Source organism: Pelecanus crispus, chromosome 4, assembly GCF_030463565.1.
Source record: "Pelecanus crispus isolate bPelCri1 chromosome 4, bPelCri1.pri, whole genome shotgun sequence".
Taxonomy (NCBI): domain Eukaryota; kingdom Metazoa; phylum Chordata; class Aves; order Pelecaniformes; family Pelecanidae; genus Pelecanus; species Pelecanus crispus.
In genome coordinates, this window is record NC_134646.1 from 50,822,327 (window position 1) to 50,966,505 (window position 144,179).

Genomic DNA, 144,179 nt, shown 5'->3' on the forward strand with positions numbered 1-144,179 from the left:
TCTCTTTTTTGCTACATGGAAACTTCAACCTCCTTATCTTTTCCAGAGAAAAGCTTATCAGATATATTAAAGGGATGGTGAAGAGATCAAGTGGGATCAAGAGACTTATCTCCTGTTCTTTCCAAACCGTAGGGGTAAAATGTGAACATTACCACTTGATTATTCTCAATGGCTGGTGGTGATTCTTACAAATGAGCTTTTCTCTGGTAGTGGCTATAAACAGGCATGAATGTGTGTTCTGACAGCTGATTGCCCATATACCACTAACAAGCAGATGTTGCTGCCTTGCCTGTGCCCTGGTAGAAGTGGACAGGAGTGCTTTTTGGTGGCTTTATTAGTTTGTCCGAAACACTTGGCAGTAGTTGGGGTAGTTTCTCCACCCCAGACATCTTGGGAGGGCAGAGGTTGTAGAGCATCAACTATTGTGCTTTTCCTGGGTGCGTGGGCTGAAAACAGGAGGGGTGCCCGTGTCTGTGTAGGCCAAAATAAATGTACGAGTGCTTTTAGTATGCCAGCGGTAAGCTAGCCATGCTTTTTTTCTTGTGCTGGGTTACACGATACAAGTCAAGGATTGTCAATGCACAGAAGAGGCTATCTGACAGTCCTTCTGGAGGAAGTAAGGTGATGACAATCAGGGAAATGGGCAGTGGAAGTGATGGAGGTAACATCAGTTCTTCTGAGGGGTGTTAACTTGTAATTCAGAAGATAGCAGTAATTTTAGATCCTTAGAATCTGTTGGCTGACTCTGTTTCAGATGTGACCCAGTCAGCTTCTGCTGTGTACATCTTTGCTTAGACATTGCATCCTTTCTTTTTGGGCATGCATTTTGTCATTGCTATCCAAGTCTCAGTCATGGGATGTGAATTACTGTATCCACACTATTCAGAGACTAAAACTGGTACAGAATGCTGTTCTGTGTCCCTGCTATGTTAGTTTATAGGAATATATACTGTAACTGTAAATGTGTGATCTTTAATGTGGAATGACTACAAGCCCTGCAAAATTAGCTGCCTTCTACTCTTTAACTAATCAAGATAAAAGGTAAATGACAGGAAAAGGAATGTTTGTGTCGAGATTACCTGTGCTGCTACTGGAGAAGGAGCTGATTTTATTCAGTAGCACTTGATGTGACAAAAATTTCAGAGAATTTTGCAAAGTTCAAGACTTTTAAGAACATATCCATAGTATAATTTGTGTGACTAGAGAAACCTGTCAAGCAGGAGGTAGTAGCAGTGCTATTTTAAGAAAAAAATGCTTTTTGAAGAGGTTAACATTTCTTCTAATCATTACTGGATTATAAGAGAAAGCTTGCCCTTCTAGGAGTGGTAAAACTGTCAGCTCAAGATCTGTGTGTAGTGGTAAGTATGAGTCTCCCCATGGAAACACTTGTGTGTGTGTGTATGTTTTCTCCCTTCTAGTTTATTTTTGTCAGTGAAAGATCTGAATTGATGTGTCAAGAGAAGAACAGTGATTTCTTGGTAAAGAAGAAAACGCTGATGCTTGTATGGTTATGATTTGTACTTTATTCCTGGGCTAAGCTTCAGCCTTCCTTTAGATGATCTTTAAAGCAGAGTTCTTTTTTTTTTCTTTTTCTGGCTATAATTTAAAAATTATTATTGTACTTTTGACTTATTGAGAATGCCTTCCATTGTAAATAACAGATAATAAAAGTCTGGGGATGCTTCTACTATCTACAAAGTACCTTTATGGAAGACAGAAGTAAGGTAGGAGGCAAAGCTGCCCATCCTGTCTGGGGCTTCTTTTGAAGTTTCTCCCAGTTTTCGTTCTAAGCAGTTCTTTTTAGTCCATGTCTTTACCCTCAGCTGTAAAATAGGGCTCTTCAGATTTAGCAAAGCGCTTATATACAACTGTACTCCAACAGCATGAATGTCATTGAGAGTGTGTCTCTGGTGTTTCCCTTGGGCTTGCTGCAGGTTTTTGGACACGTGTAAGCAATAGGAAACCATAAGGACGTGGAGTATGGTCCATGGTGGCTTATTCTGTATCACTGAATTTGACAGGTTTTTCCATTGACTGCGCTCTGTGTGTTTGTGTGCATTTGTGTGTATGAGAGAAAGGTAACTCTAGTAATAGGTATTTACAGTGGTTTTGTATTAGTCTACTGACCCCAAACCTTTATCTGGGAAGCTTAGAAGGAAGGGGTGGGGGGGGGGGGGGGTTGGTGGTGGAAAGTTTGTTCTGCCTTAAGCCTGAAAGAATACATGGATTTTTCTAAGTACGTAGCAGGCCAGGGTTTCTCCAAAGCACGTGTCAAACTTTCAGATCAATACCTTGATCTATTTTGTTGTCTCCCAAGAGATGAGACTTCATACGCAAACAAATGATATGACATGAATTTCAGCATTTCAGAATTCCTTTTAGTATACAATTGTCATCCATAAAGTACTGTATTCAATATCTTTTTCTTTCACCTTGTGGCTTGGGTTTAGCATTTTTAACAGCAGTTGCTATGGAAGAGCTAGCCATGTTTATTGGGGCATGACAAACGGCAACAGCTGAAAGACAAATATGGTATTCTGGTTTAAGTGCAAGGTGGGCCCTGAGCCAGAGATCAGCAGCTTCAGAATGTAGCTAGCCACAAAGCTGGATCCTAGGGTCCTGACGCACGCTGTAGGTACTCCGGTGTAACAATTATATTTAGCTTACACTTTAAGTATTTTCCTCATTACAGTTTTGATTTCTTTCTGCTTGTTAAAAGGACACTGTCAGCTTGTCCACGCCCATGAAGTAGTTTCTTAACAGCAAAAGAAAATACTGAATGGAAGTAAATAATTATGCATTTCACACCTTGCCCGAATTGGACTTTTTGCTTGCTTTTGTTCAGTGAATGTAGGAATAAGTGCACAGGTTTGAGAAAACATTTGCAAAAGCTGGCTGTATCATGCAAAAGGATACAACCGCAGCAGGGTCAAAACCAGCAGAAACTTAACTAGGACAGGCTTCTCGGTTTTATTGACATGTAATTACTGGATCTGAAATGGTCAATGTGAAAACTGTTGGATATACATATACACAAACAGCCTTAAAACTGGTATTCATACATCCACTATTGCTATACTCCAGCATGAGGGGAGTTAATATAATTCATACCATAGCTGGGAACTTGTGCTCTTGAAGTTTTCCAGTACCGTAGAAATCCAGGCCAGAATTTGAGTGTAATTCCTCCACAGCTTTTCAAAGGATAATCCTATCTTTACAACATGAAGGCAGGTAAATCATGGTATATACAGCTAGTGCTTTGAAATGTGAGTAAACCTCTCCTCACAAAAATCTCCCTGGAAATAAAGATCTGGAAACTGTCTTGTTTACGATCCTTACCACCACCCCCATCACCCCCTCAGAAAAAAACCCCAACCCCCAAAAAAACCAAACCCACCAAAAAACCTGAAAACAAAAAAAACCCATTCAGAAATGCAAGAGAAGTCTCCCTGAAGGTTGTGTTTTTGTCCATTGCGTTTTAGCAATTTCTTTTTTCCACTTCCAGGAGCTTAAAAGTAACTTGCCAAAGTCTCCTCAGGTGAGGGAATGTCAGGAAGTTCAAAGCCAGGACCTTCTAACCAACACTGGTGACGTGCTCTGGGAGCTCTTAGCCAGCATACGTTTTATGGCCTGATGCAGGAGACCTCTTCCATCTTTGGAAGTTCTGGATTTTCAGCAATGATGACCAAGATGCCGCAGGCTATGCTTTTGGTAGACAACTGGATAATGTAAGGCAAGAGCCGGAGTGCAAGACCTTGAATAGGTTAACATGGAATTGCAGTATTTTTCAGTTGTAAAATGTTTCATAGTCCCATGGTGGGCTGCCTTCCCTTCAATAGTCCTCTTGCTTCTAGGGCTGACAGGAGTGGAAGGAGGGAAGGAGTGGTAGAACAGGAGGGAAAAGTAGGACAGGCTGCCCTTCAGGGCAGGCAGTAAGAGGCCCATAGAGCCTGGAGAATTTCAGAAATGGCTTGACTTCTGACGAGCTTGCCATAGCAGTTTGTGTGTTCCCCTGTTGATCTCACTCTTTTCTCTTCCTAGCCTGGTCTGACCGGCACCGTTACCTTTCTAAGGCTTTCTTGGGGAGATAGCCTTCGTGGAAGCACAGGGTGTGTGTGGTGAAGGAAGAAGGTTGGCAAGGCTGGCTCCATGAAATAGGCTAAGGATCCTGTTTCCAGGGCCTGAAACAGCTCTCCCTGGTCTTACCTGCCTCTGATGTCCCAAATGGACTGCTCTTTCTCCACCACTAACCACCCTGCCTCTCTGTGTTCTTTTTTTTGGGAAGGGGGGGAGTGGGGTTGGAAGACTAACTTAACCTGTATTTATGAAACATCTGCTGTTTCTGTATCTAAGGTACAGGATGTGCCTGTGAATATATGTCTAAATAAGTGACACAATTTATTTTAATCTAGTGTTGGGTTTTTTTTTCCCCCCACTGTATTAAAGCCTAAAGATGATTAAGACCTTAAAGGACCAAGGTCCTCTTAGGATGAGTGCTGTACAAATAGGCTGCAGAAGGCTGATTCCTGTCTTGAAGCCTGCACTGTTTATGACCACACAATGAAACAGATAAACAAAGGAAGAGTGTGTTGCAGAAAAATGAAGAGGGCTTGGACAGTAAGCAGTAGTTTCAGGATGCTACCATTTATCAGTGATGTGTGCTACTGAAAAGTCAGTTTTCTAGAACAGCTTGAAACCCTGCACTTTTCCAATTAAAACTCTGATGATCAGAAGTTATTTGATGCTGGCATAGGTTTGGGCAAATTTCTTTCTCTGACCACTCTTCTTCAGAGCTCCTTTTGACTTCAATGGGAGGTACAAAAATTTTGCACCCCTCTATAGCAGCCTGCTTACTTCAGAACATAGGTGTGGACTGGCGACTAGCAGAGGGTTTTTTTGTGTGTCCTAGATGTTTCCCTGTGGCTTTGATGGCATATGGCTTTCATACTTTCTGCTTCAGATTGTGCGTAGTGCCGCATTGTGCCTTGTACCTCGGAGTTGGCTGCAGGAGCAGATGAAGTGAATCTATAAATAGTTCCTAGAGCTCTTTGGTGGCATACAAGTATTGCCCTCTACTACCTCAGGCATACCGGACACATTCATTTGTTCTCTTTTATGGTTTAAGGAGGGAGGGGCTGATTCTCACCTGTTCAAGCATTTCCAGTTACATGTGAAAAACCCCCTATCTATAACAGATGAATCAGTGGTAGTGTAAGAAAAGCCTTTAGTGGGTCTTGAGCCAGCCAGTATTTGTACATGTTTCACATTACAGTTTGGAGCGTTAACCTGGGGAAGCATGAGTTGGGTCGTTGCATGCTCGGGGTTTATCTGGCAAATCACAGCGACAGAAGCAGCGCGATGACCCACTTAGAACGACATGTTCCGTCTCGTCAGTGTTCCCCGTTAGCAGTGCTGGTGTCAGTTGTACGCTTTGCTCTGTGTTGAGAAAAAAAATCTTGATGCAAACAACTGAAGGTTTGGTTATTATTTTAATATGACAGTCATTTCCTTGGTTCTTAAGTGGCACTTGTAGCAAGTCTTGAAATAAAATGGCTCCATTTTATTTTAATGTAAGGCAGCCAAGAAAGTCTTAAAGGACCAGATCCTTTAAGATATTTAAATAGCAAACTACTGTTCAAATGAATACAGGACCCTCTCTTGCAAAGGGAAACGGTGGCTTGCGATGGAGAGGTGTGTATCCCCTCCTTTTTGGAGGGAAGTATCAAGAGTCACTGTGTGTAACTCTGGTAATTCTTCACTGGTAGAAATAAACAATTACATTATTCATGGGGTATTTTTTTAAAGTGGTTTACTGATTTCTCTGATGGATGGAAAATGTAGGAGGATTACTTTGCTATGCATGTATGTGGGTGATGAAATAATGGCTTCCAAGATTGTTATTTGTGTTGGCAGCAAGAAATGTAAATTGTTGAGATGTGAGTATCTGTACTGAGGAGAAACCTAGCAACGCGTTTCTGGTTGTCGGTCAACACTTCCCCCCCACTGCCCCGGTGTCACTTGTGATGTAATGCCATTCCACTGAAGCGGAACCCTCTGTGCACCCGATCTGTAATCACATGTGGCATCACTATACAAAGGCTGCTCAAAAAATTGCTATGGGATAGTTGTTATAGGCATTAGAGCTGTTTTCGTAAGAATGCTTTCTACCTTCTGGTAATATTAAATAGTCTGTTAACACAGAGCTTTGCTCCTTCTCTGTGGCTCTTGAAGAAACAGATGTTGAATACTAGAAGGCGTAATTCTGTAATGCTTTATGTATGGGATTCACATTGATGCAAATGAAACGGGAGCTGGAAGTTTTGGGTGCAGAGCTGCCAAAGAACTACGGCGCACAGTGTAACTAACTAGCAGGATTACACTAAAAACTGTACCTGCAGAATTGTTCAGGCTCTTCTATGGTTTCATTGTTGCATATTAACCTAGAAACTTCTGTTAATCTTTTTGTGTTTTGGAGGTGATGCAAAATACATGAACAAGAACGTATGTGTCACCAGTATCACTTTCTTTGGGCTAAATAGTATCTGACTCAGGGCAGTGCAAGTGGGAATTCACTGGTTTGTTTCCCCTTCAGTGGATTTCTGTCATATTCTGCATATATATAAAAAAATACTTTAATTTTCAAAGGAATGCAACTTCACTGTGTTGATGAGAACAGTAGATTCTATTGGGCCATTTTTAGCTAGGACTTAAGAACTTAAATATGTGGCCATTGAGGGGAGGATAAAAGTAAAATGGCATTTTTTGCATCCAGTCAAATAAATAGCAAGATGTTGATTTGATTACCTGTAGACTTGCAGAAGAAAGCCTCATTAAATTCATCTTCCTTGCTTACTGCGTATGGACGAGGTACCAATTTCTGCATGTTGGTCTGGCAAGTTCCCTGCTCTGTAAAATGTGTGGATTCAGATCTCAATCCGATTGGTTATTTGCTGGATGTAACAAGGGGTTCTGCTGTATAAACATGTTTAAAAATGGAATTATGGGCCCTTTCAATATGCTTTTGCAATTTTGGAGCCATGTATAGTTTGATTTTAAGTTAACTTGCCAGTTAGGTACTAGAGAAGGGAACTATCTGCTGTGCTGGGTAGTGGGAGTAGTTAAAGTGGTTTCTGGTCTCTGCCTGCACTCATGCTTTTCAGTATACTAAAACCAACCCAAACTGGACATTCAGTTGCTTCAGTGCTTCTCTCTTGTGCAGTTTTCTTTTCAAGCTAACATGGAAACTGTATTGCCAATACTGTGGGGGGTCTGTTGACTTCACTGGCGTTTGCTGTTAACCGGAGCAAAGGCAGGGTTTCACCATGTAACTATAAATGCTGTAAGGGAATATACTTAGCAATGACCTAAGGGCCTTCTGGAGCTGCTGACCTCATGTTCCTGGCTTCCCAGTGGCTCGTGCAACTGCTTTTCCAAATGCACAGGAAGCACCTCGTGTTCCCGTCGGGGTTCTGTGCATTAGCATTTACAAGGCAACTAGTAAATACCAGGCATCGCAGAATGACAACGTGCTTTGCTTTGGTGCGGCTGACAGAATGTTAAACCTGCTGGGGCGACCCTCTGCTTAGTTTGGGATATAGATCGATACCCTGAACTGCTCATGCATTGTCTCTTTACATTGACAATGTAAAGGGAAATTGATTTGATACATAATTTTCTAGAACAAGCTGTGACTATCTAAGGCTTTTAATTGATTTGTTCTGGTCTCTTCCTAGATATTAAACTGGCTGGCCTCTAATTCCCCAGGTCTCTTTTCCTCTGGCCTGAAGGACAAAGCACTGCCCAGTCCAGTGGGGTGTCCTTTCTGAATTTACAGGGAGTACACAAGGATGCTACAAGGAAGCTCAAAAAAGCCTTCAGTCTCTGCCTTAAATAGCGTAGGCGGAATTTCAGCAGACTTAGCCCATCTGAATATATTTGGTTTACGTGATTGTAACTGCAGTATTTCTCTACTTTTTGACTAAAACATTAACACTAGTTTTTCCTGAAGTGTCAGTGACTTGCTATTCTTATTACAATGACCTATCTTTTCCCTTTTTTGATCCCCTTTGCAATTAGCAAAGAGGATGCTATTTCACCCCTTAACCATCTAAAATTGTTTTTACATTAGTGAGAATACACCTACTAGTTGATGTTATTAGGCAAGCTTTTCTAGAAAAAGACTGTTAAAGCACAGTACTGCCTACTTCTTCCAGTTCTTCCAGGTATATGGCACAAAGCAGTGCTTCCGTGACGTCCCGGACCCCACGCTGGGTCACCCAGCAAACAGAAAGGACAAACCACACAACATTCGATTGTATATTGCAGTATTTGGTTATTGGGCTGTACGAAGGGATGTGTGCAGTGCGTTTAAGCTAACTTAGCACTCGAAGGGCACGTTTCCCTCAGCGGTAATAGTACTGACTAAATCAGGCCTTGTCCAAATGGAAAGCATTCCCAGCACCGACAACGTCTATACTGACAAAGGAGTTTCTCTGTTGCAGTTTTAACAGCAGTCTCTGGTCTTCACCTTCCTGTAGGCAAAGCTAACGTTTTAAGCTACGTACTCGTGTATTTATTTAGAGGTGGCGGTGGTTTTGCGTTTTCCAGCCCAGCTATTGTAAAGACAAAACTGAGTGTGAATCAGACTTGCAGAAATAGGTTATTCCTGTCCAAATGCAGGTTGCTGCTGTGCTGCGTTCTTCAGCGGTAGAAACAGAGCACGCTGTGTTTGGGAGGAGGCAGCCCGGCAACGGCGGCCAGCTTGGCTTGGAGAAGGAGCAAAGAGCTACTCCGAGGAGGCACTAGCAGTAACTGTGTTACCAGCCAGTGAAAAACAAAAAAAAGGCTTCTGCTTGTTTACTTCTCATTGAAGGGTTTGTTTTTGTCTGAACAGTTGTTCCTTGCCAGACAGAGACATTAGTGTGGGATAATTCAGTTCTGCAGGCAGAATCCCTAGTGTAAGATGCTCCCCAAATATTTTCCTTAAATCTTGCTCCACTTTACAGAGGAGTTCTTGTTTGGCTTTTGTTAAAGGAAGGGATTAAGGCGAAAGGGGGAACTTTTGCCAGCTGTAAAAGACTTACCGTTGTGTATTTTACCTTTGTGTTTCTGGAGTGAAGGGTGGCTCTAGCAATAGAAAAATTCTCTCAAGTTAGCACAGTCAATGCAGAAAAAGTCTGCAACATTGCTTTTCGATTCAAGTGTTTAGGGATGACACTGAAGTGGGCAATGCTGGCTGCCCGTATATATAACTGGTGTATGCTTGGCGGTGGAAGAAAAACCTCTGTACGAGGCAAAACTAACTATTTCCGTATAAGCTCGAAGAGTTAAGCGCATTGCAACACTTGAGTAATGCGTTACATGTATTTTGAGGAAATGATGGGGGAAACAGTTGTGTACTCCAAGCAAAATTTATTAGAAGTCTATTCAAGAAAAAAAACCACAGAGACCTTTTGCTTGTAGGAATTCAAAGTCAGTTACCTGAAAGCCAGGTATGAAAAACCTGTATTTTTCTAAAATCAGATACAGAGTAGAAACAGTACTTTTTAAATATCACAGGCAACAGATATTTAAGTCTTCAATCATAAATGGCATCAAAGATAGGTATTAATCTCACAGCAAAGCTGCATGCAGATCTAGTTTAAAATTGAAAGCCTTTGAATATAAAGCTTTTGCCATGAAATCTGCAATAATAAAGGTATGCTGCACAAAGATGTTTCTTTACCTTTGTCTTAATGACATTTCTCAGTAATAAAGACATATGTACATTTAGATTTGGCTAGTAAACCATATTTTAATTAATAAAATTTTGCATAAAATGCTATCTTACAGAATTGCACTATCCAGGTGTCCTTACGGTAAATAGAGCAAGAAAAGAAAAATGCATTGAAATGTTCTGTATGTGAAGAGGGCAAAGATCAAATAAGGAACTTAATTTTTTTAAAATCAACAACCAAATGGCTCTGTACAAAAAAGCAAACATATGTACAAAATGCTACAGAGACTACATACATTGTGATAATTTCAATCCTTTACCCATGAGAAATGTAGTAGAAGCTTTTGCCATCTATAAGGTGCTGAAGAAACCAAATCTGAATTTTTATTTTTATAAAGCCATAGTCATTATCATCCTGTGCCTTAATTTCAGTTGCTATTTATGCTTACCTTTGCTTATGGAAAACGTATGTTTTCAAATACTTGTTTCATTCAGGAAAAAAAAAAAAACAAACAAAACCCCACCTCTAAAGTGTATCAGTTTTCATACTTGTGACTTTTTTTCCCTGTACTAAATTCCTAAAACAATGTGTAACTCAGGTTTTGTTAACATACATATATATATATAGTGAAATAAATCAGTATATGATACTTGTGAATATTTTTCAGGTGGCTATGTTAGGAAAAAAACCCCACCCAACAAACCCTTTGCACTAACACTGTTTACTTTCTGCTTCTTAAAATTCCCGTGATAGATAAAACCACTAACCTCTCAAATTTCATGTTGCTTACTATACACCATTTCGATTACAACCATTTAATGCCAGACATCGCTAGTTATTATTGTCTATCTCTTCATTAAATCCTCTTTCTCGAGGTTTTATGCCTCTTGCACTTCTTACCTTTTAACAGAAAACACTACAGCTTTATTAGGGAAAAAAGAAAAAAAGGTTTAGCCAATACCATTGCACCCGTTCAGAACACTTGCAGTTCTTCCATTTTTTACTACGCTTGCTTGAGATTTTACAATCACTGTGCATATGTTACAACATACAAGTGCAGGCAAAAAATCTAGATTATAATTTGTCATACATTGTAAACCAGTACAATAGGCAAACCTGTGATACGGCGAAGTGAAAGCAACAAATGCTGCCGAGCTAACAAGAATGTGGAAAGTCAAACAATTTTTTTTAAAAATAGTAAACAGCAACTTCCCCCGGTATTACATGCATGCTGCAAAAATCCCATCAGACTTCATGACAGTACCACCAATGTCCAAACCAAGAAGAGTTTCTCCCCCTCCCCACCCCCATGGCAATTTGTCTGTGTACCTGTCATCAGGCTTTTCCTAGTGTGTTTCAAATGAAAAGACTTTAAAGCAGGGAGTACTTAAATGTTGAAACGCTTCCTCTTGCTTCAGAAAAGCTTAGTTATTTGCACCGTGGTCGTTGCTGTAATACTGCTGGAACGGTTTGGCGGATGGGATGGGATGAGGATGAACTAGATGGCCTCTATTCGAGACTGCAAGCAAGAAAACAGAAGGCCAGCGTAGCATGGTTTCTAGCAGCTTTATGCAGATGTGTTGCAGAGATGCAGCATAAATAAGTAGAAAAAAAAATTCACAGCCTCTTGACATAGTTTCCAGGGAAAGTACCAAAGAATTTGGTTCTTCTTGAGGTTCCTGAAATTAAAAGCAATAGATGAAAGATGGGAATAATAACAGGAGATCACTATGTAAGCATGGCCTTTAAATTTTTATGTTTAATATTGCACAAACAGAAGTTGCTACAGTTCTTTATAATATAAACTTCAAAAAGTTATTTTGAATTTCATTTGTGAGTTTTAACAAATTATAACTGCAGGAAGTAAAAAGCAAATAAAGAGGCATATTTGACTAAAGTGTTAGGCCTGATTAAAATCTGTGCTAAAATTTTGACTTGGTACATAGAAATAATTTCATTTCAACAACATCAAGTCTATTTAAATAATTTGAATTTTTGAAATGCTGAGGACTGGTTAGATGATTAAGTTAGCCACTGTGTACATGAAGGTTTATGGAATGATGAAGCCACCTTATCTAGGCCTAGTGATGAAATCTCTGCTTGGGTCTCACAAGCAGTCAATGCTGTAGACATACTCATGCAAGTAAGTTTTATGTTACCTGGTCTTTATGAAGAGAGCATTAATGCATAGGCCATTTTGTGTCACGTGAGAATGACAACAATGCTGTACAACAAACTGGAGGCACATGTCAATTTGTGTCCATCAATTCCAAAAGACACAAGCGAAAAATCACTCGGTAATTTCAGTGGATTTTGTTTGGGATTTCTCCTGATAAAGCCAGGTTCAGGTTTATTACACTGAATACCCAAAATTAATGTGTTTAAAGGACACCAAGCAAAGAGGGCAGCAAAGGTCGGGGGTGAGGAGGAGGAAGAAACAGCAACCAAATTAAAACATACCCACAAACCATCCATCATCACATTTTTCCATCACATCAATGACATCTCCCTCTCTGAGCTCCAACTCATCTTCGTTCCTAGGAGTATAGTTATATAGAGCCTGAAACCTTAAATAGGACAAATGATGCATTTTAAAAAGAAGTAAGAGTTCTTTGCATCTTTGCTGAAGTAAAGGACCTGCTTTAAACATTAACTTGTAAGTAATGCTCCTTGCAAATACAGGGGAAAAGGGTTTATTTTGCCTGGTGAACTTCAGGGCTAGGTAAATATAGTAAATAAATAAAACTTGATCGGAAACTAACTCATCAGACACTAAAGATTGGGGACTGCGGAGGTGAGACCTGGTGCTGTAGGAGCTCTCCCTGTGAAAGAGGCGCCTGCCTCTGTGGGGAAGGTGGAGAGTAATTGCTATTTGGAAACATAGAGCTGTAACGCCTTCCCCGGTTAAAACTGCCACTGTTATGTATATTAAAAAAAACCTATCTCTGAGACTGAGGGAGAGGCTTGAATCAAATCAGGGGACATACGGATGGAAACTCCGACAGTTTTCAGACACTGACTTGTACCTTCAATCCTGGCCAGGGGCTGCAGATTGAAGGGTCTGAGGTGGATAAATGGAAGGAGGTATGAGCTTAGTAAACTTATTATCTTTCGTTCCTTGTCAGCTTTTAATTGAGTTTCCTGGAATTGAAAGAATGGCAATTAACTCTTAATAGGGGGAACTGAAGGTGCTTGGGCTGACGGCCCATGGGAATATTGCTGCAAAAGCCTGTAAGTCCTGCAGAGTCAGAATCTCCCTTTTTTTTCTAACCATCCATGCCCCAGCTATGACTGACTGTGTGTAAAGGAGCAGGGTACAACTACAGAAAATGTACAAAAGAAATAGTTTTGATTTCAAAATATCGAAACAAAACATAATCATGTCCATTTTTCCCTCTTAACAACAGTTTGCTGACTTTAAAACCTTAATGCCATTACACTTCCCCCAATAAAACCAAAATAACTTGCCCTTTGATGTGTGGGTACTGAATATTTCCACTAGCCCCGTATCATTCAGGCAAAGTTTCCATGGCTTAAATGGGATGTTTATTTCAGTAAAAAATTCCTGCTCCTGAAAGTCCCATTTGAAAATCCTATATACAGACTGGTGCTAGGCTTAGTGTAATGATGGTCTTTTCGAAAAAACCACATTTATTTTTCACGCTGCTGGCTTGGAGAAAAAAAAGACACTGTTCCAAGAAAAAAAATATTTTAACTTAATTTGTTGTGACTGGCAGTTATCTCCCCAAGTCTGAAAAATCTAATTTTGTATTTTAATCATATTAAAAAAATGGAACTGGACTGGTTATTTAAGCAGTTATCTCTAGTAACTTGTGTAGCAGGAGTAAGAACAATCTGTGCAAAAATTAAATGGCAGTAACATTTTCCGTCATGCTTATCGTTATTCCAGGAAAGCAGAGCTATGATGATATACCAATATTAAATGCAGGTTCCAAAGGTACAGGAGTTGCAGATGTAATGTGTCGTAAATAGGATTCAAGCCAATTACTCAAACACACTAACAAAAACTTCCCAATTAGCACTCTTTGTACTTTAGAAATCTAACCTTAGTCATTTCTAGATAATCCATTTTAATAACTCCTTTGTAGTTATTTCATTCTCTCTTGGCTAATCCAGGAATTTCTTAAATATGAAAACTCTACTACCATTTACAACACTAAGAGAATACATATTCAAGACAAAGAATGGTTGGTTGGCAATTTAAATATACTTGTATTTTTAATTTTAGGAATAAGTGACTTTAGTCACGAACTACTTAAACTATATTGAACAAAATATCTAATTATTGCTTGGAAAACAGAGTTAGGTGCTTCAGCATGCTCAACAAAACCAACAGGAGCTTGAGAAAAATGGTTTCAGTGAGATTGAAAGCAAAATGTCCAATTTTCATTATGTAACATCTGTGGTATAGTTATTTGGTAACTTTTTGCCCCTCTCTTCTCTCTTGCCATTTCTTCAAGTGACTAACAGGTAAACTTTTAAATGTTTTAGATGTAACTAAGATGTAACTAAGCCTTAGTTACGTTTAGGAGAATTCATCTAATAGGGCATACTCCAAAGCGCTCTGATGCTAGAGGAAGAATGACTACTGGTTTCAATGATCACTGAAGCAGGACCTGAGGGCGAGATGGAGCGGGGGGGTGGCGGGGGGGGGGGGGGAAGATCGAGACAATCTTGCACCAAACTTGCATTTTAACAGTCAGCACTGAAATAGCCTTACATGCCTTACGTGTTTTGTCCGAAGTGCTTACGTTGTTTGTGAAAATCGGACTTGAGATCTAAGTTGTTCTTCAGTTTTCAGAAAGGCTTTCTTGTATCTAATTTTTAAATTGCACATGTAAGTTACATCAAAAAGTGTGAGCCTGTGTTCCTGTGATCAACGTTATCAAGTTATTTTTTTCTCTATTCACATCCAGAACTGTTTCTGAATAATTTGTGTCAAGTCAGTTAAGCAGATGAGTTGAGTCAATGTTAAATCTGTAATTGGCATTCTGCTGAGATGTAAAAATGGAGAGAATAAAAAAAGTCAAACTTAATTTTGTAAAAATTATTATCCCTTTTAAGTATAAATGATGGAGAACTGTAAGTTGGCATGTCTGAGTTTGTAAATTAAACAACTAAGGCTTTGCCCCTGGGACCTTCTTGGATATCTTCCTACACCACGCGGTTATCTGTTAATTTCTGATATCTCTTCATAATTGTACTTGGCAGGTTAACAAATCATTTGACGATGTGCTGGCTATTGCTTTAATGTTAGGTTTTGGTTTAGTAGACAAGAAGTATACTTACGGTTCCCCCCCACTGTGTATGTTTTCATGAGCAAGCACAGGGCGCTGTGGCTGAAATGAAATGATTTGAAATGTAATAAAGATTTATAGTCTGAGGTCCAAATAGTTGGCTAGGGGCATGATACGTAGTTGCTTGAGAGTTCATATTCTACCTTATGTAAAACAACACCCCACCCCCAACTCACAATAAATTCTTAAAGAGACGTGGCAAGTAACAGAGTCTTGACAGGTTTAAAGATCTGATTTTTGGAGGACATAATACAAATTAAAAAAAACCTGTGAACTTTATCAACAGTCCATTCTATTTATAGTAGAGTAGAAAGTTGGAATAGAACCCTGCTGCCTCTTCACTGTGAAACAGAAATAGCATTAGAAAAAATCAGATGCAACTGATGAACATTATACATTCCTTGGGTGAAGTGTATTTTTAGCTAAGCAGAAATAAAATCTCCTATACGTAATGGCAGAACTTAGAATATTCATAGACAAACAACATACCAATTTACATTACACACACACAGAGTACTAACTTGGCAGGCATAGCATGCTATGCTTTAATTAATTCTGTTTCATCTCAAGGGGGAACACAAAGCCATGCAGGCTGTTGGGAGGCAAAGAGCAGAAAGACTTTTTGAAAGAATGCATGTAATCGTGTGAAAATAACAATTAACACTTTTACTTCAGAGGAGAAAGTAGTTTGTATTTCCAGTGCAAAGCTTTATGAAAGGAACTACCTTCCTTCTTAATGCAGCATTACCCACCACGATTATCCAATAAATCCGGACGCAACGGAAATGAAAAATACTAACCTCCTACAGAAACCATATCCTGCTTAAAAAGACAGTGACTTATACTGAATAGAATCTGGCTGGGGCCAGAAAGAGCACAAGAGCAGCTGCTTGGGAGAGCTCTTGATGGGAGCAGTGATCACATTCTCTGTTGACTGAGGATGCCCTATGGTCGTGCTGTAGAGACTGAGAGTCTGATACAAGTCTGGGAACCGTATCTGGTCTGGGAGCGTGGATTTCAAACACAGCTCATAGCACTGTCTTTCATGAATTGAGCAAACTGCAATCTGATCTTGAAGCCATGGGATTTGTCTTACTGCTCCATGGTTCTCTCTCCCAGTTTTGACTATTTCAGTTCATCTTGCTTCAGTTTACTCTTGAAATGACACAGTCTCCAACGAGAGAAGGCTGTAGTAAACAACCCACAGCCTGATGTTATCAATTGAATGTTAAAATGCACTATATATATTTTTTTTTTCTCCCCCTCCCAACATCTCCAGGTGAAATTGAAGTAGTTAAATTTCTTTTCATTCTTTTCATCATGTTCGTATGTGTACATGCAGAAAATAACTGCGAACATTCTCCACTTCATCTTTACAGCCTGTAGAGTATAATTTTAAAAAGGTGCCTAAAGATGCAGGCAGGCAGATTACAGAACTTTTATTCATATTAATGACAGCTAGGTGGGAAAGCGGTTTTCAAAGTAAAAAAAAATTTGTTTATACTCTTTGACTCTCTTCTCTCCCTCATTTAACTCTCCTCTGCCAGTGTCCAAGAAAGATGGATAAGTTTTACTGAAGAATCCAACAATAAAGATTACAAAGTAGATATTTCAGTTCTTGGTAAACCCCCTTCAACAGTTGGCTTGTCAAGCAAGAAAAGAATATTCCACTGGGCAGATCGCTTGGTATGTGGATTGGAATCTGACCTTATTCTCTGCTAACCTTGCATCAGGTCTGTAACTGAGCTGAATGCCAAAGATAGAGATGCAAGAGAACTCAACTGAGGCTAAGGATTTTTCTTACTAACAATAAAAGTCAAATATCCTAAACAGTACTACAAATGATTTAATGCCTTGATCATATACCAAGACAGGAAGAAATTGGGTAGGTCAGTATTATCTTCTTTTTCTGCATATGCTTCAATGCTTTAAAACGTTTTATCGTTAGTTAACTACTGTAGAAACAGATGATAGAAAGTCAAGGTGAGTGAAGATTTTCAACTCTGTGTATTGCTACAGAGAAGACTTTGACAGAATTAGAATCTGGGAAGACTAGGGTGAAATAATCTGTGCTACGTCTGAACAGGGGGCTCTTGGAGCTTGCGTTCTCTCCGAATGCATTCCTCAATAGTAGCCCAGCTGACATCACGAAGCTTTCTCCCTGTTTTCTTTCCCTAAGCTCTCATTCCCATGTACAGTGGCACTGGCTAGAATGGGGACTGTTGCAAGGTCTGGCTAATTGTGCTCAAGACATATCATGAAATGCATCACCCTATGGGTAGCTCTTGGTGCTTAGGATTTCTAGTTTCCAACTACAACTTGGCTCGCTACGCTATCCTGTTTCCTGGGAAAAACTGTATCACCTAAAACATTAAAAAGTGTGTGGTCAAGTCAATGGTCCCAGTTGTACACCTGATTTTCATGCATGATTGATATGCACTTGCATATAATAGGTCTGTATAGTCCTGAACATGCAAATTAGGTGCACAATTTGTGCTCTTGTAGTTTTGGAATTAAAGTCATAAAAGCAATAAATGTTGACCAATACAGTCATCTTAATACACTGATTACATGCCATTCATTTGGAGTAACACGCAAAATTAAAATAGGGCTTAATCCCTTTTTTTATTGATCTTATTCTCAGTTGGACTTTCTTTGGGACGGTGTTGGTCCGCTGCTACAAGAATCCTGGCCTTCCTATGATTGAACTGTCTCTCTTTAGTGATATAGAAAGCACTGTCCCCTCATACCTGGTAGTAAACAGAGGCCTGCCAAAGAGCCAAGACTTTGAAAGTTACACAAACCTGCATATCTTAAGATAAAATTCAAATTTTAAAAAGGGAACCACCTTTTTAAGAAGATAAGAAGAAAGAAGATAACCTAAAATCAGCAGCAACAGCATAGAAAACAGTCCTAAACTGAAAGTAAAACATAACACATAAATTCTTACTCTCATATAGTTTAGATTGTGGGGGTTTCTCCCCCCCCCCCATAATTTTGGCTTAGAAAGGAGATATAACACATGCAAACTCTACCTAGCGAGAAAGTCAGATTGTTTAAAATTGTTACAATTATGTTACTGTTATATTACAGATATGAAGGGAAAGGCTAAAGGGTATGACAGTCTGTGATAACAGTGCTTGGATAAAGAGCACGGTGTTGAGTGAACATAACATAGTAGTAACAAAAAATTTGAAAAGGAGGACATGGATTCAAAACCAAGAATTCAGTGCGTATACAAAAGCCTGTACACATGCAATGAAGTATAAATTTTTGACTCTTAGAAGCTGTAATTTTAATAAACTAGAAATGCTTTGAAACAAGAGGAGTAATTTAGAAAAAAAACCAGGCTAAATCTAAAGAACTTTGATCTCTTACATCTTGTAGCACTGGAAATACTATGCAGTACTGCAGAGGTACAATACAGTAATGGATTTATAAAATAAGTTTTGGCACACACACAGACCTGTTGGCTTTACTCAGACATAGCACAGAAGCACAACAGGAAGAAAACACGGCATACTGATAGTGTTGAGACACTTGGGCAAAAGCAAAATGCTGAAAGACTAGACACTGAGCTCCTTGTCTATGGAAATGCTGTTACTGCACACTGGGCATCCAGTACCATACCCTGTGTGAAAAGCTGTGACCTCTGACAGGTGAGCTGCAGGATCTCTTAGTCATCACTGGGCTACGAGGAGGTTTACCCATAACAAATAGCTCTCTCTTTAAATTAGCCTAGAGAAACCACAAAAACTGTGTCAAGTGAGAGTTTAACAATGAAGCATCACGGGATTTTTGTTGCTTCATTCATACATGCAAACCGGACATGCTTTTCTTGATGACAAAAAGCAAGTGTGTTACAGGTGCAAATAATGGTACTATTAGTATATGGTGTTTTCATTATTGCCACTGTATCTTTTTTCCAAGGGTTTGCTGCTCTGGCACATGCCCTTACACATTACAGTTAGAAGATTAATCACGCACAGTGTATGCAGCTAGAGTAAAAACAGTTATTGCAAGTGTACCCACTGAAGTAGCTCAGTTAATAATACAGAAAAGCTCAACAGCACAGAGCATAAATACTATCTTAGAAACAGCAACGACAAATGTTGTAATTTCTTGCTGTTAAACAGAACATGGACCTTAAAGTTGCATTTAGAAAGCGAGTAAACTTCCAGGAAAAATCCTCGTTTTGTTAACATCACTATAAATCAGCTAAATATTTTTCAGAATTCAGCTCCTAAGGGTGTGTGTGCAGCAAATGTGAATTCTCAGGGGCAGGGGCGAGTCAAGGGGAATGCGAGAGGACTGGAGTACTGACATTGGAAACGTTTTCATTGGTATTTGTGAATGCCAGTGGAATGTGGCAAGACAGAAGAACACCCCCCTCTTAGGAGCTGAGAGGGTAAATGACAAAAAAAAAAGGATACCAAGGGAGGCCAAGGAGGCAGGAAAACATCGGCATTTCCCCTTGGGAAGGGTCTTCAGAGTTCTTCCTTTGGAGGACACATCCCTCCCACCAACATGGAGCAAAGTGACACTCCCCACCCATAGCTCCTTGTATTCTACTGCCCAAATCCTGGGTCATGCTTTAGATTTGAGCCATGTTCCAAATATATGTACACATATATACGTATGTATGTATTTTTACATTAACAAAAATTACCAAGGTATCAGTATACAGTTTCAAAAACTCTCTGATGAACCTCCCTTCACTTGTGATACCTGAGTCCTGGAAATGTCTCATGTTCTTTCTGCCGGAGTAGTTGAGAGGAGACTTTAATCATGGATAACACGCACAAATAGAACAGGATAGGAACTGTCCTGCCTTCTCAAGTTCAGCCGCAGAGTAAGTAGCAAGAAATGATGACAGCCAAAACCTGGCTACAGTTATTTTAATTCAACTCTATCCTGGCAATGTAGTCAGTGTTGACTGCTGAAAAAAGTTTGCTTACCCTTGGGAGGAAATAAATCTTTATCTCATTTTGGAAATATTGTGCAAAAAATCTGTTGTCAGTAGCATTGTATCTAATAATTTCAACAATTTTCAAATAGATATCTATATTGATTAAGTTTATAAAGGAATCTGTTCCCTAGACTTAAAAAATAGTCCAGCTTTGAAATGGTTTGGAAGCAATAATTAAGAGCTAGAACTCTGTAACAGCCCGCAGACCTCTAGTTCTTCTCACTACTCAGGCTCTTGCGTCTGCAAGATGGAGTCATCTCCCTTGGTTACTTAGTGTCTTGCTTCCTGCCATGCCCCATGAAGAGCAGTACACTGGGAGGTTCCCAGGAGCAGAACTTTTAACTCTCAAAACAGATACTCCCTCTATTTGTTTTCAGCTGGGATTAACATGCCTTGCTCAAAAAAGAGCAAGGAGTACCAGAGTCACCTAAAAAGAATTTCAGTGTAGATGAGGAATTTTCTGAATTTTGTCGGTTAGGCTAAGCAAAAAGTACCCATCAAAAGCACTGCACCACCGGTAAATTATTCAAAGTTGCAGAAACAAATGCAATACTGTGTTTTACCCCTTTGAGGTGAAACATACCTAAACCCATGACATATTCATGCCCTGGAAAGAACCCTTATGTCTCTTCCCTACTTCAGAAAAAAACCCAACAGCTCTGGTGGACCTTAAGACTTCTTAAAGTCCATTATGTCTGGGTTTTCCATGAACACACACTGTAAGATGTGGTAGATTTAAAAAAAAAAAAAAGGTTGGGTTTTTTTTTTTTTGCCGTAGATGTAATGATCACTTTTTCTAGGATAGTTTCTCAAACTTTTTATGTGACTTTTTCTCCTTTTGATGATTGTGCAAATGCACTCTCTGGAAGTCAGCACCGGAAATTGACTTTGGGTCTAAACTGCGCTGGGAATTGACTTTGTCTATCTAGAGCAACCAGCTTTCCAGACTTAATTTTTCTGCCACAGAGTCGCAATGCTGACACAAAGTGTGGTCTTGAAGAGGGCATAACCTTTGTCTAGTCCTTGACTAACGGAACTGGTATTTAGAACATGACCCTCTGCAGTGGTGCTTTTTTTGTGACATTTTTGACCATTCTCCCAGGCTTTGGACTGAACTTGAAAACACTTTTAAACTACAAATGTTATTTAGTTTCTGTGTACTTGAATATGAGTCTGTTTCTTTCAATTAAATAAGAGTTACTGATGTCCTGGTATGGACTTGAAATTGAGTTGAAGGCTTTCTGCTTTTCTATCACTAGTATCTTAAGCTCTTTCATTGTATCATAATGGTTATTGTTTTACCTTGTGTTTCATTTGAAGAAGGCCTATCTTAACTCCATGTGCTATGTTATTTAATATTAGTAAAGGAAACAATACATCTGAAAAGGTCAAACTCCATGTTAGCCTTGCAGTTATTTAATACACATGAAGATTTGCCACAATCCATACTCAAGAGATGCAGTTACCTTTACCTTTGGTGAGTCTCTCTCCTGCTGATGTAAGGGTTTAGAAGGGAGAGGAGGTGAGAGGGAAGCAGTAGACAGAGACGTTGTAGGAACAGAGTGAGAAGCTGGTGCCTTGGCAGAGTGAAATGGAAGATTAGAAGAAAAGTGGAAAGAAAGATCAGAGTTTCCTGATGTTCCCGTAGAAAGTAGAGCTGGCTTAAGTGTTTAAGAAAAATGAGAAGTAATTGTGCTATAAAACCAGCTGTGAAGGACATAAAATGCTCAATAAGGAGTCATGTAACTAACCTGAACAGTCAGAAATGTGATGCTATTTTTATTATTAGTCAGTCTACTATTCTGGAATAAAATTCTTCCCTCGGAAATCAAAACAAGTTGCTATTTGTGGCAGTGGATTTCACCTCTATTCTTGTGGTTTTCTCCTGTGTTTTTCAGGTCAAGTAAGGGCAGAGGCAGCCTGCAAAACCTTTCTAATTAACTAGTTTTACATCTAGCCTAAAACATACTGTCCTAAGTATCTGATTTACATGTTTGCATGTGCTAGCCAAAGCAACTGCCTGAACAGTCTGTTGAAATAAATGCTGGACAGAAAAGATCTGTTCTAAAACTTTGCCTAGAAACCACACAAACTGCATAGCAATATTGTGGCATTTAATGGCTAGCAGACATTTGGGATAGTTCAGTGTTGTACTGCCCCAAAGAGGAACTGGGGAGGGCTTTAGGGGGAAGCATTTGTTGAACTGCCAAACATAATCTGATCTGTTATTCTTAGTCACATTCTCGTAACAGAGTCTACTATAAATATATCAGCTGGTGAAGTGACACATGTGAAGTACAAACCGCTCGGTCTCTGCAGGAGGCATGTCCCTCCCTCTGAAGGCTGCTGATAGCATTTGCTTGCTGGGGCCTCTGACTCAAAAGTGGTGGCATGTAATGGGCCAGTGAGGAAAACGGTTCACTGGCTTTTCACATCAGAAGCTCAATGGCAGCTAACAAGGACAGAAGGGAAAGGACCAGCAGAACTTACAATGGTGTATATGCCTGCTTCTGAGAAGGGACTATCCCCTAATGCTGACAATTTTTATACAATGCAATAGTATAAAACCGTGCCTGTGCACAATACAAACATGTAAATATGAGAAAAGGCAGAGAATAACTATGCTGAGTAAGCTATCTGAACACAGAAGCCAGTCTTTTCAGAAATTAAAATACCTTATTAATATTTGGTGAAGTGTATCCTTCATAACATACCACGGATTCTCCTCCACTTGCTGTTGGGAATTCTAAACTGTCATGTCCCAGATCTTCCTCTATATAGAGTCTTGTCAGTTCTTCTGGTTTGTCTTGTGCTGCTCCATAGAAATCTGAATCTTGAGGCTTTGACTGATCCCCTATATTAACTGACAGATCTGCAGTACAGATTTCCTCTTCATTTTTAGCAGTTGCAGCTAGCACTCTGGAGATGGAGCCACCTTCATGTGGTGGAGGGATGTGACAGGTAGTGCCAACATGTTCACTTTCTCTTGTAGTATCTGACAAGTCTCCAGGTACTTTGATAACTGAAGAGTCAAGTATACCTCTCAAGTCTTTATCTTTTCCTGGTCTGGTATTGTTGCTGGTATGGTTATATGCTATGTCATGAGATGAGCTGGCTGAAGATGAGACAGAGGTAGATACAAGAAAGGGCAGAAGAAGAGCTGTAGGAGAGCTGAGAGACCCCGCTGTATTTGGAATAAAGTGATCATCCTTAATTTGGTGAATGCTATTATCTGGGGAGATTGCTACAGATTGGGATGTTGTTAATGCCAAAGAACTGAGTTCTTCTAAGTCACAGAGAAAACTGTCTGGAAATGGTGGAGGAGGCAAGATGCACACACTTGAAGGTGAAAAACCAGCAGTCCTTGAAAACCAGTTGCTAGTGACAGCCTGGAGAATCTTTTGATCAATGTGTGACCAAGAGGAGGAAAGGTGTCTGGAAAGTGGGGACAGTGCTTGGGAAGGCAACTTCAAAAATAAGAAAACCATAGGAATTTAAATAAATAAATAGGCATGATAGAGAACTAGAATATGAGTAGACTGGAAAAGAAAAATGTCTGTGCCATCATCTGGATTATAGGGTATCATTTCAGTGAGCACGGGTGTTTGAAATCATTACTACATGAATCAGAACAGCAAGAAAGACATTTGAAAAATGAAACTGTATCAGGTTCTGGCTTGGGGCTTAAATGTCAAACATTAAGACAGATCTGAATCATTACATTCATGAAGATGACCTGCCTTTGGTCTGCTAAAGTTATGTTACTTATGGCGCTCTGTTAGTGAGCATGTCACAGGTTATTAAATCATACAATTAATATTAATTTTCCCCGAACTATTACTGTTATTTTGAGAATAGTTATTTTCAGAAGTATGCTTCAGGTGTCATTAATTATTTCTTTCAAACTATAACAACTGAGGTGATTTCTAATTATCCTAATGTTAATACTTCTACTTTTTCTTAGTACTTCTGAGTAAATGCTTAAGAAACATCTTTAATACGTTGCATACTTTTATTAAGGCATGAGCAGCCACAGAATGCATTTTTCTTCAAAAAGAACCCTACTAGTTCAAAATGACATCGACATTTGTGAAAGGAACATTCAATTCTAATTGAATGTAGGCAGTCAACAATGCTTTTAAAATAGTGACAGCACAGTACACAGCAGTATATTTTGAGTACCGTTACATAATATTGATTGAAGTATCCTTCTGGTAAAAGAAACGTCCTTTTGTAAGAATGAGAGACTGGTGAGTCATACGTATACAGCATCAGTAGATATCCATTGCTTCAGTAAATACTGAAAATGCATTTCTGTTACTATTAATCCTCAAAATTAAAAATGAATGAAAAATATTTTGTTCTCATTGTTATAATTATCTAGAATAATTAGATGTACACTTCTAAGTTATCTGGACTACTTTAGACTTAAGTATTGCTTTAGAACAGGAAAATAATTTCAAAAGGCTGAATTAATGTCACAGAATAGGGACGTTAATTTACTTACCATCTGCTTCAGTTTTCTTGAGGCAAATAGCTTTATTTTATAGTTAGACAAACATTTGCTATAAAGTCTTCTGTACCAAACAGTCCATAGACTGATACAATGCAGTCTGCTAAAACAGAGCTAGGCTGTTACAAGCCATACTCAATCTCTTTCTCTCATCTTTCCTCTTGAACAAGGGCCTCTAACCTGTGGTTTTAAGGTCAATAATACTGCCGAAGAAATGTTGCCATTTTTAGTTTCCCGTGGCTACCGGCTGCACTAGAGCTAAAGATACAGATGGTCTAGGACAAGTGAAGGAGAGTGAAACTTGCTCCTGACTTGTATTGCTTATTTATTTTTATTGCCATTAGGTCAGAGAAGTTTAGTGTGATTGTTCTAGCAACAGGGAGTGATATGTGCTAAAAAAACCCCAAAGGAATAGGAAAAGTGGTATCAGTAATTGTGGTAAACTCCAGAACACCTTCAGAAGTGCTGAAGTCCTTCTGGGTAGTCAGGAACAAGATGTCTTCTTACATGATATTGCTATTTTGGAATACAGTTGAATTAAGAACCAAGATGACTGTTTAAGAGCATCAGTAAAGACTTTTTTTTTTTTTTTTTTTTTTGACTTGTGCTAGAACCAGATGATTGCAAAAGTTTCCTATGTTACTTCCCCTTTCCTACCCTACAGAACTAATTTAATAATAACTAACAATAATAGTGGCAGGACAGTTTTGTAATCCGAATCTAAATGCTCCGAAGCATCACCTATGCTCAACAAGTGTTACAGGGGTTACACAAACACCAGTTTTAGCTGCAGGATGCCTTAGAGACAAACCTGCTCCATAGAAAATGGGGAGAGAGGCATCTCCGAATAGAGAGCCAGCTCCATAACATGGAGCACCTAAGTTGCCTCATACTCTTGACTTGCCTTCAGGAACCCCTGGATTCCTGTAATGATAAGGAGCCCCAGCTTATGAATACCTCAGTCTGCAGCTACAGAATTTGATGCTACTTCAATTCAGCAGTTTTGTTGGAATGGAAGAGAGAGGAGCTAGTTCTCTGTTGTGACACATTCTGGAAAACCAGGCAAGACCTGTTCTAGCAACTTTCCAAAACCAGCTAATACTGTTTAGTTGTAAGCAGTATTTTCAGAGGCCACTGTTGTCTATGAATGACATCTTTTGGTAGCTGTCCCCAAAGCCAAAGTTGAAGCATCTGAATGAGCACCAGTATGCAAGTATATGAACGTAGAAAAGGGGGCAAAACCAAGTGAAACAAATAGAGATTAAAAGCAGGATAAGAAGTTTATAAATACACACATAACCCACCGCGCATGCTGAAGAGATAAACAACAAAGGTAAAGAGGAAGATTTAGAAAAGCTTCCGTTTTGAGTGTTCCAAATCACTGATAATACATTAATGCTAATCACAGTTTGCATGCAGAAACTTTCTTAGTGTCTATCACTGCTGAAGGGGTTATGCTCCCTGTACAGGCGACTATGAAATCTCATGAGTGAATGAGAAATTAGAATACAGGAATCTTTTTGCAACATCATGTAGCATGATTTGTGGTGGTTATATAGACTAGGAGGGAAGAGAATTCAGAACCTACGACAGACAATTGGTGTGAAAAATGACAACTATAAAGCTCTGAATCCAAGCTCATGGACAATGTGATGACATTTGCCTTACTACTCAATGAAACAATGCTGTCACTGTTGTCACACCACTCCAGAGAACCTCCCTCATGCCAACAGCCTCCTTCTAGAGTGTGAAAGGCAAAAGGAGGAAGGTGATAGTATAGAATCCTTAGCTGTTCTCCTTTGCTTTGAAAGGCACAGGACTGGTCTTGGCAAGCTGTGTCCCCACACAAACTGCCCTCTCTTGCCCTCTGCATGCTTATGGGACTGCAGGCTTTTAGGACAGCTGTGTTATGGGAATGTCTTCACACTGCACTATGAAAAGTCTGCTAGACGTATCCTTAATGATCAGATTCTGTCTAAGATTCCCAAGTAAATTTGTTCTGTTGGCTTGATTTTTCTGCCCAAATTTTGCCTGGCTTCACTCTCAATAATGTAATAGCTAATGAAGAAAAGAGCAAAAATCCTGGCAGAATGTAAGACACACATTTAGCTATTAAAATACTTTAATAACGAGTTAGTAAAGCAATTCTACCTATGCAGAAAAGAAAATGTAGTGTACTTAATGCATGAATTGCGCATTTTCTTATGTGAACAAAAAAATTACAAGTCCTTCTAAACCCACTCTAGAGGTGATAGCAAAGAAAAAAAAATCCTTACCTTAGTTGAACTTAAATGGTGTATTCTGTCGCTAGAATAGCTTTGGGGTATCGGAGGATCAGGGTAGTCATCAACACTTTTTGATGCATTCTTTTTGATGACTTCTACATAGGAAACAGGGAAGATGCCTTGTCTGTTGGTTCCTGGTATTTTGCCTTCATACCAGTTTTGATCGACTCGCTTGAGAAGAATTACTCTGTCTCCCTGAAATGCATTATGAAAATGAGTTATCAGCAGATATATTGTAAGTTAATTTTTTGAATAGCAGATATTTTTTTAACACATAGTATTATTTTCCCTGCAGTGCTGTTTCCCATCAGTCTTGAGAATCATCTCCATTTTCACATTTCTCCTCCCGTTTGTAATAACCATGTATACAACTACCATTCCAGCAAAACACGGAGCTAGTCACAGACTGCAAATGCTACTCTTTTATCAGAGGGGAATCTCATGTAGTCTCCTACTCTTGGCTGGGGGATTAACATTTAAACTTTTCTTTAGATCATAACCTGTTTTAATTGTTGGCCAAACTACTAGCTAACACCCTAACTGTAATATGCAATAGTGACTCCTATGCCCATTTTTCCTTAAAAGCGATAAATGTTAAACAATGAAATTCATGCAAGTGCTTTGTTATCAGTAAAACTGGAATAAGTGGAGGCAGAAATTTAAAAAATGAGTTCACAGGAAAGATGGAGAAAGAACTACTTTTCCTATGTAAAAAAGATGGGCAGGGGCTCACTTACGGTTTTTAGAGCGCTTAGCAACTGAAATGGAAAATGTCAACTTTCTATTCAAATGTTTCTCTGTAGCAAAACTTGATGAGTTACCCCCTCCTTTGTTTTACATGATGTGCTTTCTACCACATGTCTTTTTGTAATAAATTCTTCGTAGTTTTGCATTCTCTTGGGTTTCTGTAATTTTGTTTCTGTAGTTGATTTGTGGAGTACCCTGAAATTATCTTTAGTGGGATGGAACAAAAGAAAACCAGTGCCGGTTAACTTTTAAAAACAAACCAAAACTGGGCTTTCAAGATTATGACCACCACAATAAGCACAAAAGAGAATTTTAAAAAAGAAATAAATCAAACTACTCCCAACCCCTAGTTCTCTAAGTTCCTATTCCTGATTTTTTTTTTTAGAGCTCTTTGACGTTTACCAATCTCAAATGAGTGGAAAAACACCCGTTATCTTCAAGTGATGCTGGATTAGGCTGTAGGTCAACATCAAAAAACTGTATGCTTACTCTTATTTCAGAAGAAAAACGAACTCCTGAATAACTTCTATGAACTCTAATTCTTAAAAGAAAGTAAGAAGCAGAACTTTCCAGTGAATAAAAAGTATATACTACTTACAACTAAGTATATAATATCTGCAATAATAAAGTTTCTCTACAGCGGTAATATTCTAGTGCCTGACAAACCTCAGAAATTAAACATTTATTTTGCTCATGTGCAATAAAGTATAACCACCAGGATGTGCACAGAAAGATAAGAGACTGTATAAAAAGCAGACTGTTATTAAATGAAATATTTGCAAGAACTGGTGGTACATTCACAAAAATGCCTGTGCGCCTTTTTTCCCTATATTTTTCTATTTTCTGTGTATTTCTATTTCTTCTATATTAAAAAGCTTACCATTATAATTGTGACAGCAACAAATAATTATTAAAAAACCAGAATGGATAACTGAAGTGAAAACTAGAAATTTAGATGGGCAGTTAGCAAATGTTTGCATATGCTAATCTACCACAATCCAGTTTACATGCACAATATATTTATACTATTTGGAGGTAGCTATGAAAGATTGCAAGCCAATAAGCTATTATGTTAATAGTTTCCTACAACTGCGTTGCTTGGTGCATAGCAAATATTGAATGCACAGTGCATCAAAGCACAATATTTAACTATATATTAATTCTGTGTAGCAGTAGACAGTATGATGGTATTTTGATATAGTGCTAAACTGTACCTTTCTAAGTGATAACTCCACATTTGTGTCTGCACTGAAATTATACTTGGCAATAGCTTCTCCAATCTCTCCGATCTGCGCAGGGGGAGGTGGCCTGGCAGGCTGCGCTTTTTCTGGGGGAGAAAGTTTCTAAGGAAAAAGAAAAAACACAGATTTTCATCATTGCCATGCAGTTTGTGGACCTATTACCCAAACTAATTCAAGGCATTAAAACAGAGAACAAACCTCGACATAAGAAATTGGGAATATTCCAACTCTTCCATGGTGCTCACCCTCATACCAGTTTTGATCAATTTTCCTGAGGATATAGACAGTATCTCCTTTCTTAAAGGACAGCTCTCTGTAACAAATTTATTTAGATCAGATGTTTACAGTTTTACGTTTAAGTCCTCTACCCACATAGTTTCTGAGATCTTTACAGTTCGGAACTGAAACAGAATGTAGCAACTAAACATTTGAAGAAAAAGTGTCACAGCTGTGGTACATTTACCAGTTAATTATACCATATAAAATGAAATGATTCACAGTTATGAATCCCAGGTACTATCCATAAGTTATATAGGCCTGTTTTGCACTCTGATTTCAAGGAAGTATTGCTAGTTATTACCAGAGCACTTAGTATAGGGTCTAGCATGCAAGTATGATGTTTTTTGGATCACCTGTTTAGATGCTGCTTTTTATGACAGGCATCTGAGGGGTATGTGGTGTTCTTTATGAAATCAGTAGGGAAAACTATAGAATATATCTCACATCTCTATGGCCTATTACTACCTTTTTGCAGCAGCACAGCTTGGCGTGCTTCTGCTCTATGCATTTTTCTTTCAAGACAGCTGTTCAGAAGCAGGAAGACGACAGGATTATGTTCTCACCATTTCTGATACTCAGGGCCTGTGATACGCTTAATGTTGGATACCAAAAAAGGGAATTATCCAAATCATTAAGAACATTTTCAGATCTTGGCCTGGGAGTTCTTTGCTTTATCATCCATTTGGTTTTTCAAGAGCTAATCTGCTGTTATGATAATTCCAGTTGTGAGTGTTCTACCAGACTCAGCTCATGTAATTCTAGTGGCAACATTTGGCCATATCTAAAGATTGTTTAAATGCCCTGGATCATCAGAACAGCAGCAGGAATGAAACACAGAACTCTGCTTTGACTCTCATATCCTAGAACAGTGTTTCCTGATTTTGTTTTTCTTGTGGACCACTGTGGTTTGTCTTGGTATGGGATGTGTCACATCCTGCAGAGAGCCTGTGTATGTTAAGACAGGCAGGGAGATGCTGAAGAATTTTACAGAATTTTGATAAGCGCACTGTCTGTGATGGTATTTTAAGCAATGTACCTTGTGTAACCTAAGTACAATTCACAACAAATGAAGAGCGTTCAGTGGGTGATCCTCAGGACCCATGCTCTAGAAGGCTGAAGATGCATAAGCCATTCATGTGTTCAAACATTTTTGTCATGTGTTAAGACATTTTGTATTACAAAATAACTTCTCACAGTTTGCTAATGCAGAGGCTACTGTGACAGCAAGCAGGGTCCTCTGCTTCTAGGCTGTTTGCTGTTGAAACTGGCTAGAACAGCAGTTAGCTGCCACAAGCGCTAGAAAGAGTTTTCTTGAATTATGAGTTCTTAAATGAACAAAAGTCTAGTACTTACTTAGAAGTCTGAGCTTTAAAGTCATATACAGCTCTAGCTGGCAGTTTCTGAAAAGCAGGCAAAGTGATTAATACATTCAGGTAGTAGTACTATATGGTAAACATGTTTCAGCTTTTAAAAAGGTGACCAAGATCCAAAAAGAAAAGGACGTGTGCCTTACAGTGGTTCTTGCAGTAACAGGCAATTAATTACACAGCTTCCTTTTTAAGGCAGTTAGGTGTTTGGACTTAGTATTTCAAAAATAGAAATAGCAGCTAAATTTTAATACAGACTGCTTTGCAATTTTATGTTTGAGAGAACTACAAAAGTAAAGAAAAAAAGTTAACTAAATGCCAATGTGACTTGTAGGCAACTAGATCTATAGGTACAACGGAAATTCACATGCTTAATATTCTCTAATACTTTAGATGTCTCTTCTGTTAAACTTGTTATCTTTAGGCTAATTTCGACTGCAAGTACTGCATCACATTTTTATATATATATAAAGGAAAAATTACTCTGACAGCTGGAAAAGGCTGGGAATATTCTAAATTTCTATAATCACATCCATAGTTTTAAGAAAGTCTGCAAAACACAGGACTGGAAGTGATCTCCCGAGTCACCTGTGCAGCTCTCTTGCTATCACAGGCAATCACATCATATCATTCCTTTCATATATTTAGCAAGTTCTATCACCAAGTATCTGTAAGCTGAATATTGTTTCAAAAATAAAACTGTAAAAGAACCCTACCTCTCCTCACCTGTGTGGGTGACACTTAAGACTTTCACTGTTTTCAAAGCTGTGCTGAAAACACGAACTGTGATCCAACCCAAGAGCCTCACTCATCTAGTGTCTGCCTCTGATGGATAACCCGCACTAGATACTTTGGAGGAAGGTGCAAGAAGTGATTAGCAGTATTATGTGAGGATATTTGGTAAAGTGATTTAGTCTTCCTCTGCAAGTACTTGCGCAGATGAGATTGCTACATTTTTAAAAATCTCCCTCTAGGAGATACTAGTGAATAGAATGAGCTGATTACATTATTTCTGTGAGAGATACTATTTGTAATGATGTAAGGGTGCACATCTTTTTATAAGAGGAATAAAAAGAGATAATTTTAAGTTTTGCATTTTACCTTTCTTCCAGGCCAGATGTTCTCAACTGGCTTCTCTCCCTTCTTGTCATCTAAAGGCTAGCAAATTTAGCATACCTAGAGCATTGTCTTTGCTATAATAAAGTCGTCCCCAAAGTTAGTACAGGGATCCTGTCAACTTGCATTTTGTAATAGTAATACAATTTTCCATTACAGGTGTCCTTCAAACAAGACAGCCTAAATTTAAAAGCATTTTTCTATTCCCTGCTGCTGTTAAAAGTAGTCTTTTAGACGGGAGGGGATATTCATATCATCAACTGCAGCTAAGCCCTTTTCACTCCTTCCTGATTTTGGTACAGCTGGTGCTGTAACTGCTAAAGCAAATAATGGAAGAAGGGGGATAATATTCAAAGAACAGTGGAGCTGATTAAATAGAAAATACTTGAAATGTACCAAACATACTGGAAATAGAGAAGCTTTTCTTCTTTCATCTTTTTAAATGACAGCGATCTTAAGAATGGCTTGCAGTATATTATGTATTTTCAAATTGAAAGATGACTTTCAACGTCACAAAATTCTTTAAAAGGAACACACAATATGTCTCCTGGAACTTTTTTAACCTTTATTTTGTAATGAGCAGTCTTATTTTGATATCAGACTCTTAACTGAATTGCAGCAATATAACCACATCAGTGGGGTGTAAGTAGATCTGAATTCAGATCCTGTAACTAGTTCTAACCTTTACTACCATTTAACAAGGTACGTGGCCCAGAGCAAAAACTTAAATATCAGCAATTAAAATACAGTACTTTCTTATGGTGCCATTATTTTGTGCAGTATTTTAATAAAAATCAATGGACAATGTTAACAGCCTATGGTCTGTAGATGTTAGTTGATATAAATGTACTTACTTTATGATTGAATAAAATCCCTGAAGCCTGTTTGGAGAGCCTTTACAGTTCTACATCTAGGAATATTCTTAAGATACTGAATGATATACTCCATTTTTTTTGTGTATACTTTTCAGTGATACTTTGTGTTACTTTAAAGGTTGTATGCCTGCTTCCATTTCCTCTTCCAAAGCATTAATATAAGCAATCAGTATATAATTGCAATCACCAACTGTTACAGAAATTAGAGATCACTCTTAGGATAAGTGGTTTTGTCCAACACACTAACAGAAGTGGTTTTGCTTTTTCTAAACAAAAACAATGGTGAAATACAGATGTTCTTTGTATCAGTTTTGAAACTACTGAGGCAGTTTCTTTCTGTAATGCTCTGGTTCTCAAAAGAGCCTTTCCCCAGTCACATCTGCTATTCTTCTCCATCCCAAACACCCACTCTGGTCAACTTTGACAGAGCCTATCAATGACTAGCAAACTTATGTCTGTACCTATTTAAACATAAATAGAAGATACAGCTTATCTTACAAAGCTTGATATTCTTTCAATTTCTTGAAGTACCTATCTCCTTAATGAAAAAGAAGGATGCTGTCCCATGTGATGATAAGTAACTGTTCCTTTGGTCTGTATCATTACAGTGTCTTAAACCCAACACAAGTCTTGTCTCAGATATGTTACTGATTTTCCATATGGTTGTTGCTGCATTATTTATTGTTGTCTCACTACCTCTTTGTCTGTAGTTCCTCTTCTCTCCCTTGGAGTACATCGTCCCACATCAGTAAAAGCAGAAGAATAGCTTCCAGGAGACTCCTGGTCTACTGAAAACAGAAATTATGTGAAACTATGGTAAATTAAACAAAACCATTCAAATCTGTGATGCTGCTTGGTTTCATTTAGGGGAGTGAAGAGATATTGAAGTGTATTATTTTACCTTTAATAGAAAAAAAGCACATGATATGATGGCTAAAGTGCACCTTTAAAGAAAAAAAACAGACACTGACTCTCAAGCAAAGGCAAAGGCTAAGGCTGTTCTCTGATCCACAGCAGAATATATTATAGAGGATCGAGAGAGCAAAATTGTGCTTTACTGTACGAAGGGATGCACCCCTACTGGACCAAATGGAAGACATGACAGCAGTACTGTGACTTCATCAGATTGCAAGAAACTGTTTCGGAATGCTGACAATACCAACACATAATTACATGCACAAAACATGATTAAAGCATGCTTCAATGAGAAAACAGCGAAGAAACAGAGTTTCCTCCTAGAGTGATCTAAGATGCATTTCTACTTTACCAGGGCACTTGTTAGGCAGCACAAGGGAATTTAAAAGGATGTTATTTCATAAAAACAACTCTGTTTTAAGAGACGGAGTACAAAGCATTACTCACCAATCTATGTGGCAGATTTTCTCTAAAGCACAGTTTACCAGTGTTTATTACAGGATGGTATATTATAGGATGGTGGATACATCTCTTCATGTTTTAATAAAAATATAATCAAAATCTAACACTCTTCATAGCTCTGCAAGTTGCCAATGTGAAATGAAAATATAATGGAATTATTTCAGACCAGAGGATGAAATGAACTGCCTCTTGACTTCTGAGATTTACTGTTTTGGCCTCCTACTACCACAGTGATCCCTGATAGTGGGGACATATGCCTGATGTTTGTCTTCCTTTGACTTCATTCACACAACCTGTTCTTACCAAGCCCATACATTTCTAAAGAAGTACAAGTGGAAAAAAAAGGACTGAAAGCATCTAATCCATTATGTCGGGTTCTTACAGAAGAAAGATGTAAATGGTCTCCAGTGGGCTGCTGGCTAAGCCACAAAAACTTGAGGCTATTGATAAAATAATGAGGCAAAAAATAACATAATTGTATTATTTATGTCATTGGTTGCAAGCATGTCATCACCAACAAGTATATCACAGTCCTAGTTCTGGACAGCTTTCTTGATATGGCATCTGTCTGTGAATGAGGATCTACGCTCACTGCATAAACCTAAAGATACAATGCTTCCAAATACATCTGTTACTTTTTTCTTTGAACTCCAACAGAAAGAGGACATGGGAGGGAAGGAGAGAAAACGCAGCAGCTTTAGGAAGAACAATTCCCTTATTTCTATAGAGCTCGTTATGCAGTCAATATTGGTAGTTTTCAATGCTTTTTGCTATGACCTTGGGGTCTCTGTGCGGATGGTGGCTGTAAGAGACACGCACATATCCAACAAAACATGAAACTTTGTTAGAAGTAGAGCTCAGCCGTGACCAGTGCTGATGGAAATCAATGGAATATTCTGCTGTACTCATTCTCCATGCTACTTTAGGGATATTAACGTTGAGAGTGTACACCACTTTCCTCATGCCAGGCTCCTTCATAGTTGCAGAACCTGTTAGGAATCCACATTTACTCTGCACTGTGGATTTCCTTATTTTCAAAGACCGGAAAATTCTCATTTAGCAACTGTGATATGTGAGCAGTTCAATTTCCAACAACTCCGGTCTCATTGTGTAGTACTGCCTGCCAGGGTTAATCATGATCAGGCCTCAAGTATGACTAATTCAATTCTGAACTGCATTTTATAGCTGGTTTTTACCAAATTCTCTGTTCTCAATATGTCTGTTTTAACTAGCTAAGAGGAGATGGTAACAGCTTTAATTCTGATTTCTCCTGAAATACATATTCACTAGTGTGGTACTTGCAAAAGTTACAGAGAAAGATGTGAGATTAAAGTTAAATAAGATGGGTCTGATCAAATATTGCATAACTGATATATTAAAGATATTCTCTCTTACACCCTTTTGTGATTTCAAGAATAGCCTTGTAATATCATTAAATTCTCAAAGATGCTCTGTCACAGAAGACTATATGTCTAGAAGCAGAATTCCTTAACACAGAAATGTTACCATTTAAAAAGAGAAATAAACAACAGACTTGCCAAAGACGTTAATCTAAATCATCTAGGATACACCTTTGTGCACTCCTGCTATGAATCTAGTTTGCTTCTTTTCATATTGCAAGGTTAAACTTTAAAAACATTTTAAGCTCAAGCAATTTTTTTGAGAAAAAGAGAAGCAGAGCTACGAACAACTCAAAGTAGTAACTTTAAAACCAGATCACTGTCAAGACCAACTTTTAAAAAAGTTATATACACCCTGACAGTTTCATTCAAGTGTTGATTATTGAGAATTTCCCTTGTAAGAGGATAGGATATTTCTCAAAACTTCATAGATATATTAAAATTCTATGAGAAGAACTAGTTTTGCTGCCACAGAAATTGGAAATTGTATTGTTTGAACACTGGAAATGGAAATTCCCTAAAATGACCTTAGTGTCTATTCACAAAAAGTAATATAAAGCAGCGGAATTAGTGTATTTTCATAAGAAAACAGAATCAACGTTCTATGATACTGGCAGAATTAACAGCATTTTTATCACTTACATGTAACAAATACAGTACAACACATTTTAGATGTAGATTTTTTTTTTTTAAATAATAAAGGAAGAGCTATCTGCGTATTGCTTTCTGTTTGACCAGCATCTTGATGCATGCATTCACTTTCTGTAAGGTCTTTTTCTTGGGGAAAAAAAAAAAACAACACATCACTTAATTTAATAACATCATTGTAATTTATAACACTAGTAATCTACTAGTTGAAATACACCGCTGCTTCAGTTGTCCAGATTACTGTATTTTGTGAATAGACAGCAAATTTATCTATCCTCATCACCTATGTAAAAATGACATTCTTCATTAAGAAGTTTGTGGGATGACAGCTTCTTATAGACGACACAAATAAAAATGGAATGAGAAAGGGTGGGAAATACAGGGAGTAAGGTTGGATAAGTAAATCACAAGGACAGAAAAAGAAAGTTAATCCACCTTGGAAACACAGTGCACTATCATTGTTGTTAGTTGCGTCCATGTCTGGAAAAGAGGCACTAAGAGGTAATCTTCCACAATCATTCTGGTACAGTGGGCAATGGATAGCACCATCTTGAGGCAGTGGATGAAAAGGCTGGTGCATGGGACTCTTTTTCAGAGCTTTAAGAGATGAATTCCTTTCTGGAATGTCTGGAAGCAGTTCAGTAATAAGTCTGTGTAATATACTGTTGTCAGGCAAGCTTCCCCTTCTTTTTTCAGCTTTAATTTGGTCACAGATGTCTTTAAGTGCAGAATCTAGTGCTTCAAATACAGATGACTTGCATTTTTTCTTTTCAGTTTGTTTTTTAGGAGCTGCACTTTTTTTCCTCCGGAAAGGCACTGGACTGACTAGGAATGCTATCTTAGAGAGGCCAGATTCTGCTTCCTGTCTCCTTGGATCTTCAGTGGTTTCTTGTTTAGCCCTTTCATGTTTTAGCATGGTGGTGAAGCGGGTGTAGGATGCTGGGCATCGCCCTTTGCAGGAGCTGATGAGATGCCGGTGGTGGTGGTGGTGGTGGTGGTGGTGGTGATGGCCTGATCCATAAAAGCTTTCAGATGATGTGAAGGAAAAGTGGTCAAAGTCACTTTCACTACAAAAGGATGAACCCTCTATCTGGATAAAGTCACTGAGGTCAGAAACCACTCCATCTTGATCACTGTCTGAAAAATCCATATGCGATCGTCGTGGCTCATCACTGGTCACTTCAATATGAATTGGCACCAGGGTTTTAGACTTGTAGCTCCGTTGTACCTGAGACGGATGTCTGCCTTGATTTTCTTCTTCTAGCAAGGATTCGATAGAAAACCGCCTCTTTGGACATAATCCATTTTTAGGAGGCTCTAGTGTAACAGCTGACAACATTTCATCACCTAGGTTCGGCATTGATTTTGACTTCTGAATTAATTTTTCAAATTCAGATATTCTGGTTGGCACCATGTCTCTGGGCACCTCTTCAGTAGAAGACTCTCTCCAGCCTTGAAGAATACCTTTGTGCTGTTCTTTTTCATACTGCAGTATTCGGGACTTCACAGAACAAATAACCTCAGAATTCATCAAGTCCTTGCGATTGATGCGGTGCATCTTTTTGTACATCTTTAGGAAACCTGGGGCATCATGTGCAGATCTGTGACGCACTCTTGACCTACTACTACCACGGCCCTCAGGAACATATGGGGAGGCCCAGTTCATTGAGCAAACTTCTTTGGAGTCCTCCTCACATAACAGAGAGCCCATGCTTTCAGACTTGGCCTGTGCATCAGGAAAGCTATCGCGATCATCTGTTAACAGATCATCACAGCTACGAGATTTTCTCTTTGGAGAAGCAGTTTCTTCTGTGCTGCTCCAGACTTCTGCATTTTGACGAGTCATTTGCCAGCCATTCTTGTAGCTGATTGCCCTTCTTGAATCGTTTGGAACATCTAAATGTTGTCTGTAAGTGCTACAGTAATCTAATTCATTTGAGGTGTTGTGGTTGTGCGCTGAATAACTTAAAAGGGATGGATATACTTTGCTAATATCCCCACCTTTATAATCCATAGAGCAGCATGGTAAAAAAGAGATATTGCCAGAAATTAAAAGACTCAGAAAGTTGGAATTAACATCAGTAAGTATTAGAAAGACTAGAAAAGAGACAGCAATTAACGCATCTATCAACTTAGGTCAGTACGTAGGTTGCTACAGCCTGGGGCAGCAGAGCTAATAATTAAGATGATAATTTGAACATCAAAAAGAATTCCTTATGAATTATGGAGATTTTACCTCCCCACCCCCCCACAACCCGCCTGCCAAAGCAACATAAGAAAACAAGCATTAATATGGATTTTGAAGCAGGTCGACAGACAATAAAAGCTGCAAAGGATTTAAAGATGAAGCCAAACGACAAATCTAGACCTCGGTCAAATATTTACTTTTCCACCTGTGCATTCTGAAAGAAGCTGTTCAGAATTTTTGAGCTGGATAATACTCAGAGAGTTCACAGCAACTGCATATTCTAAGATAATTAAGGATAAATCTTTATGTAAGATCAAATGGGAAATTTCTCCCAGTTGTTCACAGGTAGCATAGGTAGCCTGTTCTTTCCCTGTGTGATAGCACTGAAGGGAGTGGTGTTTTCTACAGCTTATAGAGGGCAGAACAAGGTGGCTGAGGAGCTATGGGCGTAAAGGATGATGTATCAGTTTACTGAGCCTAACCAGCACGTAGAAGAAACAATAACCCTTAGCTTGACTTCCATAACAAAGCCTGAGTTTTCAACCAATTTTAAGACATATTTTTATGTGCATGCTAGATCTAGAAGTCACTATGAGACAAATTTGGAATTGTGGTCTCTCATACTTGCACTGAACGTGCAAAAACAGTCTCAAGTGGCAACATTCAGTTCAGAACACATGCTTCAAACAGCTCAATCTGCTTTCTAGATGACCAACTTGAATCTGAATCAGAAGCCAAAACACTGGAGTTCAAAATCCATGCTGATCAAACAGCTTATAATGTGCTGCTTCTTTAACACAATGGTTAATTCCAAGAAAAAGTAACATTCCAGTAGGTTTCATAATGCTGGGAGAATGGAGTGACATGGCTAGGTCACCTTCCAAAAGTTAATTAGCTGTGGTAGATGGTCTTAAGGGAAGGATTTTCAAACAAAGGAAGTGTTTTAAGTCATGGTAAGTGCTCGCTATCCATGGTGTAGTCACCAACTTTTCACTGCCTGGCCTGGTACACCAAATGGATGAGTTTACCCACTTTTTAAATTACCGCTATAACACTGGGTTTAACATACATTTGCTTTTCCATCACTTCATTCTTGATACTCCTCACTGCTTTTCTTTGTCTGATGCATTCTGTTGCAGCCTGGAAATTATGTTCTTTTCAGTGGGAATTGACTTTTACAAAGGTTTATACAGTCCCTAATACAGCTATAGGCTGATTAGAAAGTATAGCTACAAATACAGCAATTAAATGAACGGTAACGACTTAAAACAGAAGGAGACATATTGTATACAATATTACTCTGTATATTACATCCACTGTATGTTTTACTGGAAACCTTTTGTCTTGCTAAAAAAACCCACCCAAAACTCCAAACCCAAACCAACAACTGTTTCAATAATCTCTTCTGGAGAGAAACGGAGAACAGTAATGGAATGGCGAGTTACTTGGAAAAAGAAGCTAATTAGATTGTGTATGCTGTACTAAATGCTGCAATGTTTTACAAAATCAAAAATCAGGCTATGGATGTTTGCTTGATTAAATTATGTTCTGATAACCGACAATGTCTAAGACATCAGCTATAGATTTGAAAGGTCTACTATCCTGGAAACACATCTTTAATCTTGCTATTGTCTTGATTTACTTTCTGTATATACTGAAAACAGTTTTAAAATCACAATAATCTAATAAGAGAGCAGTGGAGTTAATAAAACTTAATGGGTTTATATATTGTGGTACAAATCATAGTCTTCATTTAGTCAATTTTGTTTTGTTAGAATAAGCAGTTGACACTGGAAAATCCTTGTTACAATTCCAGCTTGTCAGCTTAAAGTTACACACATAAGAATAGACAAGTTAGCCTTTCATGAAGGGCCCAAAGCTGTTGCTTCGTATAGTAAATCTCCCAGTAAAGTGCACTGAACAACAACAGAGTTGCATTTACTACCAATGTATTGTACAATGTATCATCAGTGGTTTTCTGCTAACAAATATGCTCTCTTCTTACCTTTCGCTCTTGAGGGAGAAGAAGGAGACGAGCTAGTTAAAGGCTTCCTAAGGGTGGTACATGGGCCTTGCATATCCGTACGGCCCAGGCTAGGCCTGTTTGCGTTCTGATCGGTGTGCACCCTCTGATGACTTACAGCAGGTTCTGACTTCCTTCGTTTTCTGAAGTCACTTGCAGTACTTGCAGAACTACAGAAATAAGCAGTATTAGCAGCAGTCTAATTCTGAGATCAGAGTTCAGGAATTTAAAAAGTATGCTTATAATTATATTATTGGTTTCTAGATTAAACAGTGTCAGAACAAAAACATCAACAAGACGTAAAGGGGAGAAACACTGGTCTCGGACATCTTGCAGCATATTTCACAGAGAAAAGCTGAATTTCTTCTTCACCTGATTTGTTTTAAAGTTTTATACAAAATTGCTATGTCATTTTCATAGTGAAGGCTTTGAAATAAACGCATCAAGTTTTTTAAGACTCTTTTTTGGTACTAGAAGTTCAGTGCAAAGATAGGAGAAAGACAGAGACCGAGGACAGAGATGAGGCAGCATGCTTAGGGAAACAGCACTGAAAGTGCGGCAGGCGGTAAGGTTAAAGGATAGATCGCTGCAGTTGAGACAGAAGCTCAGGGATGTTAGTGGAAAGACCCAGAATACAGCACGGCTTATTTTGAATGTAAACAGTAAGTCCTTGTAAAAGAAAAGTAAGATTTACACTTCAGTATCAAAATATGAACATCCTCTCCCTGCATGTCTCTATTTTATCAGTAGCTCACAAGGTGAATGTTAAAATCTGACTCTTTGTAGCATCTGCTGGCTTCAGGTCACAAAGAAAACCCCCCGGCTTTATAATCTGTGTCTACTGAAATCATATATTGTATTTCTTACCTAGAGGGCCTGTCCAGGCCTTTGTCTGTTGAATAGTGATGATATAAAGAAGTCTGTGAAAACAAATATATGAATCTGTTATACATCTGTATTTGAAAAAAGGGTGACAATTTCTGCTTATCATGTTTGATTATGATTGTTACTCTGTGACAAATCCTATAAAAACAGACTATGATTGTTAACATCCTGAGCACTCCAACACAGATACTGCAATACTTCATGAGAACAGTTAAGCAGTTTTTAAAAGCATCATTAGATTTCATTTCATATTCTACTTCAGTAACGTTTTTTCTTTTAAAGCACTACTAAATAATGATCCAAAGTCATGCTTCCCTATACCCTTTTCAAAAATAGAAACAGAAAAGCTGAAATAAACTTCTACTATAAAAACATAAAAATCTGAAAATAATTCCTTCATATCCAAGTGAGGTCTGCAGAGCTTCTCCTCCCCCCTGCAGTTACTCACCAAAATCCCACAATCAATTACAGACAGAAACTTTTTTAAATCCCTTGATGTTTGTGGCCAGTTGTTGACCACCTTATATTCCTGGTAAGAACAGTTCTTATCACAGAACATTAGTCGTTGCCATTAGTCGTTGCTTATGGAATTACGGTAGTAACTACTGCACGAACCCTGGAAGATGGAATGGAGTACTGCTCCATAATTTTATTATTAATACAAAGTCAACCTTAAATGACCAGTAATTATAAATCAGTAATTTTGTACATTTCAAGCTTGCAGTCAGAATTGGGTAATACTACAATTCTGGTAACGAGGTATGAATCTGGAACGAACTGCATGGTCCCTGGGGTATTTCTTCATGGGTACAAAGCAGCGTGGTTCGAAAGTTAAACTTGTTTCAAATTCCTGGCATGTTATTTCAGAGCTAACCAGATGGACTGGAAGTAGAAATACTGCTTCATAAGCTGCAGGAACTATTCTTCTCTCTATAGAAGCCTTCTAGACTTTTTCTCTGCATGCAAAAATCTTTACAGACTTTCCTCTGTTCAGAAGGACTGCAGAAGTAACAGCACTCATGGCCTGTGTAAGTGCATTTTTGTAAAGTATTCTTTTTTCCCAGTGATTTGAATTGCAAGTTCATGACTAGGACTTCACCTGGATTTGTAAACTGACACGTATGTACAGTTCTGGAAGGCACCTGTAGTCTAAGAATATTTAGCAACAGATTTCATGAGACTGCATAATTTAAATGACATTCTAGAGTAACTGTTGAAGCTACTCTTACAGGTGGGGCACTATAAAGACAATACAATTGTTCAGTTAGAGCTCATTTGTCTGTAGACCTCGTTATTTAAGACCTGCATCACATACCAAGTGATCCCATCAGGACACTGAAGTGTTGATTTCTGAATTATACTGAATTTTTTTATACTGTGAGGAAGGGAGAACCACACAAACATGATAAAATATGGATCAAACGTTATCTAAAACTTGAGCTAAGATAATTTGATTTTCTCAGTAATTTTTAACTGTAGTTTAATTTAAATCGCATTAAAAACAGGTAAAAAGCTTTCAGGCTTTTGGTAAGAATGGCAGCTGAGATGTAAACAGTTAAAATATGTTAATAATTCAAAGACATTAAAGTTACTTTCCAGAGAAAATAAATGTATAACTTATTATAGGTGATCTCTGCATAGAGTTTCAAAATGTTTATTTTTTCTAAACAGAAATGTCTTTGCTTTGTGGACAAGCATTCATATATTTCTTCTGTGTTACTACTTATTACTCCTATTATACTCACTGTTAAATGCTATTATGTGCATAAGCTCCAGTTTGGATCAGAATCACTTGCTGTATAAATACAAAGGTAGAACCCCTCCTCAGGCAAGATTATAAATCTGGGATAAGCGATCTATAAAGAATACGCTCACTGCAGAAACCAGTAACACAAACCTGACCACTAGAAATGGCAGAACTAGGTTCCTGATGCTTCTCTCAAGTCACACTTGGCTTAACTTGTAAGTTAAGTTAACACTGTGGCAGAACTAGCTCTAACATGGATTTCTGTTAGATTAAGCATTATGAATATGAGCTGTATCCTATTAGTAGTGTTTGTGCGCAGCTCTTGTGCCTCTTGATTTCAACAGAAAATTTGAAGGCAACAAAGTTTGACAACATTGGTTTGTAATGCTGGCAAACAGGGTTATGGCAACTCTGAGGTTTCAGCAAGAGAAACCATAGGAACTGGCCTGTGATTGAAGCAATTTAGTTTCTGGCCTATTTCAAGCCTTCTTGGTGATCTTGGACAGTTCAACATGGCATGTTTTCATCCCACAAACTCTCATGTGCATTTCATTGTGGGAGAAATCTCAGAGTAAGCATGTGTCTAGGAAAAAAGGAAAACCAAGGTTTTGGTTATAACTATGTCTCAGTTTTCTTCCAGTTTATTTTGAAATTAAATAGACTACTGGACTAAATCATGAAACCATGATGACTGTACCACTTCATTGTTCTAGTAATTTGTATGTTTAAACTTGCTAGTCTTTGCACCTCTTCAGAATGAAAGCAATACAAGACTCAGGTAATACCTCTGAGTCACATGCTCTACAAGTGATGCATCTTTGCGAGATCTTAAAGTCTCTTTTTTAATATTCTGTCACATTAGACGCAAAGCTGAGGCAATTTCTCTGCTGCTGCTGAAATTCTTACCTGATGGATACTGTTAAATTGTTCCTGTCAGGGCTCAATTAGCCCAAAACCTCTGAAATGGCTTCCAGACAACAAATGTGATTCTATTGTAATGCGCGACATTGTTCCGTATGACAAATATTTTGCTTTGTAATAAAATGGGAAACCAAAAGAATAGATTTCCGCTTTTTCTCATCCTTACCCTTCCACTGCTCCACTGTATCATGGATTTTCAGGCTGTGGAAACTGATGCTAAAGTTCTGGCAACACACAACTCTGCTCCAGTGACTTATGCTATGGATGCAAGAGGGAAGCTAGAAATAAAAGCTCCAAAAATTACTTTAGTGCTATGCTGAAAAAAAGGGCTTCTTGTCATGCAGTCATTTTCAGCTCATCCAATACAACCTCCAGACACATTAGAGGAGACTCTTAGGTGATAAACAAACTATGTATGAGACTTTAAATAAAAACTGATTTGTGGATTCGAATGTGAAGAACAGAAACAGGTAATTGTTGACCCAAGTATTTTAAGTACTGTAACCTAACTCATAAAGTCAATGGACTTAAACATTAGAGAGAAGGGGTACTGTGAAACAAAACCATACCATCTGCTCTAGGAAAGGAGTAAAGAATCAAACCTCCTTTCCAGAGGCAGATTAAATAGAAGCCTGTGTTTTGGAGCCAGTTCTGTTACAGAGGTCTGCTGATGATCATCACATATTCTCAGGCAGACCATAAACCTGCTATTAGCACTCAGGAAATTATCCCTATTTTATTTCTCAATATTTGGAATGTGTACGAGGCTCATGATGCGTGCATTACTGGTAATCAATTCTGTCTAAACAAAATACCAATGGTATTTGTTTTTTAAAACATATTCTGAAAAAGGTATTTATTCCCAAGTCTTTACTATTCATACAATTCATATTTCCAAGTTTTTCTTTACATCCTCTGAAAGCTGAAAACTACTTTATGACAATTCTCCCATCACTATCCAACTTCAATGATTTTTAAGATAAATATCTAATATTATGAGGTCTGTCTGCAATAAAACCATAGAAACCAGCAGCACAGTTGCTCCCACCAACACCTAGTATGACCACAGTTCTCCTCACATTTCTACACAATAGAGTGAAGCAAAGGCCTCAGGCCCCTATACTACCCACAAAACACACATTGAGCCTGTTCTGGAAAATGTCAGTCTTATTTCAAAACTGGCCACAACTATCAACCTCATCTTTATTGACCAGTCACCACCACGGTCCGGTAGCACCAGAGGAACGAAACTCGGGCTCACAGGTGATCTCCGTTAGAGCTGTTGCATGAGGTGATACAAACATTGCAGATTAATTGTCATTGCAGGGTTTCTTGTGCAGGTGCCAACCCCTTCCATTAGAGACTGGACGGAGACCATCTGTCACATGATACTGGCCAAACAGCCATGAGGCAGCGATTATGCTTTCCCCCACTAGTAATGGCTCCGGGGCAATACAGACCATGATGTAAATCCCAAGGGTGGTGTCGATCCCCATTGCCTTCCATAGAAGGCAATGGGTAAATCACACAACTGAAACTAAACCATAGAGAACTTCTTTATCCACAGCATTCCCCAGGCCATAAATAGTGTGTTAGTGATCTGCCTAAGACAGCAAGAAGTGTGCCATGCCAAAATTGACTGCTGATTACTATATAGCTTTTGCTTTCCGTGCTTTAAGATACTCTTATCACCTTGAATGTAGCTTGCCCTTTTGCCCTTTCTTTGATGCCGCCTTTGAAGTTTTTTCTATATGAAAGATACTGTATGTTGCACATTCTACAATACTAATTATTACCACAGGCATACATTATTATAAATAGGCTGTGTGGAGTTCATACCTTCTACTCACAGGCAAGGCCGCACTGATATGGCATATAGGGGAAAGGTGAAAGCAAACACTGGATGTGGTTGTGTTTCACTGCCAAGAGTGGCTAGCACTGTTTGTAGCTGTCCTATCAGCTCTGGGGCATTTATTGACTCATCATCCCTCCAAGCCACTTCCAGGTGGCCCAACAGAACCCATTTTCCCCACTTCTCCATCTCCAAAGCTAACTAGGCATCTTCCAGAATATTCAACACTGCCCTACATGGATAAAAGCTGCCTGACAAAAACAATTAAATATTGGACACAACCAACCCAAACTACCAAATACGGACTTTGTTGAGTATTTTAATTCTGTTCTACCCAAAAAACCCGTATATATTTACAGTTAAGCCAATGTTTTAGCTATTTTCATGCATCAAGGCTTTAATGATGACTGAAAATGAAGTTAGGAAAAGTAGGCAAAAGCTGTAAACAACAAACAGGTTTGTCTGCATGATGGTTCTAATACTTTAGTAAGTTATTTGGAATATTTCCCCCCTAGAAAAATATTTAATTTGCTGTAATTTTTGACCATGATTTATCATATTCAAAGATTTAAAATGTTTCAAAACAGAAGATAAATGTCTTTGTAAATTAAACAAAGAGAAAACCAGTATTACTCAATAGCCGTTTTACCCAGACCTATTGAACGTGATAATACTTCAAATAAATGCTAGGGCTTTTAAATTATCTTCTCTGACATATAGAGTACTCTCAAGTATGAGTGAAGGCCCAGAAGCTTCTTGTCTGGGAGGACTGAGCCCATATTTCACAACCATGAGGTTTTTCCAGATTTATAGAGCTTAATACCAAACCAGAGTAACTTGCAAACAATTAACAATTTAAGGCCACGATTTGCATTTAAGTTTTGGAGAGGCTACAGAAGATGAGAGTGAATCACGAATATGAATGAAGTAAAGCCACCATGTGAAGTAAAGTTGCCATTGCAGGAATCACTGACTTCTGCCCTAACACTCTAAAAATGGGAAGGGAGGGGAGAAGGGATGAAAGCCTGAATCTCTCCCACTCAGAGTAGGGCAATGACAGCCCATCACCTGATCTTGATGCATTTTATTTGGAGTAATGACAGTGACTGTCAATCCTGCAGTTATAAATTTACAACAGGATTATTAATTGCTGTATTTCCTGATTAGCAACCTTAGTCATAAATACTTAATTGGAGAAATGATAACTTAGCCACAAAGGCTTTCACTTGACATACAGAATTTGCAGTCAGATATTTTAATGAAAAAATACTACTGTGCTGGTGTATCAATTGTGTCCAAAAGCAATGCACTTGCCCAACTCTGAAGAAGTGGGAATTTGTCAAAGAGTTAGAGACATATGGGCTGTTGTGTAATTGAGCGTTAATCTCTGAGAAGTTTGGGGGATAAGGACTCACAGTTCCTAGGATAATAAGATCAACATCCAAATGCACTAGTGATCTGGAAAGATATGAAGACAAAGATACAATGATTGTGAATTAGAAACGTCTCGCAGCTATCAGAAGGAAACCACTAAATTTTAACAAACCTAAGACATAAATGGTGAGCACTCCAACCCTTCTTCCCAAGAGAACCATCTGAACAAGAATCATTCATTTACCTCATTGGAAACACCAGAAGAACTGTCTTGAACATAGTCCAAAAGCTTTTTAGGTGGCTGCATCAGAAAAGCAGAAGTGTAGAGATGAAATGGAGTAGAATCAATGGCAGCAAGGAATGAAACATGTGGAGAAGGTGACACAGTTAGAAACTAAGTGTTGACAACGTCAGATACAGAGAGTGACACATATGGGTAGAATGGAAGGAAGAATGTGTTACAATATTTTTGAAATTATAAGCATCGTAATAAAATGTTAGTAACTTCAGGTGGTAAAATTTACAACTGGAATGGTTGAATCAATCCTAGCAGTTTTTAATACTGATGAGACAGAATAGCGTAAAGCATCACAGTTATGTTCTGCTGGGGAAATCTCAATATCTTACAGGAGACACTATTCTCAGGTTATCATTATCACTAAAATATTGTTGACATATTGTTCATCGGAAAAATGTATTTGGACTGTTTCTGCCCACCTAGAGGGAGGAATGACAAAACAGCTTGAATGACTAGATAAAAGGAGACAAAATGTAATCAGTGAAAATGTGATACATTATAGACCCCTAGACAACAAATTAAACCCAGATATATTTAACTTTTTTTTTTTTTAAATTTTCAGCAGGTATTCAATGGGTAATTTTTTGAAATGCTATGATTAAAAAAATTAAATTTTTAGAAGAATGTATGTGGTTTCCTTTCTCTTCTGCTCTCACTGGAGTAGCTGGGAGTTCTGATTTTGGCTTATGGCTAGCTACCAAAAGGGACTAAGGTACCTGGTTTCCAGAGTGCCCTCCAGGGCCCCATGTCAAGCGCTCGGGCTCCTCCTGTAGCCCGGCATGTCAGTAATTAGAATGCTGAGGGGGGCTCCAGAGAATTGCTAGCTAGCAGGGAAAAATAAGAATGGGAATGTTTTAAATCCTGACACTCTCAAGCTCAAATGCCATGTTTAGTTGGGATTTCCTGCCTGTGGGCAGGTGCTTTGGGTTTTTTTTTCCTCAAGCTGTCCAGGATCCTGGGGAGCTATGAGAAAACTTAATCAGACTAAGGGAATTCTTGGGTTTACTTCCCTCCTTCTTCTGAGGGGATTTGAACTCACATCTTCCACTTGTCTGGAAAGTACTCTAACCACCGCGTTAGACATTCTTCTGGGATGAAGATATTTGTTATCCTTTTTCCTAAAGATGTTAGAGTGTACAGGAAAGAATTTGAGCTCCACGGAGCCAGAGAGGGTGTGTGCAAAAGCAAGAGCAGGTGCGTCTCCAATCTAGTCACTCAGGCACTATGCAGGGAGGAAGTGAAACCTAGTTCTCAGTCTTGCTTTGAGGACAATGTTACTGTTTTATCCTTGTAGAAAATACATAAACAGCCTTTGGTGCTTACATCCAATTAAGTCTGTGGTATCTGCAGAAGAATTGCAAGTGCCTAGGCAACCAAAGGTGAAAAACTGAGGTATCTCTGACATTTAGGTGTTTCAACCAAATGGAGCTTTTCAGGTTTATAATTTTAAACGTAAATGCTTGCAGAGGACTGCGGTAGCATCTGTTTGCCTGAGTCCCTTTTTTGGACTTGGCTATTTGTGAAAATCGGAGCAGAACTGAAGTCTGTTGGTTCAAGCACGTGTCCAGCTTGAAAACAGAGCAAACCCATATCTCTGATTTCAGGTATAAAATACGTATTCTGCATGTATGCAGATAAGAGAGGAAAAAAAGGAAAAAACATCTCAGTATTTACTGCCATAAGCAATTTGTATATGGCTGCGTGCATTTAAATTTAGACACATTCCTTCAAGTAAAATACATGCTTTGTAACTTGGCATCCCTAATGCAAACTGACATGTTTTCCTGTTCTGAAAGATTGTTCAAAAATAATCCAGCCAAATGCAAAAGATTGAGGGAGACTAGTAAACATTCCTGTTTAACACGCAATTTATCTTGCTCTTAAATATCTACACACTACTATTTGTCTAACATGTAGTCTGTTTCAAAGGTATTAAAGCCACTACTCTGGCAAGGGTCCACTTGAAAAATAAGTTATAGGCATGAGATGACTTTATTGACCTTTCTCAAAAAAAAAAAAAAAAACCAACATACTAACTTTACTGGCATATGTTTGCTGAATTTGGTAATTTGTAAATTCCTCATTATATAAAAAGATTTTTCCTAACGTTTAAGTATCAATATTCTGTCCTCACTTACCGGACGTCCAAACTCCAGTTCTGAAAAGAATTTATACCAGGGTTCGTTTTCTAAATCTATGTCATCTGGGTTTATGCGATCAGTCTGGAGCAGTTGTGAAGGAAAAGGGAAGGAAAAGGCACACACTGAGCGAAGTGCTAGGAATGCCATGTCACTTTAACAACACACACACATAAACACAAAACAAATATGGGGAAAGGAATGGAATAAAATCAAAGAATGAAGATGGTATTTAAGATAGATAATATTCTTGTTCAAGAGCTGTCATTGACTGGTAGCTTTAATACTTTTTTTTTTTGTTGCTGTTCTTCCAATGACTGGAAGATGTTAAACATTTTAAAATTACTCTTTTAAAGCTAAGAGGGCTCTTTGACCACTTCTGTAAACATTACTGCATTACTTAAGTACATTTAATGCTACTAAATATTCCTTGTTAAGAAGATGGTTTAAATGATTGTCATCTTCAGCACAGGCAAGAAATTGCCCATCTGATCAGCAATAAAGACTTAATTTTATTAGTATTGCTTTTGGTCATTCCTTGTCTTCTCACAAAGCATGTTAATTCTGGATCTTGCTGTCTTGAAGCAATTGCTGAGCAGAGATTATCAATATGCATCATGCAGGCATGACTATATTAAAAAGCCACTTCAGCATATGAAAAGGAACTGGTATATTTTAAATCCTGTGTTCAAAAAAATAGGGAACAAAAAATTATGCATTCCATAATATTTGTTTTGCAGTATGTTGTAATGCTTTATCTCCCACAGCCTTGTTGGCATAATGAAGCATTTTTTTCCAGTGAAATACATTGTTTTCATCTGAAAATTCTCACAGCAAAGGGATAAAGTAGCAATTGAAGATAGCATTAAGAAAATTTTTCAATGAACAGAAGAATAATTGACAGATTTATTCAAGTAGCATGAAAACATGACAGTGCAAAACAGTAGCGCTCCCAATGGGATACCTAATCAACTGTAAACTTGGCTGCATTAATTATTTTCTAAATAGCTCCGTTCCTTTGTAGGATCTGATGTAAGCTGTCATGCAGCACAGAATTACAGTGAACTGTTGGCTTAAAGATCTCTGAAACAGAGAAAGTCTCTTAAGGATATTTCTGAATTTAAAATTTTGTCCTCCACAACTGTAATTATCAGAACTTACACACTAATTATGGTGTAACCTAGAAAGCAATCCTCGAAGAAGAAGACAGGGTCCTGCATAAAGAATGATACGGGTGATTAAGTACGTAACACTTTTTCCTCCTGAGTCAAGCTGTCACCAATACACCAGAGCAATCACATACAGCTATTTCTGTTTTCTGCAAGACATAACACCGTGCTCTTGACCATTTCAGGTAATTAAACATCTTACAGCACTTTTCTTGCTGCCTTTGATGTTACTGGAACAGACTGCCAATTTTGCTCTATTGAAAGGTCAACAGGCCTTTTGAACTACCTTGGGGCTCACATACCTGTGAGCTGTTCATGCAATATCTGGACACCAACTGTTGGTTGTTTTACAGATTTATCTTCACAAAGTCCCTTTCAAATAAGGGAAGTCTTATTCCTGTGAACAAGTGGGAAGTGAATGCCAATGATGAACAACTTGCCGTGCTCCATAGCAAGGTTAGGAATTGAAGCTGCTCTGGAGTTTTGCCCTTACATTTCCACCATCCACAGCCATAATTCAGCACTACTAATTTCAACTGTTTCAACTCAACTATACATACCCAAGTCTTTAGTAGAAAAATACCACGGAAATTAGTTTCATGAACTGACCAGTAAAGATTTGTGACCTTAATAGAAACTATAATTGATTTAAGAAAATACACGATTCTCTTCTACAGAGATGAAGGCATGAGGGCAAAAAATGACAGATTCACAATGCAGAAGATAACTTCATTATATATTAACTCAATTCACACTACAGAGAACGCTTGGTGTATTCAGAGTTTTCTGCTTACCTTAAAAAAAAATTACACAATTTAGAGATCCGGATAATCTGAGAAGACAGTACTAAACAACTGCTTTTTCCTCATTTCTCCAAACTAAGATACAGTATGTTGAAATATTTATAGCATGTTTTCATCTTTATATTATACCAATAAATTAATTTTCACAGACAGAAATGTTAATATCAACGATTGGGTGCATCTACATAAAATAAATAAATAAATAAATAAATCCCTTGAAATACATATGGTGTGGAAATTGTGGAGCTGTTGGCACTACAAATCCAGGCCTACTGACATGACTTGCTTGGATAGCCGACGTCATCCTTGTGAGCCGCAAAGTCCCCTGGATAGCAGCAGCCCCACACCTACACATTGATGGACCAGTGTCCTTTCTTGCAGGGAGCCAGAACTCACCGTCAGACAAGCTGGGCTTCCAACTCAGCTAGCCAAGGAGATAAAAATGAGTATGGGAGCTGGCTCCCCTTTTATCTTCAAATACTCTTGCAATTAGTTGAAAGCTTAAAGCCCCCCACATTTCTGCTTGTAAAGAAAAAGCTAGAAATAGTGTATTTTCTGTAGTTTCTAAGTTTTTGAGTTGTCCTCATGTAGTACTGTGCAAATAAAATGAGAACATAAGAAAGTGTGTAAAGCTAACTCCATGCACATCCGCCTTACTTTTATTTACAGCTTGAACCACAGAGGGCAGCAAACAAAAAGAAACTGAGTACTAAAGTCTGCAAGTTCACTGCTGCCTGGCAGTTCTAGGGAGGACTCTGCATTCCCTGCTGCTACCAAGATCAATACACAGACAATTAATTTTGCTTGGCTTTCAGATTCAAATTTGCTGATGGACCTATTTCTGTTATCTCCCCTTTTAAGAGACTTAAAATGAACACATCATTTTCGCTTAAAAAATCTGAACTTGGCTTGGTCTCATATCTCCCAGACTGCTTCAATAGAAGGTGACAGCAATAAAGTAGATTCCCTTTTTATGACCTGTCAGTCAAACCAAGTCACATTCCTGTACTCTATCCTTCATCTAGTCATTTAGTAACATTTTCATCTCTTGTTGAAGATATACTATTAAAGACCAGTAAGTAACTTCACTCTTTTTGACATTTGCATCAGATGGTCAACACAGCACTGCATCAACATACTCAAGTATAGACAAACACTGATGTCATTTAAAAAAATTACACCTATAGAGTTGCACACAGCTTTGCCTGCGCTTGATTTGATAGACACAGGTAGACATATGCAGGTAATAATCAAAAGTGTGCATTTAAGTTGGTGAGTTAAGTCGTTTTTATATGATCTGCACGGTCAAATTAATGTTTTGCATTTGCAGGTTCAGACACCATACTGAAGTCTCTTTGGAACAATGGACTGAGACGTCTGTTGTAAATTTGGCTTTGGCATTTTATTAGCTCTAAAGAGTTTAGTTTTGCTTTTCCTTTTTTCTTTTTTTTGGACTACTTTTAAATACCTGTTGTAGCTCCAAGCCCACTACCAGATTGTTAGTCTCTCCATAGCTTTATGAGAAGACATATTTTTTTACTGTCTTATCAAAACCTACCTATATGTAGAATTTCTGATTTCTTTTTAAAACACGCTGAGAAAATTTTTTTAATTGACAAAGTTTTACTCAAGTAAGTCAACTAACACTGAGCAGAATATTCTGATAATCAGCTTGAGACATCAAAGGCAGCCAAACTTGCATATTCTAAAGAAAATTTCAATTTTCCACTACAGTAAAAAAAAAACCCCAAAACCAACAGATGGGCATCATGGTGCAAGCCCAGTCTATTTCTAGTATTTGAGAAAACAGTGATGTTTTTTAATTTATTCTGATCATGAAATCCTCTTGCATATAAACCCAGTAGAAAATTTGTATACTAAACTTATATAAAAAAATCTAGAACTAAAATTTAACCTGACAGTTTTATCTGACTAGCACACGTGTATTTTCATGCTTAGACTAAAACACCTAATGAAAATAAAGGCATCTATTGATTGTCCCAATTTTACAAAGTCTTTCTTTACAGTAACACCAAGGTTTTTCCTTACTTACTTTACTGCAGAAATAGATTACATGCATGAAGGAATTACTTCACATATACAAGGTTCAAACTAGTAAAGAATAAAAATTTAACTTCATATTCATGTGAGTAAGATTAAATTATTACACTGCAATTTACTTATTTACTGAAAGTGAACACCCATCTTAGGAAACAAATCTGTGGTTTAGATAATATTAGAGAAAAGAGCGTTTTATTGAATTGCAGGCATTGGAGATGGAAACATACACCAGAACAACTTATGCACCACCTTACCAGTGCTCTGTTATTAGAAGAAATGCTAACATTTTATGGGCTTATTGAAATAGGAAAAAAAGAGCTGCCACATCATTGCTTGGAAGACTATTCAACAGCTTAATGTCACTTACTTTTAGTTGTAATCTCAAAGGACCAATGCCAAGCCTCTCCTTTTTGCTGATGTTTTATACTCTTAGAAGTTCAAATTACAGGAGAAAAAACATTAATTTCCTGTTTCGTGACAGAAGGCTGCTACATGATACTGCAGCTTGAAATTACACTCATCTTTTTATATCCATAACAAAGATAATCATCTATCCCTTCTTTCCATTTAATGTTTCTTACTAGGTCATTTTTTTAGGTTTATTATTTCTCAAATTCTTTAGACCTACTGAATGAGGATCTGCTGAATAATATTTCCCACTAAATGTTAGTTTTACACTGAATCCCATTTTATTATATTCTTCCCATGTTTCTAATCTCCACATTAATCACAACTGGTTCCAATGTAGTATCTACATCAATAAAGGGAATGCTGATCTTTCAAACCTCATCTGCCCTGTTTATTATCATATAAGGTAGCTGTAAATATTTTTCTTTTTTTTTTCCAGATCATTTTGCCATCAAAACTACAATCCTGAAGACATGGAAATGATTTAATTTCAGCAAAAAATTTTAAGATTTGGAGTGTTGGAGAAACTCCCTTTGACTTTTTTTTGTTTTGGCAAATCTAATAAAGTAAGAATTTCTAAGTTCAGATGCTATAGATGTCCATCTTTTACAATATTAATGAACTATATTTATTTTTATATTCCATATGTTGATTAATATTTTCTTTCAGTATCATCATAACAATTTTTCAGACATTAAAAATAAAATCTTTTAAGATTATCAAGATGAAAGACTTAACTCATGCAATACCAACACAGTTGAGAATTTGGATTTTTCAGCTGAATTTGGAATTAATGCTTTGTTTTCAGATGTCAGCTTTTCCTAGACACACAGCAAAATCTTTTGACTTACTCTGCTGATCATCCTTTAACAAGTCTTGAGTTTTGCTTTCCATATCTCATTCAATGAAAACAAGGAAAGCAAATGCTTTAGTGAAACCAAATCTTTTTCTTTTTGTAACATGGTCTAAAGGAAGTATCTAAATACATAAAGCTAAACATCATCTTTATCAACAGCAGAAATTCCAAACTGATAAAACTGTGATTGCTCACTTCAATTATTTTTATATCAGTTAATAATGTTACACTAGTGTCAGCAAAACTGTCTTGTATTGTATATTAATTCCTGTTTTCCAATCTTTTGCAGCTCTGAATAATACATAAACAAAAGAATCTCTCCATTCTGTCTATGAATATTATTTCCTCAGCTTTTAAAATTTATTCTGCAAAGAGTTGTTTCCTTGTATTTACATCAGGTAGGTCTAAACTTCTAGTCTAAGCTTCAGATGATAAAGTGTGATCTTGCCCTTGACTGATGCTGCTCAGTAAGTACAATGTGACCAAGGCTCTTCTGCATGAAAATATTTTAAGGACCAAACAAAGCTCAAAATCCAGCCTCTTGACTGAGAACATAAAAATTAAAATGCATAAGCAACTTTAAAAAAAGGCTTCAGGAACAGTCAGCAAAGCTCACTTTTTTGTCATTTCATTAGTTCACTAAAATTGAAAAATTGTACCTATGATTGTATTCATCAGCACTGCCATTCCTAAATGAATTTTTTTTTCACATTGCATTAGTAGAAAATGTGATTTATTAGAAAAGTGAGGCCATTCTTGAAACATCACTGTAATTTTCTTATGTTTTAACTTGAATCTGCTGTTGTTATTTGGCATTGGGAAGGCTGGTAAATGACCTCAGTGTGTATAATGCAGTCATAGCAATCAAAGAAGTGCTCAGAACAAATGCCATCACCTTTTAAATAGAACTATTTGTTAAGTTCAGCTTCACAATAAATATTAAACTCCATTTAATTATATTGATTAGCAGTTCATATAGAAATCCCAATTTCCTATTTGAAAAATACCATCAGTTCTGCAAGAACTTAATTTCACAGAAACACAGCTTAGTATTTTCCAGCTAACAAAAATTATATTCCTGCAAAGACCACAAAAACACAAGGGAAAGGTGCTTAGTACAGGTGTTTCACACATACTACATATACTGGAGTTCAATTATTTGCTTAATTTATTTTAAATTAGTAAAATACAAAGGCAAATAACAGTCCGGTATTGATTACATAAACCCCTTCTTTAAAACTGGACTTGCTCACCATTCCAACCTCAAAGTAAAAGCCCAAGAAAAGCAAGTATTGTAACTGATACATACCAGTTTTCCTAAAATAAGGAAGTATTGTGATAGCACAAAGGTAAATTAGAAAGGCTGGGTGGATGTGTACAGCAAATGAAAACTTCTGTTAACGGTCATTTTGCATGCATTAAGAGTAGCTTTATCAGACATGCTTGTGAAAAATACCACAATTGCAATCATTATTCAGAAAGCAAGAATAAATACTTCTAATTACACGTTAATGTACACACAGTAATCACAGAGTAACTGAGGCTGGAAAGGACCTCCAGAGGTCATCTAGTCCAACCTCCTGCTAAAAGGAGATCTAATCACATCAGGTTGCTCAGGGCTGTGTCTTGGTGAGTCTTGAATACCTCCAGAAATGGAGATTCCACAGCCTCTCTGGGCAACCTTGACCAGTATTTGACCAAAATCTCCTTAAGTGTACAATTAGGCACATCCTGAAAATGCAAATAGTTTATTTTTATGCCTTAATTAATCAGATATCATATGTCCTCTTAATACTACTGAAAATGAGTGCTGGAGATGCCTGTCATTTAGAAAAAGCAGTTTCCATTAACTCACAGCTCTGCTCATCATCCATTAGGTTTCCACAGTGGTGGTTTGATTCTTGGAAATACCAGAAGATCTAAGTTTAGCAAATAAGCCAAAATCACATTTTCAACACAATCATCAGGAAAGAGCAAAGACAAATTGCTGCAAAATCATATTTGAAAAAGGACCTTCAATATTCATGTAAGTAGTTATAATCAGTAGTAAATAATAAAAAGACAACCTCTCACCAAACCTCTTTACTGTATTACCCATTTCACTTTCGTGTCTTACCGGTCTTTCATGTTCAAGGATTGATGACTTTCCCGGCTCATATTCAAAAATGCTTCTTGGTTCAGAACGGAACTTGCGGGTATCTACCTTTCTGTCAGGGGGATCCCAGTCATTTCTAAGTAACAAATAGGAGCAATTGAGTTAATTTACTGTCATCACCATCTGCTTTTCAGCTCCGTGCAAGAGAAACATGTAAAACCAAATGAATTTCAGCACGGTTTCTCTTTCCAGATTTCAGTTGTAAAATGTCTGGTCTAGCATCCCAATGTTTTAACCACTGTATCATCTTAACCTGTTTACAGCCAGTACACTCAGTACAGCAGGAAAAATACTAGAGATGTCCAGCCTATGTGATCACTCATACTTTTGTTATAACTGATAAACCAGTTTAAAAACTTCCCTGACATACTGTGTCAAAATACCATGACATGTCTTCTCAAATTGCAAATTTACTATACTTGTTTTATGCACTATACTAATATAGGCAAGTGGTAGATATTGTCATCACACAATACGATAATAGGTCCATACTGAAAAAGTTACAAAATTTTCTGAGACAAAAAATAAGGAATTATTTTAAAAGACAGTGTGAAAATGTAATAGATGCTCTTTATCCTGATCTGTAGCAGGACTGCTCCTGAATATCCTTGTAAGCAGTATACTGTTGCCTTGGAAATTTGAATAGATAAACAAAACCAAGAATTTGGCAGTTGACTTTGGGACAGAAATTTATTAATTTTCTCTATAATTCTAAATTTGCTTTCAATTCACTAGTGCTATGCAAAGAATAAAAAGTAACCCCTACTACTATACTTTTTCAGTCATTTACCATGTTATAGTAATAGCTACCTATGCATTTTGGGGGGATAATTAACTAGTTACTATCACAGTGAGAGCTACCTTTTCATGGCAGTTTTTGTAGTCACTACCTACAGTGCATTTGGAAAACTGTAGCTCACACATCTTTTTATTTAGCTCTGTGTAAACTGACCCACTAGTAACTCAAAGAACAGGGGAAAGGAAAGGGAAAATCCTATCAACTATTGTCTGTATCTACAATAAGAAAGCGCATACATTGACTAAATTCTATCAGTTCTATCAGCCTTTCTGACGTGACTTGATGTGACCTAACATAATTAAAAAAATCTATGGGGTAGCTTTTGTTTACAGCATGTTTGTGAGTGCAATTTCTGGGACACAGACACCTCTATTTATAAAACACTCTGTATCTCAAGGGACATAGTTCTACATGGCTCTATTGTTTATTTTCACTGAGCAAAAAATTAGTTTCAGAACAGAAAAGGTTGTATTTTTTGAGAATGAACAGGAAAATGGAAATGTTCTGATGAAGTTGCATTATACTGCGAGTCACTGAAGAAAAAGGATGCTACTGAAATTCTGATTCACACTCAGTTCACTTAATTTATAGCGTTTAGCCTGTAATCTCTTACGGACTATATTTTTGAGCCCAACTGTTAATGCAAACCATATCTTGCCTCCCAGCTATGAAACTGTGATACATATGGACCTAAGCCTCTTATGTGAGATTTTAAATTAAAAAAAGAATCTCCCAATGGCAGGAAAAGATTGACGAGCTATAGCTGTCAGCAGCAGGCAAAGCATAACTAACGTCTTTGGCATCCCCTGGCCTGGAGAACATAGATTTCCACTGCCTGTCTTATCATGCAGGAGATTAAAAGGAGGGGCTAAACATCCAAATTCAGTGCTGAAGCAGTTATTTTCAAGCCTGACAAAAGGAACTGCAACAGGCCTCAGTTTCTGTGACCAACACATTTGGCTTAGCATGGGACGATGACTCACATAACTTCAGAGATCAAAGCTAAGCAGATCCACATTTTGGTGCCTTGCTAACAAAATCTACACTTCTGCATGACTTGCTAACAAAATTCAAACCTCATGGCCTTTGGGAGGTAGCCCAACTCTAACCCCTAGCATTTCCTCTTGACAACCTGCGCTCAGCAACAGGAGTAGCCAAAATCAGTAACCATTGAGCAATCTCATAGAATCATAGAATCGTTTAGGTTGGAAAAGACCTTTAAGATCATCCAGTCCGACCATTAACCTACACTACCAAGTCCACACTAAACCAATCAAGGCTAGACTGGACTAAACCATGTCCCAGAGTGCCACGTCTGCCCGTTTTTTGAACACTTCCAGGGATGGGGACTCCACTGCCTCTCTGGGCAGCCTGTTCCAATGCTTGACTACCCTTTCCATGAAGAAATTTTTCCTAATATCCAACCTAAACCTCCCCTGGTGCAGCTTGAGCCCATTTCCTCTTGTGCTGTCGCTAACTACTTGGGAGAAGAGACCAACCCCCACCTCGCTACAACCTCCTTTCAGGTAGTTGTAGAGAGTGATAAGGTCTCCCCTCAGCCTCCTCTTCTCCAGGCTAAACAACCCCAGTTCCCTCAGCCGCTCCTCATAAGGCCTGTGCTCCAGACCCTTCACCAGCTAATTTTCCTCGCAATATAGATATCTGCTAGATTACCTTTTGGATTGCCACTACCCACAAATTTTTCAAAAAGCCATAGCTGTAGTCTTAACTTTAAACACTTAGTATGGTCTTTTCTCGTAATATTTTATTCAAACTGCAAATTATTTGAAGCTGTTTAATGTAATTCAATTTCTACATATACAAATGTTTACAATGTCCAAGCTGACAAAAATGGGCAAATTCTGTTTTGTTGCTTGAGTGTAACCAAGACAGGTGGGCTTGTAGCCACAAATGGAACAAAAAATGACCCTTTTCATATATAAAATACATACCTACGTACATACACACACATATAAATGAATTACAACATAATATTGTATTAACATGTAGTATTCATTAATGTAAACACTAAAGAAAAAGCTTTTTGCTTGAGCTAGTAGCTACAAATATGCTGAAGAGTCTATAGATTTGTGTGCAGGGCACTTTGCATGGTTTTATCAGAATGATAAGCATTTCTTTTCTGAGTTATTAAGTATGAACCTTTTCCAGACTGGACTCTAACCACTGCGACCTGGTTTTGTGCAGCAAGTTTGAAGCTGGAAAACCATGAGAAATCCGAAATGCCCCTTTAATCTGTAAACACCTTTCTGGTCTACCAAAATGGAGATGGAGATTCAAAAAAATGGGGATAATAAAGCACTTCTGAGCTCTGGGGAAACGTGGGTTGATGGCTACACTCTTACAGTTTTGCTCTTCCCTGAATTTCAGTTTACAACATCTTTTAGATCCTTTCTCTTTGCTACTGGATACCTTTTAGCCTTTAATAATAACAGCCTTTCCTACTCAGAGACTAACTATTCAAGACAGCTGCTAGAGCACGGATTATTCTGAAACACAACAAGCAAGACAATCCCGCTAACAAGAATGAAAATCTTAAATAATCATGGTGGTACCACTTGTAAGAATAAGCACTTCTTTAGCACATTGAAGAAATGGCAGCACCACGGATGATACCCATGCTACTGATCCAGATTACCCCTCATCACCTGACTGTCCCTTGAATAAAGCTCTTGAAGTCATATTATTCTATAGCTGCTATTTTATCCTTTGTGATATCCTGTAATTGGATTGCTGTACATAACCAAGAACACTTTTTGAAAATATGCTAACTTACTTTTCTGGTGTAGACCTTTCCCTCAGACGATGTGGTGGTACTGGAGGTGGCACATGTGGAGGTGGTAGAGGGGATGAGACCTTGAAGGCATCGGAGCTACTGTCAGAAGCGCTTTTAGACAATGGTCTGTACGTCTGCATCTTTGCAGCTGGGTGTGCCTGAGCAGAGAAGGATGGACTGTAGCTACCTAATATAAAACAAAACCAGAAATAGTTACAGCATGAGAATGAGTTTTAATAAGACACAACATGGAATGCTACAAGAACCCACAGTTATTAAAGCTGCAAGATTACAAAAATGTGTAAATGCATTTTTAAAAGTACATTGCTGTATAATACGTAGCTCATTAGAATACTTTTTATATATGTCTGTATAAAACTACAAACACACAGATAAAGTGCAGTATAGTTAAAATAAATTAATGATTAATTTGAGGGGGGGAGAAGTTAATGGCTGTGTATATCCATCAGAGCTGTTCATGACAGCCTGTAATTAATCCCCAGGTTCATCCTGCCGCTCAGTTGTTCTGTGTTCAGAAGGAAGAGAAGAGGCAGGAAATGCACGGTTTTTTTTTCATTGTGTTAATATTACTGTTAGTCTGGGACAACTAGGCAATAGTGTATCTTGAAGAGGATCACAAGAGTCCAAACAGTTCTCAGACAACTGACCCACAACAAACGCCCTCAACAGTACAGAAAAAGGCAGTATGAGAGCATGTTGAAAGCAACAAACACCGAAATGGAAGAATTTTGAGTCGCATTTTTGCACAAGGCACTATGTTTTTTTTGCACATGTAGTCTATTCATACTTTCATTTTTGTTTTTGTAAATAATTTTACCATATGGTTATAATCTTCTGAAAGACATAACAATTATATATCTTAGATGAATATGCCTTTCTTGCAGCTAAATAACATCAACACCAACACCAGTGCCTATAGCAAAAATGAACAAGATCATAAACCAGAATCATCTTTATTAGGCACTCTTAACTGCTTATTTTAAAAGGTGTTTTCAGTACAACCTTTTTGTCTTCCCATGTCAGTAATTAGCATTTGTACTTTCACACAGTAGTTCCCTTTTCATTTTGATAAGGAAAGGCTGCGTTACTCACAATCACTAGTGAAAACAAATGCTATGTAATCAAGAAACTACAGTATTACAGTATATCTCATCTGCAGTAAGAGGCCCACAGCTGCAATTCATTTCTGTGGTAAGAAGGAAACCAAAATTAAACTTTGTTTCATCTGGGAAAAAAAGGCATGAAAAAAACACCAACTGAGATCAAACAAGATGACAAAAAGTGTTTATATAAGCATTATAAAAGCAGGCATGAGTAGTTAACTACCCCTGTTACTTGCTGACATTAACAAAAGACTCATTTTGAATTGAGGGAATAATTCCTACCAGTACTGTATGCATATGCAGTATTATACATGTCTGTGTCGTCATCTACAAAAAGAAATATACATGTTACAGTAGTGCAATACATGCCAGTTTATCACAGCAATGCAGCTTTGTTTTTGCAAATACAAACAGAAGATTGGTAGGCAATCAAGCACTGCATTTCTTTTCCTCATCTCGTAGGTGTTTTCTGAAGACTCTCTCTTCCCATTATACTTACCATAGGCTATTTTTAACATCTTATTGGTAAAATGGTATCTTCCGGTCATGTCACCCATATTGTGTACTTATTGGTTAGCACCAAAATGCAAATTATAGCTTTTTGTCTGTTCTTCCCCCTGCCCCAAGCTCAATTTCTTCCCTTTGTCAGCTCTCCTCCACTAGAAACTGTTAAGTTGTTCGTATCACAAAAAGCAACCTCAAATATCTACTATGTGACTAGTGTTCAAAGTAGATCTTCTAAGCCAAAATTTTCCTGCTTACATTTTTTATTCTCCCGCTAACATTCTTTGTGACCGTACTGAATGCAAGCTCTACCTGAGACAAATCAAGTCTCCTTCCTTCTGGAGGTGTAATGAGCGTAACTGCCATTTATCCATCCTTGGTGACAATCATGACAAAGGACGTTAACTCTAAAGCTAGTAATGTCACCAAAGCTCCATTTCAGCAAAACCAAGGAAGACATTCTATGAAAAAAATGCAATTCAGACAGAAAATGTATCCTCAAACCAGCCTGTTTACTAGCCCATACTGTTCTAAAACATGAGCTCTGCAAAAGCAAGCTGGTATGATAGGAGATTTACAGTGGCCAATTTCTCATCCCCCAAACTGGAGATGAGGATCACTTCAGTGAGCTCCCCAGTGACATGGAACCATACTGGTTGCATACCTATCCTAATCACTTTAAGTTTTACTTAGTTTTAGTAAAAAAATAAACCCATTAGAAATTTTCAGCCTTTAGCAGAGGAAAATAGCACTCTCTGCAGTAAAATCTATCATCATATTTACCCATTTGATTTGATTCATTACCTGACACTAGGTGAACACCTGTGTTTTACCATAGCACACAATCAAAATGCAGAAAAGTGCATTTTTTAATACCACTGAGAACCATGCAGCCAAGACAAAAGCATACTTACCAGGCTTATGAACCATATGGATTTGCTTGAACATTGTCTTGTACCAATCCTTCGGCCTGTCAACTGTCTAAATAAAATACAGTTTTTAACAATTAACAACAAATAAAAATTCCTGTGTGTACAGATCTGATCAGACATTTAATGTTATTCTGGACACAAAGTCTATTATGTTTTGTCCCCTATTTAATGTAATCATTTTCATACCATCTATTTCAAATGGTATATTTACGCTTTTCATCTAGCAATTCCTGTAACAAATTCTGCAAGACACTCAAGACTGAGTCAGTTTTGGACTCTGATCTTGGAGGGTACAATGGGCAGGAACATAGGAATTAGTGCCAGATCAAGAGTTTATCTTCTTAGTGCCCTGTATTTGACAACAATGAATGCTAGATACTTTACATGAAAATACAAACACCTCAGCAATCACAAGTGTGTAAGAAGAGCTTCATTTGAACTCCTGGCAATTTCCAACTTAAACAATCTTCAAAAATGTAATTGTTAATAATGTAGAAAAACTGAAATACTACTGAGAACAGAATTAAGACACCACTATATTTAGGAGTTAATGTTTGGATTGTAAACAAACAGTATCTCCTCTTATCAGTTTTAAATTCCCTTTACAGGCAACTGAATCTTAACTTATTTTTCTATTTTGAGAAAAGTGAATACAATATACCTTTCAATAACTGCTCATTACATTGTACTTACACTTACTTTTGCAAACTAAGCAATCCCAAAGTTCCCAAACTCTCCTCATATCAACATTTGCTCATGCTTCTAATTATTTTTATCTCTTACCCTTCTGCATTTTCTCTCGTGTTGCAATTTTCTTTGAGATAGGATGATAATATTTCAGAAGAGGAGACAACACAAAGGCAAACATGTTTTCAGTATTATTTTTCTTAGATCCTAAAATTTTACTTGTTCCATAGTAGTTAGAAAATCAAAAGTTTTAATGCAGATGTACAAAATTATCTTCAAAACTCATGGTGCACAGGGATAATTCAAAAGACCTCTCTTGGTGTGCGTTATCTTGCATTAGCTAATACTCAATCTGTAATCACTCTGCCCGCTCCTCTTTACCATGAAAAGTGAAAATTCACAAATTCTTTTCTACAAAATAACCGACAGGTCTGACTGTGTTCACCTGGCTCCATGCCATCTTTAGTGGATCACACTTTTGCCCTAAATACTTCATACAGTTACTGTGCATAATTAATCGGTTTTGTCAACAAGGGTGAGCTCTTACCATAAGGGACTAGGCAGAAAATGCTCCTATATTTTGAGGAATCAATATGAGTTCTCATAAAATTGCTACTAAATGACATTTTAAAAACTTTGTTTAAAAGGAGAGCTAACAGTCAACTGAAGAACTCAAGGATCTGTTGGGGAAGAAAGAAATTTAAGCAGCAGGTTATGCTTTTTACCTAGACCTGCTTGCAAGATAGAAATGAAGGAGATACAATTTTGTATCAAGATCAGGTCCCTTCCCCCACCTACCAACATTCCTGATTTCTGCCAAAGAGAAGATATTCAGAAGCAGATTTGGACCATTTTAACATTGTTTTTGTAAAGGTATTAAGCATCTATACTAGCGGAACTCTAGTAAGAACAATATAACTGGCTTTGAAACAAGTGTGCTGTTCAGTGCTCCAAGATCATATGTGTTCAAAAGTTTACAAGGAAGTCCAGAAGGTCTGAAGGAATTCATGCTGATGGGTATAACCTCCATGGTGCTCCTCATTTCCCACAGCAGTACAAACCTGCAATGGTTCCATGATACCACAACTGCCTTTCTGACTGTACTGGGCCAAGAAGAGCTCGAATCAGTGATAGGTGAACAGATTGGAAATAGTGCATAAATATTACTGCTGTGACCCTACTGTGTGTCAAGGGACAAAGGTGCAGAGATATCTCTTTGTCAGATCCTCTTTATCAGTCAGCTCCTCCACAAATCCAAAGGAGGCTTCCACATAGAGATCAGGTATGGAGAAGTTCCCACATGACCAGAGAAGGTCTCCCAACATCCTTCTGGACATTTGAATGTTTTCCTCTCACCATCTCCCCCCCAGTCTCCACCCTGGGGTTTAAAGCCTCAGCCAATAGTTTGGCTTTACATTATAAGCCAGATAGGACTAGTTAAGGAATAGAATAAATTAATTTAAAAATACATTTTCTCAATTTATATTCAGTAATCCCACATAACCAACATTTGTTTGAGGAATTAGCAGTACTCACAATGCACCAAGCCATTCAGATGCCATCCTGCTTTGCATACATTATTGCTGCAATTAAATGTTGGAACGTGGTATCATCATATATAATGAACAATCAGCCAAATAGCGTGAAGAGGATGTAAGAAGTACCTGCAGTTGGTACTTAGGAGAGTCCATTCTCATTGCAGTACTCCAATAATCCATCAGAAAGTATACAATTAAAGGAGGCATTTATGACTTTCAGTGGACCTTCTGTGGTTTTTTTTCTAGCTGAAATATTACATCACTAACTACAGAAAAGAAATCTGTTGGGACTTGATTTTTTTATATTCTTAGTCAATAGAGGCCTTTCAGTCTACAGAGCAATTTTGATAGTTAGACATGAAGCGATCATTTTGGATAGTCTAAAACAGTGCAGTCATACTGCTTTCCATGAATCCGTTTTCTCCTTTCCTAGGACCCTGTCGGTGGTAAACTCCGGTGGTGCCATTTGACTGAATGCTTTTCTGAGTGAACAGCATTTTACCCTCTCTTTTCCAAAGACTTAATTTTTAATGCCTTGGAATATCACCATCTTTGGGGCAGGGCTTGGCATGGTGGCAGAACTTAACAAATGATCTGAATTTTCAGGCTTCAGACTTGCACTTCCCAGAGCTGGCAGGAGGTAAAGTGGTATTGGAGGGAACATGCTAACATGGGATGGAGGTTCTGAGAGAAGGGAAAGCTTTACAGGAATCCTTCCCCTCTCAGCAGCTTTGGACAGAGAGGGTTTGCGGGAATAGAGAAGAGAACATCCCTCTACCTTCCTTGGCTAAATAGTTGTCACAAACCATATTCTGAGACTAAAGAAACTTGGAGGAGATAACTACAGCTTGAAAAATCTCTCTACTCCTGAAAAACACTCCAAATCTGGAATACAGATACTCTCAAGTTCTATGTACAAGCTTACCTTTCAGTAGCATAGTGTTTCGGAACACAGTGTGTATGTTACCTATCACCCGAGAATCTGCATTTACTCCTTTTTTGATAGACTGTTTCCATTTGCATAAAGATGGAAGAATAAGAAACTTTTAAACTTTGCATGCAATGATAAACTCAACTGATTTGGAAACTTTCTCTCTCCAGATGGAGTGAGGCTGAACTTTCTGGGAGAAGATTCCTATTTGGATTGCTCACTGACCTTAGGGAAAGAGCGAGTGATATATCCTACCTTCTACTGTTCATGAGAAATGCAGTTATAGCACTTTTGCATGTTTCTACACAGTACTGTACTTGTGAGAGGTGTCAAGGGGCAGCATATTTGAGTCTTTTGCTGACAACTATATCACCTTTGTTCTTGCATGACTGGGGTACACAGGGCTCAACTATACTCGTGCACATTTAAAATGTAATCTCAAATCAGCATCTTGAAAACAACCTCACTTCCAGCTAAGTCCTAAGGAAGGAGAATAAGGACACAAAGTGGCACACGAGAGACACACTCACACACACATACTAGCATAATCGTTTAACTCATATCTCATTGTGAGAATCATTTCTATAATACTAAGTTTACAAGGCATAAGATATTTTGAAATTGAAACATAACAAAAACCAGAGCAAATCCAGCTGAAAAATGTTCTAATTCAAATTACATTATGTTTTCAGGAGAAAATCTGAGAGACTCAGACCATACGATCTGAAAGTTAAATACAGGTTGGCAGGGTGCCAACTCTGTTAAGGACACTTGAGGGGGATTTCTTTTATAACCTTATATAACTGATATGCACCCTATTAGATCAATCCGCTATTAAAAAAAAGAACAAAAATAATTACTTTATCCTATATAAAGCATAGGGACATATTTACTTAAAAAAGGGGTAGGAAGCTAGAGCATTGCTGCAAAGCAATTCTTCATTTTTTAAAGATTCTGATTGCATTACTTTTAATGTCAAAAACAAAGCAAGAAATGCCAGAGTTTCCCCCCATTCTTAATAAAACTGTCCCCATCTTACCACTTATTCTGAGTTTTTCCTATTGCTTTTCTCCATCAGTTCCTGATTTTCCCCCTAATTTTTCAATCCATTGAAGCAGTTCTTGGCAATTACAACACAGCCCCATATGTCAGTATTGGCAGAGAGGATACATCCAACAGCTGCTACATCCTTGCACCTCACAAAGACTTCACCTGCAAGGGCTCTGCCGCTTTCATCCTGGCTCCCACTCTTCTTACTCTTTCTCCGACTAGCACAGCACTTCTTCTCCGGCTGGGAAGGCCAATAAGTGCTTCCTTTACAGACCTAGTGCAGCTGCCACTGTGCTCTCTGGACCAGCCAGAAGAGGCTGCCCTGACAGCAGAGTGGAAAGAATGCTTCAGCAGAGTGAAAACAAAACTCTTCAGTTCGACATCCTGGGACCACTCAAGCAGTGACTAGTGGCAGATGATCAAAACTGGGCTAGTCACAATGAAGGGGTTTCCACGCTGTTCATTTACGTGTCACTCAAGGGCACAATGATCATATATTGCACTTGCATAAAAATACTCGTCACTTAGATTATTATTGGAACAAAACTTCATTTCTACACTACCCTGATGACAGGAGAACCACTGTCCCCCAAAATGCAGAAGGGGGAGATTTTTATATAGATGCACACACACACGTATATATGTCTACTTGCATGCATGCATACATATAGTATGTATAAACTTTATTTTAGAAATGACAAGACCAACACGATTACTGCATATCTCCAAAAGGCAAGAACTACAAGAGAAGCAAGAAAGAGACACAAAGTTTTGGCTACTTCTAATTAAAACTAGAAACATGAGGTTGCCCAATTATGCTCCCATCAGCATTCTCCTTTTCCGTCAACACACAACATTATATTCATGAGCTCGCTGATTACGCACACTGTATTCCACATTATATAAGACTAGAAGAATGTGAAAAACCCATTACCAACAATCAATTCATTGTATGAGTTCATACACAGATTCCCCAGAACTTCCTACCGTTCTAATTGCTGTAGGGATTCCAGATTCATCTACCGGGCCAATCCCTGCATAATGTGGAGCTTTAATGACTGTAATTTTTTTTTCTTCTTCTGAGGATCTACAGATTGGTATTGTACTGGTGGTGGTGCTGCTGCCAACAGTCTGAACATGCTGTGAGTATGTCTCTGTGGACTCTGTAAAGATAACATGACAGACTACTGTACGACGATACAATAATCATACTTGGCAGTTATAACACGCTTTCCCATTTCAGTATTTTGTACAAAGATTGACAACAGTCTTAAACACATGCATATACAACACTTAAAAAATCCTCTTAGCTGGGGCTTTGCCCTATTTAATGTTACTTTAACAGAATTATAAACTTATTTAAGGACTAGACGGATTATTCAACTCAGATCTTCTTAGGTGAGAGGTACTTTTTTGCAGCATCTTGCTCACAAAAAGAAAAATCCACAAACCCAGCAAAATATATTGACAAATAGTGGCAGCAGCCTTTTTCCTATAAATCAAACTCTTGCACCTTTCCTATCTGTTCTTTGAAATTAGTGATGTAATTTCAAAACTCCTCCCCTCAAATCTAGCAAAATAGAGAAAATTGTTGTTCTTTAAGCACAACAGATTCCAAACAGCCCTCCACAAAGACTTATGTGATATGTGTTTAGAAACATTAAATTTTGATGCATGAATATTTTTAAAAAACAAATTCCAATGTATAATTTTTACCCCTTAAAGTTATGTTGGTATGTTTAAGGGCCTCTACGTAAAAACCATAAAAATGGATCTCAGTAACTTGGCATCTGTAGAGCAATCTGATGATCCACCTGCAATACTTTAGGTTAACGGTGCAGGCTGTTACTGGCTTGTGGTGACTTGCAATATTTCTACCCCTCTCCCCCAAATCTTCCTTTATAATTAATGAAATTAATATGTCACTATTACCATTTCCCTCTAAAATTCAGAGTCATTCATTTAACAAAAGACACCTCACTGCTGGGATATGTCATGTGAAAACTCGTACTGCTGCAGATGATGTACTTCTCTCTTGCATGCAGGAAAAAGAGCCCTAGCCCTTCAGGCAGCACGTTTCAGTAAATTAGTGGGCTGCTATGACAAAGCATCTTTTTTTGTGAGAACAGGTGCAGTGCTTGTGAGACATTTCCACAGCAGGATAAATGAATGTAGGGCGTAAAAATAAATATTCTAACACTACTGGTGAAGATTACAATTGCCTTTCGTGTGACATTAACATCTTCTGAAGCAAAATATTTGAAGAGTAATATAAATCAGCAAAAGGAGCTCTGGTGACTGAAAGCTCTACTTTTAATTTGAATATTTCTGCTCACTGCTACTGCAGAGAACTGGATTTGGCATGGCTGTTTCTGCTGTTTGCTCAAGTTTGAAATCCTGTAAATAATCCAGTGCTACACATATATGGTGAGGGGCAATGCTGTGTGGCAAACGTCTGAATAGTTGGGCCTTTTTCCCAAAATGCATGATGTTAAATTTAGAAACCGTTTTGGATTTGATCCTTTATAAGCCTCAAACTGAGACCATCAGTAGGCTTTTTACATGAGCAAGCAGAATGAAATCAGGCTGTTATTGTGGAACACAGAACTTCAGCATCGTACAAGAATAAAAGTCATGGGAAAACACTTTACTTATTTTGGGTATATCCAAACCAGAATTGATAGGCCTTTAGATCAGCAAACTGGAAGCAATCAAAGAATCTAGAATTCTGGGATGCGGAGAACCCCATGTATACGGTTTTTGTACTTATCACTATGATAGGGATAGCAGCATTTGTTTAAGCTCTAAGTCTCAGAGTGAGAACTGTCACCTAATTTCCCTGCATGCACAACAAAAAAGTAAACTCCAGGATCACATTCAAATTATTTTGCATGTATAATCTTATCTGAATACGCAAAACACTGGTAGAAAAAGCAGCAAGCAAATGATTGTTCTGGCAAAACTGCATTAATTTGGCAAAGCTCCTTTCTAAGGCTGATCACGTATTTTTAAAATAAAAATTAGCAATGCCCTACCAAAAATATACATAAACAAATTATAGAGTAACATGGTTCTAGGCGTTTAAAAGCCCAGAGCCCCACCCTTTGTTGGCAGTATTTCTACTGAAGATTACAAAGGTTGTGGGGAGAACCAATGTACAAAGTTGGCCCTTGGTTTCTTAAAGCAGGCAAAACTTGAAGGGGCTGCACAGGTTGAGTTATTTTGATACATGCTCTTTCCTCGGTAAAGCTAGTAGAAAGGTGCCAAGAGGTCACTCTCACACGCATAAGTAACAAAACTTAACAGTAACTCCAGTTCAGGATCACTACTGTATCTAACAATAAATGCTATTATTTTTTTTCATTTACTTCCTGAGGTAGATGAATAGGCAATACCTTCATTACGGATGTGAAGTGCTCTACAATTGTTTGCAATCTTTGCCACATGAATTGGAATATGTTGCGTAACGTATAAAGCAAACATTCTGTGTGAGGCTTACCCATCGTCCTGCCATGCTGCATGATAACAATGCTGGAATTGAGCGAAGCTGGTGGAGAGTAAGCTGAAGAAGGGGAAAAAGGCCTTTGAAAATGACTCACTGGGCTGGCAGCAGTGCCAGAGTTCCCATTCACTGTGATCTGAGCCTAAGAGAAACAAAACAATATCCCATTAAACTACACACAAAGCCCTCCGACTGCCATCCCAAACAAAGGGTGATGCAAGACTGTCATCCATACAACAACTACCAGTTGTCAGGTACCTAGCCATAATGGCATCTGCATTCACTGAAGTACAGAACTCATCAGAAGAGGAGCAGACTACGTTCCTTATCTACCTTGTACCTCCCCCCTTCTATCCTTGTACGTGCTGCCTGCGAAGCATCCTGAAGTCACAGTAAGGTGACAGAAAGACCATGGTCAAGGCAACGAAGATGGCACAAACAAGGTCTGCAGAGGTCTGACAGCAATATAAAATGAAGATGGCAGTAAAAGTTCCTCTCTTTGTGTGACAAAGGCTGCCTGCCACAGATCGATCACTCCAAGAGACATACTCCCTTAACACACGTGCTCAAGCCCTATGGATATTAATGGTAACTTCTGTGCAGACTGAAGGGAAAAGTCTCATTAAGACTAGCTAAAGAGAATGAGCCAAAGCTGCTTTAAAAAACAGAAGCCAGCTGGAGTGACTATGGGATGTTGATACGTAATCTATCACAATAAAAATAAATAGCACCAATAAAAAAAAACCCCTACAACCACAAAACAACAGAACAAAATTAAATAAATAAAATGGGAAAGCTAAGCAAACTGGCAGCATAGCAGCATCACAAGCCATTTAGGCTTTAGTCACAAGAGGTACTTCGGCAACAATCTGCGTCCCTGCCCCCAGGTTTAGAATCCCCACATCTGGGCTGTAGCACTTTTATGGGGAGTATTGCACGGATCAAAACAGATATTGAGAAAGTATTGAATGAAATGAGAGGATAGTGAATATTACAGCAGAAAAGGGAGGGAAGCTCTCTGTAACATCTCTTTTAATGCAGGCTTTAAATCTGAAGAAAATCAGAATTGCTACCAACTTTGCTCAATTTTACGTAACAAAAGAGAGTAACTAAGACATGCTGTAAATGTAAAACTTGAGACTACCTGTAGCAGCAAAGCGTAAGTAAAAAAATGTATTAAAAGGCATAATATTTTTACATTTAAAAATGAAATGGTTCATGACCTCTTGTATACATTTGTATTTTGGAGATTACTGATTTGATTTGAAATTTTTAATATCCCAGCCACCAATAGCTAAGAGAACAAAACAAATTCTGGCTCCTATGCAGACATCATGTGAACTCCTAGATGCATTCGGGAGTTTCTCATTTTAAGGATGCCTGTTTTCAGAACTGAGCTGAAAAGTTTGTGTTGTGGTGATGTCTCCATTAAAACTTGTGTGTAAATGTCTCCTCTCTTAATAAAGTCAAGAACCAAAATGTAAACTAAGTTGGCTTTTCTCACACCATCCTCCCCTCCAAAAGAACTTGGAGCTGTACGAATACAAAAGCTACATGAGCTCAAAGATAGCATTTCAAGAGGTATGAAGCTATGTTTTCAGATGAGGTTTCTAGATGACGCCAGCCATCTCTACCCTGCTTCAGGGGTTCACTCCTCTTTTCCTGCATATTGTCTTTTTGGAAAAGCTTGTTTCTAGGGAAGGCAGGGTGCAACCATATCCAGAACCTTATACCTTCTTAACTCATTTACAATGCCTTTTGTTTCTCTGAAGAGAGGAGCAGAAGTAGTGTGAGTTCTTTGTAGACTGGAAAGCTACTGTTATGAATTTCTGTAATAAAAAATTTAAGATATTCGCGTGATGGACTTTACCAAACAGCTGGGTTAGACAGTAAAGCTCTTATGCTAAGTTGTACACAATATTATGAAAACAGGATCCACACAAGTAGGTGATGGACATCAGTCATAAAGGTATATATGGCATGTCCATATATGGTACTTTTGAGTTTGCTTCTAAAGGTTTTAGAGAAGGTATCAGCTCAGCTATAACTTCTTAGTTGCTAATGACCTTCTCTTTGAGGAAAGTTTCTGTGAAGGTGGCTATTGCATTGGTTTATCTGATGCATCTTGCACTGGTGAGAGGGTTAGTTATAAGAGATATGCTTGCAAACCTTCAAGTTCCAAGGGCCTTTTCCTGCCCTTGGAATCATTTGAGAGCTATTGACATTTCAACCTGAGCATGTGATGCTTTAGTTCCAGAGTCTGTTCCCAGATTTTACAATGAAGTGAAATCTTTAAGATGCCTATTTGTGAATTAGACCTTTTAATTTCCTAGGTAATCTCCTTTTTGGGAAAATAAGATGATACAGAAAATAACTATTTCACCAAAATGCACATATTTCCCAGCTTAGTGGGAAGATAATCCTCATCTCTTTCATGCTGTTCATTTCCCTAGGCTCCTTCATTTATTTTTTTCTGCAGTATACTTTACCTGTGCTCCACTGCTAGCAGAGCCACCTACTTCTGCTACTAGGTAATCAAATTCTTGTGAAGATTCCTCCTAGGTACTAGGTTTAAACTTCCTTTAATTTGCCTAAGCATCAGAAAGAGCAGCTCTCTGGACTTCTGAATCAGAGCAAAGTGTCTATTTGGGATTGGAGCTGCTTTCTAACTTTCTCTCTGCTGAGGCAGGCAGCAAAGGGAAAGAGGTTCCATTACAGATGTCTCAGCAATTTTGTGCAACAATGCTGCACAGCACACCCCTGGCCTCAAGACATTGAATTAGGCTGAAATACTCAGGATCAATTCTTGAAACTCGAGGCAGTCCTGGAACTTGGGAAAAGGCAAAATCTAATGTGTACTTCTATTTCCAAGTTTCCATTAGATTCCACAATTTTAAACTACATAAACAAAAAGAACCCATGAAAATTACTTTGTAAGGGAAATGTTCATAATTGGAATAGAATCAGAAAAAAGAGTTTCTAAAACCAGCTCTTTTCTGATTTTAACTCCAATTATAAGCATAAGCCCAAACAAGAATACAACTCTCATACTTCAGGTTTTCAAAGAAGCTGTAATCTGTGACTAAAAGTATGGTCAATTAACCCCAACTTTATGTTTAGCTCTGCCTTTTGCCTGGAATATTTTACGATTTTGTTAATTCAGCTCTTCCTGATGCTGCTGCTTCTTCTCAGAAGATCTGCTGTAAAACATTTTTGCCCAAGCTCTCATTAATGACCTCAAGAATAAAGAAACATCCCCAATGTGGACATAATGTCTTTGAAAGCATGGTTCTGTCTTATGTAGGCACAGTGCTGGATGGCACAATCCTGTATTACTCGTCCTGTTCTCTCAGCCGTTTTCACCTACAAAACCAACAGGAGTCTCCTTTGAGAATGAAGATCATTACAGGAGTAGAGCCACCAGCAGCATGTGTGTGTGCCACCAGCTTCCCTACCATTTTCTCATTTCATGGATACATTTATAGTAATCTGGCCCTCCTCTACAGAGGATAGGAGATGAAGACTTTTCTACACTGCAGAGGTGGGTCTTGCCAGCAGTTTAATTTCTGTAGGGCTCTTAGGACTGTTTGGGGATTTTTGCCCTTTGGTGGGGGACTCACTCTTTCTCTTTGTCCACTAATAGTGAACAACTGTTATGCTCATCCCTGCCATGTCTAAGAGAGAAAGTGGTAGTCAGACCTGACCATAACATACCCCTCTACAGGGAGACTACCCAAAAACAGGAAAGAAGGAAGGACTGTTCACTTTGGCTTACCAAACTGGTGCTCAAAGAAAACAAATACAGTTAGCTGATTATTTTAGAAGTAGGTTAGAAGAAAATATAAATGTTCCATACTTCCCATAGCTAGTAAATGGTCATGTAGTGATTGTGCCTTATTTACATGTACCAGTCTATATTGATTATGGGATCTTTGGTTACAACTACCAGGCTGTATGCAGATTCACAGTATTGAGTCTTTAAAACAAAACAAAAAAAGGTTTCAGAGCTGTGTTACAAGAGTTAGGAATGACAGCTTTTACATGCCTGTTATTAACATTATTTTTTTTAACAGCATCCAGAGCACTGACAACAGTTTGTTGACTTTCCAGGTGACTATGTGGAAGTTTAGGCTCACAATACCTTTTATAAAATATACACCAAATTTTTAAAATATATACAGTTTGCTCTTTTCAGACTTGAAAATCATAGCATGCTGAAGTATTTATACAAAGTTTGAACACTGTTGTGACCCAGTAAAACTGTGGTCTCGGAACATCTCTCCGCTTTGTAATTCAGCAACAAATTGCTCAATCTAAATGAGGGCTTTGTTCTGACTCATTTTAATCATGTAGCTAATCCCAAAAGAAGTAAGAAGTGATCTGGATTTGACGCAAATTCCATACCTTCTTTCTACTCATATATGAGTGTACTAAGGTACAGAAAAGTGAATGTACATACAAAATGTCTAATTGCATGCTTTTTTTGTCCTTGACTTAACCAAGAGAAAAGTAACACGACACCTGTGTACTACAAGATTATTTATGAAGTTCACTCCTGTAAGAAACTGTGCTTAGGGGAGGAAAAGGTTAGTTAGAGGAGAGAAAAACAGTTTCGTGCAGTCAGTGGTCATGGCTGGGGAAAAAACTGCGTTAAATATTGCCAACATTTACTATGAATTTACAAGTTATATTATTGAAAACTGTACATCAGTATAAACCAAAAATGGTAGCCCAGAGGCTATAAACTCCACAAACCTGTATGTCACTAACAGTATTTTAAACAGATCTCTTCAAACTCTACAGACCACTTGCTTTTAATGCATTTGGAACAGATATTTATTGAATTTATTTTCATTTATTTTAAGCAAAGTGTTTGATACACCTTAGCTGACCATACAACTGTGCAACAACTTAGTGTCATTTTCCTATTACCAAATCTGCTATGCCAATGATTTTTTTTAAACAACTGTTGCAAAACATACTGTCAGACTGCGAACACAGAAAACTACTAATGGAATACTTGTCTGTGTAACGGGATAACAGACAAGTGTGAATTCTTTTCCCCTTTGACAACCTGTTCAAACAAAATGGAGGAGGAAAAAAGGAAGCATAATTACATGAGAAGTGGCAGCAGTGTTGGTTAAGGTGGTGCCATCTGACACAGCAGACATCTGGCTCAAGGTTGGGGAAGGTGTTTCAGAGCAGTCAGTAGTATCATAGCTACAAGTCTGCAGCTCATCTAGAATGGCTGTGGAGGACTCACTCACTGTGCGGGAGGAGCACTCACTCATGGCAGAATCTGTGCTTACAGAGGCTGTTTCGTTCCTGTGGATAATGCTTTCAGAAGCTAGGTATGGGCATTTATATGAAAATTGTGAAAGGGCTGGGGTTTTATAAAAGCGTGAAGGCAAAAAATCATCAAGCGTTGGCAAAGAATATGGTACTAGATGGGTGCCACTGTCTGGTGAGAAAGAGGCTCTGTTAACTGGTACCACAGGAGGAGGAAGAGGCAGTGGAGAAGCTTCTGTTGCTGTTTGTCTGTGTGTCTGTGAAGCATTTACCTCCATCACAGGGGCAGTTACTTTCTGGTTTCCAAGCTGAGATTTGAGGAAAAAAAAAAATAAGAAAAGAAACAGATTACCAAATGAATAAAAAACTTTTCCCTTTGCCTCTTGCTGTGTGTACGAGAATTACAAAAGCGTAAGTTTTTCAGCAGCCCGAGGAGTTCACATTCACATGGATTAGGAAATAAATCAACCACGCTCTATATTAAAGTAGGAAAACATGAAAGAAATGAATGCATCAAATACTAGTGGAAGCAAAGCCAGAAACCATAGTGTGCTGGGGATGAATATTCATAATGTAATGCATATATTAATGATCTCAGTTGTGCATTGAGGAGGTTCACGCTACTTTATACTGTACATAAATATGAGGCTAGAGAACATCATGTTCATTTTGTTTGTAAAAGGAAAAAAGGATCTGAAGTCTGATCTCTGTAAATGTCGCTCTCTTTTTTTATCAAAGCACAGGTATCATTTTGAAATTAACTGTAATATACAGATGGGCAAGACTGCAAGCTAAATGGAAACACTAATAATAAATGTTCATCTGATCTGCAAGCAATAGGTTTTGGACTTTTTTGCCTCTTGGGACTGAATACATCTTCTCCACTGCCTCTAATAAAAATGTTTGGATGATCTTAGAATTTCCAAGCACCCTGGAAGCACCCTGTCAGTCTACTGGATAAGGTGTACGCATAGGAGTCTTTTCAACATTAGAGGACACAAGGATTGTTAGGGTAACTGGTATAAATTTGAGGAACAACAAAGATTGGGAGCACAAGAACGGGACAAGGATGACTTTGTACTGAAACAAAACACACTAGTTTGGCTTCAGCGTAATTCCTTAAAAGCATAAGGGAATGCCCTCATGAGTGCTTCTGAAAACTGCCACACAATGTATGACCTTTATGTTCTGTTATTTCAAATCAGTCATAGGACACTGCACTTAAGCTAGTCCTGAAACTGGCGTTTTGCATCTGCAACTTCTTTTTGAATTAAATATACATGAAAAGTATGTTGGCATCCAATCTTTGTTAAACAGCTGCACAAGTCCTTCTATACTGCCCATTAGCCACGAGCTTTCAATCAGTTCCTAAAGTACATCAAAATACTGCCTACTTCAGCACTAATGGTTTCACTTTTGATAGGGCTGAAGAACTCTGGAATAGCTGCAGGGAAAGAGTGTTTGGGATTTTAAATTCATGTAAAATAGAGGACAGTAGGATACCATATGCAGTAATTACCGCTTAAAAAAGCAACATTTATTCATAGATATCACATTGTTACCAATAATATTATGGTTATTTCCTATGCTCAGAATAGGCAGATGCCTTTAAATCTAATAATTCCAAAAATGTTCCAAGCCATCAGATTAAAATGCCATTTTCGCATTTTAATCCAAAATCTGAAAATATCTTCTACACCTTTTATTGAAGACTTGGAACACAACCCAGATTGTGCTACTTATGAGAGGTCACTGGAGGTCCAGTTCCATAATTCTTGCTGAGATCAACTAGAATTTACACAAATAACCTTAATGAGGTCAATGGGACCATCCCTATGAATAAGCATTTCAGAAAAGAATCTTAAGCATGTGAACAGATATCCATCACTTGTTCCAAATGGTTCAAAAGAACTCTTTGGCATTACTGGACCTCTGGGGTACACAAAAATAGCCAGAAGCTGCTGTTAAAATCTGCAGTTAAAACAGTGAAGAAACTTACTCAAACAGCTTAAAATCTAAATCTTATTCACAGCAATGTTTCAAATCCACAACTAAAAAAAAAAAAAAAAAACTTTCCATAGAGTAAATCTGAACAGATTACTTTTTAATCAGAAAAATCAATACTTGAATGTATGATTGTAAAAGGAGATGTGATTTTGAGAGATAACTAATTTGCCCAGTGGAAAAATCAAAAGATCAATGGAATAGTATTTAAATAATTTCATGAAAATCAATCATATGCAGATATGAACCAGCTGGTTATACAGCATAGCACATCAGGGGTTTAAGATGTGCGCATTTACATACACATATAAGAAACAGTAATTTCACCTCACAGATATATAAAGGGAAGACAGAACCATAATTCATGATGAATTTCATCCTCCATGTCATAATTCAAGATCTCCAGCAAAAGACATGAACCAGGAGATCATAATGCAATTATGAGGCACAGCCAATATGAAGCTCTGAAGTTCTTGAGACCAGATATCCTCTCAGCATCCCCAGAAGAAAAGTTACATATGACTGGGCCAAAAAACGTAAATTGATCTCTAAATTGTTAAAATAAGAGGAAATTTTTGAGACTTGAGAAACCTAGTAAGCCTTCTAGCTTTGAACTAAGATTGCTTGCATGCTTGAGAAAAGAAGGGATGGACAACACAAGAACAGATATTCAGGGTGCATCCAGAGAGCTAATGAAATTGAGTTCTTACAGAATTATATTTGTTGTGTTTGGCAAATAATAGTTGATTTCATCAAGCCAAATTCTTAAAAAGAATATAAAGTTATCATTCTTATAACGTGGGTAGAAGGAACGCAGCAATTCTAGCTACTGATTCCCAACATGAAGTTTCTCAGTTTTGTAGAGTAAAACTTGAATATTCTGCCTGGTTCTAGAATTCTGTCACAGGTACAACCATCACTCTGGGGAAGAGTGGCTGAAATGGTGACTTAAAACAGCATTATTTTTGAAAACTGATTATACCATTTAAAAAACACAGAGTGTTGGTAAACTAAACAGATACGTTTGGCTACTACTAATCCATATTTTTCATCACTGTGAAAAATATGAGAAGGACAAGGCTGAATGCATTCCAGAAAACTTTTAATACCAGTTTCATTCAGCGTGCTTCAGATTGTTACAGCACAAGAAATGCTAGCGGAAGTCAGGCGGATTAAATGCCAAACAAGTACTTAACCAATTAGAACGATGGAAAACTAGTTAGACTACATAATTCTCTTGGATTGTGGAGCAATGCTTGAGAGAGAGAGATAAATGTCATCACAGTCTTGAAGTGAATTGAAGGTCTCAAGTGCAGCTTTCTGCTGGTCCTCAGAAGCGTTCACCTTCCATAAAATGGTAAAATGTCAGGCCTGAAGAATACAGTTGCTACCCAATTCACATGAGGTAGACATGTGACCCTGGTATGGGTTTCAAAACCAGTCACCTATCATTTTAATGCAAGATCTGTGGGGTGTGGTGTGAGATTACTAATGACACCAAAGTGCTGGCCTTGCTTCAACAGCAAGATAAGGAGACTCAGAGATAAGTGAATAGACTCATTTTGTTAATACACAGCAGAGTTTAGTAGTCAACAATCAAATTACACCCATACGCTTGCACAAATGGGTAAAAATACCTCTATTTTTAATTGTTAAAAGCTGATGTCAAAATCTCTAAACTGATGCCGCAAATTATATTCCTATGCCTGTTTTTACGACCTAGCCCTCTTATTCTGAACTCAGTATAAGGAGGTGGAGTTCAGCCCTTGTGCAAAACCACACTAGTGATACAGAATTTAAAAAGCAAATTAGGTACTCGATTTTCTTTGCTTGATGTCTGTCCCCAAAACATTGAAACCTGTCTTCTTGCCCTTCTACATCACTCAATGTACTGTCAATACCTAACAAACAGTAATGTATTAGATAAACCGATTCAGAAACAATTTTTTTAATTCGGGGTTTATTTTCCTTGATTCACTTGTCTACAGCTATAAGGCTTGCAAAAGAAACACCTTCATGAACATCTAGTATAGTAGTTTTTATTCCTCCAGGACACCAGACTAAACCAAGTGTTCACTCATCCATGGAATTAAAACAAAAAGGACAAATGTTTTGCATCCTCAGTTTTAGAAAGCAGTATCTAGAACAAGAGGACACTTATGAACCCAGGAACCAAATGAACATAGAAATACCAGGTGTTTCATGGTTGGACTGGATGATCTTAAAGGTCTTTTCCAACCTAAACGATTCTATGATTTATTTCAGAAGATGCAGCTCAGAATTCTTAATCAGTTTAGAACTTTTTCTTATAAGAAATCTGGACAACAGAATTTATCTCCATCAGTCTCACACTAACAGGTACAAATTCCTCTGTTGAAAGAGATTAGGTTATTTCTTCCATACCTGCAGTATGGTACAGAGCAGCAACATCTTTCGAGACTGTAATAATGTAAAAAAACTAATATTGAGTAACTTGAATGCTTCTCTTCTCATATATACTTTTAAGGGGTTTAACCCTTCTCTGAGTAGGAGTGTTTACAAAATGTCACTTGGTGAGTCATACCATGCTTCTGCTTGCTCCTACAGTTTCAGCAGATAAGCCCTGAAATAAAGCGCAAATAGGAGCACAAACATAACAAGATACATTAAAAAATACTGCAAAATTGTTATGCATGAACTTGGACCATACAAGCCTTCTCTTGGCTGTATTTTTCCACACTTTGTGACATAATATAGTTGTCCATGTTCCCTACACACATAGATACCCACACATGCACAGTATTTCTCATTCACCACCTCTTAAAGAAGTGATGATTAGCCAATCTTACCTCATTCTCCCCCACATACATAAACCCAGATACAGAGGGAGAGTTGTTTGTTTTTACAGCACCTTTCTAAATGTATTCATTTTTTGAGAGTTTCTGTGGCAGCTTTGAACATTGCTGGTGGGCCTCATCTACAGTCTGAGAGCATCCCTAGAGGACATAGCTTAACATAACAACCTATGATCTGCATATACAAAAGTATTTTAACTGGTGTACCAAGTCCTGTGGAGCTTGCAAATCTAAAACAATTTTAAAAATGAAAGTACTAGCACGCATAGTACATGGGAAATTAATTTGTCTATACGAGAGAAATTGTGAACTTTGCAAATACCATGGGATGTAGCACTGCAAGGGATTAATTTTTGGCATTAGAACCATTCCAAGATTTCAACCAGAGATCTGAGTCAGAAAAGAAATCTTTTTACACATATAGCTGTAGCCTTTATTACTAACTGTAGCCCATGGCATCTTGGCTTTAGGACCTCACCTGATGCAGAACTTTGCTCCACCTCACATGCTGTTTTGCACTCTAGTTTTACATATGTATTTTAACACAGAGCTAGCAAAACCCACTGGCTCCATGACTCGATTGTGATGCCAGATACACCTCTTCATATTAACGTTTAGAATTTATTTCCAAGTTGAACATCAAGGAGGATGTCAGCTGAATTCTGCAGGCAAAAGATCAATAAATGGATGCAGTTTGAAAAGCTGGCTACATTCCTTAATGATCCCTGTGATCAACTGAAATTTTTATCATTTTATTCGAAGAAACCCAGTTGCCAAATTTCTGATCATTCTTCCCACACACTGAAACCAAGGAAAAGGCAGAAAAGTAAGTGTAGAATTGCCAAACAAGTCACAGTTACTTTTCTGACTTTTGTCAGCTCATAGTGAAACTAAAACAGATTCTAAAATAAAAAGAAATTCCAAAATGTGTTTTGACTTTTAAAATTCTAAAAAAAAAGTAGCTAATAAATTATTTTTAGTCATTCTGATTAGAGTTTGAGTATTATTCTGGATCATAAAAAAAAAGTATTTCCCCTAATTCTTGTTAGGTGTCATAACTACTTTCTGTGTGAGAGACACTTTGATTTATCTGAGCATATAAAATGCATCATATTGCTAATGGCTGAACAACTATTTTTAAGTGAAGAAGACCACTTAGACGCAGAAGTTGTATTGGCCACACCTACACCTGTTCCACTGTCTGACTGTATCCCTGGATGCCCATATTTAAGAGGCTTGTAAGCCTGCCTCCTATAATCCTCATACCTACCCTATCTACCAGAAAAAGCTCTTGCTCAGCCTTCATTACTGTTACTGACATGATGTCTTTACTGTGGCTCTTGCTTGAACTGACTTGTTCTACTTGACAAAAATCACTAAGTAGCAAAGTGGTTCTTCTCAAATGTAAAGCGACTTGTTTTTCTCAAAATATTCTAAATTTTATGTAGCCTAATAGAAGGGTTTAAGATGTTAGTTTTGTCTTCAATCTTGAGAAGGAAAATGTGATTATTTCTTCTGTGCTCCCATTTGTTAATGGAGTGGATTCAAAAGGAGCATTGCAAATTGTTGCCATATAATTTCACAGAGCTTTGTTCTGATCAAAATTTTTACTTGGGAGTTCAAGGGGAGACTTGACATATTACAACCTGTAAAACAATCCTGTAGCTAATTCAGATACTTGTGGCTTCCAGACTAAAGACCTGGTTTAATGTGATGCTCTGAAAGAATCACAGTCTGAGAGAGGAGATATGTTACTACTATTGGCAATAGGGCTGTCAACGGACTTCAAGTTTGCAAGATTGTGCCGTATTTACTTTAGAGCAGCCCCACTCATTTCAGCAGAACTAGATGAACACAAATACACCATGATGGGATCCTCACTCAGACAAAGCTTTGAGGCAGATATGCCTAGACCTATAGCAATCCCTACCTCCAACCAAAGGGCTTTCAAACTCAGATAAACTGGTATATCAGTAGATATACTAGAATAGTTAACTTTTTAAATAGAAAAATCTTAACCTGACTAGGTAAAGCAGAGTAGAAATGACAAAGTTTATTCTTTTATTCAGAGCTCTCCTTTTGCCTAGTATGTATTTGCTGCTGCTTTATTCCTCCCAGGCTTATTTTATTTGACTCAGTAACTTTCTGAATGGTGATAAACCCTGCTCAGACTCCTCTGGTCCTATACTGTGCACTTGACACTCCCATTTCTCCTACATGAGATCAGTATAGTTAACAAAGAATTTTCATCGCAGTATAGGCATAAGGTATAGGAGAAACAGAGGGACTCAAAAGTTGTGATGCTTCATGTAGAGGTAGTTGACAAAATATTTTACCAACCCATTTTCTTTAAAAAGTGCTACTGCACAGGACACATAGGAGACAGTAGGGACTAGCCTTGTAGAAAGCACCAGCTGAGAAAATACATTTTCTGGTGGCCCTAGCAAACTGGCAGAGCTGCATTTGTAGAAACGCCCCCCTCAACCCAACCCTTTTCTATCCATACTTGATCCTTCCAGCACCTATGGCAGCATAACACTTTAATGCAACACCCTCTAGGAAGAGACACTTAAGCAGATGCATCACCTACAGTTCACTAATTTCCTATTGTGCGTTTGCACTCCATAAAGTGCTCACAGAGGAACAAAGAAGTCTACCTGCCAGCTCAACTGGGTTAATTTTTTTTTTTTTTTTTTTTTGCAATACCTTTCCAAAAACTTCAGGTTTTGTTCTGTTTTGACCCATGTGACAGGTAGTTTTACCCAGAAAACACAAGGTCTAACTTTGGTAACATAAGTATAGCTAAACAGAGGGTTATTAAGTGATTCATGAAGGATCTAAAATAAAAGATGGAAAAATTAAATATACCACATGGCATTCTGCAGCCTGTGAAGAAGGAAGAACTGTAGACTTTTGTCCCAAATCCTTTGAAGACATCTTTGAAGTGTCTGGAGAAATACTAGGTGGATGTTCTTGGATTTCAGGCTCTGCTTTATTGTCAGGGATGGGAGCTATCTGAATAGAAAGAGATGCTGTGTGTATCTCAGGCACGGGGTTACAGGCAGGTGAGACAGGCCTTTGTGGAAATACTGGCACTTCAACAGGCTCGAGCTCTTGCTGTGTATTACAATGAATGCTACCCGCTGGGTCATGTGTCCGGGTTAATTTCAGGGTAGATACCCTACGTTTTTGAGACTGTTGCCTTTGGCCTTGATGGAGAGTAGTACTAATACCAGCTACTGTGCTTGTGCCTGCACTGGAGATCGAGGTCAGTGGTTTAATGATTTTTTGTGCATAGGACACACTTGTGTTAGATATTTGAGAAGACATTGTCTTCTGGACAGACTTCTCGTTAGTGTAACAGACAGTATCTGTGGGAAGGTGATTAGCTGGACCGGTTGTTACTGCCTGGAGATTAATTTCGTTCTTGTGATTAGTTACTCTTGCTTTCTGAAAACTTTCTTTTCTAGGGGGTGGCAGAGGTGCCTTATTTGCCAAAAGCATCCACACACAGCAAAATAACATTGAAGAAGAAACAGAAAGAAAGTAAATGTTAGCAGGAAATATAACTCAGTTTGACTTTTATCTTTAAATAAAGGAACTAGCAACTTATGGGGCTTCATCCCAACATCGCTCAATTCAATAGACAATTGAATTGGTCAGGTTCCCACCACCTTTTGCTGTGCAGGGCTGTACAGCTTGTGTTTAGAAAGCCAGATGTTCCATTTGCTCAGAGTAAACTGGGATCAGAAGGGAGCCCACAATAGTCCATTTTCTTTTAAAAAACCAGTTATTACACTGAATAAGAATTATGACTGTGAAATTGTTCAGATATGTAAGTAATTTCCAAAATGTACTCCATGCTCTTAGATAACAAGCTATTACTCACAGGTAACAAACATACATAAAACACACAGAGCCTCTTAAACCTTCAAATTAAAATAGTAACAGAGACAGTATTGATGTTGGTATGTTGATCTTTTTTGGACAGATAAATATGTTTCCAAGTTAAGTGTGTTTTTTTTTTTTAGTGTGCTCTAATTACATTGTTTTGCAAAACAGGCAGAAACATTATCAACCTTATAATTAATAAGTCTTTTTCCTCAGATATTATTTTGATGACTGATGCATTTCTCTGAGTGTAAAATATTAATAAATACTCTTTGAAGTCTGGGAACACCCCTAGAAAGCTTTTATTTGTGTATGACCTACTTTTATTTAGCTGGCTGCCTTGTTCATTGAAAGCAATTTCTGGTAATTAACCTGGAGGCATGCATCCTGTGTTGAGTATACTTTATCTATGCAGTAAACCAGTTTGTAACAACCCATACAAACAGGTGATTTGCACTATCTGGAAGACATCAGGACAATGTTCCATAGAGGTATCCCATCTATATATACTATCCCCCAAGAATAACACCCACACAAATGCCAAAGCATGAAACTTGGTGTTCGGTTTTACCTGAGTTGGTGATTTTTTATCCTGTAGATTTGGCCGCACGCTCCTAAAACCTTTTGCTGTAAGAGATGAACTGCTAGCATCTCCATTCAGTGTCTCTCTACTTCCATCATTGTAAGATCTCCAAGCTTTTGTGAGGAAAAAAGAATCAAACCATTTTTTTGGTGATTAGTAGATCTCTATATTGTTATCATCATAGCAACCCAGCTATTAAACTGTGGAAAAGTTTAGCTACTACACAACTGACATTGCTGCTGTTATCACCATGCAAGTTATAAGAACAGGGCTAAAGCTGCCACCTTACAGAATATTTATCTTTAAAATTTAGAAAATGCAAGCATTGACAATACTGCTGGTAGCAGTTTGATACCTCCCCACAACATTCATACAGACTATGGATTTTAACCTTGGGAGTCCTTTTGAGATGTTGGTGCCTTGGCCCCTGTATAAAGCAGGCTGAAGTACTTTCATAGATTAGGTTCCTGAACTTCACAGCTGCATGGGATTTTAAAAAACATTCCAGCTCACTTAAAGTTAGTTCGTCATGGTAGTTTCACCAAATTTCACCACAATACCTGATTAGTTGTTCCAATAATGCATCTTATTTCCAAATCTGAATGACACCTCACTTTTCCAACCCAGCAACCATGTTTTGTCTCTATCCTCAGAGCTGAAGAGCCCTCAAGGCATTGTCAAAACGCAGAGGGAGATACTATCTTGCCTCAACAAGTTACAGATTTGAAGACAAAAATTGTAAGAGGATGGGAAAAGTAACACATTATGTGAGCAGGCTGCTAAGTGGGATGGGCAGAACTTGCAATCCTGAGTAAGGGATGAAAAATGAAACAGCAAGTGCCACTGAAGCTAAAAGTGGCAAATTAGCAGTCTCTGTTCTCCCACACAATTCATTTTCTGACAACATATATTGTGTTACAGGAAATACTGCTTTCAAATGAGACCTGAATTTGAGGTCTTAATCACTTGCAATTATTATTACAATTTCTGTGGTGCTTTCCTTAAAGAATGTGGATGTATGGAGTAATGAAATCAAATAAATGGAAGATTGTTATAATTCATCCACTTACATGGTATTACATGGATGCATAAATAACACAGTGTTTTATTTACCTGAATCTGGAGACTGAGAATCAGACCCTGAAAAAGAAACATCCAGTATTAATTTTTCTTAGAAATAAAAACATGATGACACAACTTGAAAAATATGTAGGAGTCTTTTTTGTTCACTTTTGTAATTCCCTCCTGTTACCTAAGCACACCTCAGAATATTAGACCACAGGTAACTGTGCAACGTTTATTGCAAAAGTTCTACAGAAGGTTATATTTTGCTGAGAGTTACTGTTATTTAATCACTGCTATTTCAGACAGCCAATAATAAACAAATATTTGCTGTGTTTTTTTCCAGTAAATACTGTGATATACTACTATCTAAAATCCAGATATCAAAAGAAGTATCACTCCTTTAAGATGAGCTGGAAAGGTTTAATTCAAAACCAAGAAAGATGCCTACAGATTCTGTCAGGATTTTCTCTCCCCCTTCACACCAGAATGTGTGATGCTTTCTTCATCACTTCAAAGCAAAACACAGAAACTGATACATACATACTGCCAGCACAAAACAGATTTTAAATTCGGGTTGCTTTTTGGATTACTTGTAGACATATTAGTGGGTTTTTTTCGTCCTAAAGCAACTAAAATTATGACATCTCTAAACAAATTAAAAATATTTTTAATGTACAATAATTATAGTACTAAGAGCACTCCATATCACTAATTTTAAGCACAACAAAGCGAGACATCAAGAGGCTTGTATTGCATGCTTAAATGATAAGAATTTGTTGGAAGGGTTGCTAAGAAATAAGAACCCAATGTTTTCTTAAATTTACATACTCGCAGTAATTCCAATAACCCTTCCACTATCCTTACAAAGATTAGCAACTGAATTTTTAATTTGCTTCATAAATTCTAACAGTTCTTATTCCTAGGAATTAGTCTTATATTTGAAAAGATCTACAAAACAAAGACTTTATCTTGCAATTATTTTCCGGCTCATTCTTTATTCAGCTTCCTGTATTATACTTGTTTGGTGTGAACACTGCATGTTCAGATTGCTGTAAATTAGTCTACACCACTCAAGATTCTTTACTGATCATATACCTACAACTACTTAATTCACCAGTGAACCCAGGCAGCTGATACCCATTAAGATTTAATTTTGCAAAACCAGACGTGAGTATTGCTAAGAAGCAGTTCTGCCTGTCTGCTGAATATTACGCATGTTTTTATTGTTTTAAACATTTTTAGGAAAACATGCTCGCTAAATGATGTTTTTAAAGTTAATCTGGCTTCTGACGATCATTTTGCAACAACATTCAGATTCTTTTCCTTTCAGAAGAGTTTTTAAAGCAAGTTGCAATAAACAAGGTTTGTAATAAACAAACCCTACTTTTCATGCTGTTATCTTTGAAAAAAAACAGGGGACATGAGACCCAAAATACGTATCAAAGCCAAAATTAATTTATAAATGACAGATTTTTCCTAGGTCTTCCTAATTTTTTTCATTAATGGCTACTAAGCATAGGCAGAGAGAAATTAAGACTACTTTTTAAAGAGCATTGTAGAAGTAACAGACCTGTCAGTGGAATAGAAAGTACGGTTACCCTTCTCCTCCTTGCAGAGTAATATCGCAGGAATGCGTAACACTACAGAAAAGCCATTCAGGAGCAGTATCTCACTGGTTAGCAGTTATACCTGAGGCCAATAGGTTTGGAGAACTCTGAACTCTCTTCACAGCTGTTAATGTGACAGACATTGCAGCACGTTTGCGAGCACACCCACCGCTATCTGGAAGCACAAAACAATACAGACAGCAGCCCCAGACAAAGGGAGCAAGCACATGCAACATACCACAGTGTGAGATATGCCAAACATACATGAAAATAAGCACGCAGTTAGGGAACTGCTGCAGGAATGTGTAAATTTGCAAGTTTCGCAGATTAGCAGAATACATAAAATTTCACAAGCTTTTAACAACAATAAACCTCACAGAAAATAAGTAAAGAAAGCAATATTTAATACTTAATCCACTAGGGAAATATATACATTCTGTCACCTGAAAGACTGCTTAATTATAGCTAATTAGTAAAAAAAACCCCAAGTAATCAAGATGAAGGATTAAGCATTCCAGAGTAATATTAATCAATAATCTGCACTGTAAAATCATTTCTTTGTATGCATTAGAAAGACACCATTCACAAACTAAGCTTATGTTTGATCAGCTGACAAAGCGCTTTTCTTCAATCTTTTGGATCCTTTAAGCTCAAGAAACAAAACTACTACGGATGGCATAATTTTTTGTTGTTTTGGTGGAACATCCTTGTCTTCCCTCCCCCCTCTTCTTTTCTATCTAATGCAAAATAAAAAAATGTATGTCTGGAACCCAATAACATCCTGAGGGAATGACTAGAAATCTAAAATCGCTCCTAACAACCAGGAATGGAAAAAACCCCTTTCTTCTGGGTCTTGCATGACTCCTTTCTTTCCTTACTCTCTGCTCCTCTCTCACCTGGAGCTGTCATTCTGTTTTATAAATACATTGTTATTATTAGAAGGTAGCTTTCCCACAACTTAGATTTTTAGCAACATTATCAGAGTTGTAAAAGCACGTTAATAAATATTCTTCCTGATTATATTTAACTGGAATATTTTTCTGCTCTTCAATGTAATAATTATTTTAATTTTCATACTTGATATTACTGAAATTTCATACAGGGCCCCACCGAAGTCAAGAACCACAACTACAATACAGGCCCATCTGTGTCGCATGACAGCGAGTTTTATAAAATTATGCTTAAGAAAGACGTGCAACCTATTAGTAGAAAGTATTTCCTATGATAGCAGTAATTTGAGCCACAGAGACATCTTTAACCCACGTCTGGAAGAGAAGTGAGCTCCTGGCATTTCTTTGCTCATTCCAATATTCCCCTGAAATAGCAGAGCCCTCTGGCCACAGGTCTTGCAGGATATGCATTAAGTAGTTGTTAACGTTGGCAAACATCAGAGTCACTGCCCCAGGTGTAAGTAGCTCCAGAGACTCATTGCCAATTCTAAGTCTCAAGGCAAAAGGCCAAATTCAGGCAGCAATAGTCGAAAGCAATATATTACCCACAGTTAATTATTGGTGGTGTGCGTGTGAAACAAAGACAATGGCTATCAAATCTGCACATTTGTTTTAGTTTGCTTACATAAACATAGAATGGCAATGGGTAATTAAAATCACATTTTCCATTCTTGTATTCCCCACCCCCCCCAACATACACCGGAAGTAATTTCAAGGAGATTTGATGATGTGTTGATATTGAGGTTCTGTTCTTATCTGAATATTGGCAGACTTTGACAGCGTCCTTTATTTGATTAATACAAGCTATCAGGCAAACAGTTTTATTAAACTGCCACACCTTCTATTCAAACAAAGCGATACTTTATTTGTATTTTTTCCAGAGCTACCTTCCTGAATTTCAGGATAAGGAAACTGAAGTGGGAGGAAAGGAAGACAATGAGAAAACTGACTACAAATATTTCATCATTGTAACTTTAAGAAATTCTGCTTCAAATTAATTTTTAATGTAACTGAACTGAGTCAGAGTTTTATACTTAGTGGACCCATTATCTAGCAAAGTGTTTGACATGGCTTCATACAAGATAGCTAAAACAGATGTTGTAACTGACTATATACATATATGCATACAATATTTACCCCTCTATATAGAAGTCCATATGCAAGTCTGCACCTGCAATAACATTCTCAGTATCTGTACAAAATAATGAGAGTCAATGAACACTCATTAAGACATAACCGCACAAATATACCATATTGAGTTGTGCAAAATTTCTAATAAAATATGAATGTGTGAGGGCAAACACATGTTTATGCATGATGGACTCCATCTTCCCATCTTTGTTCAGGCCAGGCTCCCATTAAGTCAAGGGCATCATATCTGAAGGAGGATCAGCAGAATCTGCACGCTGCCTCAGAAGAGGCAGTTTTCAAACTGCTTCTCTTATCTGCATGTCCTTACATAGTTGAACTTCAAGAGACTTATTCCAGCCTGTATTCCTTTTTTGTAGCTCCATCAATTTTCCAGCAAACACTAACTATATTCACCCAGTTTCTTGAAGTCCAAATAACACCGAAAAGCTCAGTCTAGAGAATAGAGAATTCAAAAACAGTAAGGGAGGCTGAATTAACGATCATCTGCTCATTTCACTTGGAAACTATAAGCAATTAATATTGCACAGCTGTTACTCAAGGAACCAATGAGGGTATGTGAAACAATCTATACAAAATGTATGCATATATAAAAAAATGAAATGTGTGCAAATATGTATACACATATGTACAATTCTCTGTGCTTTTGACATGACGAATTCTTCAGGAGTGAGAGTCCTGTCTTCCTAGGTATTGTTTTAACATTGAAGCAAAGGAGACCTGAATCAGCTAAGGTCTGCAGGCAATAATAGAATATGAAGTTGGACAATAATTCACAATCAAAACAGCTGCCTAAAAAGCAAGTCCAGCTCAAATCAAGACTTAGCACGGTTGGTGCCTAGATATTCTTTTGCAAGCCCTGCATACTCCCATCAAATCAGGAAAAGACAAATAAGCATCCTCAGCAGGTACTGCAGAAAACAAAGGCGAAAGGGGAGGTAAGGATTATCTGGTGAGATGTTTCGCACAGTATTTTGCAGAGCAAGGGTCTTATAGAGATGAACTCCTGAACACTAAGATCAATGTTGCAGACTTAACTTTAAAAAGAGAAAAAGAGCGAGCCACCCACTGACTGGAAAAGACAGGCAAGATGGTGGCTCACCCTCCAGCTAGGAGGATGTGTGTATTTGTGTATGTATCCTAAGTCTCTGCAGCAGGGGTCTGGATGCTCTCTTCCCCTTGTTAGCTCACCATTCAGCTCTTCTCCCTTTGCCAACTCCCCTGCTGCAATTTTTCTCTTCAGCCTTTCTCCATTCCTCACCTTCCCTCACTTCTTTCTCCTGTCCTTAATTCTGTTTCTCTCCACAAATAACTACTTTAACCCTTTCCCTCTAAATCCACAATCCCAACAACTGCTCCCGCTACAGACAGCATCACCCTAAGTGAGCTGTATCTCTATTTGACAAATAGTCTATTGGTCAGATCCTGCTCCAAAGCAGAATGGAACCAATTCAAAGCACCACCACCTTCATTTAGGAACATGGGGTCTGTGGTGTTTTGTTTTGTTTTTTTTAAAAAAAAGACTGTTTCAGAAAGTCAGTAAAAGCAGTGGCATAAACCAAGCTGGCAAAGATGAAAGGACGGTGACTTCTTGTGAAGAGGTTAGAGAGAGCAGCCAGGAGGCAGGAAATTTTTAATAAGCTGTTACAGCTCAAAGAAAAGAAAATGGCACCCAAACACAACATTTGCTGATCATTATTCTATCCACTGTACTTCTGAATGTTATAATTTTACCCTTTATCTGCACAGTGAATTCAAGTTTTGAAGTCTTTAGACCAGGGATTCTTACTCCCTATTTGCATTCGGACCTTCTGAGGCAAATACACAGTGCTGGATCCAACAGTCCAAGACACATGAAGCTGCCGCCTCTCCATGTCCCCAGGTCCAACCAGTAGTGAGTCTGGAGATGTGTTCCCAGCACACACATGCACAAGAGCATGTGTATACACCACATACGTACATGGCTGGCCGCACAGATCACAGACATTCAGAGCACGCATGCTAACACAGACGGTGCAATGGCCTCATCCCCCTCCCCTCTCTGGCTGAGCAGGATGAAGGTCCGCTAGTGAGAATACGTACGCACACATGTACAAGGTGTATCCTTCCAGCAACTGGGCTCAGACATTGAGTCTGCCTTCATTCCACGCCTGGACCCCAGAGCTGAGGCTCTCCTGCCACACTCCTGGGAGGGGCCTGGACAAAGGAGGCTCTTGTGCCTTCCTTTGTTCCTTGGGAGTCCTTAATTTGGGTTCCTGCCTGCCCTTGTGCTCCTCTGGGCTTGTGGAGATGGGCCTTTGATGGCTCCTATGATGGGCCTGGGAGCAGCCTGGCAGTGCAGGCTATTATTTGGGCTTCCCCTCCTGCCATTGTTTCTCCAAGCTCCTTTGTGGCTGTGAAGACAAGCTTTTATCACATAACCTAACTGACTACACAGGCAAACCTACTATTATTTGGTTCTTTGATGCTGCTAAATTACAACAAATAATGATTAAAGTAGTAAATTTTTTTGTAGAATATCTGAAACACTCAAGCCCACCTAGTTTGCTTTACTGATCTAAAAGTGGTTTCACAATCTATTCAGGAACTCTGCAGGGACCCAAGAATTTCTATTCTTGTCTCCCAGACAAAAGGTGAAAGATTAGTGCATGTGATGACTTCCATTCATAATATTAACAAACACAAAATATTTGCAGTCTTCCAGAACTGCATACTTTTTCACTCTTGGCTGCTCTTTACGTGCTTTGTCTACTGCAAACAGCTAACTTGTTTAATAATTTTAAAATTAGATGCATTTACCAAGAATTATCTGTGTGAAACTCAGCCAAAATATTTACGAATGGACACCAAGAATCTGTTTTAGCATATTAACTTGTATCCATTCATTATTCCTCAATGTAATTACCTCTCCCCCAACATCAACTATGCATGCACATATATAGTATGAACAATAAGCACATTTATCCTGTGTTTTAATCTGATGTGAGCTTCATGGGTAGCTCAGGTTTTCTATGACTTAGTTTCTCAAAATGTCTCACCAAGTTAACAATGCTCATCAAATCTGTAAAGTACTTCAAGACTTGTTGATGAAAACCCCTATATACAGTTCAAAATATTTTTCTGTTGATGACTGCTTAGTCTGGGTTTAAAAAGGCACACATTCTATGAGACTACTATTTTTAAATTATGACAGCATTTGAACACCGAAAGGAACTATGAGCCAAAGTACCTTTAGTCCTTCTGAAAACCTCCCCTATATTTTACGTCTATTTCTTTGCTTTTGCAAACATGTTTCATTGCCTTATGCTGTTGAATATTCCTTTCTAACATGTGGTACAGAATTAACATAAAATGCTAAAAAAATCCCTCCCATATATGGTAGAGTATTGAAAAATCAAAGCTCTTCAAAACATTTTCTCTGTAGACAAAAATATCTTCCGCAGGGTTCGCTGAGACAGACTGCCAAGTCTGCAGCCACAGGGAACACTGGATTAGAGGAGCCCACTCCAGGCAGCAGATTTACTTTTTCTTTTTAAAGCTGCATATACGCTAGCTTTGCCACTTCAGCAGTTACCGGCATCAAACTAGAGTGCTCATTTATCTGTAGTTGTAATTAATGAAATGCATAGTTTTAAAACAGACTAGTGGCAAATCAATAGTATCTGATAGCTTCCAATTGCGTCATACACAAATTCCTGTTATAAAGAAGTGAAATATTAAAAAACCCCCCTGCACAACTCATTTTATGTTCAAAGACAACATAGTGTAAAAGAAAAAAAGAAAAACAACTAGACCAGAACACCACGCAGAACAGCTTCCACCTCGGTCACTCTCTTCATTAGTAAAGTGATACTTTATCAACAGATAGGTGCAAGATGTTAACTTTTATGACCTACTCACTAGATTTTTTTTTTTTTTTTTTTTTTTTTTTTTTTTTTTTTTACAGTCAGGAAACAATCTACATTAATAAAACTGATAGGAAATAACACATTTTTTGTCAATACCACCTTTTAGCACAGCTGGTAATATGCACTTTAATATCAAGCATACACAAGACAAAAAACATTTTCACTGTGTAAGAGCAGAGCAGATTAAAGTTCAGCTTACAATCATGATATCCTTAGGTAACTGGAAAGGATTTCAGTGTGTTCAGGTCTTTTAAGTTGGCTTTCAAGGCTCCTGTGTGATCAGAAGACTCCCAACCCCTAATAGAAGTCATTCAGCCACATAGATTACTTAAATCTTACATCTATTTCTCTTGAGAATTTCTAGCTTACGTGAAAAATCTTCGTACAGCATAGAACAAAGTCATACTTCAGAGCTGCAGTAGCACAAACTGGCAATTTACCACTCTGACACTACCCACATTTTTCAAAGTAGAAGCTATAAAATGACATCTATCATATGATTTTAACTCATATGATTGCAATGCACAATATAATCACAGTCAAGTGTATGATGATTAGCTGAGTTACGTCTGAAATTACAGTTCTATGAAGCAAGCAGTATTTCAGTACTACTTTAGTTATACAGACTGACACGTTTAGGAAAGACATCTTCACTAAAAATGCAAGAGGATAGGACAAATTTCAAATAGTATTTCCATAAATGAAAAACACACCACCCTGGCTAGTGTTTGTAAAATAATGAAGAACAACCAAAACTTTGGGGAAAACCACACAAACTCAACTGAGAAATTTAATTTTTCCTGCTTATTATATTTACAAATGTGGTGGTTTCAAGTGAGCCAATATATTTTAACTTTGTATTAAAAATATCTGCCCAAGAACCTGGTCCTACTGAGTTCCAGTCATTGCCTGAGAAAATGGGAAGCCAGGAAGCCTGATTAATACAGTAGTCTAGATAATGGCAGCCTATACCATGGAAAAGCTAATCCCTTCAACTTAAGTGTGCTGCTGAAACACCCAAACTGGCGTCAAAGGTAGTTCAGGTCCTCAGGTCCCACATAACACATTTTGCTTATTTCAAGTCATCATGTCAGTTGCCATGGTGCAGCACTACGGCCAATGATTAAAACCAACTGGTTTGGAAAGGATGGATATGTCTATCCTTGTGCCACAGTTAATCTGCAAACCAGACGGTTCCCCTATGAAGAGCTGACCGCAGCTGAAAATTTACACCTGAGATGAGCAAGGCCAGGATTTCACCAGTCTGCTTTCAAGAGCCCTACTCCCACTTCAAGCAAAACCAGCAGCACTCTATTGACTTCAATGATTCAGGAGCAAATATTAGTACCTTGTCACAGATCATGAAGATAACTTTGTATAGAGTACTCAACTGGGTCAATACATCTATCGCAGCAACTTGAGAGAAAATACAAATCCCTGTAAGTACAAAATAGTTACCCTCATCTGATTATGCAAGTGTAGCTGATAATACAGGGTAATATTTATATGCCCCTTAATTTAATGACAGTAGAGAATGAAAACACAGCATTTTTAAAGCATGTGCATTTTCTTAGGAAAATGTGATGCTTTAACACCACTTTTCCATAGCTGTTATGTCCTCATACTCGTATTTTTACATAAAACATACACATACAAAACTGATACTTATAACTTAAGCACTGAAAGCTAAGCATGCATGTATATGTCACGTATCCATATATATCCATACACAGAAAAACATGTATGTAAATTTGTATATATGGAATACAAATGCACATAAGCAGACATACTATTAAAATATCTTGCCTAATTTGAGTTCAGCACCAAATAAAGTACAATTTGTCCATGAAAATTTAAACAAAATTGGGACCTTCTCTGCTTACTAAACAACACATAAAAGTAAAGAAAAATCTCACAGAAGCAGCATACCTGTGTTCATTTTGACACTGGAGGATTTGCTATAAAAGTCTTCAGATTTCCTGTGGAAAATAAAATGATCTATTAATTTGCACAAGACAAGAACGTGTGGTACAAAATGGCAGCAGGACTTCTCGGAGGGGTGGAGAATCACTGTGATACAAGTGACAGTCTTATTTTAACACAGCTTTAATTAAATTGGTACTGCTTGTCCTTCCAAAGTTAAAGATGAGCTGTTGCTTCCATTATAAGCTACTCTATTTTCAAGTGGTTAGTATCTCTGTTGTAAACATTTGCTCTGGGATAAAAAACTAGTGATTGACTTTCGGTCTTGAAACTATAAACTAAAAATTACTCCTGTACAGGAATGGGGAAATATTTTTGAAGGCTGCTTCTAAGCTTTACTCACTCCTTTGTGCAAACTGAAAGATATAAAGAGTACGTGTCTCAATGTTTTTTATGCAGCCAAAGTTACCAGGTCTTTTTCAGCAGTTTATAAGCAGGGGACATGGCTGTTCCCATCCAGTGATTGAATGTGTCTCTACAGACAACACTGACACTCTTAATGTTGCTCACTGTATTGTTACACACAGACTCAGGACATGTGTCTTGGCATCCACAGGAATCCATTTCAAAACTCCCAATGGAGTCAATAGGTAGGGAATCAAGTCACTATACATCAATTTGCTTTTTAAAGGTAATAATTTGCACTAAAATAACATAAAATGCACACAAATGCTGATTAGATATCCCAACTCTATACAGTACTCAAACAAAAAAAAATAGTAAAACCTCGCAAAACCAAACTACAACTGTAGAAAAAGCATGACATCCTACATTAACAGGTGACTTTAACCTACTGATGGTATGTCACAGGACAAACTAGACAATCTTTTCCATCTACTGCCAGTTTATGTCACAGCTTTAATTCAGGATCAGGAGCTTTAATACCTCTTCTATTCAGGCTCTTTTACACATGAAAAGATAAATGCAGAAAAGGTTTCCAGTGACATTCTGCATACTGGGCAATCTCAGCTGTATCGTTACATATATGCTGCCCACTATAATTTACTGAGTGGGCAGAACACACTGGAGGCCAAAATACTGAGGGCTAAAAAAAGTCATTCTTCCTCTGTACTGTTCTCACAGCACGTTGAGGATAAAACAAAAGGAAAATCAGAATTTTTAATGTAATACAGCTTCAAAAAATAAATTAAAAATATAAACTGCCTAACTATGTTGGAGTACGTTGGAAGGTATGTGTGAGGGACCCTTTTTAGAATGGGAGACTCAAGATACTAATTAATACGAGTAAAGAAAATACTGAAACAGAATTCCAGCTCAACTCCAACCCTGAATTAACTGTAACTCTAAGGTAACATGTATATTGCTGTATTCTCTTGTATTCATAACGAAGCCAGATTCTCCACTGCTTGAAAAACTTACTGTTTTTCAGAAACTATCTGAACTCTGCTGCTATTATTCACTCAGTTTTGTGACAAAAAAAGATGCACATTAAACTTCTTGAGAACTGTGGAAATAAGTATGTGGCAGTGAATAAAGTTTTATTACATTCTTCTTATGCTGCAGCTATCAGCAAATTACCTCTGAGAATTTCTAAAAGGTCTTTTAAAAATTAAGGCAAATTCTATTTGACTCATTTTTTGATAAGCTGTCTTTGACTCAAATTTTGGATTTCTATAACAGCTACAGAATATCCTTAAAAGCCTCAAATTCCTACAGTGTTTTCAGGCTGCTAGAGGAGACACCATTTTCAAGCCTTCTTTTAGCTTGGAACTGAATCACTGACGGTACTGCACGCAAGCTACAAAACGCAACATGACATTTATTTTCAGACCCAACAAGTACAGAACTCTTGGAACATTGCACAGCAAAAATGATTTCTAGCAGGTGGCTTTGATATAGTTACATAAAGCATGCTTAACTCATACTCAAGTTTTAACAGACAACACTCAATTTTAGCACTACAGCTTTGTCCTCCTAAACGTTCTTCTATCCGAACAGCTTAGGCTGCATTGCTGACACTCAGCGAGGGATTGCATACAAACCACTAACATTTCCACATTAATCTCATTTTGCTGAAGAACAAATTAGTCTTGCATACCTGAAAATTATGCATGGAAATAAGGCAATATAAATCACATACACGCAAACAGTAGGCCTTGCATTTAATCCTAAAATTATTTGGAATTCTCTGCTTCTAAGGAGCTGAAGTAGCATTCAAATACTTAAAGATATTGGCAGTAGGATCCAAATGAATGCAATGAGCTTAACAGCCATACGCCTGAAAGCATTTTACTCAGCATTGTTTCAAGCAGTCTTTCAGATCCTTAATTCAAGAAAGTGGGAGAGGGGGGAAGAGGGGAGCAAAGGGCTTTTTTGGCTTTGTACTTCTGTTCCTACTTCATTGCCTCCTGAAAATTGTTCTTTGTGAATGGGTTTGTAAGTAGCTCTAATATAGACCCCTGACAGAGGCAAGATGAACGTTCCACTGGAAGTAACAGACACTCTTCACTGCCAAAAAGGATGCCCAATGATCAGCTAAGATACTCAGCTGTTACCTAGCTAATGCTGCAATGGAAGGAATGCCCGTAATTATTGCGCAGACACAAAGCACTACTGGAATGCATGAGTTTGCAAAATCAGAGACTGCTGTACAGTCACCTAGATCAGGCGGTTTTCTACTAAGCTCACACCTGATCTTAGATGCTGAGGTAAAAGAACCCTAAGTTTAACCACAGTAGCATGCCTAGCTTTTGCAGAGGGAGATCCAGGATTAATCTTCATGGCATTCTTCTACAGTTGGCTTCATCTGGCAAAGGTAGCGCAGTAGGAAATAAATGACTGCGCTAATGCACAAAAATGGGTCTGTGAGGTTGAATACTGCTTCAGTTACCATTGCTACAGTTCCACTAAATATGCAATATATATTGCTGTGTTATTTCTCGATAACTCCCTATATTTCTTGATAACATTATACAGATTACCTCAGCTCAGCCATGCTTTGCATCGAGAGAGGCTACTGAAAAGACTCGTGGGAATCTCATTGACACCTGCTTTCTTTTCTCCAAGAGACCCTGATAGCTAGCTGTGATCACTTTTTCTGTTCCTGGTAGGTTCTGAAGTGTGGGGTGCTGCAGGAAGCCCTTCTGTCACCCCTTCTGCTCCACGTTTATATGGAGCTATATAAAGGGTTAGTGAGAAGTCAAGAAAGGTTTCCCCACCCTCAGTTTATTCATGAATACAAGACACATGCCTTTACTGTTAGAGGTTTAATTCCATTATTGATCAGATGTTAGAGCACCTACAGCCATAAGGTAGGAGCTCTAATATCCAACCAAACATCAACTAAATAAATGTGAGCAAGTGTTTTGTGAATCGAAGCCTAAATGAGTAGTAACATGCTATTATCTCCTTGCACCTCAATCAAAGAATTAAGTTAATCGTTAATAGAATCATAGAATGCTTTGGGTTGGAAGGGACCTTTAGAGGTCATCTAGCCCACCCCCCCTGCAGTGAGCAGGGACAGCTTTAACCAGATCAGGTTGCTCAGAGCCCCAGCCAACTTGACCTTGAATGTTTCCAGGGATGGGGCCTCCACTACCTCTCTGGGCAACCTGTTCCAGTGCTTCACCACCCTCATTGTAAAAACTTTCTTTCTTATGTCTAGTTTAAATCTGTTCTTCTTTAGTTTAAATCCAGTATTCCTTGTCCAGTCACAACAAGCCTTGCTAAAAAGATTGCCCCCATCATTCCTATAGGCCCCCTTTAAGTACTGAAAGGCCACAATAAGGACTCCTCGCAGCCTTCTTTTAATAACCATAACCCATAACTACCTAAGGATAGAGACCATCAGAAGTTAGAATATCTTTTCCATGTAAAATTCTGGAAATAACTGGGAGGTAAAGGAAAGGACATTTAAGGTGTTTTTGGAAGCACATATAGAAACTCCAAAAATTATCGTTACAGCTTTATTAATAACTTAATATATTGCAAATTCCTAAATGCCAAATAGGAATATCAGATCAAAGGCATCCAAGCTCATGGGTAACTTTCAGGGTCTTTCCGCCGCCTGCTCTGTAGCCGTGGAGCCTAGACCCCTTTGAAATCCCAGGCTGGCTAAGCTGTGCGGCTAACCAGGGGGCAAACACCAGAATGCTAGTTGCCTGCTTGCTTACAAGGGTTTCGAAAGGCTCCTGAAGAACAAGGTGGTAAGTTACATTGTCTGGTATGTTTTGAATCAGAGCATGCAGACTCTGTTGCTGTTTCAAAACAAACTGGCAGTTTCCACACACACTGTGTCTGAAAATATTTTTGACCTATTCTACTTAATATAGTCAGAGTATGAAAGAGGCTCAAAGAGAAAATATTTATTATTACAACCCCCCTTCCCCACCAACAGCAGCCCCTACAGTTATATGAAAGGATAGATGTGGCACTTTGGGACATGGTTTAGTGGACATGGCGGTGTTGGGTTGATGGTTGGACTGATGATCTTAGAGATCCTTTCCAACCTTAATGATTCCTAGTTTTTACTTTCATTAAAACATAATCCAGCCACCAAGCCAGGAAACATGAAATTGCTACTCCACCCTTAATTGGTTTAGTGGTGGACGTGGTAGTGTTAGGTTAATGGTTGGACTGGATGATCTTAAAGGTCTTTTCCAACCTAAACGATTCTATCATTCTATACCACAGGCATTCTTGGTGCCAAGTACTGTAGGGCAAATTGTGAGTTTGATTGATTTCAACTAAGTATTTTCCCCCAAGGCATTCAAGACAACTTTTATAAGATGACAGAGATCAACCAGACAGTGTTAATGGACTAATGACTTCAACAATTTCTAAGTTACCTGTTATTTACTCCTTGCCACTTCACAAAGGACATTATAAAATGCAGGTTTTAAATGTAATTTTCTAATACTGTATTTATATTAATTTTAAAGCTAATTCCAGTATGTGCTCTTTTATAGTTACCATCCTTAGTAATGAATTCTACCCCAAGGGCCTTCAGTGAGAGGAGCAATTGGCTTACAATACCGAGTGCAGATGTATCAACAGCAGGATAGATGTGTGTGTGATGTGGCTGGAAAATGATAGCTTTTCATTGTCTTAGGTAGACAACAGTGCCCAGATATTCTGAGAGGACAGGAGCTTTTCAGATTTGCGTGAGAAGGAGTGTCAGACTTGCATTATTGTTGTTCGCCAGTTTCACAGTTTGAGCTAGAGACAGTAATCTACTTTACAAAATATCTGCAAAATTATGGAGCCAAATCAGTTGGTGATTTTACTCCAAGGATTGTTTATTCAGTCAGTTTAAACATGGCAGGTGATCTACAAACACATATTTATGACCAGGCAGGATTTTATATCCTAATTTGCATGTGGCAGTAAATTCTTTTAACCCAAATTATTAAGACTCTGCAGAGCATTCCTGCTCTCATCTCTGCAACAGGCCAATATTCTTTAAATGCCAACTCATACATTCATCGAAGGAAGGAAAAAAAAGTATGAAGCATGAGTTCTGGAAAACAGTGAAGCTGACTATTTCTCTCAGTTTTTAAAAGAAATTATTTCAGATGTTTAGCTGTAGCAGGACGACTATGGCAATCAGAATGCAATAAGAGCTTGACAGACTGCAAAATGTTTAGATTGTGGCAACAGTGAGTCACACAAAGAAACAACTGTCCCAAAGCTTCCTTGGGAGCAGAGTTCTCTCCTGCTGAGCCCCTAAGCAGAAGGAAGGGATATATGCAGATGTATTGTTCGTATGAAAAAACGTTTGATGGAGCACAGGTAGATGGTGCTTATAACAAAAAGTTGAGAAGGTACTGAAGGTTCCACCATGTTTCAATTTCATTAACATGCAACAATAAGACAACAAAATGGCAGGGAGCCTGTACCAAGATCCAACCCAGCAAGGCATATGCTGAGCATATGCTTAAGCATATGCTTTATGTAGGCCCCACAGACCTACTTCTACGCTTAATGTTAAACATAAGCATAAATACTATTTGCCCCAGATCACATTGCCTCACCCTATAAGGAGCTGAACACTCCAGTTCTAATTAAAGTGTTTTCAGATAGACAATCAAAGAACAAAACACAAGACAACGACTGCCATCATAGTTTTCTGTAATTTTAACTTTTGCTTACAGGATAGTGAAGACATCCTCATGTTAAGTGCAATGTCATCGTACCCATGTTACTTATGCACATCATCTGAAAATGTACTGGATCAGGTCATTAAACAATTGGGATGTCTGAATAATTTGTACATAGGCATAAACTTCTACTGGAAAGCAATAGACAGGTCGCATTGTAGTCAGCAGCAGCAAGTGAATGATCAGGGAAATCGGTACATACAAAAGCTCTGTTTACTGGATCATCTGGGAAGACACAAAACACTAGGAAACATGTCTGGGCTGCAAAGAGCATGAGTTGGTGTAATTGATCAGGAGAAGCTGAGGAGATCTGTGTTTGCACAGATTCTTTCAGAGGTAGGAAGGGGATGGTTAGCTACCCTGCTACAGCTGTCGAGAAATTTTGGTTGTGAGTGATCTTCTAGTAGAAAACATGTGATTTCCGAGCAGCGTGGAAAGGCAGCAGAACTGACATGGGAGTTGGATTTATTATTTTTGCTGTGTTTGCCAAGTTGTAATTAGGAATAAAAACTTGAAGGTATTCCAGGTGCCTACAGTATTACTAGCTAACTTAGGTGGATATCTAACTTACAACGTACCAGACATACAAGCCTACTTTCCCTAGCAAATACAATATTAACATTGTTATTCAAGGCACTGGTAAGATCTTGCCTTGAAAAATCACAAGTGATTCTAGTTCCCCTGAGCAAGAGTTCAAAGAGCATCAGGTACAGGAGAATCCATCACAGGACTCTATGGCTGATCATTCTCTATATCAAGGGATTGGACGTAACTGTAGGAAGTACAGGAACACTGCTGGCACAAGAACTACTATTAATCATTTAATTTATCTTAAATATAAGTTGAAAATCATAGGGTAGTTTCTATTCATGACAGTCAATAAAGTCTGGAGCACCTATCAGGAGTGCTGTGGTCAAACTTAAGAGCGTGAACATGACAAGAGTATGTGAAAAACATGGCCGTCTGAAGGCATGGGAATAAATCTGATGACACAAGAACTTCTTTCCAGACCTTGGACTCTTTTCCTAATGTCATTTTTCTGAGAATGTTATAAATGCAAGACTAAGAGAAACTAGTATTATCTCCACCTTTCCCTCTGTTTCTTCAGGAAACTGAGAAAATTAACCAAATATCTGATGAGAGAGAAAAGCAAAGACTACATGTTTCTAAACTGAAGTTTCCTTACAGCAATCTTTGTTATTGCATCCAGCATCAGTAGAACAAGTTCAAACACTTCTTATTTAAAACGGTATCAACTAAAAGTAAGTCTTTCTTCCTAGAGAAAAAACTTGAAGCTTAAAATTTCTCCTGTTGTAGCATGATTTTTACTAGATATGTATTCGTTTGACTAGCTATATACTGAAAACCAAACTTAAGTCAAACTTCTGCACCTAGTTCTAAACAGGTACTTGCTGTCATCTCAAAGTACCTCTCAGACGCTTCAATATCGGAACATTTTCCTCAAATGTAACTGCAAGTACAAGAGGATACCAAGAAAGTTGTTCAAGCTGAAAACATTCTGTACATTTTACTGGTTATTTTTACAGCTGCAAAAAGGAGGAGGACGACAAACTGCTGCTTTTATATTCTGCTTCTCCTTAAAGCTCTACCACTAGAGGAAATTTTATTAATAATTCCAGTCATGCTTGTGGTGTTTGTGATTCTTTTTTCATGATTTTTATTGCTTAAATATAAAGAAAAAAAAGAAAAGTCCCATTAACTACTGACTGCAATTCAGATTTCCTACCCATTTCTCCTGGCATCTACTACTGTTTTTAATAATACAAAATTGTAAATTTCTAGCCTTTAGTGGTAGTTATTTTTGTTCCCTGCTTTTGGCTTCCTCCTTTGCTGTTGTTTTACAGGAACTGTGTTTGTTCAAATTAACTCATTCTGTAGACTGGAAATGATTTAAGATTACTGAAGTAGATATGCAGTAGATTAGTGTCCACAGACAAAAACCTCAAAAAAACCTGCAGAAAGCAATACACCAGCTTTCTAGATCCCTCCTTGGAAATGTAGAAACTAGTGACAGAAAAGAAGCCTGATTAGGAAGTGCCAATCATTTCACCATGATGAAGTATCTATCTTTTAGTAAATACAATATTTACCTTTGTACCCAGAATTCACCTTACTGTCAATCTTTTAGACATTCTTTAAAAACTGACCACACATTTTTATTTCCCAGAAGATCCAAGTGGAACAGGCATTATCCAACTATTTATCCATCGTTCTCAAGACATGAATCACAAGTATCATTAGAACTATGCTCCTCTTTAAAATACATCATTTGAGGGTTAAATTGGAGTTCATTTGCCTCACCCTATAAGGAGCTGAATACTCCCGTTCTAATTAAAGTGCTTTCAGATAGACAATTAAAGGACAAAAATCTGGGTTCATTACCCTTCAGTAACTACCAAAGACATTAGGAATATAAGCAAGTTTTAGTTTCATCACTCATTTCCAGGACTTTGCAAATTACTGGCCACTTGAATACTTCAAGTATTATCAAATCTTCCCTGTTTATACAGTGTGACAAACAGTGCATTCCTGCCTCTTTCTACTAGGTATGTAATACGTACCAATTTGAGACTAAACATGCATATATCTCCACCTAAATAGAATTCCTTCCAATAGGTATTTTTTTTCCATGAGTCAATATCACTCTCAATAGAATGAGTGGGAATAGTGTTCAATCATGAAAGAAAAAAAATCCTTTTCTGTTTCCTTCCATTGGTTTTGTCTTAAATATAAAAATATACTTCCCTGAACTACAGTTAGGTAATGTTACATTTAGCTAACAGAGTCAGACCAATGTGTGGGGTGATACAAGACTCCTTAATATTTTCTTAGTGACTATGCTGAAGCAGCAGGATTTGGTTTTGAACTTTCTGTAATATGCTTATAAAGACAAAAAGAATACCTATAACTTAAAAGATTAACTAAGAAGATATTCACTGGACTATTTTAATCCTTATTATTTTCTAAGATAAAAGTTTGATGGAATCACATAGGGAAACTTTCAGTACCCCTATTAAGTACTTAAAACTTTCGGCCAACTTTGGCCAAGTTTGACAGAGACGTGGAAGTCCCATGGAGAATACAGACCTTATCAAAGGCAAATGGGCAATATACCCTAGTGTTATTAGATATAAGTGAATTTATACAGAAATGAAGAGTTAGGAGCTGTGCGTGCATCAATGCACATACCTTATGATCCCTGCCACAAAAATTCCCCCCTCCTCAATTTAATTTGCCTTGTTAGACACCAGGCAATCAACAAAAATAACTAAGATATTTCTGCTGTCTAAAAAGGTGCAGACTTGAACCCAAGCTTTTTCCATTACGAAAGCATTCATGCAAGCTCTGATGACTAATACAGTTTGAACTCACAGAACAGCCTTTGTGTGATTCAGTTTCAAAGGGTGTGTCAACATTAGCAAGTAGGAGTGATTTTCTACAGCAAAAGAGTAGGTGTTGAAGCCTGACATCCACAGAGGGGCTTGACTTCAGATCAGCTCTACTCTGGCCCTGCAGACCAGGTGCCTCAGCAGAGGAAGTATGTCAGGCACTTTCCTTGAGCCCACCTTCCACTTCAGCTTTGTTGGTGGGTATCCAGGTCTATTCTGTGAACCCACGCTGTGAACCAAAGAGCAATAAAAAGGGGAATGATGAGAAGATTTTAGTTCAGATTAAGGAGCACAGCTGAGAAGCAACAGCTACAGCAGATTTAGTCACTGTTGATCTGAACAGACATAAGGTTTCTTCAGTTCTGCTGCTCAAGGAACTACTTGTAGCCTTTCAATCTTCAAATCAGACTTCAGTGACAGAAAGATCAAGTAACAGTTAAACAGCACTGATTAAATTCAAACAAGTAAGACTCATCAAGAGTCACAGCTGCCTTTTGGAAAAGTAAGTTCTTCCAGCTTCTGTTAACGTTAAGACTACGATACCTCGATACCTTGACATTTAGAGGCTTCAAAGCAAGTCAAATGCTATAAACTTCTATTTTCCCTCCCTGCTATAAAGCCTGCCTTATACCATGCTGTTTGTCTCATTAACTGTCTTAGCACTTTTTGCCATTTCTAAAGAATATCAGCATTGCTTTGCATACTTGTAGTCCCATTAGAGACTTAACTGTTTACAGGGAAGAAGAGATTTGGCAGCAGCAATACTATGTGCTCTCAAAACAAAGGAAAAATCCTTATGTACAACACATGAAAAACAGAATAATCAGCTTTGCAAGCTTGCATTTGCATGTTTTGCTGATACTATATTTTGCCCTTTTCCAAGGGGCACAATCACCAATCTTCACTTCAAATAGCTGCACTCCCCCTTCCCATATAATACACATCAAAATAATGCAACTTCTACTGTTTACAACACTAGTACGCACACTGCACTGTCAGCTGGTTTCGTACCTAATGAAGTCCAACATACATACAACAAAAAAAGCTACAATTCTTCCTAGTATAAATAGCCAAAGAAAGAACTACTAACAATTATAATTGGGAGCACAGTTAAAACTCACTTAATTAAGAACTGTTAATGCTAGCTACCTATACCTGCTAACGAAATTTCAGAAGTTCTAAAGGTTTGGTTAATTTTTAAAGATTGGATGCTTATCTTTCTCTCTCCCTTTCAATTCTTAATTGTCCACCAGCACATCTAAGATTTTTGCTACTAAGCTCATCCTTTACTGATCCTAGAGCAAGTCAGAAACAGTACAACGTTAAAGCTCACAAAGGTTAAGCATAGTGGTATAGGAACAATTAGGAGAGAAGGCATACAAAAAGCATCACTCTTCACAGAACTGCAGGAAAAAAACAAATAATTTTTAAATTGGGGAAAAAAAATCTACAGTATTTGACAAAAACAGCTGGAAAGAAAACAAAAGAGCACACAAGATACCTGAATGATACTGCCTGATAACTGAGGGTCTGACAAATGACTCAAAGGCAAACTACAAAGCAACTCAACACTTAAGAACATGAAGGAAAAATATGATAGTTCTTTTCCATATGCCTTTCATGCAATTGCACCTGAAATTGTATTAAACTGTCAATGCATTTTATCAAAATATATTGGAGAGATTTCTATTACTGCTAGCCAGTTATCTGGCAATTTTAATTCCAAAGATAGACCGGTGTAGCATTCTTGGTTCTGATCATGAAGCAGGAGTCACTGAGATAACCTGGAAAACTTGAGGACCTTGAAAAAAAATTAGGCTTTGAAAGGGAAATTAAGTCTTCCTATACAGCAGGAGAGAGACTATTAGGCCACTGACTGATGGTTATCAAATCCTGTTGCTGAAAACCACTCATGGGAAAAGGTCCCATCTTCTCAGAACTGTCCAATGATCCACAAAGTAAAAAGTTCAAGAAAAAAAGGATATTTATGTTCCCATTTGCTGCAAGTTAAGATCTGTTTGGGGAGAGAGTTTCATGAAATGGGTGTACTATTAAACCTATTAAACTTATAGCCATTCTCATGGCTTCACATGCCAAACAAATCTACTCATATACCTAAAAAGAATCGGACTTATAGAATCACAGAATTGTTTAGGTTGGAAAAGACCTTTAAGATCATCGAGTCCAACCATTAACCTAATGTTACCAACTCCACCACTAAACCAGTTAAGGGTAAACCAATAATTAATTTCATGTTTCCTGGCTTGGTGGCTGGATATTTTTTAATGAAAGTAAAACTAGAATAGAATCATTAAGGTTGCAAAAGAACTCTAAGATCATCAGTCCAACTATCAACCCAACACCACCATGCCCACTAAACCATGTCCCGAAGTGCCACATCTACTCATTTTTTGAACACTTCCAGGGATGGTGACTCCATCACCTCTCTGGGCAGCCTGTTCCAATGCTTGACTGCTCTTTCTGTGAAGAAATTTTTCCTAATATCCAATCTAAACTTCCCCTGATGCAACTTGAGGCCATTTCCTCTCATCCTATCACTACTTACTTGGGAGAAAGACCAACTTGCTTATTTTGATGAATTCTAACCATTTCGCTGTCATTTTAACTTTTCAGTGACATTTCAAGGACAGAACTGAACTATTTTTTCAAGCAGTCTTACATGCTGCGAGGCTTCTTTAGGCCAGGTGCCATATGGTATAGCAGATTATCCTCTATAATAGGGCATTAACATGTAGTTTCTACACTTGGCTCTACCATTGATTTTTGACAGATCATTTCACCTTTGAGAGTTTAGCTTTCTCTTACCTTCCTTGGTCAATTTTGGAGAGGGACTATCTCCACCCAGCTGTTTCCAGACATACCAGGATGGGATCCCAGCCTCTGCTAAGATGTAGCCCTTCCCCAATGGCTGGAGGCTGCTTTGTACTAATACCAATAAACATTGACTCCCTGTATTTCAGTTGTTGCCTTCATCTGTTACTTTTTCATCTTAGATTATAAATTCTTGGGAAAGGAGACTAATTTAGATCTGACTCTGTATGCCTTATAAAGGAATGGGATGCTTGTCCTTGATTAGTGGTCCTTATAGCACACATAGCTGTGATAGCATATATAATAAGGCACCGTAAAAAATACTATAGCAAACAATGTTAAGTTAGGAGATTTCAAAAGATCAGCTAAACCAAGAGAAATTGTTTAACCAGAGAACATGAGTTCCAGATATTTGCAATGGTGGTGGTCAAGAAAATAACAAAGAAAAATAGTAAATTATAGACAGATTTTTTAAAAAATGTTGATCAAATACAAAGGAAGTGTCTGAAGTTTCATTAACTATACCTGCTTACCCTTTTGGTCACTGGATAAATAGCAGCTGCTAAGACCTACCAGCTGCTAATAGAAGACATTAATGAGCTGATAATAAAATCACTGCAAAATTCTACAACCACAAATCTGTGCCAAAGTTATTGAAATAAAGCTTTGTTATAAACAATTTTTTAAACTAATGTTTCCCAATATTATTACTATTATGATTCTTTAGATAAGAGTTCATCTAACTATTACCTATACAGTATATGGTTTCTACTGCAGAAATTGTTATCTATATAACCATATAACTGTTATATATTAGAATTTATAAAGATTGTATTTTCTGCCTGCAGGTAGCATTCATTTCTGTAAGAGCTAAATTTACAATTACCAGATTAAACTTTAGTAATCAGAGGATTGATTTCCCCTCTCAGTTTTCTCTAGGAATTACAGATAATATATTCTTATTGATGGGTTAAAATACTAAATAATTTGGTTAAATATGTTAATCACTAATCATGCTATTTCATTACCCCATGCTCAGCTCATGCTTTTATATGCACTTATCTGAACATGTTACTCCAATATCTGATTTTTCCAGTGTCAGGATAAAGCATTACCATGTGACTCTCACTCTTGTTATTCTTACCACTCTTAAATGAGAAAGAAATCACTCAATGTCTTGTTTCAGCATTCCAGACAGTGAAGGTCAGAGACAAGATCATCCTTTATTAACACAAGATTGACTCTTCTCAGTTCTGACTGTATAATAACAATAGGTTGAATAATAAATAATTCTGAGCCATAACATATATTCATAATAACCTCAAGAACATTTAAATGGAATTCTCATTCAGCTCAAAGAGGACATAATTGCACTGACCACACACATTCTGCAAAAATTAAAAGACCTGTCTCTAAGGAATACTTCCAAGTCTTTTTTTGAACCTAGCATAACCCTCAGTATTTCCTAGTGAGAAAATGTCCTCAGGGAAAATGCATGCAGAAAGTGCCTGTACATGTACATACATATGCACATGCCTGTATCTTTAACCTCCAATCTACACATACATGCAACTTTTAATAAACTATAATTAAAGAATTTTAATGGTGTAACATAAAACTTTGACTGCTTTAAAATAAAACACAATTAATTTGCCTGTGTACAGAAAGAATGATGTTCTTCCTGTAAAGCAGGTATGCCATGTTTGACCATCATCTAGCATGCAGCCCTAAACCTCAGTTATAACTGTTAGTCTTCCTCAAGGTTTGCCTTAAACATTGATCTTTGTAACAGTGATGCATGTCAAACAAATTAACTTTGGGTCAGAAAGTTATCCTCACTGAAGTGATAGACAGACTGAAGATGAAGATTTCAGTCACTTTGGGTAACTGATTTGAAGATACTCTGGGTCCAACTGGTGAGAGTACTTTGAACATTAATAGTGCTAATCAAACTGCCCCTTCATCACAACTGTGTGCTTAGCACTTTGACAGATCAGAGGTTTGTGCCAGCCATGCAGCCAACATGGAACAAAGTTAGGAATCACCCGAGAGGTGGCTGAACATCTGTACAGCACTGTGGAGCATGGCTACGCACTGCAATACAAGCTGCCTGCCCACCAGGCACAGGTGGGAGCTTTCCGTGCTCTTCCACAATAATGCACAACACCCACTACCACAGGAACAAAGCGGCAGGGGCACAAACGAGGACGAGTATTCAGTCTCCTACTTCATTCCCTACTACCAATGCAAACTGTGTCAGTAAACGGAAGAAGGATCCTGAAGACTCTACATCTGACTCCATTCCTTACTCAAACCCACGCCCGCATCCCATGAGGAGATCCAGCTTGTGCTCTGGATGAGGCCACAGATTAGCAGAAACAAGCAGATATAAAACTACTGACATACCTGCATCAACACCGAGGGAACAAACTGAAGCAGCAAAGGTAACTCTAACTCTGGCATTTCCTATCTGCGGCCTTCACAATGCTAATGTAATTCTTTCTCCCGTCACCTTCTAGATTTTCTTTCCTTCTGAAAGAAGAGGAAACGCTGGAGTCTCATTATCTGGCACCACAGGGACACCTGAATCACTTTTGTACAGTCACTAGGCAAACCTCTGCCTTTTTCAGCTAATGAAGTTAGGCAGCTGCAGTAAGCTTTCAGCTCTCAACCCCAGATTCCTTCCTAGCCAGTCTTACCTTTGTCTGTTTAACTCACTTAAATCCCAGTTTTCCTGCCACTGCCCTCCGAACCAAACTCCCCCTTCCCCTGTCAGAGGCAATTTGTCACAGTCTACTGCTCTTATTCCCTCAGTCTTCAAGCCAGGCAGCCTTTGCCTCTTCAAAGATTGGCCTATAGTGGGCCTGAAAGAATAGCGAACACCATCACCTTATTTTCAGCTTGCTCTAGCATTCATTGCAGTAGCAACTACATGAATAGTCCCACTCATTCCCTATACTACCCCTGGCACTCAGAAGCATTCAAGTACTCAATTCTAATTTTCTGTTCGCGTGCAATGGGAATGGATCTTCAGATATTCTGCTTTTGCCAAATCTCTGCTGAGCATCTGCAAACAGATTTTTCAGAGACACACAATTTTTGTAATGGGAGGTAAAAGGCATATGCGTAACAAAGCTGTGTCAAAGTTTACGACTGTATTCCATTGAGTCCTAACCTTGCTAAACTACAGATGACCAGAATTTTTAATATGAACAAAATTATTTCATTGTAGAATCATGGCCTCTAGCTTTTGACAAGAAACTTGAAACAGGACCTTAAAACAGGAAATGATGAATGACTTCATTAAAAATAGGTACTATCAGTCCATGCCAGCTAGTTTATAGAGTTTATTAATGCAGTTCTAAACAAAACGCTTGAATATTTTTAAGACAAGGTTTGTTTCATTAGTATCACGACATGTTGCCTGTTTTGCTTTCTAAACCATCTAGTGAAATTTTGCCAAGGGTACGTCCCCAGGAGTGCTGACACCAACAGGAATCCTTAATTGCCTGAGTGGGTTTAGTACTGGTCCCATATGAAATGCTACTTTGAGGTTACCAGCTTAGTTTAAATGTACCTGCAGCAGCTGCAGTTCTAACACTGCCACAAGTGCTATTCAGGGCTCATTGTTCTGCATTGTAAGCATCACTCAACTAATTCATGGAGTGCTAGCACATGAGATGGTGTCTATTTCATGAAAATGTGTAGATCAGTTACATGCCTTGCTGTAATACCAGCTATTCAACCTCATGAAGTGCAGTGTGAATAACAAAAAGAGGGTAGATAATATAATGGAGCATCACAGGATATTTTTCTTTGTGAACTACACCTCAGTTTACTTAATATAATTATTAAAATGATGTCCTCAGCTTATCCTGGTGTATGTAATATTTTAATGCTATTTTTACAGTGTTAGGCTTTTTTTTTTTTTTAAATTGGCAACAGTAAGTGCCATTCCCTTAGCAGATGTTCTCAGTTCCCACACACTTAATTATGGTTTTATAACTACCGTCACCTACCATACAGTGCACTGCAGTGTGTCATTTTAAAAGCCACTGTTACTTGCTCATTAAATTCCTCTGCTACATAGAGCACAACTGATTTCAACTGTATGCCTACCCACACTCACATGACAAGGAGACAGGCTTCAGCTTTAACACATGTATTTCACATGAATGTGTGCAAGCTAACATGGTGGCACACTGATTTTGTTTAGGAATGTTCAGAAAAAGAAAACATCATTAAGGTAAAACACATTCCATGATTTTAAATAATACACTGGTTAGTAAGTGGCATAACAAGTTACAGTAATTTTTCCTCTGAAGAACTATTCCAAATAGCTTGAAAAATGGAAATTTAGCTGTGAACAAATCTCACTATTAACAAACTCAGGAGACTGAGGAAGATGGGTAAGATTGTTCCCTTTCTGTTGCTTTCACCCCCAACTGAATGAAAATCAGAAGTTTGGTGATGAGAACAGTGCTTGCTTCAATACTGTCATGGCAGCCCATCACCTCCTCCTTTCAGCTTGTCCATATGAAAAACCATGAGATTTTTGTCAGGAAGAAGTGTCGGGGTGCTCTGGCAGTTCTCGGCTTACACAGCAGCTTTCTGGGGTGCTTCTCAGCACTCGGAAATTACAAAGGCTCTCAAGCTGAAGCAGCAGCCCAGCGATCCTCACAACAGAGTACAGCATCTTTAGATCTACCATTTCCAGATTTTTCTGCAGACAGAAGAGTAATGCCAACAAGATCTGCAGAGGTAATTGGTAAATTTTTTATTATCTTGCAAATGGTGGTCCTATATAGGAGACTGGTGAATTTTTAAAGAACTTTTTAAAATCATGGGGCTATAGGCATGAAAATATGGTAACTGTTGACCTCATCAATAAATGCTACTTCTGCTTTTTTATGATTTTTATATTTAATAGTCTGGCTTATAGCAACATCATTTAGAACTTTGTTATTTCACAGTCACTCAATTCCAAAAATACATTTTTGAACTTTATTTGCATTTAAAAATGCATAAATATTTACATGAAACAGTAAGACAGATCTGTATGGCAGATGGATCAAGAAGTAAGCTTTGCCTTTCTTAGAAGACCAGACCAATCACTCATTTCAAGGACCAAAAGGATATTAAATCAGATCTAAGGAATTTAGAGTGACTTAAGTTACTGACATTTCACCTGAACTTTCTGAAGGAAAAGGAAGAGGGTTTAAAACCACACTGTATTATTTAAAAAAAATATATATATCTTTCTTCCTCCAGCAAAGAAATTATGCTAACTAGTCTTGCAGTTTCTTGAAGTCACAAAATGGCTATCTGTGAAAAGCTGTCAAATTAATAAAGTTAATGAACTGAAAACACAATTGCTTCTTCATTCCTTAACAGCAGTTGCTGCTGCTGCTTACTAAACACAGCATACAAGAATCCAGAAGCCTAAAAAAAAGGGATTTTTTTAAAATGTAAAAAGCTATTTTAAAATCTCCGCAAAGCTGTCACCTTACAATTGGTCCCAGGTGATGTAAATATGTCATCTGAAGCTCAGTAACATTTGAGGTAGTAAGATGTTCCCACATTTAAGTAAAATGAAATCAGAGCGCTTCCAATCAAAAAATGAGCTGATTCTGAAAGTCCGTGCATAAGCAAAGCACAGTATGTAGGAATCAATTTGCTTTTGAAAGGAAATTTTTGACCAAGACAGATTGATGCTCTGATTTCTTTTTCAAATAATTAAAACTGAACTGATCTACTTCTTGAGAAACTAACAGTTTTAGAGAATAAGTGATCTGTATTATCACTGATGCATATCTAGTTGTTTCTTCCTATTCTACACTCTTGCTGTTCTCTACTTCCCTTCCTTCAGTGCTATAATCCTTTTGTACCCAGTTTTCACCAATGCCTCTAACCCCACTCTGTCTCATTTTCCTAACACGTTATCTTAATTTCTGAAGACTGATCTTAGATAATTTTTCTCCCCTCCACTTGCTCTAATAATGTACATCAATGGCACGAGTTCAGCAGTTCCTAAATTTCATCTTAAACATATGGCTGTGGACATCTGTCTACTTTCTGGTATTTTGGCCACAAGTTCATCCCATTCTGCCCCACCCCTTGGAAGCCTCCCTCTGTTACTCAAAATCCCTTTCTTAAGCATCACCTCTTTCTAAAGAATGGACGCTTCTTGTTTGTAAGATTATTGCTAATGAACACTACGCGTATCTCTTGATGAGATCAGAATTACCATCCAAACACAATGTTTTGTTGGAAAATGCTGTTTCATAGAAAAAATATTGTAAAAAAGAGTAGCAATTCTGAAAATGTATTTGTGCATAAGTTGCAAAATTGTTGAGAGGTCCTGTTTTGACTCCCCAGCCCCCCCAACAACATGTTTGATTTTTAGGCTAGTCTAAGTTTTTATTTAGAAATAAGTTAGTTTACATTAAATTGTCTTAGAAGAGCAACACAAACGAAGTGTTTGAAAAAGTTATCTTAAGCTGGACTTTTCATTCACAGAAATTTGACACTGACATTCAGGTTTTGATTTGCTTAGGAAGTCAGGAAAGCTTCCTGAAATTTTGAAACAACCCCTGTAAACCAAGGTAATGATTTCCCCTGCAACTCCACTCAGCTCTGTAGCTCTGCCCTACGATTCACCTCAATTTAAATACTGACACAGCAACAGTACCTTGCCTTCAAGCATGTTTTAACCCGTAGCATTAGTTACCTTGAAAAAACCATGAGGCAAACACCAGACTTAAGTGAAGATAAGTTTTGTATTTTTCTCCTACTCACTTCTGCTTTATACATCTTACTTATAATAACTTCTACTTCCTTGAAACCAGCTGCTTCAAATTGTTTTTTATGTCCATACTTCATTTTTAAAGACCTTGTACACTGCTTTCACCTGTGGTATATTGTTTTGAATTTGGTATTTTTTGACATAGCACAGTAATCTAATTTAACTCATTAGTTGCTTGGGGAAGAAACATTTGCTTTCTATGCATTTTCTAACTGATTTGTAAGTATCTGTCACACTGTTTTTCAGTGTAATTATTCTATTATTTCTTACTAAAGAGACATGTGTGCTCACTTTACAGAATAATGCAAAACTGGCTGTCTCAACACAACCACTACAATGAAAGACAGTACAACAGATAAATCATTCTTGCTAGAAATTTTTATATCATATGGTAAGCCCATGCTAATACCACAAAACAGTGAGTATTTTGAAAATCAACACTGTCACTCTGAACTAAAGAGGAAAAAAATAGGGGAATACATGCATTCTTAGTTTGCTTTGACAACTGTCATCAAATTTGATCCATTAGTCAGATTGTAAAAGCAAACAACACTGTTTCATAAAATTCTTACTCTGGTATAAAGCCTCAGTATTTTAAAACATTTATTCCATCTTATTAAAGACATTAGAATATGCATCAGATAAAGAGAATAATACTTCCATCTTTTGCAATTGTTTAAAAAAGTTACTCTGGTGGTAAAGTAGTATACCATACAACCAGATATACATTGTCAAATTGGTGTTACACACAAACATATTGTGTACTAAACTGGACCACAGAGCCATAAAAATATGAAAAGTGGGTGAAAACCAAGCAGAGGATAATCATTTGTTCCAAATTTAAATAAACTGTAAGTAAGCACACATTTGAAAATGAAACCATTAGCAGCTATTAAAAATGACTGTCCAGGTGCAAAACCAGCTACGAGAAGCTCCTAAGCTGCTGGTAATTGGAAGTTCGGGGTAATACTGGTGAAAGGATCACTTCGACCCTCTCTGACACATACCTAGAACAGTTGCTCCTGGACAAAGTCACAGACACACTGTGTGATTAGATGGAACTGATCCAGAGCACCAGCATTCTTGTTTTGTATACACTGATGCTTGTTTGGAGTTGACTACACCTTTCTCATAATGAAAAGTATAGAAAAGTTTGCCTTTCCATTTCACCCTTCAGCATTCTAGAATGGAAGCAAGCTGTTGCACTGCAGTGACAGCAGATGATGAATTTGTTTTTACACTTTTATTGGGGGTGGGAGAAGGGGTGACAATGGAAGTCATATTAGGTTCTCAAGCCTTTCTCAATGATCTCCTTTGCCTTTTCATTTTAAACTTCTCTTGATCCTAGGCGAAATACAGCTGCAGGACAGATCCCCTTAACAGACTAAAAGAATTGATTCACATAGCTTCAGCAAAAGGATCATGCATATTGATTACACGTATTGCCCTTGAAAAGATGCAGCAGAGAATCTGAAAAACTCAACATTCTCTCCTTTGTAGTAAGTAAATGAAGGCAAGAGCCAAGACTCCCTAGAACCTATGATAATGGGAAGCAGTCATTCTCAAGAACGACCACTTCATAAAATGCTCTCTCGTGATCTGGTCAGTGAACTTACTGTATATCCTGAGCTTTCAGAAAGTGAACCAGTCAGTCAACCAATTAAAAAAAAAGGGCGAAAAATCAAGTTTTACGTAAATTGTTTCAGTGAAAACAGTCTTTATATAAACAAACCCTTCCCCTTCCTATTGCTAGCATTTATTTAGCACCAGTTCAAGATGTTTGGATTTATTATTCATTCTCCCAGTAAGAAAGTCTGCAGTTCTCACATGAAAGTCACATTCAAAACACTCTGTTACTAGACATGGTAACAGATATGATTGCACTCTTTGTAGATGTCTAAGGAAAGCTATAAGCTTGATCTGTGTTCTAGTGCAGGACTGCTCAGTGCTGTCTTCACTGAGTGACATCAGCATAAACAAAAAGTAGAGTGGAAGATAAGGCCTTATGAATATATCAGCAATGAATTATTAACTAGGGCCATGCCATCCAAAAACCACTGAATTTTTATGCAGTGCACAAACTCTGAACCAGCAAATGCTTCTGAATACTAAGTGGACCAGAACTGTAGGTTGCAAGAATGAGTATCTGCTCCCTTTTGCCCCTGGCACTCTTATTTTGACTATCCTATTGTCTCTCACAGCCTCAGTACTGGTCAGCAAATACAATTCATCCTTCTGCTCCATCCAGCATCTTTAGAGACTGGATGACTTGCTTTAGTTCAGTAGATTTTAGAAGTACTGATACCAGATGAAGCTATGACCTGGTTAATGACCAAGACAGACACAAATATGTACCTCAGTCATATCCTCCATCACAATTAAGTGGCTGTAGAAGACAGCGATTATGTACCCCATTTCTAGTGGATATCAGGCGAACCTCTCAAATACCTGCACTTGGACAAAAGCTGCCCATGCATGCATAAAATCTCTTTATTTCCATAAGCATATTGAACTAAATACTGCATGTTAGATTCCTCCAAGGAGAAACCTTACACTTACTGTAAGCATGCACCACCAAGTCCTCTACTTTTCTGCTAAAAAAGGAAACTGTGCTTAAACTTGCTGACCTCAGAAGTGTTGCACGACAGTAGTGTATCAGCCTCATTTAAATGGTACCCAATCAATGCTTAAATGAATTGACAGTAAAAAGTCAGTCATCATGGTTAATAAATGCCTATTCGGATAATATAGCAATAAGAGAGAGTCCTACCCCAAACTAAAATGAACCATAGTCACAGCTCTTTTCTCTATCTTCTAGTCTTAGAAATAGTGAAGAATGCAAATACTTCCTGCTATTTCCTCAGCTGCTATAAACTAGTGCAGTTCAGCTGAGGTCAATGGTCCCCCTTTATTCTAGTTTACGATCCAATGCCTTAGTCATCGCACGTTTATTAAAAATGTTTCAGACAAAAAAGCCCTGTGTAAATTACATGCTACAGAATTTCTTTCACCACTTACGATACTGAACGTAATACAGGCTTTCTCATTTTTTAATTTAAGCCTTAAGAGACTATGGAAGTACAAAATACTCCTATGCATTACCAAGTCACCTACAAGTACCCACTGAACTACATAGCTACACTTCATGTTCTTGGGTAAATCACAATTTGTAGTAGCCTGTCAACATTAATGGAAAATAATATATATTGTTGAATTACCATATAGCAAATGCAAGGTGACAGAACAACTATTACCATACAAAAGTTCTACCTTTCTGCGTATAGAAAGCAGATAGTGGACGTACGTGCGGTATTTTGAATGCTGCTGTATGAGGACTTGCTTGTAGAAGCACCATGAAGCAGATGCAAGCTGTTCACTGGCTCTAAAATAATTTTTGGGTTTTGTCATTCCAGATACTTCACAATTTTGGTTTGTGATAAATACACTTATAACAAGGGACCAGCATTTGTCTTGAATTCTTGTACACAGAGCACGCTCAGTGATTTAATACAAGTTCTACATTCATCCTTATGCAAAAGTCTCCAAAGTATCACCTTATTATGAAATTCACGTGACCTGTGTCAAAAATGCTGCAACTATCAACCACTATCAGAAAGCAACTGTCACCTTTTTTCCCCCATGCATCAATTAAGTTTTTAGTATAGTTTACAAGAGCAAAATACATTGTACGTATCAATGATTATCAAATTCATGCAAATTTCTTATGCTGGTTTAATCTTGTCCCATTACAGAAGTACAATTTCCATCCTACCAAGTATATCTAATGGCTTCACGACTTCGTAACATGAACACAGAGGCAAACATTTTTGTTTGTGCTATCTCAAAGGAACAAAACCTATCACTCCTTTTTCCCCACTAAATATATAATTCCACAACTAAGGACTTACATTCTGAGAGAGCAAACGATACAGTTTTTAACTGAATGCAGTGAGCACAGTTGTAAAAGTACTTGAAACACATGACCAAGGCTCCTGCATTGCTGTGCTCCGTCAACTTCTGTGCTCTGGAAACCTAACTATAGCAGCTTATTTTAAGAGCTTCACCTGAACTTTTATATATACAAATTCACTCTTTTTAAGAGCTAACCACTATCAGCATATCTATAAATCTGAACTAGGTCTTGAGGACTTTACTGATAAAACCATTATTTTACTGAAGTAACCAGGATTGATCTTGTCGCCTGTTACATAAGCATCACCACACATGCAAGTAAAAAGCACTTCTTTTTCCAAGCCTTGTTCCAAGACATGGGAGGATGAAGAGCCCCCGCCACCAATCTCAATATCTGTGAGAATTTTTGTACTATATATGACCTGATAAGCTATTTAAGAAAGCTGCTATGTCAAAAAGCCTCACACCACCTACCAAGCTAGAGGACTCTAAGAAACTTTGGATTTAGAGAGTCACAGAAAAGCAGTCTTACTTTTGCCAAAACAACACTTAAGAAATTTTTCTTATAAAAATTTACGCACCACAGGACTTTTGAGTTTGTAATTCATCCCCACAGTGGTGAGAAGGTTATCAAACCACCTGGTTCTTTCTCCAAGAATGCTAGGCTAGGTGAATATAAATCTAAATTATATTCCACTGCCACAGTCCAACACCTCTTGGCTAACTATGTTTAGCAACTATTTCATTTCACACAGTTTTGCATGTATGACTCATACACGAAGAGGATGGGCATTAACACCAATAAGTCACACTGTTTTCAGCCACTACTGTTTGGCGGCTGTAGAACGTTTTGCAAGCCACTGTCCCACACAGAGCAGATTTCCTTGAAGTATGACAGCAGGAAACAAACCTGGGTGTAGCTGGACAGGCACTTATTGTTTTGAGCTTCCACTGGATGCAGAGTTAGCAAGTCGTTCAGAGGTCAGAGCTGTCATGGAGTCCCGCCAGATGAGCAGCGCTACTCTATTGCATGTTTGATTCACCTCTGCAGCTCTTGTAGCTGTTTCCAAGCAGACAGACATGGGAAGTGTTTAACACCAGAGAAGGCAGGCAGTGGTTTTATAAGACTCATTTGCTCTGCGTTGCTTTTGATGAGACTTTTTAAAAGGCGTTCAAGAGGAGCCTGGAAAATTCCTCCCAGGAGAGAAAGTGGTAATTTTGAGACATGAACTAACTCACAGGAGCCACAAGGGATAATGTGGAGCACATGCTAATGAACCTTTCACTGTATTAATTTAGACTACTAAGGCTTCCTTTAAACAAATCATCTATAAAGGATCTCAGAGTAAGTTAGCCATATGGTTTTAGGTACTGGACTGCACCTCGGGGTACCTGGACCCATTTCTCAACATCAGAACAAAATATCAATGTGAACTCTGGCAAAGTGTCATTCTGTTAAATATATGAAACAAAATACTCTGCAAAGGAGCAAGAAAAAATGCTTGCCAGAAATTTTGTATTGAACTTCCTGGATTTTTACGTACTTTTGGCACAAAAAGAGAGGTTACCGGTCTTATAATTTTGGCTCTTTATTCAAAAATAAACATCCCCTGAAACTAAGTGCAGCTGTTTTTTTACAGGTCATTAGGCACCTTGGCAATAGCATCGAACAAATTCAAGTTCATGGAGGTCACCAGCCTTGGGAAGTGGCTATTACAGTGGAGAGACCCCCAAATGCTGGAGGAATAGGCTGATAGGAACCTCATGAAATTCAACAAAGTCCTGCACCAGGGATGGAATAACTCCATGCAGCACATATAGCCTGGGGAGCCATTCTGTAGAACAGGATCCAGGAACCATAGTGGACATCAAGCTGAATCTAAGTTGGCTGTATGCCTTTGGAGCAATGAGGGCCACCTGCATATAGGCTAGCAAAAGCATCCCCAGCAGGTCAAGGGAAGTGGTCATTTCCCTCATATCATGTCTTGGTGAGGCCACACCTGCAGTACTCCATCTAATTGTGACCACCCCTGTACTAGATGGATACTGAAAAACTGGAGTCCAGCAGAGCCTGGACTAACATGGAGCACAGAACACATGCAGAAAGGCTGAGGAAGCTGTGGATGTTCAGCCTGAAAAAGAGAAAGCCCAGGGCATCTAACTGCTGTCTTCAACCACTTAAAGAAGAGCTAGAGAGAACCCAAGAGCCAGATTTCTTCCTGAAAAGGCCAATGAAAGGACAATGTGCAATAGATATGTTGCAGGGGATTATGAATCTTATGCTTGGAGAATTGAGCTTCGTAACAGTAGTCAAGCACCAAAACGGGCCCAGCCATGTAGTCTCCATCCTTAGGCACAGTCAAAGCTGAGCCGCAGAAAGTCTTGTACAACCTGACCTAACTTCAAGATTAGCCATACTTTATGCAGGAGATTGGACTACATGATCTCCCAGAGGTACCACATGACCTAATTTATTCTACGATTGATGTTGTTCTCTTCATGGTTCCAGTGAAATATGCTACTACTGTTGAGTGTTTCACTTTTTATTTAAGAGATGAGTCCAAACAGAATTTAATCTTATTAAATACACAGAAGTAAACCCATTGAAAAAGTACAATAGTGAAATATTTTTACTGTTGTTCTTACCTCAATTTTAGATGCATGATTGTATCAGCAAGTACCCCTGCTTTAAGTGTATAGGTCAGTTTCAATTATACTTCAGCTCTCTTCACAGAGAAAAACCTTTTGGAAAAAAATTCTGATTTCACCAGCGATTAAGTGAACTTAACTGACATCTGCGTAGTCTTTTGAAATCATGGCATTTGGGGTGATCACAATGAGACATACTAGTAAAAGCTGCAGGTTGGGCCTGCAGCCACATTTTAACTCTTCCGTGCATTATACCTTTGTGCTTTGGAAATATAGGAGAGCAGCCTGTCTGAACTCAGGAAGTTCCAGAGCTTCAGGTTTGAATAGCATTACTCCACACATTGAGGCATTGAGGGAAACACTGCAGTGTTAAAAACAAAGGTAGCTCTTTTGCTTTGTATTAAAAAAAAAAAAAAAAAAAAAAAAGAGACTGCAGGAGAGGAGGAAGTGGCATAAAATGACCTTGACGATCTCACCAAGAAAATGGCAGTCAGAAATAAATGAGCTTGGGAAGAAGAAGGAGTTTAGCTATTCCCTAGAGTGCATCCTGAACAACTGCATTGTGTATCAGCAGAGTGAGAGTGAACATTGCACAGATAAAGGAGAATTGCATTTTCTCAAGCTCAGCTTTAGAATATAACTTCCAAGTTTCATCTCCAAGAAACTGTTCTGGGATCTGTTTGTAGTGTGTTGACAAAATTTTAATATGCAAAAGCTCATTTCTGGCACGAGCTTAAATCTACTGTAGGTAAGACAGTGATTTTTTTTTTTTTTTTTGAGCTGTTTTTGCATTAGCCAACAAAAGTTCCTACAGAGATGTCTGTGAAAAATCACGAAGCAAAAGAGTCAAACCCATGATTACAGACTATCTTTTGATAAATGAATACTGGCCTCTGCCACCATATACAACCCTACCTGGACCAATCTGAGCATTACAGGAATTTTAGTATTCCAGTCTTTCTGACAGAAAGGCCATACAGATGTATCCATTCAGAGTAAATTCAGAAAGACTCCCATTCTCTCCTGTAAAGGTACATAAATACATTGGTCATGCTTACACACTGGCAAATAGCTTCTGACACTCATATTCAACAACCATACCTAATTTATTACCTGCCAAAGCTACCACATCTTGTAAACAGCTCACAGTGCAAGTAGTAACACAGAAAGGCAAATGGCCAAGGATATAACAACTGTCCTAGCTAGCTTTTCACTATATACTTTCACTGGGCATTTGTGATGAAAGGAACTTGATTGATTTTTGAAAGTGACTGTTTTCTCAATTTATTAATATAAGTAGGACCCCCCCCCCCCCCGCAAAAAAAAAAAACCCAAACCACCCAGAAATTGGTAGCTGAAAAGAGATGCAAGACTTAAGTCAAAACACAACTAAAACACAGGCCTAAAGTTGTTCTCTTAATTTCAGTAAACGCATCTAAAGCACTTATTAATTATGCAGCTGATTTTGTCCAGCTTTTAAAAGAGACCATTAAGTCTGGTTTTAAGGGCGGGGGGGGGGGGGGGGATCACATTTTTTCAATCTGCTAACACAATGCTTCAGTTAAGATTAAGGGAAGACTAAACACATCACAGGTTATCACATACACTTGAAAACAGCAAAGACAGAAACAGGTAGTTTAACTATTTTTCCTTTTTCTCAGTAGAGGTGTCAAATGCTTTAACTCACAATTTCTCTACCCACCAGCTGTGATCAGTTTGCTCATCAATGTCTGACCTAATCTGGTTTTTTTCATGGGACCTATTTGCTGCCATATGTTCAGCCTTTACATTTGCATTCTTCTCTTGTGACTAAGGTTATCTCTTACCTAAGAGAGAGAAAAATTCACATCCAAAGGCCATCCCAAATCTTCCTGACATCTCTATTTTTACATCCACACCTAGCTATCTAAAAATTGGTGGACTAGCCAACTATTGCAAGGAACTACATTCCAAGATGTAAAAATGATACATATCTATATTAATTTGCTTCTTATGACTTAAGGGTTACTCAAGGACCTTGCCAGGATTTTCAAAAGCTCAAAAACATCGACATGAATGGCAGCTAGAAGGACAGGCACCTTTTGAACATCCCATTGTGTGGCTATCTACATCTTTAGCTAATGACATATCTTGAAATAGTAGTCCCTGTGCATTTATAGTGTTTCAGAATACACCGCTGTGAAACCTCAAATATACCACATGAGACTATCAGTAATTCTCCAAAGTTTTCTTCTGTTCTTGGGCTGCCTTCTGAATTGGTCTCCCAAACAAGGACAAAATCATACTTGACACATGTGCACTGATATATGTGCAGGGCTGTGCATGCAGCAAGAAGCATCAGCTGTCAGCCATTCCCTGTGCAAGGACCAGAACCTCCAAAGTCCAGAGACTGTCCTTCTGATTCCCCAGTCCCAGCCCAAGGGGAACAATACTATGACTGTACCTTGCCATAGTTGTACTGGCCAGAGATGGGAGAACCATGTAGTTTTGCTAGGTCCCACTTGCAACAACTGAGAACCCATGCAAGATCATATCACATGTATTTTGTTTGTCTCTTCCAGTCCTTGCTAAAGCCGTGAGAAGCGAGTTTAGTTTCCATCCAACAATTCTGCTGAATGTACCTTGAGATTCATTGTTGTTCCTCAATCTGGCGGTGCTTTCCCGACTAAAAAAAAAAAAAAAAAGCTACTATTTCAGTAAGTGTGCTACACACTCAGCTGAAAGGCAATATAAAGAGCCAAAGCATGTTTCACACTGTCCTGGTTTTGGCTGGGAGAGAGTTAATTTTCTTCCTAGTAGCAGGCATAGTGCTGTGGTTTGGATTTAGGATGAGAAGAATGTTGGTAACACACTGATGTTTTAGTTGTTGCTAAGTACTGCTTATGCTAGTCAAGGACTTTGCAGCTTCCCATGCTCTGCCAGGTGCACAAGAAACTGGGAGGGGGCACAGCCAGGACAGCTGACCCCAAACTGACCAAAGGGCTATTCTATACCATATGACATCATGCTCAGTATAGAAACTGGGGGGGGGTTGGCTGGGGAGCAGGGATCGCTGCTCAGGAACTGTCTGGGTATCGGTCGGCTGGTGGTGAGCAATTGCATTGTGCATCACTTGCTTTGTATATTATTATTATTATTATCATTATTATATTGTTATTATTATCATTACTATTTTACTTTATTTCAATCATTAAACTGTTCTTATCTCAACCCAGGAGTGTTTCTCACTTACTCCTCCAATTCTCTCCCCCATCCCATCGGGGTAGGGGGAGTGAGCGAGCGGCTGCATGGTGCTTAGTTGCTGGCTGGGGGTAAACCATGACACACACCATTCTTTCCAACTTTTCTCTTTTTCCTGGTATTATCATGTGTTGCCATTACCATCTCACAATCATGTAAGGCTTATAACAGAACGTTTTCACCTGTACACACTTTCTCCCATTCCCTTCATAACTAGGCTACACCTAAGTCTTTACATCCCTTCCTTCATTATGCTGACAGAGAATACTAGATTATTTCAACATAGTCAAAATTCTCATAAGCAGCCTGTACCCCCTACACTGAGTCCCTGTGACTTTCCTGAAATTCACTGTACTTTTTAGGTCCTACCTAAATTTCATGGTAAAAGTACCCCAGTAATTACTCCTATGTTTGCTCTCCAATTCTGACTGAAAATGTGCAAACTCCTCTTTAACTATTTGTCCAATTTTAGCAACTCACACTGATGTTCAACCCCATGCAACACCACAGGCTTGGGGGAGTGGCTGGAAAGCTGCCTGGCCGAAATGGACCTGGGGGTGCTGGTTGACAGCAGGCTGAACATGAGCCAGCAGTGTGCCCAGGTGGCCAAGAAGGCCAACAGCATCCTGGCTTGTATCAGGAATAGTGTGGCCAGCAGGAGCAGGGAAGTGATTGTCCCCCTGTACTCGGCACTGGTGAGGCCGCACCTGGAATACTGTGGCCAGTTTTGGGCCCCTCAATACAAGAAAGACATTGAGGTGCTGGAGCGTGTTCAAAGAAGGGCAACAAAGCTGGTGAAAGGTCTGGAGCACAGGCCTTATGAGGAGCAGCTGAGGGAACTGGGGTTGTTTAACCTGAAGGAGGCTGAGGGGAGACCGTATCACTCTACAACTACCTGAAAGGAGGTTGTAGTGAGGTGGGTGTTGGTCTCTTCTCCCAAGTAACAAGCGATAAGAAAAGAGGAAATGGGCTCAAGCTGTGCCAGGGGAGATTTAGATTGGATATTAGGAAAAATTTCTTCACGGAAAAGGTAGTCGAGCATTGGAACAGGCTCCCCAGAGAGGTGGTGGAGTCACCATCCCTGGAAGTGTTCAAAAAATGGGTAGATGTGGCACTTTGGGACATGGTTTAGTGGGCATGGTGGTATTGGGTTGATGATTGGACTGATGATCTTAGAGGTCCTTTCCAACCTTAATGATTCCTAGTTTTACTTTCATTAAAGTAGCCACCAAGCCAGGAAACATGAAATTAATTATTAGTTTACCCTTAATTGGTTTAGTGGTGGACTTGGTAGTGTTAGGTTAACGGTTGGACTTGATAATCTTATAGGTCTTTTCCAACCTAAACGATTCTATGTTACCAGTCACAGTGATGACAACATTTTAGTTCATTTAACAGCCTCTTTCAGAGTAACTGATGCTTTGTCTGTGCTGGTGTTCTGGGTTTTTGTTGGTTTGTTTTGGGGATTTTTCTTGTGGGTTTATTTTTGTAAACAGAGCATGCTTTTCCCACCTAACACACAAACCATACATGTTTTCTGATCAGCTCCTGTTGAGGGGCATACCAGAGCGGACAGTGTTCACACCCTTTGTCATGTTTTCATATAGCTGAGCCCAATAGGATGCTGGTGGAGAATTAAGATTCCCAGAAATCTCATCTTAAGAAAAAATAATGTTTGGAACCTCCTAGTACTGGTAACACACACCTAGGTACTGTAGTTATTAACTAACGAGATGCAGGTCTGTCATATTGCAATGCAAAATATGAAATAATTAGTATACACCAAACATTCAATTCTACCAGGATCATCAGATCATAAAACATGTCATAAAACTATAAGCAAAGCACCTCTGTTCTGAATTTTTCACAATTCCACAGTCACTGCCAGCATGATTAGTTCTACTACCCAGGAAAGAAAACCTTTTTTCTATTTTCAGTCTATTTAGATCTAGATCTCAGCACCTAATTAAAAACAAGAAAAATTTTAGGCAGGCTTTTTCGAAAGGCCTTGTGCTATGCAATTATCTTTTTAATGGGAAATTTTCAGCAGGGATCCCTTGTCCTTGACTAGTCCTGTGAGTACTACAAATGCCTACTAATACCATGCGTATCTAATTAGATGACTGTGGGTCCTATTCAGAAACATCCCCAGCCCACATACGTGCAAATCGCTTTTGTATGTAAACAATTGTTTCATGAGATTCATTAAACCCTTTCATTAAAATCTTTTCATCCTGCATGTACTAAGAGGAAATGTTGAGATCACACTTGAGAAAGGTGTATCAGAAAGTCCCAGTCCCACACAATTTTAAAAGTACACAAAAGAAAAAGCAGGGGAGCATGTTTTGAATTTTTACTTTCTCATGAAAGAAGAAATTAAGTCAATGGAGAGGAAGGCCACAAGGCACCAGAAGCACGATAAGTAGCCATGCTAAGATATGTATGCTTATTATTTTATAATTTGCTTCCCTTCCCAGAGTAAATACTGAATCACAGAAAAGGTATTAAATTCCAAGTACTACAGAAACTCTGCAGTGTCACCTGACTCCCTCAAATAATGGAATAATTTGCAACTATTGTAGCAATGTCCAGACTTCTTTGTTTCATGGCACACAGTCACTTCACCAGACATTTTCCATAAGCAAGCATCAGCCAAGCAATGCAATGCTTTCTGCCACCGCCAGCCAAAGAGAGGCGAGCTGAAGGGAAAGATGGCAGGACACTGCTCCCGCCTTGCCTACAGCACGCATGGCTCAGGCAGCACAGTACCTAGGCAGATTATCTCCTTTTAAAGGCATGGCAGCCTCAGCTGATCTTAGTGCTCTGACTACAGCCATCTTCGCTGCAAATTCCACCCTCCCCTAATAGGACAGGTAGGCAAAGAGGGTACTTGAGAGTTGGATAATAGAAGAGCCTGAAGCAAGTTTCCTTTGCTGTCCTAAGACAGATGAGGCTGTTACACATCTTTATAAGCCTTATCTGAAGGATGCAACAGTCCCAAAATAAACTTTGATTTCCATGGGTTCTCAGATGAGGACACTGTAGCTTCAAGGCTTTGTACTAACACTATGTCATGCTGCTATCTACGTTACATTATGATGCCACAACATTACAGTAACACCACAGCACTGGGGCTGCATCTGTTCTGAAGCAACAGAATGCTGCCTCCAGCTTTGCGCACCCTCCGTTAGGCATCTTGTGGTCCCACTGTGGCTGCCAATTGTTTGGGCACAATATGTGGAATTTGCACACAGAAGGCGGCGGCCAAGGGTGAACTTTGCTCCCAAAGTGGTAAATAGAATCAGCAGCCTAAGACTGCCTACTTATCAATTTTAGCCTGATTAAAAAAAGCTTAGAGTGAAATAAGAATACTTGTTCCATATGACAACAGTTTGCTAACATGAGACAATCCACAAGAAGTTGAGAAATTAAGAAAATCAAGGCGAAGAAAAACTACTGCCTTCAGATATTTTTTTTTTTTCCCTATTAACAGCTGCGTTGATGTATTCCTTGTTACAGACATTGCTATGGTGTATTTAACAGACACAGATGCTCTGCATACTGTGGAAGAAGTCAGTTTTCTGATTCAAATATCTGAAGTTTTAACACTGGCTAATACCGGACCTGTAGCAGGTTTCTGCTCAACCTTCTCATTAAAAATATTAGGGCTCTGATTCAAAGTCCTTAATATACACTCATAAAATCTGTGGTCTTCTGTGAGATATAACCACATGCTTTGCTGTATAAGGATGGGATTATTCCCAAGATAAAAGTAAGCATGGACTGTAGAAATCTGCTAGATTTAGGCCTAAGGAAAAAACCTTCTGTTAAACAGATTTCCAGCACTAATTTTGCATATTAGAAAGAAGACATTTTCTTCTTGCACACAGTTAACTGAGCACAGTTAGCTTATCTTAAAAGCAGCCTAAACCATTTTTTAGCTACTGTAAGAACTGGAAAAGCAGCTTTAACTCCGCAGTTTTGCAATGGAGCAAGTTCAGGGATATTTTTATACTTTCTGCTTTGTTAAGCATTTTATACACACTATTTCTTTTCTTTAATTCACTCCAAAAATGTCCATTCCAAATATTTTTTCCATATCTAGCCACAAGATGTTGTTTCTTTTCTAAGAATAAACAATATTTCAGTTTACAAAAATGTCAGTCAAACTCCTTGACTTGAACATATCTTTATATAGTAAAAGCATCCAAAGTGTTCTTGTCTGGTATGTGGTTGCAAAGGGGCAGCTCTATTAGGTGGGAAACTACAAAGTTAGATTTCCCTACATACCTGATTGGTCATACTTATAGAAATTCCTAGTGGAATCCACAAGGTTATTCCTCCTTTGCTTCTTTTCTCTTTATTCCTGTTTGCATTAAATGAGAACTCATTTATCTCTGTGACCCGTAATATACTGAATATGGTTGCTTATGCAAAAGAATCCTGTTGGTACCATATTAAATTTGCATTTCCAGCTGGAGTCAGAGGATTCAGCCATCAGAATATTAAAAGTTCTAGTATCACATGAGGTGGGGGGAGGGAGCTTGCAAATTAGCTGTCAAGTTGAATAAAAAGAAAAATAATTTAAGAAGCTGGCAGTTACCATTCAATACCGCATTACTGATCATGCATTATGGTAAAGATTAAATAATGTTACTATTGAAAAACTGTTTGCATCTATTGCAAAATAGAAGCAATTAAAAAACCTAAATGAAGCCTAATGCACCTCTGAATTCAAAAAGGTGCAAGTCTTCCTCTCAGAGAAATAAAAATGTTATGCATTAAAAAGTTCGTAATTTATTTTAATGCCGTTAAACGTTTGGCACAGGGCACAGCCTAATAAATGGTTTCTAAAGCCAGACATCATGCATATTTTGGGCTATTTATGTGTTTATAGCTACATTCTCTGCTGACAAACAAACTACTACTAGTAGTTTTAGAAATGAAGCATTTAACATACACAAGAAAATAAAGGAAAATTATACCAAATACTATGTAGACTCTTTTATTAGTATATTTTTGCCCAAAGGCTCTCAAATACAAACCCCTTTGCTACTGGTTTGCATGGTTCTGCCTCACTTCTGTCTTTATAAAGTACGTTAAAGGTTGTATTTATGGTAATAGGAAAAGAAGACAGCAGATGTAGATGAGGGTGCCTGGCTCATTTGAAGAGCTGACAAAAAAAGATTTTTTTCAGACCCTCCCCCCACTTTATCTCACACATGAAGTATATGCAATACCAAGAAACTCGCAACATCAATGACAACATGACAAAACCTCAGGGCTGAACAGGGATGGCTTGCTAAGATTTAATATTCTCTGCCTTTGATAAATTCCAAATGCCAGATTTTGTTGATACATTCACTTTTATCCAGCCTCTTAATTTGTCCTTCCTATCTTACATATAGGAATTGCTCACTATACATTTAAATGCCATGCTCTATAGATTCTTAACTGTATGTTGACTGCTATTTCAAGTTAAAAACAATATTAGCAGTATATATTTCACAAGATGAGCAAGCATCCTGATGGCTGCAAGAACAGGCATCCTCCCCCCCCGCCCCTTACCCTCTGCAATGGGTTAATTAACAACACATATAAAATATAGATGACTGAAAACTCAAGCCCTTGAGAGAACAAGTTGATGGCATCATGTGCAGCACATAGTATTTGTGGGAACAATGCACATAAACGCAGCTCATTTTGCATAGTTAGTATTTTTGTATCACATACAAATATTTCACTAGCTGGTCAAAGAGGAGAAATAAAAAGAAAAAGGAATGTTCTTTTTAAAAAAAGGAAAACAAATATTTACCTATAAAGAATTTGACAATTTCTTCTGCATCAGCTTCTGAAACTATGTAGGGGGTGTGGCTTGAGCTTTTATATATCTTCTTTTGGTACTGCTTTCTGTAACTGATCAATGTCATGAACATCCAATATGCTTGTAAGAGAAACCAAGGGGAACAAATACACAGACCACTGAAAATCTCTTGCTGAATAAAATCAAACTTAGAACACAATAGCCAACAAGAGTAAACAGACAAATATTTGTCTAAACTTTTACTAATAGTAAATGAGATACAGTGCTGTCTGTTAATGAGACAGAGCACACACAAGTAAATCTCTTTAACAAGAGACATGTGCGAGTACCAACACCTGCTATCCAATTTCTTGCAGAATTCCCAGGGAGGCCAAGCACATAAATAATGAAACAACAGAACTAGGATACAATCTTTAGCCTGGGATTCCAAGTCACCTAAAGAACCCAGCCATATAGTAATTGCACTGCCGAGTTTAATGTATCCAGCTTTCCATCCTAGGGTTTTGAGTTTGGACTCCTTAAAAAGTATATATGAAACTAGTTTGTGTTTAACAACTATATGCAATATTCAGTCTAGTTAACTATACTGAGGTTCAACAAGGCTAAGCGTCAGGTCCTGCACTTGGGTCACAACAACCCCATGCAGCACTACAGGCTTGGGGAACAGTGGCTGGAAAGCTGCCTGGCTGAAAAGGACTGGGGGTGTTGGTCAACAGCCAGCTGAATATGAGCCAGCGGTGTGCCCAGGTGGCCAAGAAGGCCACCAGCATCCTGGCATGTATCAGAAAGAGCATGGCCAGCAGGACTAGGGAAGCGATCATCCCCCTGTACTCAGCACAGGTGAGGCCGCACCTCAAATACTGTGCTCAGTTTTGGGCCCCTCACTACCAGAAAGACATTGAGGTGCTGGAGCGTGTCCAAAGAAGGGCAACAAAGCTGGTGAAGGGTCTGGAGCACGGGCCTTATGAGGAGCGGCTGAGGAAAGTGGGGTTGTTTAGCCTGGAGAGAAGGAGGCTCAGGGCAGACCTTATCGCTCTCTACAGCTACCTGAGAGGAGGTTGTAGTGAGGTGGGTATTGGTCTCTTCTCCCAAGTAACAAGCGATAGGACGAGAGGAAATGGCCTCAGGTTGCACCAGGGGAGGTTTAGATTGGATATTAGGAAACATTTCTTCACAGAAAGGGTTGTCAAGTATTGGAACTGGCTGCCCAGGTAAGCGGTTGAATCCCCATCCCTGAAGTTGTTTAAAAGATGTGTAGATGTGGCACTTAAGGACACGGTTTAGTGGTGGACTTGGCAGTGTCAGGTTAGTGGTTGGATTAGATGATCTTAGAGCTCTTTTCCAACTCAACATGGACAGAGAACAAAACTCCTTAAGTCTTTAGAATAGGCTGATGTTTTTGTGTGTATGTATGCCCAGAATACTGCACAGCCTTTCACCTCATGTATCAAAGTTGCAGGACAATCAACTAACTCAAGCACAGCAGAAGTCTTTACTATCCAAAAAACAAGGCTCAAGTATTGTGAATTTTTGTCCGCAGGAGCACTGCAAGCTCAGCACATAGGTTTTGCTTGAAGTCTTACAGCATTTAAGCTACGTACTCTAAGAGAATCTCATATGAAGTCCCATAGAACTATGCCATAGGAGACATTCCTGAACATTCTGCACACTGGACATAGGTCCTTATCTGCCAGTTTAATTCAACATTTACTTCATGACCTACGTTAACCCCCGGCAGCTCTTACAGCATTCCCAAATTACCCACTTAGCAATAACCAACTGGAAGTACTGTTCAGGCTGTCTGATTATTTGCATGCCCTGCTAAGTTTTCCAGGCAACAGCGGTATTAGTGGGCTTTTTCACCAGCAATTTTTGCATCCCTCAATGCAGCAAAGAAAGAACTACAAGAAAAGCCAGGAAAATTCTGGTTGGAAGGTACCTCTGGGGGTCATCTGGTCACACCCACAGAGAAGGGCAGGGGGATTTTCCCATTTTGGAAAGGGAACATACCTATGGATGACTCAAGGGCTGTAAAATACCAGCAGGAAGAATATTTGACAAGCTTCTTCACAACACAACTTCAACCGGGTCTTCGAGGAGTCTCAAGGGACACTGGCAGGCAAGCAGACAGTAAAATGAGTAGATTACACAAAGACAATTCCCACTGTTTGCAGAGCACTGTACCCAAGTTACCTTCACTTGTGTGAAGCCTGATTGTGGGCAGGATTAGACTGAAGCTTTCTTACAGAAGCAGAAGGAATATACACCTACAGAACACATGTAAACACCAAGGTTTCTTGATACTTAGACAGATATTAGCAAAAGCTCTGAGAATCCAGGACAGTCAGGCAACATGCAGATTGAAGAGCCATACAGAGTAGAACAGTTGAACCACAGTGAAAAGGGGGAAAGCAGGAGAAGGAAGCAAGAGATCACCAAAATGCATGTCCGTGAAAGGGGCTCAGATTTTTCACCAAATGTAACTGAACATGCAGTATAAAAAACAAAAATCAAAAGCCTGGTTGTGAAACAAAAGCAAAGTGTTTATTCAGCAAATTTCTCATTGCTGATACCCCATGCCACTGATTTTTACATGTTTTAAGGCAAATATATTTTTCAAATTCCTGGCTTGTTATTTTGCTTTTGACCTCCTATGCCATTTGCCAGCCATTTCTCATGTTCTCTCCTACCCATACTGGTAAGCATAAATATACCTGTCTAAACAAAAGCTTACTTAACATTGCTTCCTACCTTCCCCTGAAGAGTAACACACCTAACACAGCACAATCTATGTCATTACAAATCACACTGAAAGATAAGAGATCACACTGAAAGGAAAAAGATAAGTAGTTTCTGGCTTCCTTTATTTTCTACAGCAAAAGTGAAAAGCCTCTACAGCAGGCAATCCCTGCACAGGATTAGCATGTCTGTGACAAACCTGAGTCAGTTAGAGGGAAATTATACTTCCAAGTATGCAGTGAAAGTAACTGGCTGGTTTCAGTCCTGGATTAAAGCCAACCTAAAGAAACCTGCAGTTTACAGAAATGGAAAGCATAGGAGGCTTGGATTTTGACTGCTAGATACCAGCATACAGTTCCTTCATGAGATTAACGTTAGCTAAGTTGCAAATGTGCCCACCAGAAACAGAACTCCAGCGATCCTTGACAGGGATTTAGGTTTTGCTCATCATTCTACAGAAAAGGTAGATGCCTCCCGATACACCTGTAAAAATCCAGCCAAACATCAATCCAACATCAACAATCGCATCAACATTTTTTTCTCCCTGGACTTCCTGCAGCCTAAATGTATTCACACAGGATCACTTCACACTATGTACACAACCCACACTAGTAACACTTCAGACACCAATAAGGTTGACAATACCTTTTTAAAAATCATGGGGATCAGATTCCTTGAAGGGTTTCTACCTTCAAACTTTATTCAAAGTATCTTACCTTCCTTACTTTCCAAACCTATTAGGGATAACATCATTGGGAATAGTCAGCATGGATTTATGAAGGGGAAATCACGCTTAACAAACTCATCACCATCTACAATGAAATGACTGGCTAGAGCGGATGACGGGAGAACAGCGGTTGCTCTCTTGACTTCATCAAGCCTTTTGGTCTCCGATAAAATCTGCACACCAGTGAAATGCAGACTAGGTAAGTGGTCAGCGAGATGGACTAAAAAACCGGCTGAACTGCCAGGCTCAAAGGGTTATGATCAGCAGCATGATCACAGCAAGTCACCAGCAGCGTACCCTACGGTCAGCCTTCCCTAACAGTCTGGACAATGCAACAGACTGCACCCTCAGCTACTTTGCAGGCAACACCAGTCTGGGAAGGTCACCGATATTACAGGTTGGTTGTGCTGCCATTGAGAGGGACCTCAACAGGCTAGACAAACAGGCTGAGAAGCAGCTAATGGAGTTCAAAGGGAAGTGTAAGCTCCTGCACCTGGTGAGGACTAGCTTCTTGCACTAGTACACACGGGGGGCCAACCAGCTGGAAAGCAGCTCTGCAGAAAAGAACACTTGGGATCCTAGCAGAAAAGATGCTGAACACAAACCAGCAAGTCTACCTTGCAAAGGCGGCCAACAGCGTCCTCGACTGCATTAGGAAGAGCACTGTCAACAGGCTAAGGGAGGTGATCCTTCCCCTCATCGCTGGTCAGGCCACATCTGGAGTACTGGGTCCAGTTCTAGGCTCCCCAGGCACATAAAAGTTAGGGACTTACTAGAGCAAGTCCAACAAAGGGCCATGAAAACGATTAAGGAAGCAAAGCATCTTTCATATGAGAGCAAGCTGGGAGTGTTCAGCCTGGACAGAAGGTTCATGTTGGGGGATCTTATGTGTATAAATACCTAATGGAGTAAGTAAAGACTGAGCCAGACTCTTCTCAGTGGTATTCAGTGATAGGGCAAGAGGTAAAGGGCACATACCGAAACACAGGAAATTAAGTCCAAATATAAGAAAAAAAAAAAAAAAAACCCCAACACTTTATTCTGAGGGTAGTCAGAAACTGGCACAGGCTGCCCAGAAAGATCGCGGAGTCTCTAGCCTTGGAGATATTTGAAGCCCATCTGAACACAGTCCTGGGCAACTTGCACTAGTTGCATGTGCTCTCAGAGCAGGAAAGTTGGACCCAAAGATCTCCAAGATACACTTTCCAGCATCAGCTACTCTGTAATTTTATCCTATGTCCACCTTCTGGATTAGAGGGGGAAAAAAAAAATTACTTTGGAAATAAAAATGCCATCCACTGAAGATTTCAGAGTGCTTTTCCCTCTAAGACAAAAAGAAGATTGCAGAAAGAGCTGATGAAGAGGCCTGTAGACATTTTGGCCAGATTCGTATATTCTTGGGCTAGCTTTGCACTCTATTGAGACCACGAAACATTTAAGAGAATGTTTAACTTCACATAATGGGATTTAAGTACAGTAGTATAACAACAGCTCGGTAGAGCTCTGCTGCTGTAGCACTCTCTGGGAAAGTAACAGAAGTCTACACATGCTCAACAGTTATCCCTGAGAGCTCCCCAAGTGCATCCAGTTGGGCAGAATAGTTAAAGCCAATGTCTGCCAAGAAAAAGCACAGACCTAAAGTTTCCAACCGGAAGGCGGTGAGGGGTAACACACTTAGCAGCAAAACCCACAGACATTACCTTTTACTGTAAGAAACTCCAAGATCTCAACTAACAGCACAGCTAAATTCACAATACACATTCAGTTCTGAAATGCAGACAAGAAACGCATGGAGAAAGGTTTCACCTCTGGAATATTTTTTTTTTTGACTGATATACTAGTTTGAAAAGGAGATTAAGAATCAAAATCATTGACACAAACTGAAGGGAGGCATGTAAATAGAGACAAGTTTTTAAAAAAGTCTATTTTCTTTACCTTCTTGACCTATATAACTTTTGAGTGCTAAGAATTTAAAGTTAATTCAGCTATAAACTGTACTGTGGTGTCAAAAACTTTGTTTACAATGACATTTCCATCACAATTAATGTATTACCCTATTATTCCAGGAACAGAGGAATACTTAAGATCAATATATTCTATTTCAAAACTATCCATATGATTTGCAAACGTATCTCAGAACTGAACTTGTAAAAAGACTGTTTCAAACGGTTTTAAAAGTTTTACAATGAGTCAGGAATTTCACATGAAAAACAGACGTAAAAGTTAATGCACTACTCCAGAGTTGTTACCATTGTTTATTTTAATTTATGAACAAACTACAACAGATATAGGCCCCAATTTTTAACATCAAAGTTGCTCTTTTCCCCCAAAATTGAAGCAACCTCCTTTAAGATAACCAGGAAGTTATCCCACAAAGGTAAAAGGCATTTCAACTGAGTTGTATCTTGCCAGAATTGGGTCTTACTAGAATATCTAGCATATGACTGCATCTATTCCATTAATCACTTGAAAGGATTGTCTGATCATCTCAATTTATACGTAACTGGCCAAAGGGTATTTTGTACAGCAGCAAATGGACATGTTCAATTTACCTGGGCATTTTAAGAGTGCTAAGTCACTTTACTATTCAGCTTTTATTTCTCTGTGTTTGGGAACATAATGTCTTTGTGACTATATAGGATTACAAACCATAGTTATTTCCTATCGACTAGTTCATTGTACAGTTCAAAGCATGTCAAGGTCATAGTTTTATACCAAGCCATAGCTATAGCCCTGAAGGTAGTGTGCAGTGCTTCATTAGCCACATTGAGTGGTACAGAATATTACCAATACTTAGCTGAAGAATCTGCTTTAAATCAATGCAGTATCTGAAATACTCTTTCTGGGATACACAAGAACAGACTAAAAAAACAATGTAAAACATTATGGTTTGACCACCCTAAATATTTTGTCCAATAATTTATTTCATAACCAAAACACATACCCTTCCCAGGCTGTAATAGCTGGGTATGATTTTGGGACAGACTTGACCCAGCCCATAGATGAGTACACCCTGGTACATAAAACAATGTGCCCTCACTTTTTCAGATGACTGTGTGTGAAAGTAAATGATAAAAATTGCATACTCACAAAGAAAAGTCACATGTAAATTCTGTACTTGGGTAAACATGGGGACCAGCATGCCAGAAGCTATGTACGCATTTAGTATCACACACACGAAATGGTGCGTATAATTATAGGCCATGTTTGAAAATGCATCCTGTGTCTTGACAAACATTCTGTATGCGTCTATGCTCCTTATCTACTCACCAGGGCCTCAACTACTGGTCTTTGCAGAACACTGAGCATGAGTGTTTTTATATTCACTGGTCCAACTGTCATGAATTTTGTCTTCCAGCATCATTCTCAGATGCTCATCAGATACGCTTATTCCAATTTAGTCTACAGAGTGTGAGTGGTTCAGCTGCTGTCCTCAGTGTGGAGTTTTTAAGCAGCAGCTGCTGGGCAGCGATGATATTAAGTCTACATTTCTAAAGGAAAAGACAGTCCTGCAGAAAAAATTGCAAGTCTGCTTTCAGTTTTACAGAGGTCTTGGCTCTCACATTTTTCTGGCCTAAGGCTACAATGTCAGAAACTTTAACACAGACTCTTCCCACACAGAAGAGAGAAAAGTATGTTCACAAATGTGGAGAAGACAATTTCCTCTTAATTTTACACAGAATATAGTATTTGTTTGACAGACTGTGTGGTTCCAGTATGTATTTATTATCTACTGAAGGACACTTTCACCATAACAACAATCTCAGTGTCATTTACCTGTACATAATTCTACTTAAAAGTTCTTTTTGGACAGTTTTTATGGGTTTTTTTCTCCTTGGTAAAAATTGTAGATGTTTAACTTAAATTCTCTTTAAAGGTCAATACAGTATGGCATCCTGGAAGTCAGCTTTAAAAGTAAGTGCATAAGGTCTGTAACTAAGCTTCCCTCAGAACTACTGTCCTGAACAGCAATCTTCTTACTGATCACCGAAATCCAAAGTTTGCTATAAAGAGAACAAGTTTCAATTGAAAAGTTAATTAGAAATGAACTGTTTCCAAAACCACTGAGAGAACTGGAGGCCTCATAACCAAATGTTGGTATGAAGAAATTAGGAAAGCAGTAAGAAACTTAATCAACAAAGAAAGTCTCTTATGAGATTCATTTTGGTAAACATGAAAGGGAAGGGAATCTGGTTGCATATAGCATTAGGCAACCAACAACTCCAAAAGGAGCAGCTTCCAGGTGCACACAAGAAATTCTCAGATTTCAGGCACCTCCTAAGAGGCCCTTGATCCCAAAACTGAAGATGGTAGACAAGCCACAGGAAACTTCACATTTCTATGCCTGTCATGCCAGCTCCAGAGTAGCCCAGTAAATAAAATTCTTGCCATTACTAGTAAAAAGCAACAGGCTGTGCACTGAGCTGTTTTGACTGAACTTAAAACACTGACAGACTAACAGTATGGGCTGCATCAAAAGAAGTGTGGCCAGCAGGATGAGGAGGGCAGTTCTGCCCCTCTACTCCACTCTGGTGAGACCCCACCTGGAGTACTGTGTCCAGCTCTGGGGCCCTCAGCACAGGAAAGACGCGGACCTGTTGGAGCAGGTCCAGAGCAGGGCCACAAAAATGATCTGAGGGCTGGAGCACCTCTCCTGTGAGGAAAGGCTGAGAGAGTTGGGGCTGTTCAGCCTCAAGAAGAGAAGGCTCCGGGGAGACCTGATTGCAGCCTTTGAGTACTGAAAGGGGACTTACAAGAAAGATGGGGACAAACTTTTTAGCAGGGTCTGCAGCAATAGGACAAGGGGTCATGGTTTTAAACTGAAAGAGGGTAGATTCAGACTAGATAAGAGAGAAGTTTTTTTATGATGACGGTGGTGAAACACTGGAACAGGTTATCCAGGGAGGCTGTAAATGCCCACCCCTGGAAACATTCAAGGTCAGGTTGGATGGGACTCTGAGCAACTTGATCTAGTCGAAGATGTCCCTGCTCATTGCGGGGGCGTGGACTAGATGACAACCCAAACCATTCTATGATTCTATGAAAAAATTCCTGTTTCTGCACCTTTTGGCCATAAATCTTGACTATGACACCAGGAACCATGAAATATTTGCCTAAGCTTGGAAGAAGTGGCAAGCTTCTGAGTAACTGCTATTTTGTATTACCCAAATACTATCCCCAGACAATGAAAATTTCCACACACAAATCTCTGCCTCTACTACCAGCACTCATGCGGCTTCTACATTTTCTTAGTTTGTCTCCTAGGCAAACTCCCAAACCCTGTTTTGAGTGGCCTCACTACTAAGTTACAAAGCAGGCATCTGCTGTATCTCAGGTAGAGTTTGCCAAGTAGAGTAATATTTATATAAAACTTAATAAAAACATTCCCATTCTGTGACAAAACACTTTTTGGAAATATCTTTCCCTCAACAGCCACAAAAACATTTCCCATGCCCATTTTTTCTTTAGCAATTACCTTATTTGACCTGGCTTCGTTCTGAAGAGGTCTTAATGTCACTAGCCTAGTGCACTAGGAGAAAGTTAATACAATTAACTGGAAAGCACTCAAGAATCAGGCTCAACAGGATGAAAAGCGCTTCACAAACACTTGCGTTGGGGTTTCCTGTGCATCTGGGAACACCTAGTTAACCTAAAGAATCCTCAGTGACTTGACACTGCCAAGCAGTTTTATTCTGGCTTGCTTACAATCACCTTGTGCTAGTATTATACCTGTCCTTGTGCTATATTAGTTACCAGATCGCATGTGTTTGGGGGATCCGAATGCAAACAGCTAGGCTGCTGTCACAGACAGACCACACAAACCATTTACCCAGTGAGAAAACATCTAAGGGTTTGCATGCATTGGTCCATCCAAAGATAGCACTGACATTACAGTACCCTTATTAAACTTGAAAAACGGCAGTCTCTTCTCACATGTTACTTAAGTGCTGAACAGGGCTGCTGTTGGGATCACAAGCACTAATCAGCGTGGGTTGTTGGCAAACATAGATGTTACCCAGATGAGATCTTAACAGCTAGCACTTCAGTGTCTTTCATGTGTGGATCCTCTAGTTTTCGAACTCATCATTTTACTAGCAGGGATGAAGCTACCCCATTACCTTTTTAATTATGACTAAGAGATTGAAACTGAAATGCCATCAATGTGCTGCACTCACAGCCATCAGGCCACTCTCAAACAGCTTTCTTCTTCCGCTGTTCCTCAACAATTTTAGAGGGACAGAAACAACTGCTTTCTACAGCTTCAGTAGGATACTAAGCACCGTTAGAAAAATAAAGCCAGAAACAAGTTGACCTAATTCCAACCCTTCCATTTACATTTAAAGCTTTGAAGGGGGTGCCACAGGCTACAATGCTTAACTTTATCTTCATTAGTGTGCAAAGATAATTTCTTTGGGGTTTGGAGACTAAGCACAGAAACCAACTCCCTTTGAGCAGTGCTTCTTGGTTTTTGGAAAAGGTCAGCCCTAATTTTGAAATTTATTTTTAAAAAGAAGTCAGATTGCCCTGTGATCCCTGCTCACTGTTACGAATCTAGAGCGTCCTGGTTTCAGCTGGGATAGAGTTAATTTTCTTCCTAGTAGCAGGCATAGTGCTGTGGTTTGGATTTAGTAGGAGAAGAATGTTGATAACACACTGATGTTTTTAGTTGTTGCTGAGTACTGCTTATGCTAGTCAAGGACTTTGCAGCTTCCCATGCTCTGCCAGGTACGCAAGAAACTGGGAGGGGGCACAGCCAGGACAGCTGACCCCAAACTGACCAAAGGGCTATTCCATACCATATGATGTCATGCTCAGTATATAAACTGGAAGGGGTTGGCCGGGGAGCAGCGATCGCTGCTCGGGAAAAGTCTGGGTATCGGTCGGCGGGTGGTGAGCAATTGCATTGTGCATCACTTGCTTTGTATATTATTATTACTATTATTATTATATTGTTATTATTATTATTTTACTTTATTTCAATTATTAAACTGTTCTTATCTCAACCCAGGAGTGTTTCTCACTCTTACTCCTCCAATTCTCTCCCCCATCCCATCAGGGTAGGGGGAGTGAGTGAGCGGCTGCGTGGTGCTTAGTTGCTGGCTGGGGCTAAACCACGACATAGAGATACTACTCTAGAACCAAGACTCGACACAAAAAATTGACTGCAATTCTTCCTTCTGAAATCTTGTAACATAGGTAAAGCTTTGGCGTCCATCTAGAGAATGTTATACAGCTGATAAGTAAGTCCAGAGCACTGCTGGCTGGAGCATTTCCTCCATTCAACTTACCCATACCATCTTGTTCCTTTACACTTGATTTTATCTATTTTCCTCTACTAAAGACCCAATAAAGCAATGTAGCTTGAAAATGAGACAATTCTGAACTAGAGTGATAGTTCCAGCCCCTCAGTAAGAAGAGAACAACAGTGTTTGTTGTAAACATTCAAGGTCACATCTTGAAGTTATAGAACAAAGGTTTATTCTCAATAGTGTCTGATTTCTAATAAATTGACAAGAAACATGTCTTAACAATAAGGGTCAGAATTTAGCCAATAGGCTATAATACAAAAAGCTTAGGCTGTAATTCATATTTAATTTTCTTACCTGGGTTCTTAGATGCTTCTTGTTTGCAGCACACAAGTTCTTTCTCATCAAACCCATTTCTCATCATCCCACCAATTTCCCCATACTTGCATTTACTACCGGTGAAAAATGATACCTGAGAATGTATGAGGAGATACTATACCCTTAGGCACCTTAATCTATTAATCTAACAGGATAGTCTTAAAAATAAATTTTGATTCAGATATCTTAAGAATGGAAAAATAATATACTATGTAAATAAAACTTCTACTCTAGATGAAAAACAATCCACAAGGAAAAAATCTCCGTGCAGATTTATTCAATCATGCATGCCTCATATGTATTAGGACAGCACATTACCCACAAACAATTTCTCCATTACTGAATACACTCAGTTCATCTACCAGTGCTTAATAAATATTTGATCCTAATTAAACCTAATGATTTTCTCTGCTTTTGAGATGCTGCAGATCAACAATAGACTTTTTTTAGCACAACACTTGATTTAAAAGCAAAATTCTGAGACTCTGGTGTGAATTCTGTTTAAAGATAAGTGAACATGGAAAAGATGTGTTTTCTCTATCAAGAGATTCTAAAAGGGGAAAATCAGTTATGCAAACCGTGTTGCTTTCTAGAAGACTGCATTAGATACATCCCTGTCACCAAAAAACTGTAACTGATAACCAAAAGCCAGTCAGCACCCTTAGGCCACTTGAAATGAAATCTAATTATTCATACATAAAATAATTTCTCAACATATTCTATACTTGATTACAGATTTACAACTGAAGAGATAGCTTGTTACTTTAAGGTGTTTTGCCAGGTTATTTTTTTAATTAAGGAAGAAATTTGGGAGTATGCATGTTTATTTTCGCATTCACTTGCAAATTTCAGTGTTCTGTTTAATCAGGAAATTAGGGAGGTTTTCTTTTTAAAGACTTCTACCATTGCATAAAGAAAATTTTTTAATTTTCTTTGAAGACAGAACATTCCATAACTTTTTTTTTTTTTTTTTTTTAAATTAAAAGCTTCATTCCAGCTTTGTGAAATTCATCTGTTTCCCTTAGGAGTAGGAAGGTTACTGTTAGGACTAGAAAGTTTATTCAACCAAGCCAGGCACACAGGATTTAGGGTGGCCAGCATTGCTTGGTGGAGGTGGCAGTGGGGAAAAAATTTCGAAGGCCTGAAGCTCTGCTATCAAAAGAAATGGTAACATATTGCTTTGAACGCTTCCCAGGGATGGCTCTGGCACCCTGAAGTCAAATATATTGCAACAATTGAAGTATCCTGTCATGTATCAAGCTAATTTCACAGCTGTTCTTTTGTTGTTATTCTACGCCTCTCAGGTTCAGAACCTTTCATTTTCAACGATTACTGATACCTTCCCCACTTAAAAGCATTCACAATTTTTCAGATGTTTGTACACAGCTTATTTCCTAGCTATCAAAGAACGAATCGTCATCTTAATTGGCACTAATTGGCGGCCCCAGCACAGAAGGGATTTGCATGCTTGCCTAGATAAAGTTGTTCCCCTGAGTGGTGTCCATAGTGGTGTCATGCCAAGGGAGAAGCATCATATGCCTCTGTGACTTCTGGTGCTGCCTGAGAGAACTTTTATTTTGGGGACTCAATCCTGTACCCTTCCAAGAGGGTATATTTTGCACAACTTCCTCCAGCCAACCAAGGAAGAAAATCAGAGGCAAACATTCCTCCCTCAAGCTGAGCCCACAGATGAAAATTAGAACGTAAATCACTTATGTAAAGTACTACTGGCAAGAATGGGTGCTTAAAACTAGTTTAAACTAAATGTTCCAAATTGTTTCATCAGACACCTGCAGGAGTTCTAATTTATTTTAATGCATGCATCTAGCATTTCACCACTATTGCCAATATCAGCTATTTAGGCAAAGGCAGTTAAAAACATCAAAATAAAAATTTAAAAAGAAATTAAAATGAAATACTGTATCTTCTGTACCTGGAGCTAACCTAACTTCTGATTAGGGGACAACCGGAATGTATTTTCAAGCTTTGGCTAGATATTTCAAATCTAAACAAAGCTGAAATTCTCAGGTAATACTAGGAGATACAGAAGTGAGACTTCATGGGATATAAATAGACACTTGTGCTAGAAATGAGAAATGACAAGAGATGGCAACACAGACTAAGGGCTGGATTCATTGCGCTTATTTAAAATTGACTTATTTCCTTAGGAACTCCTATTTACTTGAGCAAGCTATATAGACACTTCCAAGGAGTGATTAAGCCCATTCCAGATCAAATTTCCTTCTGACTGAGCTGCTGTTGACTACATATGGAATCCCAATTCTGGCACATTAGTGAAGAGCCTGAAGTTCAGTGGGTCCAACCAGAGTCTTGCTTAAATACTGAATTTCAGGTGTACAATTTTAAAAACATTACTTCACAGGATTCTCAGTCCCTTTTCAAGAAGCATCTTTGCTCATTGCAATGGTTTGAGTTGCAGGCTT

General features: G+C 38.3%; 1 protein-coding gene across 8 annotated transcripts; it reads right to left on the reverse strand.

Moving 5' to 3' along the window:
- Positions 1-11,333: 11,333 nt before the first annotated feature.
- Positions 11,334-95,809, reverse strand: SORBS2 (sorbin and SH3 domain containing 2). 8 transcript variants are annotated; one of them, XM_075708635.1, is made up of 22 exons: positions 95,800-95,809; positions 87,946-88,038; positions 86,305-86,331; positions 85,180-85,304; positions 70,588-70,732; positions 68,076-68,251; positions 62,865-62,931; positions 61,729-61,773; positions 60,323-60,509; positions 56,691-56,805; positions 47,086-47,142; positions 40,930-40,982; positions 40,045-40,232; positions 36,287-37,852; positions 33,123-33,211; positions 30,422-30,468; positions 28,988-29,102; positions 28,763-28,891; positions 26,793-26,996; positions 15,027-15,076; positions 12,177-12,283; positions 11,334-11,395 (listed from the first exon to the last, which is right to left on the reverse strand). In XM_075708635.1, exons 1-22 carry the CDS (start codon positions 95,807-95,809, stop codon positions 11,334-11,336), a joined length of 3,657 nt encoding a protein of 1,218 aa, XP_075564750.1. The 8 variants fall into 8 exon arrangements, with proteins under 8 accessions (XP_075564750.1, XP_075564751.1, XP_075564752.1 ...); XM_075708636.1 differs by lacking the exon at positions 47,086-47,142; XM_075708637.1 differs by lacking the exons at positions 47,086-47,142; positions 61,729-61,773.
- Positions 95,810-144,179: the final 48,370 nt, after the last annotated feature.

Coding starts and splice junctions, on each gene's coding strand:
- SORBS2 (XM_075708635.1), bottom strand. Junction 62,932..68,075: donor TCCCTACAGCAATTAGAACG/GTAGGAAGTTCT, acceptor TATTTTATTTAG/ACAGTTGACAGGCCGAAGGA. Junction 12,284..15,026: donor ATACACAGTGGGGGGGAACC/GTAAGTATACTT, acceptor GTCCTATTTAAG/GTTTCAGGCTCTATATAACT.